Source organism: Homalodisca vitripennis, chromosome 5 (genome assembly GCF_021130785.1).
Source record: "Homalodisca vitripennis isolate AUS2020 chromosome 5, UT_GWSS_2.1, whole genome shotgun sequence".
Taxonomy (NCBI): Eukaryota; Metazoa; Arthropoda; class Insecta; order Hemiptera; family Cicadellidae; genus Homalodisca; species Homalodisca vitripennis.
The window spans coordinates 23,234,271-23,335,833 of record NC_060211.1 but is presented as its reverse complement, the minus strand read 5'-3'; the positions used below and the strand labels follow the sequence as shown (position 1 = coordinate 23,335,833).

General features: G+C 34.0%; 3 protein-coding genes across 4 annotated transcripts; all 3 read left to right on the top strand.

Moving 5' to 3' along the window:
- Positions 1-6,343: 6,343 nt before the first annotated feature.
- LOC124363379 lies at positions 6,344-14,748 on the top strand. The gene is made up of 8 exons (XM_046818630.1): positions 6,344-6,673; positions 7,816-8,029; positions 9,315-9,594; positions 10,209-10,265; positions 11,213-11,392; positions 13,237-13,317; positions 13,431-13,676; positions 14,591-14,748. The coding sequence occupies exons 1-8, from the start codon at positions 6,531-6,533 to the stop codon at positions 14,746-14,748; spliced, it is 1,359 nt and encodes a 452-aa protein (XP_046674586.1). The 5' UTR covers positions 6,344-6,530.
- Positions 14,749-16,561: 1,813 nt separating this feature from the next.
- Positions 16,562-61,421, top strand: LOC124361843 (histone-lysine N-methyltransferase 2B-like). Of its 2 annotated transcripts, none has more exons than XM_046815864.1 (24): positions 16,562-16,687; positions 18,584-18,620; positions 20,083-20,142; positions 21,153-21,179; positions 23,413-23,436; positions 25,710-25,748; positions 26,224-26,253; positions 27,106-27,144; positions 27,872-27,898; positions 29,110-29,148; positions 38,312-38,395; positions 38,686-38,724; positions 39,003-39,008; positions 40,290-40,334; positions 40,980-41,014; positions 43,290-43,323; positions 45,236-45,277; positions 45,945-45,983; positions 46,998-47,018; positions 50,216-50,266; positions 51,045-51,128; positions 56,503-57,111; positions 60,067-60,087; positions 61,285-61,421. In XM_046815864.1, the coding sequence occupies exons 2-24, from the start codon at positions 18,603-18,605 to the stop codon at positions 61,300-61,302; spliced, it is 1,431 nt and encodes a 476-aa protein (XP_046671820.1). In that variant the 5' UTR covers positions 16,562-16,687; positions 18,584-18,602; the 3' UTR covers positions 61,303-61,421. The 2 variants fall into 2 exon arrangements, with proteins under 2 accessions (XP_046671820.1, XP_046671819.1); XM_046815863.1 differs by having other exon boundaries at positions 40,980-41,015; positions 43,279-43,323.
- Positions 61,422-65,808: 4,387 nt separating this feature from the next.
- LOC124361842 lies at positions 65,809-101,099 on the top strand. Its single transcript, XM_046815862.1, has 18 exons — positions 65,809-65,963; positions 68,343-68,409; positions 69,248-69,295; positions 73,036-73,059; positions 79,787-79,807; positions 80,808-80,837; positions 82,083-82,112; positions 83,247-83,261; positions 83,818-83,841; positions 84,100-84,162; positions 84,334-84,369; positions 86,388-86,411; positions 86,869-86,913; positions 87,370-87,396; positions 91,349-91,384; positions 92,993-93,734; positions 98,676-98,696; positions 100,971-101,099. The coding sequence occupies exons 2-16, from the start codon at positions 68,356-68,358 to the stop codon at positions 93,650-93,652; spliced, it is 1,137 nt and encodes a 378-aa protein (XP_046671818.1). The 5' UTR covers positions 65,809-65,963; positions 68,343-68,355; the 3' UTR covers positions 93,653-93,734; positions 98,676-98,696; positions 100,971-101,099.
- The last annotated feature ends 464 nt before the right edge of the window (positions 101,100-101,563 follow it).

The following is a 101,563-nucleotide window of genomic DNA, read 5'->3' as shown; positions in this document are numbered from 1 at the left end:
CTTTTCCCCCAAAAGTTTAGGTACGCCATGTTGATGACGTTTTTGCCATATTTATCAATATTCTCAAAATGTTCTTAACAAATTAAATTAAATTCAAACAAAAATATTTTTGAAATATAAACAAATTCACTGTTACCATTTTTAAACGTATTGGTAAAAAAGAATAATAGCGTCATAGAATACAAAATTTACAAAATACCCACTTAAAATAACAAATTCATATACAACACACGATTCAAAACATTTATCCTCTTAAGAAAGAGCTACTTTCTACACCCTAATTAAAATTACCTACAAGTCTGAAAAAACGATACACAAGTTATTACACGAACAAACTAAATAATATGAAACGTATAGCAGTTCTCAATGGATACTCCACCATATTAATTTGCAGTTTATTGTAACAATTAAAGAATGTCATCAAAAACTCAAAAACCGTTTAAAAAGTAACAGAGGAAAAACATATTTGGCAATACATGAATTATGTCAATGTTGAGTTTAGTTTCAATTCACCTTCCTCTTAGTGTAACGTTTGAAATCTGATGAGAATGATTGCCCGCAGAACTGGATACAAATCCTGACGAGATAGAATGATTAGTAGTATATTTACAATCCTAACGCGATGCTGATGAAATATGATTACTAATAAAGGTAATATTCGTATATTTACAATTGTGAAACGAACTGACGAGATAGTATGAGTAGTAAAACTAGTGTGTTTATAATCCCGAAATTAGATTGCTTGGCGAGATAGAATTTTGCTAATGATGTAAATATGTTTCCAATTCATGGTACGATACAGACAAGATTAGATTTAGTACAAATCTCAATAAGCGTCAATTTCGTCACAACCAGTCAATAATTGGTATAGGATTATAAAATAAGTACTTTTCTATATTTATTTGTAATTAAATTTTACAAATTAATTAAACAAGTCGTATACTTATGAGTACATTATATCGTTCTAGAAATTGTAGATCAACATAATAAGTAAAATAATGTAAACAGTTTTGACATGCAAACATATCAAAATACATACTCTATAAAAATATCTTTATTTTATATTATATGGAAATTGTATACTCATTTTTGAATGTACATAACAAACTAACGGTGACACAAAGAGTAAGTTGACAAATTGTTGTTCAAATAACTAACAGCATTGCAAACATATGGATATTGGGTTGAATGTAACATGTTATCAATAACTGTTCCTGTATTCAACGCTATTCACGAAACTGAAAACAGCATTATACCTGTAACTATTACGTTAAATGACGTTTAGATACCCCCAGTATTGAAACCTAATCGTCTTTGAAGAACCAGCATTTGACTTTCACGAACTGTAAGAAAGACAGTAACCATTTGCCATTTAGCTATCAGTACTGTCTTGTAAGATTAAAAGATGGGTCGTACCTCAATTAAAAGTGAAGTTTGTAATGTTATAGAGGACTATGCTCGAGTGAGCACTCTTCATGGAGTCAAGTATATGTTTAGGCGGGATTCCTCATTAAAAGACAGGTAAATACACACTAATAAAGCAATTAAGTCATTAAAATGTTATTCCTTTTGTTTATATCTTAAAATTAATATTTTTAATGCTAGCAAATACTTAAGATGTACATCAATAATAACAATTTGATAAAGATAATAAATGTATAAAGAAGCCAAAGAGTAATATAATAAAGTGAACAGTAAATATCAAACTAAAATATATTTACTTTATAATAAAAAATACAGATAAATACTTTTTTTAAACTGTACAACTAAAACATTGCGCAGACTGTATTGTAATAATATTTAATCGTATTGGATAACATTTGTAATAGAAACAAAGTACCATCTGAACTTAACAACTAAACATTTTATAAACATTAGATAGAATTAGAAATTACAATGAAATATCTTATTCTGAACTATAACACACTTGCGATCGACTTAGCATCGGATAAATATAATACATTTGGAGCTCTTACACGATTTCGTACAATGGCTCAATGCTTAACGTTTTATCTTCATGTAAATTTGAAATATCTTACAAAAATTATTGTTTGGAAATCATTTAATATCCGTGAGATATAAGCCGGTGTATTCACACTATATTTGGTATATTTCTATTTGATATATCGTCAATAGATAACAACACTGCTAACGAAGGTGATATATTCCTCTGATATTATGCTCATTAGATAGCAACACTACTAACGAAGGTAGTATATTCCTCTTTGATACTATCCTCATTAGATAGCAGTACTACTAACGAAGGTAGTATATTCCTCTTTGATACTATCCTCATTAGATAGCAACACTACTAACGAAGGTAGTATATTCCTCTTTGATACTATCCTCATTAGATAGCAGCACTACTAACGAAGGTAGTATATTCCTCTTTGATACTATCCTCATTAGATAGCAACACTGCTAACGAAGGTGATATATTCCTCTTTGATATTATGCTCATTAGATAGCAACACTGCTAACGAAGGTAGTATATTCCTCTTTGATACTATCCTCATTAGATAGCAACACTGCTAACGAAGGTGATATATTCCTCTTTGATATTATGCTCATTAGATAGCAACACTGCTAACGAAGGTAGTATATTCCTCTTTGATACTATCCTCATTAGATAACAGCACTACTAACGAAGGTAGTATATTCCTCTTTGATACTATCCTCATTAGATAGCAATACTGCTAACGAAGGTGATATATTCCTCTTTGATATTATGCTCATTAGATAGCAACACTACTAACGAAGGTATTATATTCCTCTTTGATACTATCCTCATTAGATAGCAGCACTACTAACGACGAAGCTGGTATGTTTCTAATCCTGGCACGGTGTGACGCAGCGTTTTCTCAATACCGACATGAGTTTGATGATATGGAATTACGGGTAAAGTTAATGACTACCGTATTGAGTCTGACGAGAAAATTTGTCAGCTTTTTTAAAATAGTAGACTTACAGTATAAGTAGTTGTGACACAAGTGTCCTGAATTTTTCAATGAAAATGATGATATAGGATCGCTGATAAAACTCGTGTATTTGTAGTATTACCAGGAAGAATTGCTTATTTGATTAAGTATTATTAATAACGCCAACCTAGTAATGATACTTCATTTAGCACACAATAATAAATGCTTCGTCTGGTAAGAAAATGAGCTATTGAAGAAAAGCAAAGTACCTAATTCGTTGAAGCAGAAATGGTAAAATAAAATGGTCTAGTAGTATGTTTCTTATTGACTATGAGTGTGAGAATATATTGAAATATTTGCATAGTTTTTGATATATGAATGGCAAAAGTCTGTGATGTAGTAAATTCCTATGCTGACCGCTGTACTAATACGTATTTTAACAGATTGATCTGGTCGATGGCAGTGTTAATATGTGTGATTTTTGCGATTGGAGTTGGTCTTCACTCTTGGGGCCGATACCGCGCAGTGCCCACCGTCATTGATGTGAAGGAGACTCACCATCCCTTGTTCTTATTCCCTTTCCCGACCGTCACAGTCTGCTCGGGCACCAGAGTGAAGAGGGGGCCGGCCAGAGAGATACTTAGCGGGTATGGCTATAGTGTTAGCAAATAGTGACTGCGGCTAGAGGCTAGGTAGTTTTACATAAACACACGCAGATAGGACTCCTCCCCACTCACACACAAGTCCAGGGGGTTAGGACCGGCCGCACGTCCGTCCTTTAAGTTACCTAGTGCACCTCCAAAATCAAACACAGATTTTTCTATCCGTAATTTTATCTTATCATTGGCAAAGTAAACTGTGACTCTAAAAATGTAATTTATCAAAGTAATTGTAAATTCTATAAACACGTGTACATTGGGCAAACAGCTAACCACATTAGAGTCAGAATAACAGGGCACAGATTTAATATTTTCATAAAGGCAAGGAGAAGCCATTGGTTCAACATGGTTTTTTATAGTATTATTTTACTTTCTGAAGATCTGGGTATAGAATCCCATGAAATTTAGAAGCTTTTTATCTTTGTTTTTATTTCAATAAGTGAATTTATATACATGGGGGGTACACAATAGGTGCTGGGCTGACGCGTGCGTGCGTGTGTATGTGAGTGTGTGTTAGGCAAATATAATAATAATCTCTTTATTGCATTCTTTTAATAATTTTTACATCGTATCGCACTCGTCAATATTTTAAGCCAATTTACACGATTTCATCTACACATTCACACAACCTCATACTCACGATTCATACAATCATTCACACAATCGCATTGACCTCAGATCCAGCAATGTCAAAACTACCTGGCCTATCAACCGCAACCCCAAACTGCTAATACTAAAATATTAATACTTGATTTACTATTTAGTTAGCCTTTGTAATATTTTAACATTGTTCGAGTTTTTCTCTAAGTAGAGATGGAAATACAGCCCAGTGTACATTTAGTAATGAAAAGAGAATTACTGTACAAAATAGGCTAGCAATAAGTTAAATAACTTATCAAACATTGAGTACCAGGTGTGTGGTGCCGGAAGTGAATTATCATACTTATATCATTTACCAGTCAAGAAACTAGTATATCGAAGTTAATAATTATTTATATCGTGCGCCATCCAAATACGTGAAAATTGAGAGTGAATCTTTCATAGAACTAAAATATTGAGTTATTATCAATACAGTATACAATAAAACTGATATCTTTGTTTAAGGCTTATTATTGACGATGCATACTTCAAAAGGATTTACAAGATTTCGAAAATTTTCAATCGTGACATTTTACAAACATATCAATGTTTTGAGATCTGGAATCTGTCCCTATCTTCAGCTGTCAAAACCATGTATATATAAGGTCGAGCATGAAAAAAAATATTAAAAAATCAACAACACCTGGTAAAGAACTCACCAAAGACAGCAAAAATTATAAAACTTAAATAAGAAATTCCAGCTCTAGCCAGGAGAATCACAAACTGTACGATTGCAAAACATAAGCGTATCGCAAAACAAATTGAATGGAGACAAGAAAAAAAAATTAATATAGGCACATCACCTAGCGACACAGCACTTGAAGTAAACAAAAATGGGAAATGTTGTGAGAAGGGGAAAATGAGGTATAAATATAAGTCTGCTTTAAAAAGTCCGAATGCTGACGATAATTATTGACGATACGATGGAAAGAGGAGGGAATTCTATAAGTGACATGCTATAAGAGAGTTGGTTGGACTGTAATGTACAGGTTTCCAATACCATATAGGCAAAATCTTATGTACATTTTCATTTTAAAGGTATCTCCCCTCTGAAATTCCACTAAAAAATAAAGAAAACATGTTGTCGTACGTGATGAGTATGCTGTCACTTCTCCAGTTTCCGAGTTACCATCTGATAAAACCTTACTTGAGAACACAAGAAACTTCGCAGTTTCTGCAAGAGTTTGTAGACCTCAACATAACAGAGTTCATGTTACAGGTTAGTAAACTAATGTCTAAATATATGATTCGTTAAGTATTAATCACTCAAAGCTACACAGTTATGTCACATGGTAGAACAAATCAGTTCTCAATAATAACTATTAGCTTATAAACTGTTCATTTCACAATCAGTGCCATGAATTCCATGGCGAGTGATGGAACACTGGTTATAAGAAATTATGAGATAGTGAGGAATTTGGGAATTGGGATTTGTGGAACCTGAGATAGAAGTCTGAAAATTCATATCAAAATATTTTTGTAGTTCGTTGCATTTGTGCACTATTCTAGATTTTGCGAGGGCATTATCGTGGGAAATTTGCTAAATAAATGTAGATTTCATAAAGAAAAAGGTTCTAAATTTACAGATACGATCTCATCCCTTCGTAACAGGATGGGAAAAGGATCAAACAAAATACCATAATTATTGTTTGTGAAAGATTTATTAACAATCCTAAAGTTGCTTTTTTATATTTTATAAACATGTTCTGAAAATAGTTGTTTTATTTAATCAATATTGAAGCTTTTACTGTTCGGTATGAAATATATTAATTAAGGTGTTTCACCCGTCACTGATTCATACGCACATTCCAACTAAAAATATAGGAACAGTAAAACCAAAACCAATAAAACTTATAACCCTTAACAGAACAGGTATAATAATTATAAACTTGATATAATCGCCATATGGTAGATGACGAATTATAGTACCTCACATATTCAATGAGCTAGGGTTTTTCATTCTCTACTCTACTGTATACCTTACGTTGAATATTTACCAGATCATCACTCCATATGGAGACAAAGATACTCGCATGTACGTTAATCGCAGGCTCATCTCAATAATATTCGTATATTGTCAATGAAACATGTTGTTGGTCCCTTCATGTCCGAATTCTGTTTCTGTTCATTAGGCTAAATACATTGCTATGTTAATGAATTTATTTATTCAAGTTCTTAAACAGTTTCCGCTACATACACACCCGACTTCCTCTTTAGGTGGACGCCGTAGTAAGCAATAAAAAGGTTTAATTTACAATAGTCAGACCAGTTAAATGCAACACTATTTACCTTTGATGTTTTAACTGCATAGGTAATGCCAACTTGCGCAGAAATATTCTACGAGTGTCAATGGCACGGTAGCAATGTGAACTGTTGCGAGATATTCGAACTGCAGAGGACGGAGCAAGGATACTGTTGGTCTTTCAATTCATTGACATCAGAAGCTACGTCGCACTGGTTAGTACTTTGATGTACTGTTAATTTGTTGTGATGTAAGTAACAGTTTTGGGATTGTGAAAAATAGTGTTAAGGGAAACTGAAAATTGGAAGTATGGTTTGATGTGAATGTTGAGTTAAACTCCATTTCACCTTCTGTTTAGCGCAGATCTGAAAAATGTTACTTTTAGAGGTTGACTGACTCCTGGAATCGAAATTCCACGTATGTCTGAAGAGATCCGTGAAAATTCGGTGACGAAGACTTTCAAAAGGAACTTCATTCATCGTTTTGACATCAGAACCCAGGCTACAGAGGAGCTTAGTGTAATTGCTCAGCAGGTATCCAATGTAATCTGTATGAAGAGGTATTCTCATTGTCTCATCAGGTGCATAATTGAATGATGCATTAGACACGATCACATAACACGGCCTAGCAACATCACGTAGCAATGGTGGGAAGGGTTGATTTAATGCTAATGATGAGTTAAGTTTTATTTCATATTCCGATAAGTGGAGTGTCTGAAATCTGTCACTGGTACAGACTGACTCCTGGAATTAGGAGTACACGTCTGTCTGCATAGATTCATGAAATTTGGCGTTGAAGATTTTCAAGATCCTTGGATCGTTTGACGTCATAGACATCATAGGCTACAAAGGAGTTTAGTCTGGTTGACCAGCAGCTATCCAATGTAATCTATTTGAAGAGGTATTCTCATTGTATCATCTAGTGCATGATTGAATTTTGTATTAGACTCGACCCCAAAGCATGGCCTATCAACTCCTGTAATCAGAAGTCTACGTCTTAAGAGATCCATGAAAAGTCCACGACGAGGACTTTCAAGACGTACTCCTTGCGTGGTTTCGCCATTAGAGGCGTCCCAACCTTAACATGTTACGACAGGTTTCATTGAACGATTCATTGTATGACGTATCCCTGCCTTGTCATAGATAATGCTATTGAAGTTCCACCATGTTCGTTCGGGGCATCTTAATATTAAACTGTATTCAGCTACTTACCAAAAATATTTTCCAATCATGAGAATCAAATTGCCGGTGTGCTAAAAGGCTAAATTAAATACGGCAAATTTTAAATCTACCAATAGATAAGAATAACAATGAAGGCTGATATTACTGAACAATTGTACTAATTAATTGTGTTACAGTCCACTATCCGAAGTGCTGGAGAACGAAGGTATGGTGGAGGAGGACGATGATGAGCGGCTAGAGTGTGAACTGAGACGAACCACGGGTATCAGCGGGGGCTCTGGACTGCAGATCTACTTACGGCCTACGGATCCTCGACACAACATCGGCTACAGGGCGCAGCGGGTCGTCAATGGTGTCTCAGTTACGTCCATTTCCTACTTCCCTTCTGCAGTATTTTATATTCATGAGCATGTCCATTTGTGACTAAGCTGGTTCCCTTCCATTTTTCCAAGAACGTAGCTATGAAAACAATTTGTGGGATGGGGTCCAGACCCATCGCTGGATACGTCCTTGATATTTTCCCGTAATGGACAGAGAGTAAGGCCCCATTTTCCTTAATAAGGTCTTGAACCGTTTCTTTATTGAGAACGATCTTTCAGCAGTAAATGTCAGTAATACTGAATTATTTAAATAATAATAATAGTTTACTAAAAAAGTAATTGAAAATTGAAAATTTGGGGGGAGGGTCAGGAGGAATCCCCTCGCTGGCTACGTCATTGCTCTTTTCGATCGAACGTGCGGGAAATAAGTGATCTAGATTCAACGATTAAGAGATATTGTTAAATAAGGCGTACAAAAATTATCATATTTACAAGGAATTTAGAAAATTAAGGGAAATTATAACTATTTTCATTCTATTTGTTTGGTTAGTAAAACTTTGTTTTTAATACTAAGTATTTACAAGGATAAATGTTAGTTTTTCTACAAATACAGGTTCATGAATCATTTACACTAAAGACGTGTTTAGTTTCATTATCACTCTTCTCCAGTCTGAGAATCTTGGTAAAATTGGCTTTGACATGGGAATCATATCGCAAAAGGTCGTTTCATGTTTGTGGCTAACGCCTCCTTGACACGGTCTTAGATCTGGCACCTCTGACCATGAGTGGTTTTATAGGTGATTTTCCCACTCATCACGTAACCAGCTTTACTTACATTAATTATTGATAAGCATTATTTCTCAGATATAAATTATTAGCGTTATTTATCTTACACATCCAACCTCTGGCGTCAACAAAATTTGTAACTAGGACTAGCCAACGGAATTCGCTAGTATTTACCTAGCTAGGTCTTGTCAATTATAGTACTAGTCCTGGCCATTGGACTGCGCTGTGGAGAGTTGCTATAGTGAGACTTCCGCTTTTTATCTCTGTTTCTATTTTGACTTGTTAGACTTGTTTGGATAGATGTACTAGTGTTATAAACATTCGATTACCTAATTAGGAATTATTCATGAATTTTCTAAGTTAGAGATGTATTTTGACTCAGAAATTGTTAACTATTTCCGAGGCAAATATTTGTATATTTCTGGAAAAATAAAACAGAATTTGAAAATAAATAAAGAAGTATATGTATTGTACAACTAAATAATGGACAGAATACAAAAATGGTTAGTAGTGCGTAAAAACCTTTTTGTTGCAATAATGATATAATAATATTGGTATTTCTGTGACAGATCCTGATACACACCTCGTACGAGTTACCTCTGGCGGGAACAGGGGTGTTCGCTTCCACAGCGAAGGGCGCGCGCATAAGTCTGGGCATAGCCGCGGAGATAACAACAAGCAGTGACGGTATCCGCTCTCTCCCTGTAGACGACCGACACTGTCTCTTCCCCGACGAGGAGAAGCTGCACATCCGACACATGTACACCCACAGCACCTGTCTGGCCGAGTGTCGCTACAAGTATATCATGCTCATGTGCCGCTGCAAACTGTACTTCTTCGTCCTTCAAGGTTAGTTATTTTTTTAATTTGACTTAACTGACCCCCAAATTTGGGAGAGGGGGGGGGGATAAAAAATGTCATGCATAAAAAACTCTTAGTAAATCATTCCATCTTGTTTTAAATAGCTAACTATTTTCGTAATTCATGGTACACAGTAAAAGCCCTTAAAACCAACAGAAATAGCATGAATTCCAAAGTACGAATCCATCAATGGAAAAGTGTAGTTTGGACTTTTTTTTTGCAGCAGTGATACAAATTTGATATATTGATAAACAAACTGTATCAGATTCCCTTAAAATAAATAACGCGGTAGTTAGTTAAATGAAATGGTGGTATCAAAATGCTAAAGGTCATTTACAGCAAAATTTGATAATTGAAATTTATTTTTTGAAATCCCAAAATCTTTTCTGGAGTATAAAGGTCTCTTATCGAACTCATTTAGGTGCTAATACTTTTTGGAATAAAACCTAATGGTTTGTAGTTAAATGGTGGCTGACATTTATCAGCACTATAATCAAATTTATGTAAAATTCCAGTAAAATTATTACTGCTGAGGAACTAAATAAAATATTATCATAAATATAAAAATAGTAAGATTTTCTAAGCAATGTTTATAATTTCAGAGATGCACCTACCAGAATGTGGAGTCCTCCATTTGACATGCATAGCAAAACACTCCAGTAAGTAAACTGTTATTTATCATTGGTTTATGCAAATATTGAGAAACGAATTTATATCTTCACTTGAGATTTCTTCTAATAATAGTTGAAAATGTTTTCTCACAAAATATCCGGTTAATTTATTAAAAAAATAGTAGATTCCCAATTTCATTACAGTAATAATATTAAAATAGAGAATCTAATGTAATGTGATTGGAAAAATAAAGTTTGTAATGTACGGACTTTACTGTACTGCTTTGAAATCAGAATGGCATTCAGGGATTTATCCAGCAAAGAGCACCCTTAAATGGAACGAGTTTCACCTTCGAAGAGCATTTGGAATCATTGAAAACACGTTGAAAAACTTATGATTGGATGTACCATAAATTCTGAAACCTTCTTTAAAATTAAAATGAACAGTTTTATTATAATGAATCTTTTTTTGTGATTGATGTAATGAACCTATAATGATTGTTTACTTAAATTACATTGTTACTGATTAAGAATATTTTAATGATTAGAATTATTATCTAAATTTTGGAATGTATAATTAAAATATTTTGTATTTTTATTCATCATACATTCTGTCAATTACAGTTTTCTACTGACGCCTCATTTGATCATGTCTCTAAAACACATCAGAGTGGAATGAAGACTGTTATATAGATTTTTACTTGATAGTGTTGAAAATAATTTTGAAATTTAATATATGACTGGACGCCAATCTCTTAAGTACGGGACTTCCACTTTGCCCATTGCCAGCAATATAACAAAAACTTACATACTTACTTAGGATACAAGTGCAAAACAGTAATACTCACATTACTGATAAGGATGCATACTCTAAGGTACGTAACGACAGATTTCCTTGCTGCTGTGGTTTTGCCGAAGTGTAATCAGCTGATTAACAAACATCAACACCGCAACAGGTCAACGCTCAACAGGTTGTCTTCGTTGTCTTCTTGCAGGCAAGTTCCGGTTCTACCGGCCGCCTCCTGACACTCCTGGAATTACTGACCGAGAGCTCATGGAGTCTCTGAACTGCAATATTGTCTCGCTTCTTGCAGGCAAGTTCCGGTTCTACCGGCCACCTCCTGACACTCCTGGAATTACTGACCGAGAGCTCATGGAGTCTCTGAACTGCAATTGTCTCGGAAACAGGATTTTTCCGGACATTTGCCATCGTTCAGTGAAACAAGAAAACAGTAACACTACATTTCGAGATCTGCAATCTGATCTCTTCTTCAGGTAAAGAATTAACCTAATACATAACTACAAACTAGGTTAAAATAAACAAATCTTACTAAAGCGTTGTGGCACGCCTAAGTCAGGAACTATGCACTCAATGCAATTATTTTGAGTTAGAGGGTAAAATTTACCGTCAAGATGAGGGGATGGCAATGGGTTCTCCACTGTCTCCTATTTTCGCCAATATCTTTATGGAGGAATTCGAGCGAAAAGCTTTGGCTTCAGCTCAGTTCAAACCGAAGATTTGGTGGAGGTATGTGGATGATACCTTTGTTATTTTCTCTCATGGAGACATTGAATGAAATAATTTTTTGAATCACATTAATAGTATTTCTCCTTCCATCCGCCTCACAATGGAAGTGGAAGTCTAAAACAAGCTTCCCTTTTTGGATGTGTGTGTATTAAGAGATAGGAATGTCCTTAAGACAACTGTTTTTCGAAAAATAACACACACAGGAAAATATTTAAATTATCAATCCAACCATCAAAAATCTGTCAAAGAAGGAGTAGCCTACTCGTTGTTTGATAGAGCAAAGAGCTTGTGCTCAGATAAAGATGGACTAAAAGAAGAATTTAAGAAAATTGAATCGGATCTCAGAAGCAATGGATACCCTCAATTAGTAATTAATAAGTGCAAACGAACCAGAAGAATCATTCCTGAGTCAGAAAAACAGAATTGTGATAAATTTGCGTTTATGTCAATCCCTTATGTGCCGGGATTATCGGAGAAAATTAGAAGAGTAGGTAGAAAGTACAACATTAGAACCGCGTTTAAAACACACAACACTCTTAGACAAACTCTCGTAAAAACAAAACCAAAAAATGGCACACAGGATTCCAAAAACTGTGTTTACAGTATAAAATGTAGCTGCAGTAGAGAATACATAGGCGAGACAAAAAGACCACTAAACGTAAGGATAAAAGAACACAAAGAAAACACGAGAAAGGGTTTCACAGAAAAGTCAAAAATTGCACACCATTGTTGGTCCGAAGACCATCATATGAATTGGGATGAAGCCCACATAATACATCGGGAACCACATTTCTTCAAAAGGAAATTAATTGAGGCAACATATATTAAATTGGCAGACCAACCAATCAGTCAACCATCAGTCGAGATTAGGCCGCTTTGGTTACCAATTCTAAAAAATGAACTAAACAGAAAACCAAAAGTATCAAACGGATCGGATATTTGTAATAAACCAATGCGGAGTCACAATATGGTTTTAAGAAGTTCATCTCGCATGAACCAATAATAACGAAAGGGCCCATTCCTGTTCCCCTTCCCTTGTATTTCCGCCATCTTGTTTTAGCCCAGCCGTCACGATTGCCATTGGCTAGTCCCTCTGGTCAGTCGTAGGTGGTTAGTAGACGAGTGAAGACGTATTGTGACCTGTATTCCGTAGTTTAGTTTTAATGATTAGTGTTTTGTATAGTTTTGTATTAAGTGCATGTCTTTAGTGTTAGTGAAGTTGACTAACAACATGTAGGTTGTGATTCCTGACTTAGGCGTGCCACAACGCTTTAGTAAGATTTGTTTATTTTAACCTAGTTTGTAGTTATGTATTAGGTCAATTCTTTACCTGAAGAAGAGATCAGATTGCAGATCTCGAAACGTAGTGTTACTGTTTTCTTGTTTCACTGAACGATGGCAAATGTCCGGAAAAATCCTGTTTCCTTCATAATCCTTCCATCGTCAAAAATAACCTTCAAACAAAGAATGCAATTGTCTCGCTTCTTGCAGGCAAGTTCCGGTTCTACCGGCCACCTCCTGACACTCCTGGAATTACTGACCGAGAGCTCATGGAGTCTCTGAACTGCAATTGTCTCGCTTCTTGCAGGCAAGTTCCGGTTCTACCGGCCACCTCCTGACACTCCTGGAATTACTGACCGAGAGCTCATGGAGTCTCTGAACTGCAATTGTCTCGCTTCTTGCAGGCAAGTTCCGGTTCTACCGGCCACCTCCTGACACTCCTGGAATTACTGACCGAGAGCTCATGGAGTCTCTGAACTGCAATTGTCTCGCTACCTGCTTCGACACAGTGTACGACATTCACCTGCAGCGCTCCATCCCTGAGGACCCAGCCAACCAGACAGCCTTCTCCCATGTAGACATCTACTACAGCAAGACAGGCTTTGTCCGATACCAGCGACACATCGTGTTCGAGTTCTACCAACTTATAGGTAGTAGGAAGTATGAAATTATAATGAAGTAGGGACTTATAGGGTAGTTGGAAGTAGGAAATTATAGGGTAGTAGGAACTAGGAACTTGTAGCGTAGTAGGAAGCAGAACTTATAGGGTAATAGGAAGCAGGAACTTATAGGATAGTATGAATTAGGAACTTATATGGTAGTAGGAAGTAGAAACTTAAAGAGTAGTAGGAAGTAGGAACTTAATAGGATAATAGTAAGTAAGAACTTATAGGGTAGTAGGAAGCAGGAACTTATAGAGTTGGTAGGAAGTAGGAACGTATAGGTAGTAAGAAGTAGGAACTATAGGGTAGTAGGAAGTAAGAACTTATAGGATAATAAGAAGTAGGAACTTATAGATTAGTAGGAAGTAGGAACTTAAAGAGTAGTAAGAAGTAGGAACTTATAGGATAATAAGAAGTAGGAACTTATAGATTAGTAGGAAGTAGGAACTTATAGATTAGTAGGAAGTAGGAACTTATAAGATAATAAGAAGTAGGAACTTATAAGATAATAAGAAGTAGGAATTTATAGATTAGTAGGAAGTAGGAACTTAACGAGTAATAAGAAGTAGGAACTTATAGGATAATAGGAAGTAGAAACTTATAGAGTAGTAGGAATTAGGGTGTGACTCAATGAAAACGGTTCGTCAACTTCAGCCCACTGTACCACAAAAATGGTTGGGTTAAATGATAACGTTTTAGTTTATCAATATCTAAAAAAATGTAAATTTAAGAATTTTAGAACTACTCCAGATTACACATAGGTTTAGTTACTAAAAAGTTATGATGTTATCTGTATAAATAATTTAAAACAATTTAAACACAATATTCATATTACAACTTAATATTATCTGCATTAATAATTAAATGTTTTGTTATTATTTAATTTATAATGCTATGTCCAGTTTCCCTTGGAGGAGTAGCTAACCTGTTTCTGGGATGCAGTCTTCTGAGCCTAATCGAGACCATTTACTGGATGCTGAAGATATTAGCAGTGACTCTTAAGACTAGTAGTGTAAAGAGTAAACTCATTAAAGTTCAACCTCTTAATTATTTAGAATAAGCTGTGCCATTTCTAATTGTAAAAATATTTAAGTCAAAGTTTGAATAAAAAGTGCAGTTAATTGTCCAGTATGTTTATTTGCTTTCTGTTATCATTCTGCCCTATTCTACCGTACAAGAGGACTGCAAGTAGATGAAATTAAGTTTTCTGTCTGTAAAAGTTACTACATATTAAATTTTTCAGCTTTTAATATGGTAATAATGAAATGTTTGAACAGGACGTTCTTTTAATTTTCATACTATTAACATGAATAAAATAAAACAATTAACTGTTATAGTTAAATTAACCCGTACCAACCAGTGTAGCCATATTGTTACAATAGTATCAGAGAACAACAATAGAATGTCTTGTTGGTCTGTAATGGTATGAACAGTATTTGTTCAAAATCCAGATTTCCCAGATTTTATACATGAGTCTGATAGTATATGGGCAGTAAGTAGCCAATGGTACTCCTACTTTTAAATAGTAGGATGAATAGTGAACACTGTATTGCCTGCTTGTCGGAGAGACAGTCATACAGGTAAGAAATTTCACCCAGCAGATTGAGAAACTGTACCTGACATTGATAAGGCTTCAACGGTGCTTAGCCAAATCTCACAGATTGGCATGCACCATCATAGAACCCATTCTTGACTATGAAGACTGGAAATTTAATTCAAAGTTTAAAGTGTACGACGCATCTTTCTCGAGGAATTTTACGGATATTCGTTAAGTCTCGGCTAAATACCATGGAGTGACCTTCAGCATCATCTAACTTGACGAATTGAACTTTAAAACAAATTTTATAGTTTATAGGTCAGTTCTTTCTCTACATATCGTGCGACAGATACAGAGAATTGAAATTGTTCCAGCCCCTTCGCTAAAGCTCAGCCAAATTATACTTTATGAACAAATTACAGCCTCTTATAAAGCTTTCGTTAACGCTGACTTCATCGTAAGGGGGTGCCGAGGCAGAACAAGAATCACAGAGATGCCAAAAAGTGAAAAGAGAAGATTTCACGGTCTACCACGTTTGTCTATGCTTTTTTTGTAGTAAATAAATTTAACCTCTATCAGATGCGAGACGTCATCGTTAAATGTCTATTTAATGAATTGTACAGTACAGAAAAAAACTATTGTTTAATGAGTAGTTGATTCTGTATTTATTTCAATGTGGAGTAACAAATGTGCCATTGATAATGTTGAGTTTAGCTCCATTTCACCATCCACTTAGTGGAGCGTCAGAATTCTGACACTGTCAGATACTTGACTCCTGGAATCTGGAGTCAACGTCTAAAGAGATAAGAAAAGGAAGGTGACGATGAAGTTCAAAAACGAATTATTTGCATAGTTTTGACATGTACTACGACATTTACTACGTTTTGACACCTGAACTACGAAAGAAACTTTTCTGGTTTCACAGCAGCCATCTATAGTATTGGTCTTATAGTTATTACAATATTCTTATTAATTAAATTTAAAATATTAGTTTGGTTATTATTGTCAGAGTTTAATTTATTACAACAGGTTTAATTATTTTTGCTAATATATTTTACAATCAATTTTTATTTTGTTGACAACAAAATAGTGGTAAACAAACGAGATGGTAAACCATGACGTTTCTAGTAGCTAAAAATTGAGTACCAATTGTACGCAATATCTTCTCACAGATAATTAAAAAAATAAAAGCAAAACTTAATTATTGTAACCTCAAGTTAACTAATTACTATCGTACGCTAGAAAACCTTGTTTGGAGAAGTATGTTTTACTTACCGAAACGATTTGTTCACAAGCGTTATGATTTGGAGCAACACATATCCTACAATGAGTCCAGCTGATTCAATTGACAGTTAAATGTAACCAAACATGATCAAGTAAGACCCTTTCAAGAAATTCTCAAGACAAAATTCAAAATTTTTAGTGACATAATAACTTATAGTTTTATTCTGTATACATAAAGGTAAGTTGAATAATAAACTGTAGGAATAAGTCGGGCTAAATTATTAGCCCGATAAAAATCTCATAGACAAATTGAATAGGGAGATATTGGATTAGCATTTTGAAGAACATGATTTTGTATGGCTTTCTAAAGCTGCTTATTCATAATGATATTACATTTTAAGTTACTATTAGTAAGTTATTGAAGTTATAATCACAGTCACAAAATACGTTCACTTAGATGGGTTTTTTACATAAGTAACAACTTGCGTAATAACCGCAACAAGTACCAATCACAGTCATAGTGCTGAACTAAAATACTATCTCTAATTAATATATGCTTAAAGCAAGGATTGTGTTAACGATGGCTGTGATGAGAAAATCGTATTATTATTACATTGAATAATCACAAATACGAGTAGATTAGCTTTCAGAGCGTTGAATGGACATTGGAACCTTATCTAATATGTCTGATTTTCACATAATTTGCAAGATTTCATGTCGTCTCTACATGTAAGAAAAGGCGTCTTAGAAATTTCGGTACTTTGGTGTTTTCCGGAGGTCACTCTGTCCCTACCTACTACTTGTATTACGTGATATAAGTAGTTCTTTTTAGAGTAGGTTATAAATATGTTACTAGTAGTAAAAAAGTTACAGCTAACCTTTACGAGCACTTCCATGATCTGAGCTTAAATTTGGGTATTATCTCGAGGGACGTTTTTTTCGCCAGAAATGCGGGGCTACCAATCATGTTCCAGATCTTCCAACGTGGTCTGACGTCAGAAAAATTGGAGAATCTGGGACGTGGCAGACCGTACAGGCTGTTCAGTAAAAGTGTTCCAATACTTTGGGCTTTTGTTCTACACATAAATGAGTAAAAAGTCTATATGAAGGTGTGACCTTAAACCTTTTGTTTCCTGTCTATCTGTCTGTATGTGGTTTTTATCAAAACAATTATATCTTTTGAACCTGTTAAGATAAAGTTATGTTACTTGTGAATTGTATTAACGTTTGGTAGATGTTATTGAAAATAAAATATCAACAAAATCCTTTCACCCCTTTTTAAAATGGCGGGCGTTTAATTAATCAATCAAAATAACTCAAAACCGAGTAACGTCTGCCATTTTGAAACGGGTAAAAAGAATTTTGTTAATATTTTGTTTTCAGAAAAGTCTGCCAAAGGTTAGTACAATTCTCAATTGTCAAAAGTTTATCTCAACTGGTTCAAAATATATAATTTTTTAATCAATAAAACACATACAGACAGATAACTAAAGGTTCTAAGACATAACTTTATATGCACATTTTTGCTCATCTCTATGTGCAGATCAAAAGCCCAAAGTATTGGAACACTTTTACTGAACACTCTGTATATCGGTCTTTGTATATATGGGTACAAAGCAGACCATGGATCAGTATTTTCTTCTCAAGGCGAGGGGAAAGTACTGATTAGCCATCAGTGCGGACTTCTGGCTATAAAAGAAAATCTTCTTTGAGATAAGTACCTACATTGAAGCTCAGTTCACGTGAATTCTCGTAATTGTTAACTTTAACTTTTTCTATTTATAGCACATACGTGTGTATGTACTTACTTATATAGCCTAAAAACTATTAGTAGATAGTCACTCTATGCCTACGGATAATACCAATGCATGAAAATATGAAACCAAAAATATAATACCAAAATATAATACCAAAAATATGAAATCATTTGGTAATATTTCTGTCTATGTTTTCACACCTTATGTAACTAAAAAGATTTCGAGATGATGTTTTGTTTTTTGAAACAAGTATGATAGAAATTTAGTAACTTCAGGATAGCAGCTACTCATAAATCTACCTTTTTGTAGTACCATGCTAGAGAGGATGTTTCTATAAAATATCAATCATATTTTCTCTACATTTTGTCATGTTTTAGAGACCCAGAGGCTTCCATTATGGGGGATAGAAATCCGGTAAGTTTAGATAACAATCTATTTATTATAATATATATATATATATATATATATATATATATATATATATATATATATATATATATACTACAGTACACTATATAACTAACCTACTAGTGAATTTAAATTGTTCAAAGTAAAAATAAACAAAGAGAAAAATTCATATTCACTCACCATTCTTAAATTATGTAATTCTATAACGTTCAATATTCTATAACGATTAGGGTGGTGCGACCGGTTGGATGAACCGTGCATACTTTTATTATATTTCCATGATAGGTGTTGGAATGTTTTAAAAACTATTCTATTGTCATTATTCATTAATCAATTAGATCAATTAATGCTATTTTTGTCATATACCCTCACCAAAGATTAGTAATGAGTTGTAATTCACCTTTATTTTTTCTTCAAGTCGTTTTATGTATTTTTATATCATTGTTATATTAGTACATTCGGCTGCATTGTACTGGTCAGACTTGGCATATAGATTAAATTAAGTTTGTACTATTGTAATTGTTATGCACTTTTGTAATGCTTGATTGGGAAAATAAGTATACTATTATGATTATTATAATATACTGGGGGCAAGCGGCCCGCCAGCCCGGCCATTGGTGGTGGTTCGGAAGTCACCTTTAAGCCGTTGGTCCCCAGGTTAAGTGTTAGAGAGGGCTTCTTAGCCCTAACTTCGCCTGGTAAAATAAGACATTCTTTACTTTTTTTTTTTTTATTATTATTAAAATAAAATTAAAACTACTGCAGGGATCTTGCTTGGATGTTAAAACTTTATAGCCATTCCCGAGTAAGACTAATATGGAAGCCTGAGTGGGAGAACATTAGCGTTCAAAATACTAAAAAAATATTGGATATCCATTTTGTAATGAAGTGTAAGCTATCGTTAAGCGACAAGAGTTATATCCCGCCCATCCTGTTAAATAATGCTTGGTAATTTGAAATTAGTGAAAGAAGGATAACATCCCAGGACTTTTAATGTTCTTTCGCTCACACAACTTAGTATACTTGTTAATTTGCTAATTTAGTACTCGTGTCTGCCAAGCACAGCGATATTTCTGTTGTCCACTTACAACAGACTTCACATGTTTTTTTTCTATATTCTGAAAAACTGAATCTCCGTTGAACTGAACTTGACGACCTCGCACGCATCCCAGGCTTACTTTAACACTGGACTAAGGTTTAAACTGAGTTGTAAATAGTAATTCGTCTCGAATTCATAATTGTGTCACTATAGAAGCTTAAATTATAAAGTCCTAATGATTATGAACGTTTAAAAATAGGATTGTCTGTTAATACTTATAATACTGTTAGACAAACTGAACAACGCATGTTTGTAAAGCGAAAAAACACAGATGTATACATAAATATGTATTTAATGAAAGTTTCAAGTAAGAATAAATATATTAGTCTAGTGTCACGCACTAATTAAATAACCTTTTTTAATTCACAGTGTGATCGTGTGCGACTTACAAAATGTGCAAGACCTTGTCCCATTGTTGGAAATGTAGCGGTAAGTATAAATTTTTATAAAATATACCGGCTATGTTTTATAAAGTACAGTAGATATTAAAATATAATAAAATAAATATATGTGTTTTTTATAGCTTATTTGCTGTTTTAATATTTTAGCCAGTTAAATCCGAACAATAATTATTTTATAAAAGTGTATAAAATGATTTAAATAAATTTTATTAAATAGATTTAATCCTACATCCAAAAGTTATTATTTTCATGTTTAAGTAAGAACACAATTTGCAACAAATCTCCACCGTTTTTCTAGGCAAATTCTGTGTGCGAATAATTTAGCCTTCACGCAAAAAGTTGTGGTTATATGATTGGGAAAAGACCCACAGTCATACACAACATTTCTTGTTCCGTAAAAACTTGCTGTGGAAGTTGTCGGAAATTTTAAATTATTAATAAATTGGCATCTAATTATTTTTTCACAGCTCATACGAAAGAACACTGGTACCTTTGATCTGCATTGTTTGTGATAATCATGTTCAAGAAGGAACATTATGAAAATTATTTCACAAATAGCCACAAAAATGACATTGCAACAAATTAATAGAATTAAATATATAGAGTGAAGAAAACACAACCATAAACGGCACACGGGGGTCAACTGGACCCAAGACAAATAAAGTAGTTTATTACTCAGCTGACAGCTGGCAAGTAAAGAGGCCCGTGGTGGGGCTTGAAGCCCAGTGATGCCAAAACAATTTACACGGGTACCAAAAATTCCCGCGACAAACTTAAACTGAGAAATATGTGAAAAAGAAATTTATTTGGGGTTCTATGGACCCCAGTGTGCTGTTTGCAGTTTAAAATAATTGCTTTTTTATGAAGCACAGTATTGAGGTCAAATTAGTAGACGCATTAAAAAAGAAAGAAATAATCTAATGTTATGTCAACAGATATAGTGTATGGTGGATACATAGAAATTTACTTTTATTTACTACTGTATCACTATTTATTATATATTAAAAAAAAGTTAATTGTATTTATTTTCTGTTACAGCCATTGCAGCCCACCAGAGTTGGACATGTAAGTAGCTTTATACTACTCTAATATCTAGAAAGCTCCATTACTCTAATTAAAAAAAGTCACTAAACTATGTAATTGGGTATATTTGATTTTTATTTTTTTTTTTATCAAATAACAGCTGTTACCCGCGACTTTATCAAGCAATTTATAAAATAAAAGTCCGCAGCATACTTAGTAAAAGCATTTACGATGTAATATGATGAAGTCTACGGTACTTTTCTAACCTAAATAGCCATACATGAGGTAAATATTATTCCAGTATTCATGTTCAGAAGGGTCAGAGTGGGAAATTGTGACTAACTCTTATATCAAGTTATGTGCATGTATGAGCATTTCTGGTTCGAAAAAAGTAAAATTCCAACACCATAGCTGAATTTGCCTTGTGTTCCGATCAAGAATATATACATAGGTCTCAGAAAGTTGATTTGGTCAAAAAGAGTTTACTTACAGTCCCTAAGTGCTTCCGATATGAATATTTCCACTTTTCATAAATATTAGTTTGCCTTGTTGTTCAGATGAAGAAAATACGTTTACATAGGACTGAGAAGCATACTAAGGTAAAAAAGGGACCACTTCAAAAATGTTTTCACCTCTTGGTGAGTGAAGCTGAAATTATCACTTTGATTAGGGCTGCGAAAGCTGCCATCATATCAATACTCGCGTCAAAAACGTATAAAAAACTGCATGGGTCATAATCAAGCCCATTATTAAAAAAAAAATTATTAAATTACAAACAAATTGAATTACAGATTGATAGCTAACAAATCAGCGATGCCACCAGGGTCACTGAGTTCAACTCATTGTTTGTCTCGGTTGGCACTGACCGAGGACTCAGACATAATCAGCGTCAGCCACTGCCCCCACCAATACGGAGCTGCCTCCATGGTTCTCTCTTCAGTCACAGAGGAGGAGATTTCCAGAGTGATAAAATGATTATCCAACAAAGAGATCGAATGAAAAATGCGTCAACGTGGCTTCTGAAGCCGTGTTCAAAACATTTATTGGAGCCGCTTGAACACTTGATAAATGTATTTTTCGCTCTGGAACAGTCCTCTACTAAAAACGGCCAGACTTACCCCAATTTTTAAGAAGAGCGATCCAAAATCAATTGAAAATTACCGCCCAATCTCAATTTTGCCAATTTCCAGCAAATTTGTTGAAAAGTTTTCCTTATTCCGCTTGCAAATGTTTTTGGAAAAACGCAACCTACTATCATCAAGCCAGTTCGGATTCCGAATTGGAAAGTCGACAATTGATGTACTCGTGCGTCTAGTTGACATGACAGTGGAATGAATTGAAAGTCAAAGAGATGCGCTAAGTATGTTTCTTTACTTATCAAAAGCATTCGATTGTGTTGGTCATAGCACCCTTATTCACATATTGGAATATCATGTGAATATCAAGTGTATTACTAGGAGTGCCACTTGAGTGGTACTAAGTCGTAATATATCTTAGTGGTAGAAAACAAATTGTCCAAATTTCAGACGTACAGTCGTGGGGGAAGGGGTTGGAACTTGAGTTCCTCAGGGGTTCATCTCTGGGTTTGTTGTTGAGTTTATGACTCACGTTTAGGAGAGCACATGATTGGCTGGATGACACTGGCGAAAGAGTGGAAAAATTCGGAACATTATTTTTATTGCATAATAAAAGTTCAAACTTGGCACAAACCATCAAAACAGATACAGAAGGTCTATAGGGTTATGAAATGTAATAGATGAACACTATACTGAGGGTCTGTAACTTTGTGAGGTAAAAAAATGTAGAGATTCTGTTAACTAGTGAAACATATTAACTAAATTAAGGTTAACATTTATTTTACGAACACACTGAAAACTCAAGGGCAATTCTGCCAAATTCAAGATTTAGATATATTTAATACTCTATGGGCATAGCATTACCATTTGTATATTGTGAAATAATTTTCAATACAAACAGATTACATTTGTTGGAAGCAATACACAACTTTCAACTAAGGTAAATGTAATTTTAGGCCTTAAGTGAAGAAATTGTAACTGGTATTCCATTATAATATAACCCCATTCCAAGAAATTACGTGATGTCAGTGTTTGATGAAAACATTTTCCATTATGTAGTCATAATAGTGTTCATGTTTTGTTTGTAATTTGTATTCGTTAAGATTCAATTAAGTCAAGTCAATTAAGTTAAGCCAATTAAGATTATTATTAAGTTTGTTCACTTATAATAATTATACTTAATTACATTTTTGTTTCAGCCAAGGTCACCGCGTCCTTCACCTGTAAGTAGCCCAGTTTACATTTTTATTTTCATATTTCATGCAATCAAAAATTGTGACAATTTAGAAAAATTGATGAAACCCAAAGTTAATATATAAAACTAGCAGTTACCTGCGGCTTCGCACGCAATTTCGTAGGTTTTCGCAAGTGTATGTGCTCTTCCAGTGAATTATATTGGCAACACCAATGTTGAGTTTGACTTTTTGCCACGATCAAGAAAACATGTCAAAAAAGTGTATAATAATTGATTTTACCTCTTTGTCTATTCTTTTCCTTTTCTTACTATTTGCTCCTTTTCCTCAGGTGCTGTACCCGTTAATTGTAACGAAACAGGTAGCTTATAAAATAAGTTTTACGCAGAATTTAGTGCTTGCCAAATGGTCTTACTCTTACAAAAATGGAATAAGACCAAACGTTATACAGAAAAACAATGCTCCAAAAGGCAAGAAATACAATTCGAAACCGTACAATCATGTTAGCCTCCCCAGAATTTTCATGATTTCTTCCAGTATTTTGTAACCACACTCCTTTTTAAACTCATTATGTTTTCAAGACAATTATGAGATATTTTTGTAATTCTCTAAGAAAATTATTATAAGAATGGAAATGAGTAGTTACCGCGGATGTTTCATTCAGCTTACGATGTGGTTGGTTGTTGAAAGGTCGAGTTATTCATTGGTAAAGAAAAATAAAAAGAACTCCGGGACAGATTTGAATTTCATTACTTTTTGGTTTTTACATTACTGTACAATATACATGGTTCTGCTGGAACCTAAACGAGGGAGAGGTAGGAGTAAGCCAGTCCTGTACATCCGCACACATTGTGACGCAACGCGTAACCAATCAACCAATTCTTCCAGAAGCTACTTCTGTCCTGCCTTCCAATCCTCTGTCACAACTCCATGGATAACAACTAAATATTTAGTCTTTGCCGGGCAGCCACTCTCTTAACCATTCCTCTTCCCTTTCCGATCAAAAAAGTAGCCAGAAAAAAATTTGAGTGCGGGGGAGTTCCAGACAACTGATACATGTATTTTCCCGTATTGGTCAGAGAGTAAGGACCCATTTTGTTCCTTAAAAAGTTCTTGACCCCTTTAATTCTTGAGAACGATCTTTCAGCAGTACATGTCAGTAATACTGAATTATTGAAATAATAAGTAAAAAATAAGTAAAAGAAAATGGGGGGGGGGGAGTCCGGATCCCTGGCCCCCTCGCTGGCTACGTTCTTCATTCCGATGAATTATAAGAGCTTAGACCTGATTTGTCATGACGTCTGTGAAATTTAAAATTCAAAATATTTGTCATGAATAAATATAATCTTAATAATTTTAAAATTAAGTTTATTCTTAAAAAAGCTCCATTGTCATTACGTTTGTGCAATTTAAAATTCAAAATATTTGTCATGAATAAATATAATCCTAATAATTAAAAATTAAGTTTGTTCTTAAAAAAGCTCCATATATTACACTATCGCAAACTTGTTCATATGTTTAATCTTTTGATAGAATCTCTCAGTTTTCTCTTAATTATTTTTCAAAATATGAGTAGCGATATTTAACATATTCTATGGAATTATTTGCATCTGAGTCGAAAACGAACATGTTAGTTCGCAGATAGTATAGCCCGCTCCTATTGAGTTTGTGACCAAAATCTTAATAGTTTTATCAAATTTGTGACAATTATTATGAGTTTAGTACAATAAATTAAATAAATGTGTCTAATAATACTGCTTTGTATGTGAAATACAAGTATAATTCTTTATTCGTTCCTACTAAAACATATGAAATTTTCATCAAATATTTATATTTTATATGCATTAAAAATATGTAATGTTTAACTTTTAAGACAGAACTGTGTGAACAAGTATTATGTTTAATCCAAAACTAGCAAGTTATATAAGCTTAGATTTAATCTAGAAGTGTTTCCCCAATGTACAATTGCTTGCTGCTTCTTTAACAATTTATCTACGTTTTAATTTCATGGCAAACCAATGTGCTATAGTAACCAAACACAATATATATGGCATTTGTATTTTTGCCAAACGTTGAATTATTACAGCATATAAAGTCAATGGTTTATTAATTAGACAAAGTAAATATTTTTTAAATAACTTATTTTTCACTATTGCATCTGTGTGACATTTGCGTACTTTTACCTTGTATATATATATATATATATATATGTATATATATATATATATATATATATATATATATATATATGTATATATAAACGTTCAAAATAAATTTTACTTTAATGGTTTGTTTTGTTTCAGGTATGCGAACCTGAACCGCCTTGTCCTGAACCCGAATCTGTAAGTGAATAACCTAAAAAAATTATTAAAAAAATTTTGTTTGTCTAATCTCTTGTGGTTGATGGTGGTTTTTTATAGTTATACTTTATTAATAGCATAGGTGTAAAATAGAGAATTGGTTTAAGTTAGGAATTAAATGGAGCGATGACAGTTTCACTCAGTAAACGTTTAATTAAATCTATTAATTTATACTATAAAACTATTTAATAAACTTATCATGATTTAAAATAGTGTTTTATGTTGAGTAATTAACAATCAAGTCAACAAGGACTTGAGTGTTACTTATGAGATGAAAAATTGCGAATATAATAAAACTGCAACTTTCTAAAAACGCATCTACAGTTGCTTGATAACATTTCGAAGACAGGACAGTCACAATTAATTACTATCAATGTAATTACCTACAACAGAAAATATTGATTTTAATTGATCATTGGAATATTATACTTAATTGACTTTGATATTTTTGTTCCAGGATTGGAATTTTATGGATCAAGATCTTCCGGTACGTGTGAATATTCAATCAATAATTTAGCCAATATTTTTAATTCTGAGATCGAACATGTTTTAGATGCAGTACATTTTTTTACACGATAGAAGTTCAAAAATATATATTATGTTCTCATTATCTTACAAAATACAATAGAATTAATTGCAATTAGTACATTAACTATTGTTTATATATTCCATGCAAAATAAATGAACTAACTGCTATGAACGTTATTATAGATTAATAAAAACACTGGAAATGTGTAAACATACAATACAACGTCAAATAAAATATTGATAACTCAGACTTCTTGTTACCTATATTTTGGTTGTATGGAAGGGAAACGGCAAAGTTAGGCACCCGAACTCTAATATTACATCCTGAATTATAAAGTAAAACTCAATAAAATCTCTAGTTTTGAAATGTATTAATATTTTTGAAGAAAATGGAGACGTGTGATTAATTTTCACACGCCCAAAACGCAAAGCTGGTATACTGTTTTTGATTTTACTAGTAAAACATTACCCAGATGAGTGGATTGAAATTGCATAACAGTAGTAAAAACTAGTTTGGTTGCATATATTTACTATACAAAATTGCTATATTAATTTCAGAGACTTTTATAATTATGTACACTACGATTACTAAATATTAGTTTATAGCATTCTTCTGAAAATATGCAACAGATGACAAGACTTTATTGACCATCAGTAAAGCGTTTGCTACTTAAAAGCTGACATTAGTGTTGCAAACTTATGTACTCGTACATGTGGTGGGGAATACTAGAAATTCTTCTGAGAATGATTGTTAGCATTTTGTTAATAATTATAACATCTACTGGTTCATGCTATGACTCCATTGTTTCAGAGCTGCCCATTTGACCTTTTGGAACCTCAAGCACGGCTGGTAAGTACCTTGAAAACATAAAATTAATGGAGGTTAATACGTGTTAGTAGTGTGTGATACCTGTACATCTAAGAGCCCCAGGATCAAGCACTGTTTTGATTCTAGGACAGGCTAATTAGAACTATTTGGTTCTAGTAGAGCATCGTTCCAGAAAACCAATCATAGTGTTAGCTCTGAGGGCACGTTTTAATAGAGATTATTGAAGCTTAGTGAGATGTCAAGATCTTTCATTAGGGTATAGACCATAGTTTGAGCTTTAGATCATGGAAATAGAGCAAAATAAGATGAAATGGGAGGAGGGGAGAGAGAGAGAGAGAGAGAGAGAGAGAGAGAGGAGAGAGAGAGAGAGAGAGAGAGAGAGAGAGAGAGAGAGAGAGAGAGAGAGAGAGAGAGAGAGAGAGAGAGAGAGAGAGAGAGAGAGAGAGAGAGGAGAGAGAGAGAGAGAGAGAGAGAGAGAGAGAGAGAGAGAGAGAGAGAGAGAGAGAGAGAGAGAGAGAGAGAGAGAGAGAGAGAGAGAGAGAGAGAGAGAGAGAGAGAGAGAGAGAGAGAGAGAGGAGAGAGAGAGAGAGAGAGAGAGAGAGAGAGAGAGAGAGAGAGAGAGAGAGAGAGAGAGAGAGAGAGAGAGAGAGAGAGAGAGAGAGAGAGAATAAAATTAAATATTGTTGTCTTTGCTATTCTTTTATTTCCTCTATTGAATCTACTAATACATTTACTGTCTTATTTTCAGTATGACACAAGCATGCAAGTCTGCGCTGTAAGTATTTACATTACTACCTCAGTACTACAATAAATTATGAATACCACTAGATTTTATGTGTTACCTACTAAAAAAAGATTAATGATACACGATACACATTCGTGTACCCAATCATAATTCCTTATTATGTTTCGCTTAAGTATACAAGGTAGAAACGGTATATTTTTGATCTAATCCATTACTTAACCCTAAATGTTTCACTAGAACGGGTTATGGAGGTCAGGGTATGGTGTACCAACATACACAAATGCCATAAATACTGATAATTTTAACTGTTAATCGGACATCTTTCTCCGTCTCAATAGAGATAAATATACTGTCTTATAACATTCCTTACACTGTTTTACATGCAGTATTGGATTGTATAGATTTCAGTAGAATAAATGCATGTAAGTTTATTCATAGATTATAATTTTAGTGCTTCCTATTATTAAAAAGGAAACATTTTACTAAAAATAGTAAATCTTTTTCATAAACTACGTTATAAACGTGATTGATGTCTATTCAAGACTGGATATTTTCAGAAAACTTAACATTATTTAATAAAAATATTTTTGATAAAAAATAGTCTCATTTTTAATAAGGTTAAAGTTTATTTAACCGAAAATTAAAACATGTTATTTATTAAAATACAATTACCTCTATTCAGTTGAATACAATTTGTTGTTCTAACAGCTGTTAATATTGGTCAAGAGAATTACTTAAGTTTCAATTTAATTATTGCGATTTTGAAAACTAACCGAAGGAAGAAGAATACAAGTTTACAAGACAATCTTTTTCATTTTCTCACATGCATTTAATATTTTAGAATATTATTTTTCTCGTATTACATTTAAAATGTAGCCATGAAGGTCCCTTAAAAATAGATAGCATTAAATCAACTGTGTAGAGTATGGCTCCTAAATTACAGGATTTTAGAATCAGTCCCAAGAATAACGAGAATAAATAATGTGTTATATTTAAATACATTATATGAAAATTTACAGAAATTGAACTAAGCCTACTTATATTGATCAATTTGTTTTTAAAAAATGTTTGAAAAAAAATCTGTTTCTTTGTTTGTAAAAGTAGCTAGGGCTTTTAATATTTCAAGAAAACTGTACAAGGGCAATACATTTTGAAATAACACAGTATATTTGAGTCATATATTTATCTAAGTAGCGATTTAATTTTGGATTTTAAAACTGTATACTGTTTTATGTTCACAGGAACCAGGTAGTCCAATACCAATGGGCATTAGTGAACAAGTAAGTTGATCCATTAAAATAACCTCAAGTGAGGCAAATTGGTTTCGCTCGTTATAGACAGTTCACAACTGTTAGACTGATCATGTATTAATTTGTAAATATTAAGTACCAACTTAGAATGTTAACAGTAAATGTGAATTATTCAAGTACAATAGCAGCAATGATAGTAGTAACATGGTTTCAATACATAAGTTTTGTAAAATGTTATATATGGTCAGAAAATAGTGCTGAGGAAAAGGTTCCCGCATTCCTTGCAGATCTTTAAAAAGTTGGAAACTTCTAATCACAAAAAGTATTGTTTCGCAAATATTGGTTGTTCCCAAAATATTGTAGTATTTTTCGCTTTTTATTAACAGAAACAATGCATTTTCAATAATAATTAAGAGCGAGAGACTTAAGTCGTCACTTCAATATTTACGTATGCAAAGTGCTCAGATAACTTAGCAATGAAGAGATCCAGAGGTCATAAAATAAGGAATATTCGGGAGTGAAAGGAAGTGGTAGTTAAGTGGAGCTTATTCACACAATTGGCGAATCATAAAAATCGACTCACTCCACATCACAGCCTGGGCTTTTTAGTCAATTGGCTAGGATGTCACTAGCATTAGGGTTGTTTGCTTGGACCTCTCTATAAGTAAGTTAACCTTATGAGAGTAATAGAGAGGAGCTGCTTGGATGGATCTAGCTAAAGTAAATAAAAAGAGCTTAAATTCTAAGATCACTTCAGCAGGAGTATTAACCCAAATTGTAAGGTTATGAACGCTATGTATGATATATCTAGCAAAACTTAAGATGATGTGGAGAGAACTATATTTTTGCTGGTACTGGACAGCAGAAGAACCTAAATACTAAGATCTCTCTAGCAATGGGTAACTGGTCGGTGGGGGTGAAAAATGCTAAGACTCCTGTAGCAGAGGCGAAGGTGGAAATCTTAGTATTTCCACCTAGCAAAGGCTAAAGGCGGAAATGGTAAGATTCTCTATCAATGGCGGAGCGAAGGCATGTATGTTTTACCTTGATGATTCTGAAGACAAGGTGCTACGTCTGTCTACGGTGCCCCGAGGGAGGCGGTATTCTTTCTGAGGAGTCCAAGAGCAATTTCAGGGCCTGCGATGATCCGGCTCTTTGGCGTCTTTGTGGCGAAGTGTTCTGGTTGACGATCTGGAGCGTAGTGATCTGCATGACGACTTAGAGCAAAGTGAGCGAAGTGTGGTTGGGAAGGAAGTGGTTCTGCTTGTATAAATAGGGCTTAACTTTGCACAAAAGCAGATGGTCAAGCTTGTACAGTAATCGCCATGGCCTTGAAATTTGTACATGTAGAGTTTTATTGAGGTTATGGTTGGGCTTGCTATATACCTTGGTGCTGGACAGGAATATTCGGGTTACAATCTGCGTTCACGTAGCAACGTTTTTATCGCGTCGGATGGCCTTGCGGATGGCGCTAGAATATCCGAATGGTGATCCATGTTACTTACTAGGTAAGAAGTAGGGGATAAAAGCGTGATTAGTCTAAAGATCGACGATGAACCATGTAGTATGATGCATTAGTGGGGAAAGATCGTATGGGAGGCTAAAAAGAAGGAGAAGTAGGCGCTAACGGCTGGGACAGAATAGAGGTTTGGGCAACGAAGAGTTCTTAAGTGTGACCTAGGGTTCTAAGGATCTCAAGAAAGATATTCTGACAAGAAGTTCTTAAGCGGGAGGCGACGTAGGCACGAGGAATGTGACGTAAGGGGGGGGGGGAGTAGGCCGAGTACTGGATCTAAAATGTGACGCGGCTCTAAAAGATTTCCTTATGACGTTGTAGTAAGATAATAGGTAGCGAGGTTGCCATAGGAAGACGGCACAAGGATACGAAATGCGTAATTGTGGATTTAGGAGACGACACCGCCGAAGAGAAGGCGGCACAAGGACAGGGAGTGTGATATAAAGCTTGCAGGACACGATGCTGGCTGAGGGAAGGCGTTGCAAGTATAGGGAGTGTGAAGGGAAGAAAACATATGGAAAATAGGGGCAAATAAAATGAATGGTGACGCATCTTAAGCGCTCTTCGTAGAGCGGTAACTTGTCAAATCTTATATAAAGGCTAGCTCGGGCAGCACTCCCTTTCTGTACACTTTACAAAATTTCTTCAACATACTATTATGATAATTTGTTACATCGTGTTGGGCAACACTGAAACAGGATAACCGTTAGACCTCTTCTGCTTCCTTGGTTTTAAGCTACCTCATCAAAAGAGTGTATTGTTACATCATTCCGTTGATCAATCGTTGTTACTTGATCAATGATCATTTTGTGTATTCTCCTATTGTCTTTTCACACACTATAGGTGGATAAAAAATGGCTGGTATCTTGCAGTTTGCATCTTTTAGGGGTACGCGAGTCTATAGAGTTTGGACTTTATTATGGTTGTTGAAGAGCTGTCAGTAAAATATATCCCTTAATGCTCCTGCGTTGTCCAGTTTCAATGTTCCCAAAAAAGACTGTATGTCAGTTAAGAATTGAATAAAAATTAATAACTTCTCATGATTTGTCTTAAACATTCCTCGTGGTGCGTATTTTGGTTTTATGACGAATGAACAAACTAGACTTATTCTGATACTGTTTGGCCACTTTCTGGAATACCAAGACTTTAGGTAGTGTTCTTCTCGCATTACGCCCGAGAATGTGCTTTGACCAGCCGGTGTGAGAATTTGCTCCCATGCTGAGACGCATTATTTGTAGGCTGACAGTGCTTTTTTGGGCTCATTTACCTTAACCCTTGTTGGAGAGGACGAGTGTTTGGACTTCCCATCAGCTGATGACGCAAAGATCAATTAATTAAAGCAGTGGTTGTACGTATTTAGCAGGAGCTTCGAATTTGACCAGTGCTGCTTTATTACCAGCAACGCAAGTGGGAAAATCGCTGGGGAAGGGATAGGAATTGAAGAGAAGGGGAATGTTCCTGGTACAGTTAAGCACTTTTAGCCGTATGTAACACAGCCAACTTTCACACGTAAGTTAGGTGGACACACCAACTAAACCTACATCGTTGCCATAGTCGTTCCCTCATCGTTGTGGTGGTCACCTTGATCTATCTTTAAGGGTATATTTCAAGGGTATTTCAGGTCACCCAACATCGATCTCCTGTTTGAGTTGTTTGACATAGAGCAATGAAAAAAGTGCAAGCCTAATAAATTTCATACGGTGAGTGCCGCAAAACTGTTTTTGTCACAGATTCGATCTCAAACATTTCAAATAGCAAGATGTGGCACATCATTTTAAAAATATTTGAAACGCTGAACAATGTTGTATACAAATTTTGAAAATATAATATAGTCTTGTCCAACTAGCAGACATTTGTGGAACATTTATGAAGTTTTTTCTTTTTAACTAAGGCCCTTTTCTAATTAAATTGGCGATATCGAAAGAAAGTTTTTGCAAGATTTTTCTTACAGGAGTAAAATCTTAAAATTTGAAAAATTTTGCAGCCTCTTACCTGAAAAATGTTAAATGGGAACATAGACCGTGTGGCATATCACATTAAAATTTATTAAAAAATAAAAATGTTTTAAGTAAACATTAAATTTCATTTCTATCTATGAAATAGATTGGATTGTAGATATTAATATTCCAGAGTATTAATATTTAAATTATCAATGAGACATCCAAGACGATATAACATATTTTTTGATTAGTAAGCTCCTACTGAATGTTCAGTACAATTTATTACTAAATTTGTTAACTATTAAATATTATCTGATTTGTCTAAAATAAAAATCACAGTTCTAAATAAAAAAATGGATTTATTTTAAACTGGCAAATTAATAAGTTCAACGTTTCAGAATTTTTAATACTCTATTTTCCACAAAGAATTGACAAACCTTTTTAGTAAATTTAAAAGTTCCTTTGGCAAGAAATAAAAAATATTAATCAAATATATCAAACAAAAATCAGAGCTCTCTTCTAAAATAACATAATAAGGTTTTAAAATAAAAATCAAATACCACTAGGAAATAACTAAAATAAAAATGTTCACTTCTAAGTACACTCAAAATTCAAAAAATAAATATTTAAACTCTTCTTTACACTAGTTGAACCTTAACTTTCAAGTCTCTGCAATTCAGATTACAACTCTCTCAAACAAATAATGTTCAATTAATTTCCAATTAATAATTCACAATAAAATAGTTTCAATTAAATATTAATAAATGACTAAATTTCCAACTTTCAATTAAAGTTATTAACAAAGATCAATTTTAAATCACTTTTCTTGCAAGCATGAACCAAATGTAACTTGTATGATTCTATTATGCCTTATTGTTCCTCGAGAATAAGTTATTCAGATTGCTCTGTAGTTTCTATGAATTTAATTTTTCAAAACAACAAAATTAATTTAATATCAGATCTGGAAGACTATTTTAATAAAACGTACAATAAATTTGGTGCTTACCTCAAAATCCCTCGCGGGAAAAAAATTTAGAAACACGGCGCACTGTAATTAACTTAACTTACGAAAATAACCAAAAGAAGGGCGAAAATTATGAGCGGGCGCTTAAATACTTCCCTTTCCAATCACCTTTGCAGGACATCCACGGTTTTCTCTCATTGGTTCAGCTGTATCAAACAAGGAGAACAATAGTCGCTACAAGACAAGTTCTAATCAATTCAAGGCAGACAACCTGCCTTCCTAACAATTTAAAACTAACAGTACTTATTTCGATCCCAAAATTTTCATTTAATTTAAGTTTTAATTAAAAAAATAAATCAATGTAGTTTTAAAAACGCTACACCTAGTATATATTTATTTGAAAATCCCATATTTCACTACGATTCAAGCATTATTATTAGTAATTATTAAATAAAACTTGATCAAATTTAGTGAGATATATATTATAACCACTTAATGAACAATGAAAATGCAATTGACAACAAATCGCTACACTATGATTAGCTCAAAAGTCTTATAATCGTGATAGAGAGATCGAATTTACACAGTTCCATTCAACGAATTATACTAATGGAACGTGCTCTGGGTCGGAGAAACCGAGCCGAAATCCTGGGCTGCGTTCCGAGTCTGCATGCGCTGGAAATGGGCAAGAACTCACTCCGCCCATATGGCATTATAGTAATGACTCGCCTTTGGCTCGCTGGGGGCTACGCCCCCAGGCCCCCTTTTGGGTGTTGGCCAAATTAGGGGATAAGAGCGATTTGGTGATTGGTTAAATTCGGACCTGACGTTTCCAAGTTTCATGTTCACAGTTGTATCCGTTCTCGAGAAATTGCGGGTGCTTTGCTAACGCTCAGCCAATTTATGAGTGTTGTATAAAATAATCAATGGATTTCGTAGAAAATTAAGTGATGATGTTTTAGCAAAATTATGAGATATGAAGATTTTTGTGATAACTACAGTCCGTGATTAGATTTGCGAGGAAGTGGAAAATGGAGTGTTTAATTTTAACCAAACTTTCGAGATTGAGGGCGTTTTGTGGCTTAATTAACCGTTAGACAACAAGAAAAAGTCACTAACATTTCTTGTCGGAAATTTGATTTTATTTCGATTCTAGCCTCAGATCTGAGCTACGACGTCTGGTTTAGCCAGTACAGAGCATGGAAAGATAGTCTGCACTGGTCAGCTATAGTGATTTTTTTAGTATAAATATAATAAATAACGATTTTAAGTCAGTATTTTTAAGTTGTTTACGAGGTTTAATTTGCTCAGGAGTTAATATAGCCATGCCAGAAAATTCCCGGGGGGGGGGGGGGGTAATGTTACCAGGGAAATGTTATGTCCGAGCTTAAGATTACTGGTTTGGGAGTGAAAAGTTGACCAACTTTATCGAATTTTCCAGATTAATTCAAACATTTGACTTCAAAGGCATTTTGTGGCTTAAACGTTAGAGATACGAAAAAAAGTTACTGGAACTTTTTTGTCGGAAATTTTATTTTCGATTCCGTCGTCAGATTTTAGCTGCGAGCTTTGGTTTAGCTAGGACTGAGCTCGGAAGAAAAGTCTGCACTGGTCAGCTATCTTGAATTGTTTAGTATAAACATAATAAAAACCGACCTTAAGGCAGTATTTTAAGTTGAATAGTTGGTTTAATATCATCAGGAGATTATTTAGTCAAGCCAGGAAATTCCCTGGGGGAGGGTTAATGTTACCGGGGGGTTAACACATCAGGGGGTTTAATTTTCTCAGGAGGTTATCTGGTCATACCAGGAAATTCCAGGGGGGTTTAATGTTACCTTCTCTAACGTTCAGCCAATTCACGATGTGGGGTTGTAGTCACTCGTTAAATTAGTAACACAAGTTAAATCCAGAACAAGAACGGATTGCACAAATTACAGTCGCATCCTGAAACTCCTGAAAGTGCTAAATACGACCAAGATTTTGACATTAAGAGAGATTTTAGGGCTTATGTAAGGATATACGACAAAAAGCTACCTAACCTTTTTTTAGATCTCTAGATTGTCTAGTTATTGAATATTTAGGATTTAAGTTATGACCAATAGTTCGGCTGCTACTGCCTCCAAAAACAAAATTTTCACCTAAAAATTATAAAATATTTCCTTTTAAACAAGTTTTTCGGCCAGACCATTTAGGATAGGGCAAAAAGTTACTGGACTTTTTTTGTAGAACACGTCGTTTACTAAAACATTAAATGACGTGTTTTGAGCTACGACCAACCGTTTAGCCGCTATCAAGCCCGGAATGTAAATTTTGTAGGCGACAATTTCCAAATATTTTCACTTAATCGCGTTTTGCGGTCAAACTAATGGAGATATAGTAAAAAGTCAGTAAACCTTTTTTGTAGATCATATTATTTCCTAAATCTAACCTTTGTTAGATTTAGGACAAAATACTGCACTGGGCTGTTCCAAAAAAATTCACTTAATCGCATTTTGCGGCCAAACTAATGGAGATATAGTAAAAAGTCAGTAAACCTTTTTTGTAGATCATATTATTTCCTAAATCTAACCTTTGTTTTATTTTGACCTCCGACCAATGTTTTCACCGCTATCTACCCCAAAAACAAAGTTTTCACGTGAAAATTACACAAACATTGCACGTAATTACGTTTTTCGGCCAAACCAATGGAGATAGGGCAAAAAGTCACTAAATATTTTCTGCAGATCGCGCAATTTGCTAATTTGATGGGTCCTACGACCAACGGTTCGGCCGCTATCGGGCTCGAAACATTATTTTTAGCGAAAAACCTCTGGTCTGTCAAATATTAGAGCGTTTTGTCGCTTAACCATGGAAGATAGAGCAAAAAGTCACTGGACCTTTTTTGTAGTTCACTTCATTTCTGACTATGAATTTGTCATAAGATCTGAGCTAGCTCGAACGGTTCGCCCGCTATCAGGCTTACAAAAAATGCCTGCAGGGTTGAAAAATGCGCGTTTTTTGCGAATTTTTTTAAGGGGTTTTAAATTTAAAATTCCCGGTTTTCAGACTTTTCCTGTTGGTTATACGGCAAAAGGTACCTGCGTCCAAAATCTCAAGTTTCTAGCACTTCTAGAAGTAGGTTAGAATTTGTATACATATATCAGTCAGTCAGTCAGTTTCACATGCGGCTGTATAGTATATTAGATCTAACATCATTTTAAAACGCATTTTGACTTAATAATATTTTTGATACCACAATTTATTTATTATTACAAATGTTAATAACTGCTTTCTACTGTGAATTTTTATTTTTAGTAAAAAAAAAACATATTTTTGTACAATATCAAAATAACTGAGATTTTGACATGGTATTTTACTTATAAAGTCGGAAACGAAGATGTCTGTAACATTAAAATATTTCCCAGGTGAAAAAAACAAGTTTTTTATTGACAGTGTTTTATTTCAAAGTGAACTACGTAAAATGTACAAACATAACATACTTAATCTACGTGTTAGAAAATAAAATTATTTTTACAAATTTTTGCCTTATTCCTAAGTTGGATTTTTTTAATGTCAAAAGTTTTCTGTTTTGCGATGTTATGAGATATTATTAAAAAAAATAGTTTAGTCACAGTTTAAATAAAAAATAACTCGTGGCTTCAAGTGAATTCGTCATTATTTAAATGCGCCTTGAAAACACTACCAGTAAACTGGTTACAAACTCTCAATGTCAATTTAGAAGTGGTCGCATTTGTTTGAGATAACTTGAGCAAATAACAATATTTTACAATTTTCAATACATCATCACTCGATCTACTTAATTTACCCTTAGATTTAAAATCAATAAAAAGTTAATGTGTTCTAAGATCAGAATCATTGGCATGGAATACAGAACTACAATCGTTACACTAAATACATTTTTCAATACGTCTTACAATGACGCCACAAATATAGTATAAAATTTCATCCTTAAAACTAGAACTATTATAATATTCCATGATATACATGGCACTCTCAATTTCATAATCCAAAGACAAATCCAAATCACACTTATCAGCATTAGGTAGCTCAATGGATGCCTTCTTTCTGACAATAATCCTCCTTCGTTTTTCCAATGGCTGTTGCATATGAGATGGAAAATAAAAAAAATTGTTGGAACTGCTTCATTTTTGAGACATTGTCTTAGTTTGTCAGGCAAAATTAAATGGTAATCATGTTCGGTAAAATGTTTACTGCATAAACAGTATGTTTTGTTGGCTTAAAATTTTTTCTCTTTGTCGCAGTAATCCTCTTTTTTAGTAAATTGTCATCATGCAATGGAAAGCTAAAACAAACGAATTAACATAAAAAATAATAAAATACAGATAGCTGAAATTCACAAAGATCCAATAATTATAAAGTAGAGTAGGCCAGTAGGTATTGTTTTTAGCAACGATTAATAAATTTATGCATTTATAAGTGCTATAACGACCAAAATTGATATCTTGGATTATTGCGGATGAAATAATTGAGTGATAAGCATGTTTTACCGTACTTTTAATTATTTGGGTAACCCATTTAATAATTTGGCAATGCAAAAAATAATATTGGTGAAAATGACTATTTTGAAAGTTGCAGATAAATATTGACATGGTTAATATAGTAAGAACTTACTTGTGAAAAGAAATGCGGCTGCCTTTAGTATATCTGGACATGCAGTTGTACGCAGAGCAACTCTTCACCATGTCACGAAATAACAAACACGAAAAAATCTAATTTCCCCCCGATGTTTCTTACATTGCATTTGTGTTTTAGGAAAAAATGGCAGCGATATTCGAATTCGACCCGTGTTATACAAGACCATCGCCGCAGGCTCGTAGAGTTTCTTTCGAACAGCCGGTAAGTTATTTTACAACATAGATAGTTTGTAATTATGTATTAGTTTAGTTATTTACCTGAAGAAGAGATCAGATTGCAGATCTCCAAACGTAGTGTTACTGATTTCTTGTTTCACTGAACGATGGCAAATGTCCGGAAAAATCCTGTTTCCTTCATAATGTAGATGTTCGTTTTGTATTTGTATGTACACGGCACCCAAGTCGGGGACTGTCATAAGTTTTTTCAATTGCCTGTCACCATTGAATTGATTTATGATTTAAATTTATAAACTATATTAAATTTGTTGACAGGGAGAAGGGGCGGCTGACGACTTGGCCTCCATATTTGGTGTAAGTATAATGGCTATCTATTTGTACGTTTTATTGTAAGAAACACTTATTTTTAGGTAGTATAACATTTACCTCAATGTGGTGTAAAGTAAAGAAGTGTGAAACTTTAAAAAGGGAAACTAGAATTCCTAGAATAATGATAAAAATGTAATTAAAATAAACCTTCTCCCTACGTGTTTTAAGCGATTTGCGTTTTTATTGGTTAAACACTGTACAAGATATAGTATATTTAAACAATTAGCATATCTGTTTGTCTAAAATAATTGTATTATTTACAGTGCCCGGTAAGCTGTTAGAATAGAAAACACGACGCCTGTCCACGTGAGTTTTATAATTACTTTTATATTCCACATGTCAGAGTTTATCCAAAGATATATTGGGTTTGTATGGCATGAACCAAGGTGGCAATGATTTTTAATTCTTATTATTGTATCTATTAGATTACCTTATTGATGATTATCTAGATCATATTATCTTTCAATTAACTTTAAAAGATAATTGAGTGATTATCAGTTTCTTTAATAATATTCTTTCAAAATTTTTCGTTCATCAATAGACCTATAACACTGGCTTTCAATACATCTTTTCCACTGTTGAATGCAACTGTGGTGTGATAAGTTAATAAAGTGTTTTTCAATTAAGAGTTTTTGAAATTATTAATTTAAAACACCGGACTTTAATGCGTAGGAATGGATAGGAAAAATGCTTTTCAATACGTATTAGATACTACAGTGTGATATCTAATTTCATAAGTCCTGATGAAGGAAGAATAATGATGAGTATTAGAAGTCATTCAACATATCGTCCAGCTGAAGTTAACATCCTTGTTCAAACGACTGTGCACATCGGATAGATTACCAGGAAACTCGATTAATAATGTCGTTGATTCTGTTCCGACAAGAATTTTAATCTGAGATATTAATCTTTGGATCCAATCTATATAAATATATATATATATATATATATATATATATATATATATACATAGATTCTGTGTATATTTTAAAAGTGTACTTGAAAAAGTTGTTAATTACAACGAAATATTGTACGAAAAAATTGTAGTTATAAATTTTTCAAAAGATATACGTTAAGAAAGGGAATTAAAAAATATATCTGGTTATATACTGTGGTAATGTGCTCACAGTGAAAAGTGTTACAATTGCTAAAAATATGAAAATGAAAATAAGAGCACAGTTTGGTTTTAATAGTGTTATTTCGTATTCGACCTGTGAGATTCATTCTCTTTTATTTGGTTATTCACACTATTTTACCTTTATTCTGTACGGTACTGAATACAAATTCATTGATTGTTAAATTGCGTCTATTAAACAAGGGAAGCTTGGATGAATATAAGTATAATATGTTACAACATCACTGTTCAATGGTAACACTCCTAGAAGAGTTTTGTTCGTGAAGCTTCCAAGATTCGAAATTAATTATTGGATCCCATAAAACAGAATAAGTAATATCTAAAAAACAACTTTTATGGCAATCAATTTATGAATGAAATGGTAATAATTTTCGTGAATAAAAATACTTTATGTAACGCTACTGTTTGTTCACAGCCAACACCTTGTCCACCAATGGATGCGGCGGATGTTTGTGAACCTGTAAGTTAATACTACATTCATAAAAGGTGTTAGAATACGTTCTTGAGTTCCAGATTAATTTTACTAGTATGGATTTTTACGTCAAATGGACAGAACCTTGCTCAGATGTGAAACAAGCAAATATTGTTCAGAGCGAGAGAAATTGTTTAACTTTCAATTTAATTCAAATTTTAATAATTGGCCATTTTCTTCTCTTGAAACCTTAAAAGTATTGTTCAGGAGGATGATAACAACACGTTGATAACGTTAAAATAATTGCAGTTGTGGATAAAAGCAAATCTGAAAATACGAAACTCGTATTTCACATGTTCCGATCTTTTATTATGTGATATAGTAATACATGTAGTCTAATGCAAGTAGGTGCGTACTTTAAAATTTTGCATGCAACGTCAGTGAAGAGGTGTAACGTACTTTTACCTTGTTTATAAAATGTGTGTAAAAGTCGAGCTAGCATGCATAGATCATGTTTCAATTCTAGAAGATTGTGTTCGCAGTTTCACAATGATTTCATGTCAGTTGTTGTCTTGCATAAAAATAAAATAACTCGTTCTATTGTAATACAGTTATTGAATAGATAATGGTTACTCACTGTTGTAAAACCACTTGAATGATGAACGGAGTTATAACAAATTTTCTTGTTCACAGGCACCAGTTTGTCCACCAACGGATGTTTGTGAACTTGTAAGTTAATGCTAAATTCATAAAAGATGTTAGAATATGTTCTTATGTTCTAGATTAATTGTAATAGTAAGAGGTTTCACTGTCTGATATACAGACAGTATTCAACTATGAAATCGTCACAGCTGCAGCCTGGTCTGTATATTGGAAAGAACCAATATTAGCTTTTTACTGCTATGTAAATTGAAGTTAAACTAGAATTTGGCTACTAAAGAAACAGTGAATAGTTTGCAAACTCTTAATAATACTCTTTGTTTTTATCGGTTAAGAGGAATATACAGGGTATTTAGTAAACAGTCTAAAACTGCAAAACTGTTTAAAAATTCCGATATCCGGAGAGACGAACCTTCGTTCCAGCACTTTTTTTCAAGATTATATCACCGACTTGTGGAGAATGGCATGATACATACAAACTAAAGAGGTAGTGTAGTGGTATTGTACATGATGTAGGTACGGAGAAAGTAGGAATTCATGTGGTTCAAAGTGGCCCAGAAACCTGTACCAGAGATGTCGCCAAAGAAATTTGCATTTCCAATTAGAAGGTCATCAACGTAAAAAACGAGCGTTAAAAGAAGAAGTGAACATGGTCCTAGAGTTCAATTATGCCGGAGGTCGCTGGATAGTGATATGGACAGTATGGATTCTTCATAAAGGTTTTGTGGACCGACGAATCATTGTTTACGAGAGAGAATATTTTTAATACAGTTGGCATCACTGAACTGAAAAAATCCCAGGGCGACGTAGCAACAAGTGCCCGAGTTAATGTCTGGGCATATGTATTTGGAGGCCAGTAGATAGATTCATAAATATTTGTAAAGATTCCGACTCGTGAAAGATTTTTACACCACTTTGTACAACACACATTGCCTACTTTGTTGAAGTCGATGACGGCCAAATAGATTCCATAATATTTTAACATGATGGTGCTTCGCCTCACTATACAGATGCAATGCGCGGTTGGTTAAGTTCATCCACCATCCAAGGTGGATTTGATAGGGTGACCCTGTAACCCCTATGGACCTTTTCGTTTGACGAGCGGGAAAACGGAAGTGTATTCCTCCGTCGTGCAATCCGAACAGGAAGTGAAAGAAATAATAACAGCAAGTGTTAATAAATTTGTACGTAAGAAAGGAAGAGGATTTTACATAAAATATATTTTTATAGACTGGTTGACAGAATCTTGTAATGTATTGTAGCAATAATTCATTTATTAGCGTGTCCTTTGGTATATTTTAAGCAATAATACAAGTCAAACAATCTTTTTTTTTACAAAAGCAGTTTTTTACCAGTTTTAGCTTTATATATTAAGTTTTATTGTGAACCTAGCTGATGCCCGCGTACAATTTAAAAAATAGAAGTCGTTATACTACTTGGTAAAAGCACTTATGATGTAATATGATTGTCTCATGAAATGTTTCAAACGTAAGTAGGCATACACTAGGTAGATATCTTTGCTGTGTTCATGGTTAGTTATCAGAGTTTAACGTGGCTCTTATATACTTTTTTACCCATGTAAGAGCATGCTTCAAATTAATTTCCATCGTCACAGCTGAGCCTGCTTTGTAACTCTGTTCAAGAAAATACAAACACATAAATCTCGGAAACCTATTTTAAACCTATTTCGGTTTAATTCGAACCCTTACGATATAGTTCTGGTCTAAGATATTTCCAGTACCGTAGTAGAGTTTGACTGGTGCCACAGTTTAGTTTATCTCTCACCCCCCCCCCCTATAAAAACTATATAAGTAGTAGCTCTTAAATATCTATTTCGATCGAAAAGCGTGTACTTTCGGTCTAAAATACTTCCAGTGCCGTAGTTGAATTTACCTTCTTGTCCCGACGAAGAAAATAAACATACATACGTAGAACTGAGAAGTCTATTACGGCATTGGAAACAATACTGCATAATTCCTATGTACTTCTGGTATAAGGGAAAAACCCTTATTTATTTCTTGCACAATTCCAAAATAATCGATTATAAGGTTTTGCGTAGTGGAAATCCTTTGTTGTTTTACGGAAGTGGAAAAGAATGGATCATCGAGGCATGTTAGTGTTAATTTTTCTGTTTTTCCACAAGCTTTAGTTACAGTTTTCAAGTTTTCTAAATTAAGTGTCGGAAGTCAATCTTGCATAAAAAATGATAATAACTTAAAAAGTGATTTCTATTGTCAACAAAGTCAATAAGGAATAAATGGTAACTCGATGTTGTAAAAGAACTTGAACTGTTTCTCTATTACGGAGTTGTAACACTTTTTCATGTCCACAGCCACCAGCTTGTCCACCAGCTTGTCCACCAGATGTAGAGGATGACGTAAGTTGATAACGCTTTCAATTTAATTTCGATACTGTTATTTTCATTTATTAGAATTATATGTGCATAAATACTGAGATATAACTTTTAAAAGGATAGTGAGGGGAAAGACCCAATGAAAAATTGGTTCTGAAAATAATTAAAAAAATTAAAAAATAATAATTAACCGTAAAATTTAATTAGGTACTCCACTTTTTCCAGCTAAAAATGTAGAAATTGCTTTATTACAACATGCGACATTTTTTTTTTTAAATAAGGTAAGCTTACAGAAATTTTTAATTTTTTATCGATGGACAAAATGGTAAGTCCTTCAGCCCTGACTACAACGCTGTTGAGAGGACTTCTTTACTAGGGACCCATTAGTCCTGGCACAATTATCTGGAAACCATTTCCAGCATTAAACTCCAGAGATTCCTGGCCAATGGCGCAGTGTAGCGGGTACAACGGTTATCGCAAGATAACCGTGTCAAACAACGTCGAGCGTGGCTGCTGCTTGGATGGGTGACCGTTGAGCAATCCTGTCCTTGCAAACAGCTCGCCTGCCAGGCCAGTGGTGGTGGTAGGTTAAGTGTTACAGAGGGCTTCTTAGCCCTAAATTCGCCTGTTAAATTAAAAGATATTTAATTTACTCCTACATTGGTTGGGGCAGCTCTGATACAGAGAATCGACCTTCTGCTTTCTTAGTATTCAGCACCCAATTTCCACGTTCAGAAATACGGAGGCTCACTTATTCTAGCTCATATTTGCATTTTTTTGGTATTTTAAATTTAATATTTGTTGTCTTACATTTGTATCTTTTTATTTTCAATCAAATGTTTCATTTCAGCTCTTTGGGATTCTAAACAAGGACAATAATCAACAACTGTTTCATTTGAATTTGATCAAATTTAATATTTAAAACAACCTTCCTTTTAGTAACGTAAATATTTGCATGACCAAAATATTTTTTACAGGTTTTTATCTTACAGCTTTGTATAGTTCACCAGTTAATTCTTTCCGAGATATTTTCGAAAATTGCGGTCTATTTTGAAACTGATAGTTGATATATTTGGTATTTCTAGAGCCATCACGTTTGGGAAGTTTTTGTACTTATCGAATGAGTTTTATCAAAGTTTCATTGTAATAATCAATAAGTTATTTTAAAGAGATAATTTGCTAGCAAGCATTCGAATTTTTTAACACTAAATAGATCCAAATTATTTTGATTTTCTTTACAGGATTTCTTTAATATAGCATTTAAGACCCACATTATCATAATGACTATGATTTTTTCTAATTAACAATTTGTAGTAGTAGACGATTTATGAGCGAATTGTGAAAGAAGTTCATATAAATTGTAAATTCGTTGTATTTTACTTCCAAAATGATTTATTATTAATTCATATAAAATGAATAATTATTACTATTCGAAATAGAATTTATATTCCATCGAGACAGGTTATATATTAATTATTTACGAATGATGTTATTTTAACAGCGTACTTTATTATTAGAATAAGAGTTTACCATTTATTATTCTAACATAAAGATAACCCTATATTGTGTAGTAATGACATAATAATAATAATAATATATATATTAGGTAAAATTATTTATTGATTAATATAAATATATGGCAGGTTGCACCAGTTCACCGAGTTAGTATAGTAATATAAAAAACGAGAAGTAAATGGTTTTGTTTACAAATGTAATATTTTTTAAAATTTTTATCCAGATTGAATGACGTTCTTATAAAATAATTAACGTTATTTAAATAATAATTTTAAATAACACGTTTAATGTTTAGATATAGTTGTGTAAGAGGAGTTATAAGAGGAGGTAGCTCATTTATATGCCAGTGTGTAACTATTTATAATAAGAAATAAATGTATGACTCAATAGTTTTACATTAACTTTCATTTATGTTTTGCAGGATGATGATGACCTGGGGATCTTGGAGATTGAAGAGATATATGTAAGATCAAAAAGTTTTGAGACCTATACTAATTATAATGGTTTGATAAATGATGTTACAGGTACAATTAGTTATTTGTATAAGCTCTAACTATTAAAAAAAATCACTGTTGTACAAATTTTAAAAATACATCAGTCGTTGCAAAAATTTTCAAAATTAAATTTTGAATTCGTAAAAAGTTCAATTTAAATCATTAAGATCCAAATCACATAGACACTTAAAAAGTGTAACACGTCAGGAAGAAAAGTTAATTTGAGCTATTTTCGGAACTATTAATCTTTATTGCAATATTGTACTAAATAAAGTCCACCAAATCCTATCTTATACATATCCTACAAATATTATCCAACAAATAGCTGAACTAAAAAGTTTTAAAATGTCTGCAAAAGATAAATAATACGTCTAAAGATGGTCTCTCCTCTCAGTGCCTAAAAGTTTGCAGACGTAACGAGTAAATACACTTAGATCATTAACGAACGTAAGTGTCAGTAATACCAACATTGAGACTCTAAATATCCAACCGCAATTGTATGTGGTTAAATTATATCTAAATGACAATTGTAAAAAATATATATATATAACTGCGTAGAAAAATAATGCTATAGTTATTGAACAATATATCGTCAAACAATGCCTTTATGATGACCGTTTTCTGGGGTTTTTACAGACATTGGAAGAAGAGTTCCTGACAGCAGTTACTGAGCCAGTAAGTATAGCCAGTAAGGAAATGTAAGTTGTATTGTAAGTGTAGCAAACAACATTATGATTACATATATTTATACGTAAACAAAATACAATACACTATATCCAGTAACTATTTTTATGCAAAAACAAGTAATTTTTGTGGGGCCAAAGGGGAATCAGATGGTCTTACCTTGCCTAAATCATTTAACTTTAGGAACATTTTTCTTACGAATTATATAAGGTACCATAACCTTTTTTACATTTTTGATGGGGAAAAAATTGGAAAAAACTAAGGATTACTAAAATACCAAAAAAATTAAAATTTGAATTGATAAAAAATACGTAGAAAATGAAAAATATATATATTGAAAACTACATGAATGTTTGTACAAAGTAAGATTAAAACTTGTTTTAAAAGTGGGCTTAGTAAGGAAATATTTCAAAAGATCATGCAAATACATGTTGTGATTAAAAATCGATATTTTTCAGAAGTCGAATTTAAAGTTAAGACATGAGTATTGTGACTAAGTAAATAACCTTTCACACGTTCTATGCATATATGCTTATAAAATAAAACAAATAATACAAATTAAATAGTTTTTGTCTCATTTTAAAGCTGAAGGAGCGCAAAAAATTAAAAAAATCTAAATGTTTGATCCCAACAACCATCTGGCTCTCCTTGTTATTTATCCTTCAATTGACTGTGTAGACTGCTCTCAATAAACTAAAGGTCATTCAAAATTACAAAAAAACACTTGAAGTAATTTTAGTGAACATTATAATATTGAACTCTTTCGTAATAGTAGAAGCAAGCATTTTTTCAATTAGGCCTTAGAACTATCAATTGCCTAAAAGAAATAATTACATATTTGTATTTATTAATAACCTGTGGGTAATGTTGAAGCACTATGTTGTGTAGTATATCTATCGTGTTCTAGTGTAATAAATAAATTTGATACGTTCTTATAAATGTTATACCATACTAGATGCTAACCATTTGCAAACATTTGTAAATTGTAAATGTATTTTTTTTCAGCCTGGAGCCGCTTGTGCACCTGTAAGTAATCTTTTAAGTACCAATATAAAATTGATTAATTATCCAATGAGTTGAGATAAATAAAATAAGTTGCACCAGTACAGGAGGTAGATGGAAGGAATTCGGAGTTCAGGGAGAAATTCAGTAGAGTTTGCAATGTGTGTTTAGGAGCGAGCGGAAGCTAAGTTCCAGCGGTACATCTGAGGCTCCGTTTTTAACTTAGGGATAAAGTTTAAAACTGCGTTAGGAACTCGTCTAAAATTCATAAATACTCATTTTAGAGACATAGTTTTGTGTCTCCATGCTAAAGATTAAACATACGTTTACTAATAGTATTAAATACTTTAGTGCTAGTTGTTTTCAATTTGTATTTAATAAATGTTCAGTAAACTATGCCTTGAGAATATTATGAGTATAAATAAATTATAAGTCATTAGTATTTACACATAATCGTACTTTAAAAATTTCATTAAAATCGAGAACGTAGTTTTACGCTTTATCTTTAGCAAGGAGGATGAGTTAATACGTCTCAAAATACCAACTAATATCTAGGAAATTCTTACTCTCTAATGCGAACAAAATTGCGAAGAAAATAGTATTTTTTTGACATCCGAGCCATTAAGATGCTTAAGAGCGTATATGACTAAGATATGCTGGTATATATTATATCATACATATCATATATGAATAACCGGTGAAAATGATTTTTTTACAAATTTATGATAATGACCCTGTGGTGTAGTTTAAGTCCATAGCAATCCAGACAATGCGTTTTAATTATGAAATGGTTAATTATAGTTATACGAAAGTCTTACAGAAAAATGTTAGGTGTTACATATAAAAATCTTTACAACACAAAATGCAGGATAAAAATTAAAGGAAAGCTTTGTAATACAGTGAAGAACAGTGACTCTTAAAATATGTTTATACTTTGAACTTGAAATATATGCAATAATTTATGTATAAATACAAAAAAACCCTGTGTAACCGTTGTTAGGTAGATATTTCGCTGGAACAATTAATTGTAATGTACACAGAAACCCAGTACCCTTGGTTATATGTTTAGAAACAAAAATGTTTTTAAATATTACTAAAATATAAGATAGTAGACAGAGTCAGGGACCTCGGAGTTATTATGACACCCTCCCTAAGCCCTTACGAACACATAATGCATGTTACAAATAAGGCCTCTTCTATGCTTGGGTTTATTGCCCGAACTTGCAAAGACTTCAGATCCCCCTCTACATTGGCTATCCTCTATAAGACTCTTGTGCGTCCTTTGTTGGAGTACTGTTCCGTTGTTTGGTCTCCATATCAAGCAGGCCACATTGAGCTGCTGAACAGAGTACAGGTGCGTTGCTTAAGACTTCTTGGAGTCAAACTGGGATATAATTATTTTGCAACCCCCGTCGCTGAGATTGAGATGCTATATGGACTGCAACCTCTCCAGGAAAGAAGAAAATATATTGATATTTTATTCCTGTACAGGCTGGTGAACGGTTTCCTCGACTGCCCTCATCTTGTGTCGGATATAGACTTCTCTATACCAAGAGGTACCCGCTCTAAGACACTTTTCTGCAGAAGATTTAGGCCCACATATTATGCATCAAACCATGGAATATGCAGACTTCTAAAACTGGGTAGCGAGGCAGCGCACATCGACTTTTTTCACGATTCGAAATACACCCTGAAAAACAAATTATTAAATGTAAACACCTAACACATGCTTAAACAGATCCACTTACAGTAACTAACAGCTACGATTGTATTAATTATTGATAGTATATTGTTGAGTTTCTAAATTGTATTAATGTTATAGCATTGGTCAACTATTTATTTATCGTTGCTGTTACTGTATTGTTATTATTCCTTGTTATTTATTGTTGTTTTTGTTATTTATATTTATAGTATATCACTCTGTTATTGCCTATGTTGTTCAAGTTAGAGCTTACATAAGACTGTGTATATTGATTATGATTTGTCATCTTGATTGCTAAGGACTTGATTTGTTGAATTACTTTTGTAAAAATGGTGGAACCGTTGAAATAAATAAATAAATAAGCGTACAAGTTTGGATCTGAAACGTAAGAAGCTTGCTTTCCTGTATAATACAGAATGAAATTAAGAATGTATTATAACATAACACATTGTATAATAGTACGTATTCAGTTTTGATTGTTTTAAATTAAAATTTAATTTATTTCTTGTGTATCGTTTACAAACCTTTGTATACTTAATATGTTCGGAGAGGTGGATTGGTGTAGAATCTGTTGATTGTAAGTTTCTTTTGAGTATATTCCTTAGAAAAGAGAAATAACAATGAAATAGTAAAAAAATTCAGGAATGGGATAAAACAACTCCAGAAACATTGGGTAGGTATATAGCCACCTCCAGACCTTTATTGTCGTTTGTTTCTACTAGGAAAGAAGTGTGTGTGCGTACAATGTCAAATGTACCTGTCAACTATTCGGTCTTTCAAGCGGGGCCTGTGTTATATACAAACAGTTACAGTACTATCATTTTAATTTTGTAGTTCAAAAAGACCAATAATATTAAATATGATTTTTCAAAACTTTTTTTCAAACACGTCAACGCAAATTATGTTATATTTATGTCTCTGTATGCATTGGGAACAATGTGCATAACTAACAAACTCCCAAGGTTAAATAAATATATAAATAGATATTTATATTAATTGAGTGGATGATTTCAACACTTGTGATTCACTGATATATTTGTACAAAATCGTATGTTTTTAGTTAGATATTGTTTATATTATACCTTTTTATTTTAATGTTCATGAATTGTTCTAAAATGGAATTAAATAATTAAAAGTTATGGAAATTTACATAATTAAAGGTCGGGGGTGTTAGAAAAAATGGGGAAAAAGGCCGGCACTTAGTTGACAAGAGTTCTATATATGCGACGAAATTTCCATGATTTATTAAAAATACACAAAGGCAGAAGATAAAAGAGTGTTTCTCTTGTATTTATATGGTATTTTATCTCTGAATGGATCCAAGGGATACAGCTCTAAACATGCGACAAAAGTTTATATGGTGTCTATGTATAGTATTTGTCAATTGGGTCCTCTCTGTTAAAGTGATAGTCTTTTATTACTGAGAGCCTATCATTATGAGGGAATTTTTGAATTCTTCTACTTTTTGATAGTAGGATACAAATCCAACGTAAAAATAATTTTGAAATTCGTTTTGCAGGAGGAGGATTTAGATTACTTTGAAGTAGACGATGCTGATGATCCCACATTTGTAAGTGTGATATTTTTCTAATATTATTTTGTGAGTTTGATTTATGAAAGTTGGATAACAGTTGAGTACTTGGTAGTTTAAGTGAACGATATCAAGGTTATCTTTCATTCAGATGTCCACTAAACTGCAGAGATTTCCCATGCCTTCAGCAAAGAATCTTACCTGTGTTGGAAGATTTCGCAAGCACTTGTGTCAGCGATGATCTTTGGAAAAAATACCCATTTCATAAACTCATCCACAGACACTTTACCAGACTCTAAATTTGATTCCTCTATCAGGGTTGTCATTTAACGTTCGACTATGCACGAAGAAATGTTCCTAAACATCAATTTGATAATTTTATTAAATACAACCGTTAATGATGGTAAAACAAATATTCATCTTAGCACCTCATCCAGTTCTTTGGAAAATACAAGGACATCCTTCCGAAAAGTGCTTCGGTTTAGGTTCGATTAGGGATAGTGAAATGCTTAAAATATAATGGATATCCGTAACGACCAATGAAAGAAACTGTCCTCTCGGACACGATCCTACGTCCGGAAAATTGTATTCTTCAACGAGAGTGGGCGCTCTAGATACGTAAGATTTACTTTTAGGCCATCCTTATATGAAAAATTGTGCTTGAAAAATATGGAGATATAATAATTTGATATTTCCTTTCCTTGCGTTATACGTAGGATGGATTCGAGTGAAATTTTGTTTATAAAACAAACTTTATTACCTTTATTGTAGTATATACCTACTCAGATTTGACATGTTCTTTTGGTAATTGTTTCAGGCTTACGACCCACATGTTGGAGAAAATTTTGATCAATTTCAATTGCGTGTGAATGAACCCAGAAGGGTAACTGCAGACGAATGCGTAAGTTATCTGCTATTTAGTTTTGGTAACCATTATTCGATATGGAAGAGATGCCTCTTCTAACAATAATTTTAGATTTTGCATGATTAAAATTAAATGTACAAGAACAGGTTACAAGTGGCTAAGAAAATTTAATATATTTTTCATAATTATTTGTTAAAATTCTATGTTTGGTGAAAGTAGGTATTTGGCCTTCTCTTTTGCCGATGGCCTATAGAAATAAACAAATAAATAAAATTGCGCTGAACTGTCCTAAGAGATCAGGTTGTATCAAACTCTTCACCATATAATAATATGTTGAGGAAGAATATAAAAATCACAAGGTCAACATCAGCATCGTAGGGGGTTACACGATTAATTGCCCAAGAACAAAAACATCATGATCAAGGCAAGAGGGCTAAAGAACAATAAAATAGGTAGTCTTAAAGAACGGTAGTCCTGCAAAAGTAAAACATGTTTATTTATTTTACATCCATACATCATACAGTTTGTAGCAGTAGTCCAAAATTTTCCCGTTCCAGAGCCTAACTGGAAAGACTTCAGGAGGCAGGCGAGCAAAAAAAATGTATTTAAAGACCATATAATATGGTTAGATATTAACTTACAAGAACTGAAAATTTTACAGTAACTCCAGCCAATGTTGTAGTTTAAAAAACTCACACTTTCATTCAAAATATATTAATCTAGTATTAATTAATATTAATGTTCTTTAAATAACATTATACACTGATTCATATTAAGCCACCTCTTGTCTTTCTTGTATATGTGAGATATTGTACAATTGTTTTTTTTCAACAATGTGAGTCCGTCTTTATTTGAATTTAGACTGTTATATCACCAACGTAGATTTCAGTTGTTCATAAGAGAGGATTGCTCTATACACGGATTAAAAAAAGCCATTTGTTTGATTAGTAAATTGACAGGTATGTGTTGATATAAAAACTGAAAATATTCTACTAACGAAGTGTTTTTTTTTCTCTTGGAGCAATCAATTAAAGATCCAAAACAAATACTGGACTGTTAAATTATCAACCAATACAATTAAATAATAAACCTAGCTTACTAAATACACTTTAAACCTAATTTTAAAACATCAATTTCTCAATTCAGTTCAGTTAGTGCTAAAGTTCTCAAGGAGATTTGTAATTTTAACTTTAGTATAACTTTTAGGACCTTAGCAGTATATATTTTTTCGAATGCTGATGTATCAAATAGAAGTCAGCAAAGCGAGCTATAATTCCTTTCTTAGTTTCAAAATGGTATCAAGTGCACATATGATTATAAAGGAAACAGGGATTTTTCCGGACATTTGCCATCGTTAAGTGAAACAAGAAAACAGTAACACTACGTTTCGAGATCTGCAATCTGATCTCTTCTTCAGGTAAAGAACTAACCTAATACATAATTACAAACTAGGTTAAAATAAACAAATCTTACTAAAGCGTTGTGGCACGCCTGAGTCAGGAATCACAACCTACATGTTGTATGTCAACTTCACTAACACTAAAGACATGCACTTAATAAAAAAACTATACAAAACACCAATCATTAAACTAAACTACGGAATACAGGTCACAATATGTCTTCACTCGTCTACTAACCATTTACGACTGACCAGGGGGGGTAGCCAATGGTAATCGTGACGGCCGGTCTAAAACAAGATGGCGGAAATACAAGGGAAGGGGAACAGGAATGGGCCCTTTCGTTATTGTTGGTTCATGCGAGATGAACTTCTTAAAACCATATTGTGACTCCGCATTGGTTTATTGCAAATATCCGATCCGTTTGATACTTTTGGTATTCTCTTTAGTTCATTTTTTAGAATTGGCAACCAAAGCGGCCTAATCTCGACTGATGGTTGACTGATTGGTTGGTCTGCCAATTTAATGTATGTTGCCTCAATTAATTTCCTTTTGAAGAAATGTGGTTCCCGATGTATTATGTGGGCTTCATCCCAATTTCATATGATGGTCTTCGGACCAACAATGGTGTGCAATTTTTGACTTTTCTGTGAGACCCTTTCTCGTGTTTTCTTTGTGTTCTTTTATCCTTATGTTTTAGCGGTCTTTTTGTCTCGCCTATGTATTCCCTATTGCAGCTACATTTTATAACTGTAAAACACAGTTTTTGGAATCCTGTGTGCCATTTTTTTGGTTTTGTTTTTTACGAGACTTTGTCTAAGAGTGTTGTGTGTTTTAAAACGCGGTTCTAATGTTGTACTTTCTACCTACTCTTCTAATTTTCTCCGATAATCCCGGCACATAAGGGATTGACATAAACGCAAATTTATCACAATCTGTTTTTTTTCTGACTCAGGAATGATTCTTCTGGTTCGTTTGCACTTTATTAATTACTAATTGAGGGTATCCATTGCTTCTGAGATCCGATTCCAATTTTCTTAAATTCTTCTTTTAGTCCATCTTTATCTGAGCACAAGCTCTTTGCTCTATCAAACAACGAGTAGGCTACTCCTTCTTTGACAGATTTTTGATGGTTGGATTGATAATTTAAATATTTTCCTGTGTGTGTTATCTTTCGAAAATGAAGCGGAAATATCAGTATTATCCAAGGGTTTTTTAAACTTTTCTGTGGCACAAAAATCGGTAAAGGCACTGGATTTCGTAACTGGAATTGAGTCGGCTGTTTCACAGTTACCTGAGGAACAGGGTGACCGCTTCCGCTGCGAGGCCAGTCTTTTACTCAGAAAAATTCCTCCCACAAAACCCAATTTAACAATAGAGGAGAAAAAGGCCAGGTCGATCCTTGGGAAAGATGACACGGTCAAAATCTTACCTGCCGACAAAGGCAACGCTACTGTGGTACTTGACTCAGTAAGCGTATAAAGAAAAGATTGCGGAAACTTTAAATACTGGCAAATATACAGTTTTAAATAAAGACCCGACTGATTCATTTGAACGCAAAGTAGCAAACACCTTAAGAAAACATAAAGAATTTTTTTCAGATAAATTTAGATCTAAATTAACTCATCACCACTCCAAAATCCCCATATGTATGGCCTTCCCAAAATCCACAAACCTACCATCCCTCTCCGGCCCATCATTAGTTCTCGTGATTCACCTTGCAGGGAATTGTCTAAAGTCCTCTTGGACATCTTAACACCATTGGTAGGAAAAACTGACCTCTTTCATCAAAAAATTCCAGGGATTTCGTAGAAAAGTCAAAATCCCTAAAGTTGACTGAAACTGACAAACTGGTAAGTTTTTGATGTCGAAAGTCTATTTACAAATGTACCAGTTCCAGAAACTCTCGGAATTATTAAATCACGTCTCAAAGAAGACCAAACATTAAAGGATAGAACTAAACTTCCCGTGCCAGTTAATTATGGAACTGTTAGAACTATGCACTCAATGCAATTATTTTGAGTTAGAGGGTAAAATTTACCGTCAAGATGAGGGGATGGCAATGGGTTCTCCACTGTCTCCTATTTTCGCCCAATATCTTTATGGAGGAATTCGAGCGAAAAGCTTTGGCTTCAGCTCAGTTCAAACCGAAGATTTGGTGGTGGAGGTATGTGGATGATTACCTTTGTTATTTTTTCTCATGGAGACATTGAATTAAATAATTTTTGAATCACATTAATAGTATTTCTCCTTCCATCCGCCTCACAATGGAAGTGGAAGTCCCAAAACAAGCTTCCCTTTTTGGATTAATGTGTGTGTATTAAGAGATAGGGATGTCCTTAAGACAACTGTTTTTCGAAAGATAACACACACAGGAAAATATTTAAATTATCAATCCAACCATCAAAAATCTGTCAAAGAAGGAAGTAGCCTACTCGTTGTTTGATAGAGCAAAGAGCTTGTGCTCAGATAAAGATGGACTAAAAGAAGAATTTAAGAAAATTGAATCGGATCTCAGAAGCAATGGATACCCTCAATTAGTAATTAATAAGTGCAAACGAACCAGAAGAATCATTCCTGAGTCAGAAAAAACAGAATTGTGATAAATTTGCGTTTATGTCAATCCCTTATGTGCCGGGATTATCGGAGAAAATTAGAAGAGTAGGTAGAAAGTACAACATTAGAACCGCGTTTAAAAACACACAACACTCTTAGACAAAGTCTCGTAAAAACAAAACCAAAAATGGCACACAGGATTCCAAAAACTGTGTTTACAGTATAAAATGTAGCTGCAATAGGGAATACATAGGCGAGACAAAAAAAGACCGCTAAACATAAGGATAAAAGAACACAAAGAAAACACGAGAAAGGGTCTCACAGAAAAGTCAAAAATTGCACACCATTGTTGGTCCGAAGACCATCATATGAATTGGGATTGAAGCCCACATAATACATCGGGAACCACATTTCTTCAAAAGGAAATTAATTGAGGCAACATACATTAAATTGGCAGACCAACCAATCAGTTCAACCATCAGTCGAGATTAGGCCGCTTTGGTTGCCAATTCTAAAAAAATGAACTAAAAGAGAATACCAAAAGTATCAAACGGATCGGATATTTGCAATAAACCAATGCGGAGTCACAATATGGTTTTAAGAAGTTCATCTCGCATGAACCAACAATAACGAAAGGGCCCATTCCTGTTCCCCTTCCCTTGTATTTCCGCCATCTTGTTTTAGCCGGCCGTCACGATTATACCCATTGGCTACCCCCTCTGGTCAGTCGTAAATGGTTAGTAGACGAGTGAAGACATATTGTGACCTGTATTCCGTAGTTTAGTTTAATGATTGGTGTTTTGTATAGTTTTTTTATTAAGTGCATGTCTTTAGTGTTAGTGAAGTTGACATACAACATGTAGGTTGTGATTCCTGACTCAGGCGCTGCCACAACGCTTTAGTAAGATTTGTTTATTTTAACCTAGTTTGTAATTATGTATTAGGTTAGTTCTTTACCTGAAGAAGAGATCAGATTGCAGATCTCGAAACGTAGTGTTACTGTTTTCTTGTTTCACTTAACGATGGCAAATGTCCGGAAAAATCCTGTTTCCTTCACAATCCTTCCATCGTCAAAAATAACCTTCAAAACAAAGAAATGATTATAAAGTTTTACTATTAAGCCTTTTGAGATTTTAAAAGTGGTTCCAAATTGTCCTGAGTGCTAGTTTGTCTCTAAAAACTGTTACAATATATTTTAAAAAAAATCGTAAATATCACATGTCACTTTGGAGTTTGAAGTTTAAAAAACGTGTTGAGAGGTAGATTTACCGCGAGTATAAGCTATCACAACTAGTGATCGTCTGACTAATCTTCTTTAACTGGATTAATATAATTCAAATGGGATTTAGTTACCAACTATTCTTTATTATTTTAAAACCAGTTAGTGTTTTGGCACATTGTTATATTCGTACTTTCACATGCCGTACTTATCTGCAATGTTTTATTCACCATTCCAGGCATTCAGAGATCTAGAAATGAATGTTTCTGAATTGCCATCGAAACGTATGGCTCTGCGGAGTAGAAAATACAAGTACGAGGACTGTCTGAAACCTCGCGCTCCACCTCGTCAACAGTGCCCTCCACCGGAGGAACCTCCTTGTCCTCCAGAGCCGCCTTGCCCACCAACGCCTCCTCCGCCTAGTCCACCTGCACCCCCTCCAAAACAAACTCAGCAAAAAAAGACTTCCAAAGCTAGGACTAGGAAGTCTCTGTGCCCCCCAAAGGAGAGGGTATCCCTTTTACCTCCTTATATGCAGGCTAGAAAAGCAGCTGCAGAGTCCACCGCAGGTCCTTCGAGAGCCACTGGCCAAAAACTAACGAGCGGTCAAGGACGAGGACTGGTTCGCCCTAAGAGTCAACATGGTGCTGCGGGAACTTCAAGAGGTACTGGAATACCGACCGGTAGGGGAACCGGACTTAGAAGACCAACTACTGGAAATAATTGTAGGGAAGAAAGACGACCAATGACAGGCCATGACGTAGATATGGATTTAGTCAGAGGTAACATAGCTCCACCTGGAGCTGCACCACCAAATCCGTTTTGTCCTCCAGAAAAACGACCTTCGGTATGTATTTTTAATATATATAATAGTTTTTCTTTAACTATAATTTTCGTGAGTCCATTGCTTTATAAAACATTTGCTAGTAAGTTATTTGTTTGAATTTTCAGTTTAATTTAACAAATAAGTTATACTATCAGAAACATCAATAGACTTATACTTTTCCTCATATAAATACTGTGGTTTTAACAGTCAGTTTTAACTTGTATCGGATAATAATGGCCAGATAAAATTGATGCGATCATCTTCAGATCAGATTGTCATCTGGAAATAAAATACTGCTACGGGTGCACAGCACAGCGAAGTTGAAATAATTGTTAGTTTTACTTCTGTACAAGAAATGCTCAAAATCTTTATCCCAAACAATATAATATTTAAAATAATAGTTATTTTGCAATGGAACAAATTTATAAATACATTTAAATTTACTTTAAATGTCTATGACTTCTATTAATTTATAACATTTGTGTCGTCAGTGATTGGTATTTTTCATTATATTGCAAATGTAGTGAAAAAAAAGAATAATATATAGAAATTATAGCTTTCGTACATTAAGTGCACTTCAGGTTTTTATAAAACTCTTGCATTGTACATTAAATAGCTTATAAAGAATTTAAAACAAATTTATTATTATGAATCAATACAAAAAATATGTTGGTAGGAGACATCATCGGTGAATAGTATCTCCAAATAACATGCGTTCAGGTGCTATCATTAATATTTGGGCTTTGATTGACATACTTTGTTAATGATGAAACTGTTTAATTTGAAAGGATTTCTGTTAGATTGATAGGTTGATTTGTGCACTCGTTTTCAAATGTTTTTGTTTAATTTCGGAATCCTTATCTTTATTTTTATTGTTTTATTCTGCACTGATACACAAAGGAAACAACTTAAACACGTTCAAATTATGAGTAGGTCCATAATATCTCTGGATAGAATTTTGATTTTAAAATTTAAAACAAATTCGCTCAGCTTTTTTTTTAATCCGGTTGCACCGTGAATTATGCTGAATAATGTAGGCATTTAAATATTCAATGTTTAAGAAAAAAACTGAATACATGCTATGGAAGTGTAATGCTTTATTCATAAACACCTAGCAATATTATTAGTGAATGGCAATGATCTAGCATAGGGGAGGGTACTATATATGTTTTAAAAATCTTATTTAAATCATTGACTTAAAATGTTTCACAAACATAAGAGTGGATGGCTATTCTGACGATCAAACAAAACGAGAGTTCGCTGGAAATTCGTTTTCATTGGCCTTAATTAGTTGTTACATACTTGACTTAAAATAAAAACTTATCCATAACATAAAAATAGTAAATGTCCAAGGAGTCATGTTCCATTACCGACCTAAACGACCGTTATACACTGGGGTATAATATACAATACAAGATAACCGACTAGTGTGTATCTAAGGTGATGATTTAGCTATATTTAAACTGCTACAGTTCACAAGGTGTTGTCATACACTTTATCATTGTATGACACAAAACGGAATAGACAATAATGCAACATTGTATGTGGAAACTACGCACTACACTGTATGCAGTGACAAACGTACACTCTGGGTACCATAAAAATGATCTGAGATTGTCACACGCTTAAACTGTAAGATTACATTTTTCGGATTAAGAATGTACCTTAAGTGGATATCTAGCACATATTTTATAATATATGCCGGTGATTCGCATCATATCACATATTGCATAATTTAAATAAAGTACGAGTGATACATTGGAATAACTTTAGTGTTTATTCACATATCAATTTATCCTAAGGTACAATGGTTTAACGTGATCCTAATGAATTACTGTATTCAAAATTTAAGGAATCCTAAATAAATTGAATATTTATAGGTGGTTGTGTTTTTTTATTTTCTCTTGTAACATAACGAAATGTACATTACAGAACTCCATATTTGCTGGTTACAAAAGTGTTGACACTATTCAAATTCGACACTGTAAATCAGGACTTTGTAAGCTCAATAATGTTGACGTTGACACGGTTCTCTACATTGAGACGACAGACACTATTAAACGCTTTCCCAAAAATCTGTTATTCAAAGACATAATTTCCAATAAAATTAGTTAACAAATAAAGCAACTGTATAGTTTCGTGCAAAGCTTCACGACTAGCTCTTTAACCCTCTTTTAAAGCATTTACTACCTAAACTCACAACTTTCGATTATTGCACAACCTGTATTTATGAGTGGAAATTAGAAATAATGCTTTTCATGCTTTCACTTTACGCTCGAAAGGAAACAAAATATTATGCCTATTTGTTTCTTCAGCCTGAGAAAATTACTATGAAGATTCACTTCCAATTTTAGATTGCATTATCAATAAAGACTCTTACATTTGTTGTGTAAGCTTGATAAATTGTATTAGGCAGCATATTGTCTTTCTGAGGGAAGAGAATATCTTATGGGGCAGGAATAATAATTTGTATGAAATATTTGTAATACACGGCAATAATTAATTATGACAGAAGATGTGAAAGTGATATACAAAAGAGAGAACTGTCAGAGGTCATCTCTCATTTCCACGATTGTTACCAAGATAGATTATGTTATATTTCGAAAAGAACCGAGTAATCATTAATATTTTTGTTGAATTATTCACAATCCGTTTGGATTGTTCAAAGTGAGTAAACGGCCCAGAAATGTTTGTAAAATGAGAGATGACTTTGCAGGCTAAGTGTGGGTATACTAAGTCTTCATGAAACATTTTAGTACAGTTTAGACAGTAGTATATTGATGAATAAAACAAATTTGAACATTAAACTTGAATATTTTAAATATTTGTTTGCTTTTAAAGTATTATTTGATTTTACGGTTTCATACTTGCATATGATATTACGTACAATAATCTATCACATAATTACATTAGTACTTATTAAATTTATTATTAAAATAACTACATACAATTTTAATCACTTTGAATTTGTTTCAGCGTATCAGCCAGTTAGCGCAGGTGAGTGATAAAATCTACTTTACTAAATATTGTTGTGGAGAACCACCTTCAATTAAACGTTTTTTTTTAACTGAGAAAAATGGTGTATGTCCGTTTAAGAGTTGAGTGAAAGGTCGGAACAGTACGTGATGGGCTGAAGCTCAACCAATCGGCGAATAATATGACCACATCCCACGTCACTGGCTCTGCCAGTTTCAGTTAATAGCTTTGTTTGACGATGGCCCTCCTTATTATGAAGGCCGGAATATCTGTAGATAATAAATAGGTTATCAGTTGTTGACGTGTGTGAATCGGAAATCTAAGAATATGGTCACATTAAATTTCTTCCCTAAAGTCACTAGCACCTAGTACTTGAATGATAGATGAAGTCTGCTTTATAATTGCCACCTTGACTAAAAACCAGTGCAGTATACGATATCCCGAGTGTCACCGCTCACCCTCATCCTACTGTGTCAATATAACTGGATCGCTAAACCCCTTCAATAAAACATATTTGTTATCCTCCAAATACACTACATAATATAATATATCTGATGGAAGTTTGACTAAACCTGATACAGTTGTCGCTGTCACAAATCTTCAGATGTCTTTGACTATTACTTTTATGAAAATGGTACCTGGTACGTCTAATTTTTGAGGAAAGTTGAACCTTCTATACTTTATTTAATATTACTGTATAATAGATTAAATGTTACTACTATGGTACTTTTGCAACAACTGACATAGAGACATGTCCAATAATACGTTGATGTACGAGTATCTGATCTCGCCTATTAACTCAAAAATTAATGATAATTTATGGTGGGAAATGGAGGTTGTGTTCTTCATTCGCAATGCTGCAAATTTTGGAGGAGGGCTATGCGAATCACATTTTGAAGAAGACCTAGTTGTTGCGATTAGTATTTAGTCGAATATATCGACGTTAATTTCTTTTTTCTCATGAAATTTTTAACCGAGGACAAGATTTTAAAAACTCAATAGCTTGGTTTTAGTACAGTATGTTTAAGCCAAATCTATTTCCCCGAGTATTTAGGTGATGATCAAAATCTCAGCCGTAAATGATATTGGCGCAACTGTAATTCAACCCTAGGGTGGTATGCTAATTTTGTTGTGGTATTCCACTCTGTTTCTTGTTTGCCACTTTATTCAGTGATTCGACTCTATAATAGTTTGTAATAATAATGTTTTTTGTTTCAGCCCAAGCGACGTTGTTAACGAAAAAAGAAAAGAAAAGATCCACATTTGCAGTCATCCGTAGTTGGCCGTTACACAGTGAAGTAATATTATGCATACAGAATAAAACTATCAAAGTTATACAACTTTATGGTACTAAATTCTATTGACTTATCATTTCTGTTTTAGTTTTGTATATTAGATTATAAACCAATCATATTACATGTATTTAGATAAAAGTGACCAAAGAATGGCGATGAACAGTGAAATCGGCAAAGGCAGAACCTCAGTGAAAAATGGAAATACCTCTCTTTACAGATGGGAGCCACGGGATCTGAGCGCGCGGCCGACGCTCTACTAGCCATCCACAAAACATTGACCTCACCTGCGCGCTGTCATTCTGTGATTGATTTAAAAGACCTGAACTATTGACACACCATTTATTTGAATATAACCACAAGAAAACTGAATAAATCAGTTAATATTCCAGTTCTTGCATCAAGGAGCAAGAGAAATACCGAAGGATGGGTTCCAAGGGTAAACCCAATGTTCTTGGAAAAGACGCCCCTCTTCCCCGCCCACTTATCATGCGGCCGGCCGCTGCTGAGTGTGTGTGGGGAGGAGGAGGGCGAGAGTTAATGTCTGTTCATGGTCAGAGAAGATTCTCTCATTCTGTATTTAAGCGTGAAGTGATATATCCCGATGAACGTTGAATGTCTTTGTAAATCTTTACTCATCTCAGTTGCAGTTTTGGTTCTGTATGTCTATAGTTTCCCCATCCTTATCAATAATAAATCCAGTGTTAGCGATAATTTTTATAACCATTTTTGAAATATTACAAAATAATAAACGAGACTATACTCTGCTTCCCTCTCAAATGTATTAAAGAAATAATACGTTTTTTAGGAGTTGGTTAAATCTGCACTGACACACTATCTTATATCTTAGACAGTGTGATCATCAAAATCTTCTTGAAACTATTGTCCCGTCCTGCGCAACGTGGAAACGATTCCAAAATAAAACGTAGAAAAGTGTTCTAAATCGGGGGTGTTTTATGATCTACTTATGCTCTAGTAACATGGATTGCTCTAAAACGATGAAGTATAAATCCTTTTCAAGTTTTCAGAGGGTTTAATGCAGTGAAGTATAACAAACATACAACACATCTACACAAATATTTAACAGTAATCAACCAAAATTGTTATCTGCCAAGGCGTGATCATCGTATACATAAGACTGTAACTTGTATACATTACACAATTTACACAGATTTACAGAGAGCGAATAAATCTTTTTCTGCTGATTAAACAGAAATGAAGCTTTATGCAAAACTTCATTTCCGTTGGTCAGTTGTAGAACGAGATATTGTGCAAACAGAAGAGGCAGATAGACAGAAATGAACACTTTCCAGCCATTTGACTAACGCTCTGCCAATAATGCTGGTAGTAACAATTTGGATATTGAGCAGTTTATTGATTGTTGTTGTGAGGAATTGTACAACCTGCTACTATACATATCTATGAATTATTATATTTATCTAGATTTAGCTGTAAAACATTTAGCAGAAGCATATTCAACCAAAAGTTTTGGGGACACTAAATTTTTTAATCACTCTGAAATTAAAAATTTGTGAACTTCTTGCTCAGCAGTTTGGCCATTTATATAGTTCACAGTAATCGTAATCAGGGATGCTTTAAAACTCAGATGAGAAACACTGGATACATAAAAAAGAATATCTCCTTCCCCAGTTTTTCCTTTAAATCATTTGATAATTTAACGGGGATCCAAACACAACCTTCTGAATTCAAATTGAGATCTGGAGATATAAGTATTTACATACATTTTGAAATAAATTAATACCTTTATCTATATTTTACTGAACGAACATAAAATTGAATCAATTTATTAAAAGATAGTTATCGAAACTCAATACCATCTCAGTTACGTTAGCTATATACATAACTGTATATAGGTGTATTTTAAACCGTATACGGGTGCATTAATATGGGTGCATTGATCAAACCTACCCGATATGATAAATTAAGCTGGAAGAATATAATTTTTATTTTATGACTGGACAACATTATTTATACTATCGAGAAGAACAACACAACATAAAAACTACAAAATAAATGTAAAATGTCTTTGCTTAGTATCAATTTGGTTACTATTAAAATGACAATCCGTCTTTAAAAATAGTTCTGAACTCATGGTGGGTGCGCTAATCGCCATGATGATGTATGAAACTGAGTGGGCGTTGTCTTATCTGATATCTTAGGGTTGCACAACCGGTGTCGTGGCTACATTTTAAATTTCTAATTCATACATTTTTAACATAATTATAATATAAAAATCGGCCTTTTGTAGAAAGGTAACATATGTTAAACTGAAACTATCAATAATACATGTTCGCTAATACCAGTGACGGAATATTCACTAGCTGAAACCTAAACATTAAACAACCAATAAATATGACTAAAGAACGACCAATATTGCTTCTTTACCACAGGATACGAAAAAATATAACTTAAAAATTAAGATAACATCAAATTATAAAAAGGTTGGCAGCATGGGGTTAAGAAGAAACAGTTTGATCGCTGTTTGGGTATCTAATAATACTTATAATTAGTTATTTAGGTCCTAATAAATCCTTGATTAGTAAAGTTTAAACTAATAATGGTATAGCTGTTCAACAAATCATCTGTATAAGTGAATTTGTGTTACTGGCAATTTTGGTTTACCATTTTTTCACTAAATATGGCTCACCACAGCGAAGAGAGAGAGTTATTTCTAGATATGGCCTTTGAGAAAGGCAAGAATATGGTTTTTTACCAAGTGATCAATAACACAAGTATGGTAAGTGTATTTCCTGTATTTTATGGTATGAAGGTTATTAAGCATGGCTAGAGCCAATTAACAGGACGCGGATGTCGGCAATGTATGTATCTTATGCAGCTATTGCTAGATTATCATTTCGTAAATAGCAAAATGTAAATAATCGATATAGAATTTGTATTACACACAATATATATAATGAGCAGATTAAAAAAAAAACCAGAAAAAGCAAAAACGAACTATTGAAAACAAAAATATGGAAAAAATACTCTTTTCTGTAGTTGTTTTCATAAAATGTGCAATTGCATCTCCTTCAGGTATTTTCACTTGACATTTGTACAAAAATTCACAAAGATGGTCTGCAAGCGAAGATTCCAATTTTTAAGCTTCTTTCGCTCTCTAAGAATATTAAACTGTCTCAGTATTAGAAACTATGATGTGGATTAGAGATGTTTCTTCACTACGGTTAGAAGTCACAATGTCACTTATGGTTTGTATGCAGCCCATTAAAAATGTTACAACCAATGTCATACGTGGTGCAGAATAATCATCTTTGAGTGGATTACAAATCCGTTTAGACTAGTGATGATCCAATACATTATTACAGATAAATAGAATTTGAAGTTGTATTTATTGATTAGAGGCACCCAATACCAAAGATTACACAAATACATTATCTTTTCACTGGGCACAAAAATTTGGAATTCGAGTTCTTTGTTTTGAGCGTAGTTCATGGTGAGTTTAGCGTAAAATTTTGGCTGCTTATGGGGCCTACGACTGAAATGCAGCCACACCCACCCTCTCATCCTCACATCTAGTTTGTTACTGGCAAAGGTTCACACTCGTTCTTCCCGTAACAGTATGAGAGAACACGTTACAAACTAGAGCCAGCATTAATATACTTACTTATTTTGCATCAGTTTGCTTACTAAACTACTTACCATTGTGTTTAATTGTTTGTGAGAAAATTGTACAATACAGTGAATTATTAAGTTATCTTAATAACTGTTGTTACATAAATATAAGTATGATGATGAGTCAGGTATAATAATCAAAGGTATTATATTAGTATATGATTTTTTTCGTTGCCCCCTCTTACCGCCCTCCCTCTCTCCTCCAAACTCCCTCTCCCCCACTTATATGTATATAAGTGTGTATATTTTAAGATATAATATTCAAAATGGCGTTAAAAAGATTCTAGGCCAATTAAAAACTACGTTTTACATTTTATGAAATTCTTAAGAAATGGCTGTCCATAGTTATAACGTAAAACTTAAATAAAATACCCTTATTGAAAAAAGTCATTTGACTCAAGTTTCTGTTTAAACTAAAAGCAGAGATGTTCACATTGCAACAAAAATTAAGATAAAGGTTAAGTTTCAGATTGATAAGCCAAAAGAACTTTTTTAAATTCTGGGATAAAGTTGATAGGATTTCCCATAAATGAAGAAATGATTCCTCCAGGATTCAAGAGAAATTACTAATACAAAAGTAATAAATCCAAATAAAGAAGAAAGTAAAAGAAAACTCCATAAATCAGTAGATACATTATTATGTTTATCTCATTTTAATATAAAGGGGAGTCTATAATGGAGAGGTAAAAACTAAGCAATCATGGAATGAAACCTTATATATCTTAAGCGTTGTTAGTGTTTATTTGAAATATTTTACATTAATTCACAGAACTCAAAAATTAATTATTGGTTTTTGTTAAAGCAGCTGATAATTTGATACAATGAAAGCAGCTGAAAAAATCGTTAAAATGTAACCAAGCATGAATTGACACAAGACACGTACAAGAAATTTTCAAGACTAAATTCAAAATTCAAGTTTTATAAAATTAATAGTTTTATTTTGTATACATAAAGGTAAGTCATGACTATATTACTGTATAATTAAGTAACGTGAAATAGGGAATATGGGCGATCAGTATTGAAATAATTGAAAACGTGTTCATGCTAACTTGCAATTAATATTAACAATAACAATCCTAAACAATTAAATAGTATTGTATAAATAATATATAAACTAGATAACTTATAGAATGAACTAATAAATCCCTATGTATAGATTTGCATATAACTGTGGAAAATAATAACTTTTATAGTGTTGCAAGCTTTATCTCAAGTAAAAGTGAGTTTACTCTAGTTCAACCAATTTTAAGCTTTTATTTTAACAGACAGAAAATATTAATATTTACAACGAAAAGATTACGATGTGACTTTAGATAGACTGCCTGCGCTAGTAGTTTACAAATTATTAGGGACATTGATCATTATAACAAAAGGATATAACATGTGACACTTTAGATAGACTGACAGTGCTAGGAGTTTACAAAGTATTAGGGACCATTGATCATTATAACGAAAGGATATAACATGTGACACTTTAGATAGACTGACAGTGCTAGGAGTTTACAAAGTATTAGGGACCATTGATCATTACAACGAGAGGATATAACATGTGACACTTTAGATAGACTGCCAGTGCTAGGAGTTTATAAAGTATTAGGGACCATTGATCATTATAACGAAAGGATATAACATGTGACACTTTAGATAGACTGCCTATGTCAGTTAGTAGTTTACAAAGTATTAAAAACTATTGATCAGAGTTAGGGACGTTAACATATAATGTTGGTTGCAATATTTAAGACGGTAACATGTTACTAACCCTTTAAGTGCCAGGGAATTTTGAGGGGATGACGCAAGCATCTTATGACAAGTCAATTCTCTCAGTGACAAGCACTCTTTTGTTATTTGTATAGTGTTCAGCCAAGTAATTCATAACTTATATATAGATATTACTTTTATTATGTAAGAAGAATAGTAGGTTATAACATGTAATATTTATTTGAATGATAAAAACATTTTATATAAAAATATCACAAAAATGAAATGTTTTAATGTTTTTAAACTTTGGAATAATAGGATTGAAATTTTGTGGTCATATTTAAATTTATGCATCTTTTTACTGTTACTTATCTACTTACGAACAAACATACCGAATTAAAAAGTAGGTCAAGCCAACTTAGTTATAATCTTTTTAAAATTGAGTTTTCATTTATTTTGTTTGATATTTGTGTAACTAAAAATTAAAGATAATGATATGATTTTTTGTTTTATTGTGTTTGGAGAAAAGTAGAATATGATTTATAATATTTATTTGGATCATAAAATCTGTTTAAAAGTTTTAAATAGAATTTAATGCAAAAATTTGTTTTTTTATATTTTTGACATGTCGATATTTTTTGCTCTTAATACATTTGTAGGACTTTTCCATTCATCCCTATGTAAGTAGGGACAAGTGTAACTTACCAAGTTTCAAGTGGTAAGTATCTGTAAAACTGAGTATGACTTTTCTTATATATTAGTAAAAAATATTGCAAATCTGCACTCACTGAAAAGTTGTCTCTCATATTTGGCAGATAGCTTTTATCAGCTTCAAAAACCAAATCAAGATAGATGATGTATGTTTATTTGATTTTTTATGTAAGCAATGAGACTAAGTAGAATGGCATACGTCAAAATTTTCTAACAGAAATAATAAATATTCGAAAAGCCGATCTTGGCGGCCCTCAGCACTTTACATAAAAAAAACCCCACGGGCCGATTACATCCGCTGTGGCACTCAAAGGGTTAACCAAATTTCCGAGATATTGATGTTAAAAGGACTGAACGAGAGGTCAAGTCTGCTGTTGGAATGGGTGGTGCTTGCTTGATGTTATGGCCTTTTAAAGCATAAAACTGGTAAAGTATTGTATTCTCCAAGTCCCATGACAGCCTTTACTGCAAGAAGCTGGTACAGATCTAGCATCCTCTTCTTCCAATGTGACATGACTGAGGTAGTGGCCGTTATTACTCCTTATGAGATCTCGATAGGAAGCGATCCACCCCCAATTCTTACAGAGGTCCCTTTAAGAACTTACTGCAACAAGGGGGTTTCCTCATCTTTTTGCCCTAAGAAGGATAAAGTGTAAGTATGTATAAGTATAGCTATTGTAGTAAGATATTGACATTGATATTGCAAGAAGTAAAACGACGACGGTTCAGACCCAACAGGTTTTATAGATGGAGTCATGAGGAATTATAAATACGAAGAGCTAATTCATTTGGTGTAGAACCAAAGGGAACCAAATTTACTAATACTGCAACTAAAATAATATTTTGTAATACTACTTAAGGAACCATTTACCACAGACTCTATGTTCATTTGTAAAATTATGTTATCAAAGGCGTTTTTTACAGGTTGACTAGCAAGATGTGTGAAGGAAGGCAAAATCCAAGCGATGACATCGCGGCAGTAATAGAACAAGTATGTACATTTTATGCAGTTATTCACACGTATGTTAGAATCAGAAGTTTAAATTGTATGTTACAATTCTTAACTTGTTGTTAAAATTGTTGTAATGTCTGCCTCTTGAACATTTGTGCTTTACATTATCCTTGTTGTATTTATTATGTTTATTGTGGAAAATGTCTGTACCGTTGATAAATAAATAAGATCAAACGTCATATCGCATGAAATGTGGGTTTGAACACCTTTAAAAAAGAATATCATTAACGCTGGTAAATATTTATTTGATAAATAACTAATAGGAAACTATCTTCTGATAGAAATCATGGACATTACAGCATGAGCATGAGATCTTGTATTTCACCTTTTCTACAAATATTTATTATGTAAAAGTATGTCATAAATTCTTTCAGGAAAACTAGGTCAAGCACCTATTTGCATCGAGTAATCTTAACTAATGAAATTTAATAAGGAAAATTGTAAATCTTGAACCTTGTGTAACCCTTTGAAATAATTTTTAATCTCTATTGATGGTTTTTATATTATATTATTATCACGCTAAAAACATACGCGTTTTGTTTGAAAATCTCTTATATTTTCAGTTGGCAAAAGTAAATACTTTATTAATGTTGGACTCGAACCCCATATCAATTTATTTAATATTGCTTTGTTGTATGAGAACTCTCATTTTCAAGCAGCGGTTTATGTTATGAGGACAATTTTACATAGTGTAAAAGTGGTAGTGTTTGGACAGTTCACGGTTTCTTAAGTAACTATAATTCTTAAGATAACTTATATTTTAATGCCATATTATTTTTAGAATTGTTACTTATATGTATTTGTTTTTTTTTTTCAGACACGAGACCAAATAATGTCGATAATAAACACAGTCCGCGATAGTATGGTAAGTGGCTCATAAATTTCCAAACTAATTTAATAGCACGTACAAGTTGCTTGTCGGTTATGGATGAGAATATGTTACAAAACCTGTTCTGTTATCATATCCATAATTTTAAGCTGAGTGCTGTAGTGCGTGTATATATGATTAATGTTGTGTTTTAAAAAACAAACATCTTTTTAATAAGTACTTTTTATGTGAATTATACAGATTGTATATGAAAGTATAACATTATAAGTTAAAAAAAAATTAAAAATCTTCCGGAGTTGGCATGTGAATGAAGTGGATTATATAAGTACAGGGTGAGTCTAAAAGGACTTTAAAACTTTTAAATTATATAGATATTTATTGAATTTACTTACAGACTTGATATACGTGTCATTTTGTAGCAAATTATTTCAAGTTTATTGTCATATTCCTATCTCGGTTCGATGTGACTTCCATTAGTGATACGGCCAACATCTCACCGGTAATCAATTTCTCGCCACACCTGTTCTAGCAAATCTGGCGTAACTTCAGCAACCGCAGCTGCGATTCTTCTTCTTAGATCTGCAAGACTGGCTGGTAGAGGTGGAACATACACTTTATCTTTAATGAAACCCCATAGAAAAAAATCCATAGGAGTCAAATCGGGGGAACGAGGTAGCCATGCAATTGGTCCTGAACGCCCAATCCAGCGACCTTGAAAACGACCGTTTAGGCAATCCCTAACACCTGTTAGGTAATGAAGTGGTGCTCCGTCTTGCTGGTAGTAGAAAGGAGCATCCTATTGTCCATCTTCATCAATTTGAGGAATCAAAAAATTCTGCAAAATATCAACGTAAATGATACCAGTGACAATTTTCTCCATGAAGAAAAATGGCCCGTACAGTTTAAATTTACTCATCGCACAAAACACATTTACTTTTGGACTGTCCCGAACTTGTTCAAGGGATTCTTTTGGGCTTTCGGTCCCCCAGATTCTGCAGTTATGGGTGTTCACTTTACCACTGATATGAAAGGTACTCTCATCACTGAAGATTATTCAGTTCAGGAATGTCTCATCTTCCCCCATTCAATCCAACATTACAGCACACAATTCTCCACGAGCAGCTTTATCTAAATCAGTGATATGTTGTACCATCGTAAGTCTGTATGGTTTTAAGTGCAAACATCTCCGTAGCACTCGCCAAACTGTCTTTTGTGGAATTCCAGTCTCCACAGCTGCACGCCGCGTTGATTTTTTAGGACTACGGGCAAATGTTTCCCTGACCTGTTCGACAGTAGCATCACTAACCTGTGGGCGACCTGGCGAGTTCTCATGACGAACACAACAACCTGTCTCGACAAAATTCTTGTGCCAACTGTAAATAGAAGGCCTGTTTGGAGGGTCTCTTCCGTATTCTGTGCGAAATCTACGCTGAACACTTGTAGCAGAGTTTGTTTCATGAAACAATAACACACAGCCAGCACGCTCCGCATCATTGAAAGTAGCCATTTTAGTACAGACGAAGCTGGCGCTCGCAGTGGCGGTACTTGGTACTACAGCACTATGGGAGTCAAACTTGAAGTAATTTGCTACAAAATGACACATATATCAAGTCTGTAAGTAAAGTCAATAAATATCTATATAATTTAAAAGTTGTAAAGTCCTTTTAGACTCACTCGGTAAATGCGCAGCATCTCTCTAGTCTTTTCAACAACGCCAATTCCCTATACAAAACTACAATAACTTTGTTTCCAATTCTGTAACTTTATCTTGAGTATTAAATAAACGCTCGTAGTTACGTTATTTACGTTGTTTTTCGTTGCAAAGTATATTTTTGCTCTTTAAATTACAGTTAGTTAAGGGTGTTCTTTCCATGAAAATGGTACTTTGATTTAATGTACTAAAGGAATCGAACTCGTGACCTCTCGTTTACAGCCATAGTTGTCCCCTTCGCAACGTCACAGTTATGTATTACATTCTTTATTGCTAAGAATTTGGCTTTGATCTAGTGAATTGTTTTATTCCCCCAAAATATAACACGTAATTTGGGTATGTTTTGACCCAAATTATTCTGAATGATGTTGCAATAATATATTTTATGGATCATTAATTCTCAAGGGAACAAATTCAATATTAATATAAATGCGTAACGTGCTACGTATAATAAATTTACAGTTCCCTAAATTTATTTATTTGGAGTAATATTTTTGAATACGGTTTTGGTTATTTCCTTGACAGCATATTTAGGGTTTTATATTTTCTTATCTATAAGTGGTATAGTTACAGTAATAACGTAACTAAATTATGGCATTTAATTAAAAATGGATAGGAATAAATCAGATAGATGTACAGCTTGAAACTTCGTATTATTAATACAGAAGACCGAAATAAACTGTCCAGATCACGGATAGGATTGTGAACGAGCCAATGTTTTCGGATTTGCATAATTTTAACTCGGTTCATGACACCTCATGCCCCCCCTATTTGCCATAACTGAAGAAATGTTGCTCGGCCTATCCATTGTTCTTTAATTTCAATAAGTAAAATAACTAGGACGGCATTATTTAGTATGTTTTTGTTATACTTCTCTCTCAGTTTTATTTATATTCTCCTCATCCCTCAAATTCGCCCATATCCAGCTATTTCACTATGGAAAACACAACTGACATTTTAAAGGCGGTATATTCCTTAAGAGTATATGTGTACATACTAAAACCAAAATTATACAGATGATACGTGTATACAATGTGTCGAAATTGCATTGAACATAACTTAAGTAATTGTCTTCACACAATTGTAGGCTTTGATCATCTGAGCATGATTGGTGTCTGTTTTGATCTAGATCATAGACAGGTTTGAATGTTCAAGGTACAATGTTTCATAAGTATTATGAAATAAGTATTAAAGGATGACTGGTTAGCAATCATGTCTGCTTGAGATTGCCATCGTTCGATGTCTTTGCTACTTCTTATATACCTATTATTATGATGAGATGGATGAAGGTCTTAATATTTGTTTCAAATTATTTCGAAAACGCTTAGTCATACATTTGCTCTTTATAAACACTAGGGTAATTAATATAAATAACTTTCAAATAAATAAGATCACCAAGTAAATAATAAATACGTATTTCTAAAAAATATGATAAATATGTAATTGATACAAATCCAGTAAGTAACAAACAATTTGGAATTGTACTTAAAATATATGTTCCACATGTAAGAAAGCATAAACACCAACTAAAGTTGATATAGTTCTTTTATTTCTCAACAGATTTAAAACAATTTGGTATTGTTAGTTTTATTCATTAATTTTTAAATAAATAGTTATTCTTGCAATGTTTACGTGGAATTAACATTTCTTGGGATGTCAGAGTTTGAACAATTTTACATGTCGCGGCTTTGAAATGGAAAGTGATAGTAAGTGTTTTTTTTAACTTTTCTTTTAATTAGCTTAACATAATTTCCAAGTTTCTTGTTATTTGCTCCAACGAGTTCTAAGATACGCTTTCAATCGAAATAAAAAACATATGGACAGATAGACACTAAACGAAGCAAGATAGGACATATAAAATGTTTGCTCATTTTTGTGTCTACTATCACATCCTGAAGTTGTGCTCTACCTCTCGCAAAACATCCTGTATATACCCATTTCACTGAAAATTAAATATATAGTTTGGTAAAACCCATCCATTATATATAGTGGCAAGTAGAAGTGTGTAGAATCTCTAATAAAATTTACTACAGAATCTTATCTAAATTAACTCATTTTGTTTCAGGTGGAACAAATGGTCCCCGAAGATGTAAGTAGCTTATAATATAAAATAAATTTAGTTACCTAAATGAAAATATTTTCAGCTTACGAAAAAATCAACAGGAGAACCTTCAGTATTTTAATTTAGAAACCATATACAGTACGTTGTAAAAAGCAGAGACATACAGTGGCATATACATAATATCAGACAGTATTCCTCAGACATTCACTGCCAGCGGGAGTAGAAGGACTCTAACTTAGAATTCTATTGTTTTCCTTAAGTAATAAGTCTTTTCCTTTCGTATCTAGCGAAATAAGAATATTTAGTTCACTAAACATAAATCATAACATAAAAATAGTCATAGAAATATGTGGTTTTGTGGTTGGAGCAACTTTTCTCCTTCTCAATTTAGTGAGGTGGAGAAGAACCTAAACTATTTAATTGTTAGTCCTGTTTCGGTCGATGAAATGTTATTAAAAAAGACGAATGGATAAAACAAAACTTCTGTACGTTAAATCTGTTTGAGATTAAGGTTTAAAATATTTTACTTCACAATAAAACAATTTAATTTTAATTATGTTACTTAAAACGGTAATACAAATATAGAATCTATTTAACGTTTCTAGACCTAGATGAACAATTTAAAAGAATAAAAAATACATTTATTACAAAAAAACGTAAATTTATTTATTTGGGACTGCCGTAAGCACGTTGCAATTAGGAATGATATAGGAATGATGATTGTACCTACAATAGTGGCCGCATTATTCAACCGACTTTGACTCGTGACTTAAGTGACAGACTATTTAAGCCAACCCAGCTTTTACAGTTGTGGTGGTAATTTATTTCCCTGTCGATTTACCTAAAAGTTCATATAACCATCTCGAAGAACCTAGGAAATGATCCTTCTAGTTGACTGAGGCATGAAAAATAATCCTATTAAAAAAGATGCAAATTCACTAGATTCTGCACCAAGTGATAGTGGATGAAAAGGTAATGTAATTAGCGACAATTACTTTTGAGATTTAGCCTACCCCAGACATAAGGGGTTTTTTTGCGTTGGAGTATTGGGGTGGATTCACAGATCCTCACACGTCAACCTGAGCTTATTGTGTGCCCCTTTGATGTTAGAGAGGTAAGCCTATCTTTGTGCCCTTAATTAGGCTAAGAAGCTTTTCCCCGATACTAACATCTGGTTCGTCGCCTGGTTGTTTATCACCGAAAAGAGCCCTTCTCCTTGCTCCCAGTATCTCACAGTCCAGTATTATGTGTTTTGCAGTCTCTTCAGACTTATTGCAGAGTCTACACTCCGAGACCTCATTTCGTAAACCTAGAGTGTTTAGGTGTTTTCCTGAAGTGGCCGTGTCCAGTGATCAAGGCAATCACTTGCTTAACCTGATCCCTACCCAGCCCCATCAGCCATCTGGTGAAGCCGGAGCTAGAATCAGTAAGCAGTCTTTTGCCGAGTGTTTGTCCTTGGTGACTCTGCCACCGCAAGCGGTGTGTCTTCCTGGACCATTTGTTTATACTTTGGTAAGCAGCTGACTTGCTTATACCACAACTCGGTTCTGGACCGGTGTATGGCATGCTTGCTCCGCTTTTGGCAAGCCTGTCAGCGCATTCGTTGCCACCTATGCCTGTATGGCCCGGTACCCAACAAAGACGCACAAAGTTGCGTGACCCAAGCTTGCAGAGAGCGTTGAAGCACTCCCACACAAGCTTGGATGAAATGCTGTTGGAGTCAAGAGCTTTAAGAGCTGCCTGACTGTCTGACATTATGCAGATGTTCTTTCCTTGGTACCCTCTGGTGAGGCCTAGGTTGGCACAGGCCAGGATACCATAGATTTCGGCTTGAAATATGGAGCAGTTCCGTCCCAAACTGCCGCAGAGGGCAGTTCTAAGGGATTGACTAAACACTCCATATCCGGTTCTGCCCTTAATAAGCGAGCCATCCGTTTACCAGACCAAACTCTTTCTTATTGTTGGTATGTTATCTTGCGATTTCCACTCATCTCTGGAGTAGAAGTCAACAGAGAATGGTTTATTGAATACGAACTCCGTTCTCATTATGTCTGGGACCATTTCGAGAATAGCGTTTGGGTTTACAGCTTCGGTGATGGTGCCGTGGCCCGTTTTAGACGTGCCATTCCTCCACAAGTCAGCAACCATCAGCCGATAAGCTGACTTGCGCGCTTAAGCTTTTATATAGACATCAAGAGACAGAAGTCCTAAAGCCACCTCGAGGGTCGCTGAGGGACTGCTCCTAAATGCTCCGGATGCAAAGATTGTGCCAAGCCTTTGTAAGCTTTCGAGCTTGGCTTTAGCAGTTACCTGATTCACCTTTGTCCACCAGACTAATGAACCATAAGTGATTTGAGGCCTTACAACTGCTTTGTAAAGCCATAGTGCTATATGGGGTTTTATGCCCCATGAGATTCCTGCAAGTCTCCTGGACATCATGAGCGCTAAGGGTTACTTGGACGACATAAGGGTTACTTTATGGAGTCTAAAACCCTCAGCCTCTAAAGCCACATGTCATATCATCTTTTAGAGGCCATGTCGGGTTTTACAATTAATTAACCTTATCGCAATCTCCATGCATTATTTGAAACTATTTTACAATCACAGCAGTCTTCGATCCATCGAAACTGTTACGGGTTCGGAAGTTTAATTGCATACTACCATAGTACCAATAGAAGAAGACTCCATCTAGGCTGAAGTGATGAATTTAAAACTCACCTGACTTAGGAACCGTCAACATGTTTCTTCAACAGCTGAGTAAACAGTTGTTCTCTGGTGTAGTGGATAAGGTATTCCGAGCCGAACTTATTCAATTATTATCGTCCGATTCGGTACGGAAAACTGTTATAACGATCGAATTTAACGACTTACTCAACCTTAGCAATCTGCTAATCATCGATCTAACTATGTAAAAAGTCAGAGGAGACACTTTTACTGTTGAGTGGAATAGTAAAGAAGCACATAATTGGGCAGTCATAGCACTTGCTGATATGAACTATACTATTAGTATAGGTTACTCTGTCAAAAGTAAACTGTGATAAATAGGGAAATGAGCTTTCTATTTTGAGAATAAAACTTTCAAGCGCTGCTTAAATTCCAAAGCGGTCTTGATAATCTGCTATAATATATAAGTGAATGCCCCCACCCACCCTCTTTAGTTGTACGTAATCCCGTAGCCTACTTCAGATGATGGAGTGCTACTCAAAAGCTACAGAATAAACAGACTAACAATGTGATTCAAGGTGACATCAACTTACGGAATAAATAGTGAGCCCGTTTCCATGTGTCCGAGACTAAACTTCTAATGTGATACAAAGTTTGACATCAACTTAAGGAATAAGCAGTGAGCCCGTTTCTGTGTGTCCGAGACTAGACTTCTAATGTGATACAAGATTGACATAAACTTAAGGAATAAGCAGTGACCCCGTTTCCACGTGTCCGAGACTAGACTTCTAATGTGATACAAAGTTTACATCAACTTAAGGAATAAGCAGTGAGCCCGTTTCCACGTGTCCGAGACTAGACTTCTAATGTGATACAAAGTTGACATCAACTTAAGGAATAAGCAGTGAGCCCGTTTCAATGTGTCCGAGACTAGACTTCTAATGTGATACAAAGATTGACATCAACTTAAGGAATAAGCAGTGACCCCGTTTCCACGTGTCCGAGACTAGACTTCTAATGTGATACAAAGTTGACATCAACTTAAGGAATAAGCAGTGAACCCGTTTCCGTGTGTCCGAGACTAGACTTCTAATGTGATACAAAGATTGACATCAACTTAAGGAATAAGCAGTGAGCCCGTTTCCATGTGTCCGAGACTAGACTTCTAATGTGATACAAAGTTGACATCAACTTAAGGAATAAGCAGTGAGCCCGTTTCAATGTGTCCGAGACTAGACTTCTAATGTGATACAAAGTTTACATCAACTTAAGAAATAATCAGTGAGCCCGTTTCCGTGTGTCCGAGATTAGACTTCTAATGTGATACAAAGTTGACATCAACTTAAGGAATAAGCAGTGAGCCCGTTTCAATGTGTCCGAGACTAGACTTCTAATGTGATACAAGATTGACATCAACTTAAGGAATAAGCAGTGAGCCCGTTTCCACGTGTGTCCGAGACTAGACTTCTAATGTGATACAAAGTTGACATCAACTTAAGGAATAAGCAGTGACCCCGTTTCCATGTGTCCGAGACTAGACTTCTAATGTGATACAAAGTTGACATCAACTTAAGGAATAAGCAGTGAGCCCGTTTCCAATGTGTCCGAGACTAGACTTCTAATGTGATACAAAGTTGACATCAACTTAAGGAATAAGCAGTGACCCCGTTTCCACGTGTCCGAGACTAGACTTCTAATGTGATACAAAGTTGACATCAACTTAAGGAATAAGCAGTGAGCCCGTTTCCATGTGTCCGAGACTAGACTTCTAATGTGATACAAGATTGACATCAACTTAAGGAATAAGCAGTGAGCCCGTTTCCGTGTGTCCGAGACTAGACTTCTAATGTGATACAAGATTGACATCAACTTAAGGAATAAGCAGTGAGCCCGTTTCCATGTGTCCGAGACTAGACTTCTAATGTGATACAAAGTTTACATCAACTTAAGAAATAAGCAGTGAGCCCGTTTCCGTGTGTCCGAGATTAGACTTCTAATGTGATACAAAGTTGACATCAACTTAAGGAATAAGCAGTGAGCCCGTTTCAATGTATCCGAGACTAGACTTCTAATGTGATACAAAGTTTGACATCAACTTAAGAAATAAGCAGTGAGCCCGTTTCCGTGTGTCCGAGACTAGACTTCTAATGTGATACAAAGTTTACATCAACTTAAGAAATAAGCAGTGAGCCCGTTTCCGTGTGTCCAAGATTAGAATTCTAATGTGATACAAAGTTGACATCAACTTAAGGAATAAGCAGTGAGCCCGTTTCAATGTGTCCGAGACTAGACTTCTAATGTGATACAAAGTTTGACATCAACTTAAGAAATAAGCAGTGAGCCCGTTTCCGTGTGTCCGAGACTAGACTTCTAATGTGATACAAGATTGACATCAACTTAAGGAATAAGCAGTGAGCCCGTTTCAATGTGTCCGAGACTAGACTTCTAATGTGATACAAGAATGACATCAACTTAAGAAATAAGCAGTGAGCCCGTTTCCGTGTGTCCGAGACTAGACTTCTAATGTGATACAAGATTGACATCAACTTAAGGAATAAGCAGTGAGCCCGTTTCCGTGTGTCCGAGACTAGACTTCTAATGTGATACAAGAATTGACATCAACTTAAGGAATAAGCAGTGAGCCCGTTTCCATGTGTCCGAGACTAGACTTCTAATGTGATACAAGATTGACATCAACTTAAGGAATAAGCAGTGAGCCCGTTTCCATGTATCCGAGACTAGACTTCTAATGTGATACAAGATTGACATCAACTTAAGGAATAAGCAGTGAGCCCGTTTCCATGTATCCGAGACTAGACTTCTAATGTGATACAAGATTGACATCAACTTAAGGAATAAGCAGTGAGCCCGTTTCCATGTATCCGAGACTAGACTTCTAATGTGATACAAGATTGACATCAACTTAAGGAATAAGCAGTGAGCCCGTTTCCATGTGTCCGAGACTAGACTTCTAATGTGATACAAGAATGACATCAACTTAAGGAATAAGCAGTGAGCCCGTTTCCATGTATCCGAGACTAGACTTCTAATGTGATACAAAGTTGACACTAACTTAACGAATAAGCAGTGACCCCGTTTCCACGTGTCCGAGACTAGACTTCTAATGTGATAAAAGATTGACATCAACTTAAGGAATAAGCAGTGAGCCCGTTTCCATGTATCCGAGACTAGACTTCTAATGTGATACAAGATTGACATCAACTTAAGGAATAAGCAGTGAGCCCGTTGCCATGTCCAGGAGACTAGACTACTAATGTGATACAATGTTGATACCAACTTACAGAATAAGCAGTGAACCCGTTTCCATGTGCACGAGCCTTGAATACTAATTTTATACAAAGTTGACAGCAACTTATGGAACTCATGGCGGTATTATTACATAATTAGTCAGAAAATTCCATAATTATATAAAGACATTGTGTTTTTTTTTTCATATGGTGTTGGTTTGAATTTGGCACTGGTCCAGTTATTCGAACAGAAGACGGTCGCTGTAAGCTTTGCATAGTGTATAAAAGAGACCATGTCCAGTTGATATTTACATTCAGTTCGTAGATCTGAGTGTATCTCCCTTGTTGGAGTAGTTCCGTGTTGCGAAAGTTGGCCATGGATCGAATGAACCGGATGTTAAGGTTGCATAAGTATCAAAGGCACACTATCTGTAATAATCAGCACTCAATAAAAGAAAAAAGATTGGTCAAACTGCAGTCCGACAACTTAACATAAAAAAATCACCTGCAGAAAATTTATCATAATTAAATGGATTTTAGTAACTAAAAAACAATATTGAATGAATTTGTTTCTTGAACCTTTCTTGAGATTAAAAAGCATACAGATATATAAAGGATAAAAGTCAAGAGACACTGCGATGAATGGCTAAACAACTATATCGATAAGATGTATGAGAAACCTATCTAATGGTGTAAACTTGAAATAAACCCTAACAAAACAACACTGCAAAACGGCCTAGATTTATAGACTAAAATAAATTAATCGTAGTATTTTTAAAAAGATACGAATAGAATAATTGTATTATTTGTTTTCATGCAATCTAACCGACGTTATTTTTCAGGTACCTGGAACAGAACCAACCGTAAGTGACTTCTTTCTAACTAGTTTTCTGGTTGTCATAATAAATGAATCTCAAAATTATTTTCTAAATATTTTATATTATTTTAACACACAAGCAAGTAAGTAAAACACATTTCGGTGAAGAATGTTAGAATAAATTACTAATTACAAGAGAACGTATTAAGTCTGGAATATAACATTTTGGCAGCTATATAATCTGGAATATAACATATCCGAACTATCGGAATAATCTTTTAAGAGATGAAATATTAGTTTGTAATGTAACATATTATGTAATAATGAACCATCATAAAGTGAATTAATTCCATTTGCCTTTTACTTTAAAGAAATAAAATGGAATCTTAAAAACCTCAATTGAACTTTTAAGTCTGTACCGATTTTAAGATCATGAAAACTTAAATAATGCAAAAATTTTGCAATTAGAACATGTTGTGATATCATTTTTTATATATTTTGACTGGGTTACTTTATTTAATCAAATTCGCTTGCTGATCATTTCATGCTAAATAAGAATATGATGCAAAAGAAATAAATTCACAATGGCATTATGTCCTACAGAGAAGGCATACTCGCGTAGTAGCAAATATAATCTGCATAATCTAATTGGTTCTTCAGTGTCACAAGACACAAAACATAATAATAATAATAAAAAAAAAAACACGGGAAAAATCCTGCCTCATAAGCCTAAAAGCTATTCTCATTATCGATTCTTCTTATCGATCCTCATATAACGATTACATAATTTTCCCGTTACCTGATTGGTTAACCGAGAACTAAGCAGATAATCAATCCCAATTACCTCTAAAACCTCGCGTTTTTAAGGTCTATTAAATGAACCTCGCTTCCTCAGCCCTGCACAACTTTTACCGAGCGAAGTAAAACAAATCGATGGCAAATTACCTAATAATCATATACTATACGTACATTTCTAGCTGAAATTGTAAGTAGTTATTTTTATCTAACATATTTGCTACTAAATAAAAATTATTTTGTTTTTTCAGGTCTTCGATATAGTAGAATCTCAAGCCAGGGTGAGTGTAGTTCATAATAAAATATATGCTATGTACTTTCAGTAGAATATGGAATTACTGTATATTGTTATTTAAAAATAAAATATGAGGCGAAGAGCAGCCCGTTCCAAAATCTGCTGATGGTGTTTGTTGCGTTTTAATCATCTAATGATCGGCCTCGACAGCTGATGGACAGCAGCGATATGGCAACACCGCCTCATACGTTATCCGGACTATTTTCGTGCGAGCTACTCTAGTGATATAGAAAAGGTTACCATCAGATTTACTTATGGACAAACAGAATGATGGCACCGCTGCAATGCCAAGAGGAAAGCCAACGTGCCAACTTTGCATTTTTTTACTTCTCTAGCAATTAGGCCTACATTTGGAAGTTTTGCTCCTCCAAAAACATATATTTTATATTCTTGTTACAGTTTGTGATTTGAATTGAAATAAACGAAATAGATCAATTATGGCCAATAATGGTTCAATTTGCAGCTTGTTGGTTTTAAATCATTCTAAAAATATATAGAGAACATTTGGATTGAAGACTCTTGGAGCAATTAGAAAAAGTAAAATAAATCGAATTAAATGTTAATAAAACAACACTTTTCCAATATGGTTCATTTTTTGGACGAGGCCTTTCGAAACCAAAAGTTTCACTATCAGGCGACTCTACAAATAAATTATTAAATTATTTTTATTGCAATATTGATATTACAATACCATTGGTGTAAATATGAAAATACAAAAATTTTGAAAATATTTCAGCCGGTATGAAAAATTAGACATGACTAAAGTTTAAACTATTATACATATCTAGCTACAGAATACGATGCAAATGAGAGGATTTTATGCACTACATCTGCACCTAAACGTCCCACCTATTGCAACCTACCTTATAAGGAAAATGCATAAGTTTCGAAGCTATACGGTGAACAGATTTTCAAAATTAAAAATGATGTTTTTCCATATGTACTTGGAAAATATTTATTTTTACAAACCCTTGTACAGACTATAAACTATGTATGCCAGACAAAGGTAAACGTTTCCATGTTCAAACAAACAATACACAATATAATTGTTCTACTGTTCTAAAACAATTTTGTGGCAAACTTGAAAAAAAAAAAAACTTTTGAAGAATTATCGGTTGAAAATATAGACTATATTTATTTAAAAATAGTTTATTAATATTTCTTTGTTTTATTTTGCTTAATTTGATACACTGTGGTTTGGGTGTTTAAAAACTATTTGGTTGTGTTTCAGAATTGGCAGCCTACAGTGCAGAATATACGCGTAAGTATTAAAATCGTGAAACTGTAAACCTATTACGCAGAATATCTCTTCAATGTTTATTCACTCAATGTTTTATTTCATAAGTGCCTTGATTTATAATCGTAATCTGTAATATAATACATATTGTTGATATTAATTGCATATTATTTCCGTATAAATGCACGTTTACAGGTAAATTAAGGTAATTTTAAAAATTAACACGATTTATTGTACTGGTTAATTTTATTTTCACATTTCTTATTTACGCGATAATGAAGAGTCTAAAATTATGAAATTACGTTAACGTAAAAAAGTTTTTAAATCTAAAATAAACTTTGAGGATTAGGACTGTGTAGCATATTTTAATCTTACTTTACTGCGCATGGTTACAATAGCCACTTAGATGAGTGTTTACATGTAGAGTAAACGTTTCTTGTACATGTAAGTGACGTAAGCAATTTTAACGTCGCACCGTACACTAGTTTTTTTTAATTACTCTGTATAAGTAATTGCTCTGCAAGTATCCTGTATAGTAATAATCTAAATATGTCCCGGTGGCGAAGTCGATTGTTGGTTGGGAAAACATTTTTATTTAAATTCATAGCACCTAACTTCCCTGAATACAGAAAAAATTAGAAAATGTTTTTGATTACTACATGAAATAATTACTTAGGCAATTCTTTAGTAAGGTCCAAATAAAAACCCCTAATGATAAAAATTTTAAATTTTAAAAGTATGTATATGAATTACAGCTTGAGGCAGAGTATATAAAACAGCTACACTAGACTGTTTTTAGTCAACAATTTTCATACCAGCTAAATTAATGCAAACAGTTAAAAGTGAAGAAGGAATTACGAAAAGGATAATTTGATTTTAATATAAGCTAATTTGCTGTTTCTGTTGTGCTTAAAAATGTTAAATATTTGTTGGGTTTTAATGTTGGTTCTAATATGAAAAGATTTATTATTTGTTGGAATAGTAGAGGTGGTCTATCAGAATTGGCGACCTATTTGAAATCAACCGAAATACATTAAGGCATTTCACTTGTGCGGCAAAGTCATAACTGCCAGTTAATCTATTTTATGGCAAAGAAATACAATTCGAGTTTTAATTTTAAGTTATTAATTTTTGAAATGATTATTTTGTTGCTTTCAGGAGGGATTGCGGTCGGTAAGTGACTACGAACGAGGAGCAGAATAATTAAGTATTGCAGCAGGTTTTATTATTTTAGATTAATTCTATAGATCTAGTACATATTATAAAATTTTACACAAAAATCTATAGGTGATGTTCATACTCTTGTAAAATATGTGTTTCTGCTATAAACTATGAAAGATAAATTAAAGAAAATTAATTAAACAATTATATCGTCTTGAGTTTAAGTTCATGAAAATAATTGCATGGAAAAGTTATAAATTTTTATTAGGTACAACAGAATATACAAAGATAAAATACTTTATAAGTAAAACAATTTAAAACGAGATAGATTTGACTTTTGAAATGGTTTATTAGATGTATTTTCGCTTCAGAAACTTTTCACTAATTATTGTTCGGAAATTTTTAAAATTAGCGAATTATTTTTAATACTTTCTTCCAAGGGTATGTGTTATGTTCAACAAGAAAGAGCAGTAAAAATTTGCCATAAGGGTTAGTAACTTTTTCTAGATAGATAGTACTACACTCGTATAATTAGTTTCTTATGCAGCAATGACGTGTTATGTTTCAGGAAAGACCTGGCTTGTGTCCAGTGGTAAGTAACTTTGACTTTTATCAGTTTGTTGTCACTATAATTCTGACACCATCCATAATCATTTTAATTGGATGGTATTTTAAAGACGAGCTAAAACTATTTTGCTAATACAGAAATAATATTTTAAATAGTACCATTTTGGGAAATTAAAAATCGTATACTGTCCTTGGCTACTCTACTTAAAAACATGGTATTGTATTTGAGTATTGCGTAACTGTAGAAAAATTAAAAAAAATAACTAAAGAACGTGTTTTGTAGGCGCCGGTTGCAAGGCTGATTGATTTTGACGACTGCCCAGAAGAGATTCCTTCTCATCCCGTAGTAAGTAATTGATTGTTTGTAAAAATTGATATAAATAATTGCTATTGTATTAAGTTATTAAGTTGTAGCAAAAGTTTTCATTCATTTGTTAGTTTTATTCCATTTTGAAATAAAACGTGTTTGCTGATCGTAAATAAGTTATGTATTCATTTATTTGTTTGTATTTTTCAGCATGAGTTTGATAAAATACCAGAAGAAGAAGTCCGTGTAAGTATTACTTTTACAAATAATACAATTTTTTTTATTCATCTTAAATAATTAACAAAACTAACCTGCTGTACGCTTTTATGCTGTGTTCTGTGACATATTGACGAAATTGAGGTAATATTTTAGCTCAATCATATGTTTATGAGGCTGTTACATTTCAGTTATTGATATCACAGAGATGCAACTTTAGGAGTTGGATATTTACTTACATATTTGAATCACTTTATCTACGATCTCTCAATTCATAGAATTGTTTGATTAACAAATTTTGGCACCGTGTATCACTCTTTGGGATACTTTTAATTTATTAGCCTCTACTGATAAATTAAGGTCGTGCTAACGGGCTGTAAGTTGAAAAGTATTTATGATGTTAAATGCGTAGCCCTTTGAGATAAATTTCATAGACGCACGAAATTAAAATAAAATAAACAATTAATTATTAAGTTTGTGAATGATATATAGAAACATTACGGGAATTAAAGAAATATTTAATATATGAAAAGTTACAAAAATTAATTGAAATAGAAAAGAATATTTATCTTTAGAATGCGTTCACGAAGGAATTTAAGTGATAATGGTGAAACACATACTTGTCTAATGTATTTCCTATATATTATGATGAAATATAATATTGATGAATTTATTACAAAACAGTTTAAAGAAATAAAGGATCTGCTTGAATAACCATAATTCGCAAAATTCATCATATAATAATTAAATATGAAATAATGTGTCGAAATATGTATATTGAGTACATATTATACTAACATTCACAAAAAAAGAAAGGAAATTTACAGAATATACTATTTACAGGCCAGTAAAAAATAATGCTTTACGCATGTGAAGTATCAAAATTATACTTATAGCTAGCACCCTCGTGATGTTTTTCGTCATAAGAATATCTTTTGAAACTTCTAATGAACCGTCCTAACTGATATCGCTCTCTTACATGTCTCATTAGGTGGTATCCGGAGATGGTATTGCCGGTATCAATTAACGATACTACGCTTATATACATTTACTACATGTTAGAGATTAAATCATACTGACAGGTTAGAGTTGTAAGGGTTATTTATTGGAGTTTTACCTACATTGATTGTTTTAATACTGTACTGTACTCACCCGGTAAATGAAGTCATGCTTCGGACTGAACTGGTAGTTGGTAAAGTTAAGGTAAATCTATTAGTATACAGTTGGAGGAATTTAGCTGTGCTCATAGGGCCCCAATACTAACCTTTCAACAAATAGACGCTATCTGTGTGGCGGGTTGCGTTTATGTGCTAGCCGCTGAGATGAAGGCGCAACAATCTCTTTAACGACTTTACACTCACGATTTAGATTTGCAGATTAGTATTTACAAATTCGTTATTTTCAAAAACACGTTAAACAACACTACTGCAACTTAAAACCAGGATACGTCCTATTATTGCTATTATTTGGTATTCTCTTATTATTTAATTCCACCACAATCAGCACTGTCACAAAACAGACTGATTTTAGCAAATGTGATGAGTTATTTGAGTCATTACGATTCCTGAAAGGAGGGTTTTACCCATTAGTCACAGGCAATGTTTTCGGGACGCAGCGCATAATGCTACCCCGCCACCCCTCCCGCCTATAACCACACACTCAAGGTCACGCGCACAGCTAAAGTCCTCGAACTGTACGAAAGAACAGGGCCGTTTCTAGAGTTGGTAGCGGCCGGAGAAAGAGCAGCTTCGGCGCCCCATCAACAATATAAATAATGAAAGTAAATATAATAAAACTATAATTTCAACATTTAGTCATATTGTAATAATGTAACATGTATTGGAGATCATATTTTTGTTGAATTACCGTATTATAATGTAAGTTTATGACTTGGTTGCGGTATTATCACGTTTCCTGCTCCGACAGTGCCACTCCCTCCCTATAACATATAACAGTCGCACCCCTCTTGGTACGGCCCTGAACAGGAATCGTAGAAATAACGTGTAATGACCATTTACATTGATCTTACCGTATTGTGTTTGTTTCAGAGATTCCAGGAAACCTTTGCAGTTGTAAGTATAGTTGCCAAGCTCCTGTAAGTATCGTATAAATATATAATCTACATTTTCCATCTATAATCTATATTTGCGTCAATTAACAAGCCGTTTGTTAAAAATCCATGTTGGCAGTACGATTAAAACGGAACAAAATTGTTTTGTTTACATAGTTTTCTTAAAAAGTATTGTTGGTAGTATGAGGTTAAAACAAAACACTTATGACACTAACTTATTATAAATAATTACATAAATAATGATTTTATAAGTATTGAGTTTCAAAATGAAAATGAAAAATAATTAAATAGTGTTATGATATATTTACTTTCAATTGTAAAATATATTTTTTCAATATTTGTATATTATAGAAGTATATTGTTGTTCAAGGCAATCGTAAAATTATACATGTCTAAATGCCTTTTTGTTCTGATATAATTACTTATGATAAATTACTAAACAGCGATATGATTTGCAGGATGAATCCAAGTATGACGAACCTTTGCAAGCTGAGAGAAAGCCTGTAAGTAAATACGATGTATATTTCAGTTAATACGTAACAGTTTTGTTTTTAAATAGTTGATGGTGGATAACTAATTTGAAAAAGTTGGAAATTTAGTATTTTTGAAACTGTGTTTGCACAATTTAAGCTAATTGTATTAAAATTTGTAGTACGCAATGGAAAATAATAATAAAATAAATAATAATAATAAATAATATGGTTCAGTCACTGAATGAGGGGATAACAGACTGGATAATCCTTTTTTAATCTAATTTTGCATGCAATAATAAATGAATATGCGAACAATACAGTCGTTCAGGAAGGAGTTTTGCATTTCCTTACTTGAAATTGTATTTAATTTAAAAAATAAAACTTCTTTGTTTGAAATATAGACTAAAGCAATGTTTTAAATTGTATATAATTGATTAATATCTGCTTGTGTCATACTTATTCTTACAAATGTCATATCTTTTGCAGCCAGCCCCTCCTAATTGGTGCATGGAGGTAAGTGTACTTTTTGATATACCATATGTTATATATTTTATACTGCTTATATTTTATTTAGGCCTATAAATACAATACAAGATGTTAATAAAACATAACATATATTCATGTTTTCCACTTTGCTATGTAATTATAATCTGGCATTCGTATGTGTGCACATTAGGTACAAGAATGTTTTGCAAATATTTGTACATGTAGAACAAAACAGACAGGTAGTTTGTCTCATTATTGCTCTCTATTCTACATTGCCTCCGTTGAAATCGCGTCAGAATTAAGACGCTGCACTAAGTGGAAAGTGAATTTGAACTGAACTTAATATTCTTACTGAATCAACCCTTCCCACCATTCCTTACGTTATGCGTACCCATATCACTCTTACACGAGCATTATGCAGAGCCAAATTTGAAAGTTGTACATTGTTATTAATCTGCCAGAAATTTTGAGAAGTATATCACCAGTTTATCCTGAACGCAAACCTAATGCCATAAAAAACCCCGCCAAATCATATGGTTACACAACAGTGATTATGGAATAACTACTTACGATACAAAGCGGTCCGTACCTGAACTGTTACTAACAACAGATGGGACTAAATGCGGCAATTATGAAGTATAGATTGATTTTGATAGTCATAACCATCTCGTATCTGTGGTATAGATGTTCATCGCGTTTTATATTAGTCCTTCAGATATGTTAGATCAAAAGATTATTCAGATTTTAGGGAGTAGTCCTACCAACTTTGGAAACAGTTCACTGCAAACAATTACCAATGGAACGTTGAGTTTGATGTACGGTATTGTCAGGCCTGTGCATGTCCACTCTTGTGACTGAAGACCTCTGCTCTTAGACCCTCCAGGCTCATGGTGTTTAGCCATTTTTGGCTCTGAAACGATGACATAAATCTTCACATATTAAAGAAGATCAGAGCAGAGAAGATCATCCCAGGACAGAGTCAGAAAGATGAAATTAAATCTAGAATATTAAAAAGAATAGGGTTTATTTGATAAAAATAAAACTATTAAGTTTTGAAAAGCTTTAACTACACATCGAAATTTTTATGTCCAAAATGAAATATGACGAAACAAAATGGAGAGATTTTACCTATTTGACATTGGTGATAGCAAAAACTACTTTAAATTAAATATAATCCTTGACGTATAAAAACCCGTTATTGTGGAAAACGTATACATCGATTCACAAGCGCTAAAAGCTAAAAGTGTTGTATTAAAACCACACAAAAAATAGAAATTACTTTACATTAATAGTAATTTTAGTAAGTAATGTAATTTATTACCTCTTATTCAATAGTTAATAACATTAGATAGATAATTAACATTGAATTTTAATTTATAGTGAATCTATGTTTATACGAATCTGTATTTACAAAAATGGTTGTGAAATTTCTCTACGGATCAAAACCAGAACAGCAATAAATTTAAAAAGAGCGAAATAAAAAAAATCCTGGAATCTGGAGTCAACGTTCGTCTGAAGAGAAACAAGAAATAGACGACGAAAAGCTCAAACGGATACTTTGCATTGTTCCAACATTGGACGCTGCATTAAGTGGAAGGTAAAATGGAGATGAACTCAACACTCGCAGTAGTTGACTAGTTTTTGCAACATGACCTTGGAGATTTTACCTTGGATACTTTCACTTGCACGTTCGAAAATATTAAAGGTGCAATTAAAACTTTGAGTCTAAATTCTGTTTTTAGATGCACCTCCAGGCTCCCGAGAATACGTTGATTGACAAGATCTTATTATACGGAATGTTGCTAATTTATAATTTATAAATTTTGCCTGCGTCATCAAAAACTAAGTTTAGTAGTTACCAAACTCCAATAACATATCGAGTTCAATAACATAACTGCTTATAAAACTGTGAGTACGTTTGCTTTTGAGTGGATGATGTTACTCTATAAAACACATGTGCAAATCTCATGACTTTGTGATGAGGTTTAACATTCAGCCGTGTCATTCAACTCTCAAGCTCCCCATATCGAAAAATATGCCACATAAGAAGAAAGGACGAATCATCCAACCTTCAAAAGTTACTAATGCCTTTTATCTTGAGTAAGATAATGAGGCATTGTTGAACGAGGCATAGAAAGGCATAACCGAAACACTCGACAGGCTATGAATTTCACCCTACCGGTACACTATCTTACACTCTCTGAGTAACCTCAATTTTGTTATTCCTACTCATGACGCCTGATGTATACGAATGAAGTATTTTGATTCATCAGTTAGAGATCTTCAGCCATGTTCCAGTGACAACCATTCACCACCATCACACTCAAAACTTCATTACTCATTAAAATTACACTTTAAAACAAAATTGAGGTTACTTGCAACATCAATTTTGTTATTCCTACTCCTGACGCCTGATGTATACGAATGAAGTATTCTGATTCATCAGTTAGAGATCTTCAGCCATGTTCCAGTGACAACCATTCACCACCATCACACTCAAAACTTCATTACTCATTAAAATTACACTTTAAAACAAAATTGAGGTTACTTGTAACATCAATTTTGTTATTCCTACTCCTGACGAATTTTAGTAGAGTATTCAACTATTATGAGTATATTAGTAGAGTAATGTATAGTAGAGTATAGTATAATTTTAGTACATTCATGTATACGAATGAAGTATTTTGATTCATCAGTTAGAGATCTTCAGCCATGTTCCAGTGACAACCATTCACCACCATCACACTCAAAACTTCATTACTCATTAAAATTACACTTTAAAACAAAATTGAGGTTACTTGTAACATCAATTTTGTTATTCCTACTCCTGACGCCTGATGTATACGAATGAAGTATTCTGATTCATCAGTTAGAGATCTTCAGCCATGTTCCAGTGACAACCCTTCCCCGCACCATTCACCACCATCACACTCAAAACTTCATTACTCATTAACATTACACTTTAAAACAAAATTGAGGTTACTTGTAACATCAATTTTGTTATTCCTACTCCTGACGTCTGATGTATACCAATAAAGTATTCTGATTGATTTATTGAGATATAATAAGATCAAGATTAAGATAAGATCACAAGATTAAGCTAGATTTGCGTCGTAGCTCTAGTAACAGGATTTTGGATTTTGAAAGCACTTTAAACCTGAATGATGCTGTACTTCTGATGTATCGACATACTTAGCGTAGTAGACTAATGTAACGTTTGATATATACAACGCTTCTAGGATCTCTGATGGTTCTCCTCGGTTTTTAGAAGCTTGGAGGTAGAAACCTCTACAAGCGTCTGACACTCCAGCTTGCGTTCATCCGATTTATAGGATGAGCTGTCCTCTATCTGTTTTATACATTAAACAAAATGGTCTAAAATATTTGTATTTGATCACATCCGTCCTCATTTCTTTGACAAATCTTATTCAAAGACAGGAAGAACCTTCTGGTTTTGGATCAAGAAGGCCACATTCTGTAGAGCCGATCTGCTATCTTGGTCCATGGAACTCAAATTCTCTGTAAACCCTCTATTAATGGATGACTCCAAAGTGGAGAGGAAACAGTCAAAACTTCCTGGGTTACTAGATCTCATTAGTTCGTGTTAAAAATAAAAATTTGTAGTTTTATTTCTTCGAATAATACCTCATTATTTAGTTTGCGTGAACTTAACGGTTATTTGAAAATCTAGTATTAGACAGAATAATGGTTAAACACTCATCTATGTTTACTTGACTGTAAGGTTATAAATTTACAATGGTCTTTATTGAACTATTATGTAATAAACAAGATCGACGACAGAAATATGGTAGTGCTAAATGCTAAAAACGTGGTGCTTTTTGCTTATCAATAAACATGCTTGTTTGAAAAAATACTCAAAGTATTCTATGTAAACATCATAACAATAAACTAGAATTAAATGCTTATTATTCCTGAATCAAAATAATAAATGGCTACTAATACATTTATCATTTTTCAGCCTAAATGCATACACTGCGTTGATGATCCAATATACGTAAGTACCTTGTTATTCTACCTCGTAATACACTAAAGAATAATATTTAATCTTAGTTCTTAGCTTTACACTACATTCCAATTCCTAGGTCATCAAATAAAAATCAGACCCGTGAGGGACAAATAATATCCTGTGTACGCCTGGATTCCATGTAGTGGAGCAGTCTATATTAGGGAATTAAAAAAATCTACACCAGAGAATGAACACATTACACACACACACACACACACACACACACACACACACACACACACACACACACACACAACACACACACACACACACACACACACACACACACACACACACACACACACACACACACACACACACACACACACACACACACACACACACACACACATCGTGCTGTAGCAGAATACAGTTCCAAAACCTACATACATTAGAATTTAAAAAAATCAAAATTACTTGCATCATCCCGTAATATTATTCAAGGACACAGAGAAACTTTAGATAGAATGTAGAGTTCATCAAGAAGCCAAATTAATCACTCTTGGTCGGTTTAGATTCAACCAATCACAACTCACCTTTACAGGCGGATGCGCATTATAGGTATTTCAGTTTCCGGTGGCGCAACCGATTTTTTTATCGCAAAAATAATGTTTATTCATGCATTAACTTAAGCAAATTATATTTAACTATCTAAATATAGTTTAAAAAAATTCCATGTAAAAGGAAATGCCCTGGCTGATTGACTAACTGATTTTTCAACGCTCTTTACCATGGAAACACGAAATTAGAGACATAACATATTTAAAATATACTGTGTCCTAGAGGCGCAATAGGAAGGGATTTTTCCCTTCGACCAGAGTCCAAAATACTATAAAGTTGATAAAAATACAGCGTAAAATTGATGAAATTTATCAGGTTCTTTTAATTAATACTATTTGTTTGCTGTAATGCGACTTTTGAGGGATATTCGTAACTTAATGGACCAATGGGGCGTAGCCAGGAGGGATTTTAAAAATAAGAATAGTCCTATATGTCAACGAGGACGCTAAGGATGTCCATGTAAAATTTAAGTTTAATCAGTTGAATAGTTTACGAGTGATTAGTTAAGATGATGGTAAATGACTTCTACTTCCCTTTTCAAGATAGATGGTGATGACTATACATATATTTCTTATCAACTTCTTCAAATCTTGCAAACGTTTTGTCACAAGACTCGGGGTATATATATATATATATATATGTACCAAGACACGCTATATTTTGCCAGAAATAATGAGGTACATAACGTGTTTGAATGATTGGGTTTGACACCTTATGTATATAAATTGAATTATCATAAAAACAAACATTAAATTAAACTTTTCAGATAAATGAAATGTATGCAGGAAACGTACTAATTTATAGGAATAATGAATTGTTGTGTTTAGGATTTACGACCAATGCCAAATCAATTTAGTATGCATTAGATGAGGCAATTCAATTTAAATTACGCTTATAACGTCATTTTACACTCAGCGTTATAATTCGTTTTATCGATATTTAATACTCTGATAATTAGTTAAAAAGCTATCTTATTGTTAATGTATACTGCTGAAATAATAATAATCTAAAGGAATGTGTTTGTGATTGTTACAGTATCTACCAAGGAGCGCGATTATTAGAACTCAACGACCACCTGTTTATTATGGTCCCCACCTTCCTGAATATTATGGAGAACAACGGCCGCCGCCCGATGAACAGGAACCGGAACCGCAAGGGGCAGCTGCTTGTACACCCCCACCACCCCCACAAGAACCTCAATATCCCGACATGCCAGATTTCGAGGCGGAGTACCCTGCTTACTCCAAACGTAAACACGGTACCAGACAACAATACGAACAAATAAAAAAAATAGAACTGGACTTTCGAAGGGCAAACTGGATCAGAAAGCACAAGAAGGCTCCCAGAATTGCAACTAAAAAAGCTTCATGTCTTCCAAAAAACAGGGTGTCCCTTTTACCTCCTAATATGCAGCGTAAGGCGGCAGCTGCACAGTCCACTGCAGGGACTTCTGGAGCCGCTCAACAACCACCGGGTAATCAAGGACAAGGAGGAGCTCGCCCCAAGACTAAACTGTCTGCTCCGGGAACTTCTGGACTAAAATGTCGAAAACCGACAACTGGCACAAGCCGTCAACAGGGTGCTCCGGGAACTTCAAGAGGTACTGGAGTACCGGCAGGAAGGGGAACCGGACTTAGAAGACCAGCTACTGGAGATAATTGTAGGGAAGAAAGACGACCAATGACAGGCCCATGACGTAGATATGGATTTGGTCAGAGGTAACATAGCTCCAGCTGGAGGTCCACCGCCGTCTAGGGTGTGTCCACCAAAGCAGTCGGTAAGCACTTTTGATAAATAGTAATTTTAGTTATGCCCTGTTTTTGATGAATCTATTGTTTTACAAAATATTTCTAATGATATTAGTACGGTTAATACACTTGAACATAAATTAAGCCCTTAACTTTTTTCTAATAATATACATAACCAATAATATACATACCATATCGTCATAGCTTTATCACAATACATTTGATGATTTTCCCATATTGAGTTTTTGGAGGAAAAAGATGAGACAAATTGAATGTCTGTCATGAGCCATTCAGTACAACCGTTTGTTTTTAAGACGGGTTATACAATACTACTTCTAGTTAGACATATATCAAAAATCGTATAACATCAGCTAGCATAGCAAATTCTAGAATATATATATACAAATAATGAGCTCGGCTTATATCAAATTTAAATGGTTCAAAAACCTAAAACTAAACTACCTTCGATTTAATGCCCAGCAACACACACACGTGTGTGTATTTTACCTACAATTAGATTATTTCCATTACAACTCTACGCTATCAAAAACATGAGTCCCCTGAATGACATTTCATAATTTCATTACACTCCGTGCCAACTTCATTATAAGGAAACACATGGCATCTACTTGACTTTATAGTACACGTATTACAGTCGCTACTGACAACGTTGTAAGGACAATGATGTCTTTTATATTTCACTGTGTTATTCATATTGTACTGTCGATTGCGTTTCATCAGAAACCATATGGCCTCTCTAAATTGTGTTATACATATTACACGAAATACATTTATATTAAAAGTCATAAAAAACAAATGTAATTACAATAACACTATTTTTTCTTTATATAAAACTGCTTACCACAAGCTATCACAAATAACTATACTTCTCGTGTAGTTACACTATTCTGCATCTATATGACACTGCCTATCATAAGCTATCACAAATAACAAGACCTCTCGTGTCGTTACACTATTCTGCATCTATATGACACTGCCTACCATAAGCTATCACAAATAACAAGACCTCTCGTGTCGTTACACTATTCTGCACCTATATAACACTGCCTATCATAAGCTATCACAAATAACAAGACCTCTCGTGTCGTTACACTATTCTGCACCTATATGTACACTGCCTACCATAAGCTATCACAAAAAAAAAGATCTCTCGTGTCGTTACATTATTCTGCACCTATATGACACTGCCTATAATAAGCTATCACAAATAACAAGATCTCTCGTGTCGTTACACTATTCTGCACCTATACGGCACTGCCTACTATAAGCTATCACAAATAACGAGACCTCTCGAGTCCTTACACTATACTGCACCTATATGAAACTGCCTACCATAAGCTTTCACAAATAACTATACTTCTCGTGTACTAAAAACTATTCTGCACCTATATGACACTGCCTATCATAAGCTATCACAAATAAAAAGACCTCTCGTGTCGTTACACTATTCTGCACCTATATGACACTGCCTATCATAAGCTATCACAAATAAAAAGACCTCTCGTGTCGTTACACTATTCTGCATCCATATTACACTGCCTACCATAAGCTATCACAAATAACAAGACCTCTCGTGTCGTTACACTATTCTGCACCTATATGACACTGCCTACCACAAGCTACAGTATCACAAATAACAAGACCTCTCGTGTCGTTACACTATTCTGCACCTATATGACACTGCCTACCACAAGCTACAGTATCACAAATAACAAGACCTCTCGTGTCGTTACACTATTCTGCACCTATATGACACTGCCTACCATAAGCTATCACAAATAACAAGACCTCTCGTGTCGTTACACTATTCTGCACCTATATGACACTGCCTACCACAAGCTATCACAAATAACAAGACCTCTCGTGTCGTTACACTATTCTGCACCTATATGACACTGCCTACCACAAGCTACAGTATCACAAATAACAAGACCTCTCGTGTCGTTACACTATTCTGCACCTATATGACACTGCCTACCACAAGCTACAGTATCACAAATAACAAGACCTCTCGTGTCGTTACACTATTCTGCACCTATATGACACTGCCTACCACAAGCTACAGTATCACAAATAACAAGACCTCTCGTGTCGTTACACTATTCTGCACCTATATGACACTGCCTACCACAAGCTACAGTATCACAAATAACAAGACCTCTCGTGTCGTTACACTATTCTGCACCTATATGACACTGCCTACCACAAGCTACAGTATCACAAATAACAAGACCTCTCGTGTCGTTACACTATTCTGCACCTATTTGACACTGCCTACCACTAGCTATCACAAATAACAAGACCTCTCGTGTCGTTACACTATTCTGCACCTATATGACACTGCCTACCACAAGCTATCACAAATAACAAGACCTCTCGTGTCGTTACACTATTCTGCACCTATTTGACACTGCCTACCACAAGCTATCACAAATAACAAGACCTCTCGTGTCGTTACACTATTCTGCACCTATTTGACACTGCCTACCACTAGCTATCACAAATAACAAGACCTCTCGTGTCGTTACACTATTCTGCACCTATATGACACTGCCTACCATAAGCTATCACAAATAACAAGACCTCTCGTGTCGTTACACTATTCTGCACCTATATGACACTGCCTACCATAAGCTATCACAAATAACAAGACCTCTCGTGTCGTTACACTATTCTGCACCTATATGACACTGCCTACCATAAGCTATCACAAATAACAAGACCTCTCGTGTCGTTACACTATTCTGCACCTATATGACACTGCCTACCATAAGCTATCACAAATAACAAGACCTCTCGTGTCGTTACACTATTCTGCACCTATATGACACTGCCTACCACAAGCTATCACAAATAACAAGACCTCTCGTGTCGTTACACTATTCTGCACCTATATGACACTGCCTACCACAAGCTACAGTATCACAAATAACAAGACCTCTCGTGTCGTTACACTATTCTGCACCTATATGACACTGCCTACCATAAGCTATCACAAATAACAAGACCTCTCGTGTCGTTACACTATTCTGCACCTATATGACACTGCCTACCATAAGCTATCACAAATAACAAGACCTCTCGTGTCGTTACACTATTCTGCACCTATATGACACTGCCTACCACAAGCTACAGTATCACAAATAACAAGACCTCTCGTGTCGTTACACTATTCTGCACCTATATGACACTGCCTACCATAAGCTATCACAAATAACAAGACCTCTCGTGTCGTTACACTATTCTGCACCTATATGACACTGCCTACCATAAGCTATCACAAATAACAAGACCTCTCGTGTCGTTACACTATTCTGCACCTATATGACACTGCCTACCACAAGCTACAGTATCACAAATAACAAGACCTCTCGTGTCGTTACACTATTCTGCACCTATATGACACTGCCTACCACAAGCTACAGTATCACAAATAACAAGACCTCTCGTGTCGTTACACTATTCTGCACCTATATGACACTGCCTACCACAAGCTATCACAAATACAAACATACTACAAGCTATCACTTCTCGTGTCGTTACACTATTCTGCACCTATATGACACTGCCTACCACAAGCTATCACAAATAACAAGACCTCTCGTGTCGTTACACTATTCTGCACCTATATGACACTGCCTACCTCAAAAGCTATCACAAATAACAAGACCTCTCGTGTCGTTACACTATTCTGCACCTATATGACACTGCCTACCACAAGCTACAGTATCACAAATAACAAGACCTCTCGTGTCGTTACACTATTCTGCACCTATATGACACTGCCTACCACAAGCTACAGTATCACAAATAACAAGACCTCTCGTGTCGTTACACTATTCTGCACCTATTTGACACTGCCTACCACAAGCTATCACAAATAACAAGACCTCTCGTGTCGTTACACTATTCTGCACCTATATGACACTGCCTACCACAAGCTACAGTATCACAAATAACAAGACCTCTCGTGTCGTTACACTATTCTGCACCTATTTGACACTGCCTACCACTAGCTATCACAAATAACAAGACCTCTCGTGTCGTTACACTATTCTGCACCTATATGACACTGCCTACCATAAGCTACAGTATCACAAATAACAAGACCTCTCGTGTCGTTACACTATTCTGCTCCTATTTGACACTGCATACCACTAGCTATCACAAATAACAAGACCTCTCGTGTCGTTACACTATTCTGCACCTATATGACACTGCCTATCAAAAGGTATCACAAATAACCAGACTTTACGTGTCGTTACACTATTCTGCACCTACATGACACTGCCTATTATAAGCTATCAAAAATAACAAGACCTCTCGTGTCGTTACACTATTATGCACCTATATGACATTGCGTATCATAAGGTATCACAAATAACCAGACCTTACGTGTCGTTACAATATTCTGCACCTACATGACACTGCCTATTATAAGCTATCACAAATAACAATACCTCTCGTGTCGTTACACTATTCTGCACCTATATGACACTGCCTACCACAAGCTATCACAAATAACACGCGCTTCACATGTCATTACAGCTTTTATACATCTATTACGCTTTTGACTACGCTTCGAGGCAAGCAATTGTCATGGCTGTATTTAAATCTCTATACCAATCATTTCATTCATCAGTACACACTTTACCCTAGCGCACTCTCATATTCTTGTTACTATGGTTTTTAACTTTTTATAAATAATTTGGATTTTTTTCAATTACACCAATATATCTGACAAAGTTAATAAGCTGTGATTGTGTGTAATACATTCACTAGAACTGTTAAATTGTTTGAGGTAGTAAATTTTTAGTATATATTTACCATAAATTAGTTATTTGTTATAATATATTAGTATTGTACCATTCATGTTTTATAAAATGATTGTAATTATACTAAAATATAATCTTTTCGTATTGCTTATATTGAATTGAATTATGTTTCAGCGGCTGAGCCAATTAGCGCAGGTTAGTAAAAGATTATACTTTGATATATAGAGTTTGCTATGTGGACTGTGCTATGTAGACGAATGTTATCAGTCTCTTTTACTAAACTTGTAATATAACAGTTATAGGACTGACATAGAGAATGTCATGTAATGTACGGAAATTTGAAAGCATATATATATATATATATATATAAGTATATACATATATATACTATTGAAAAGTTTACTTATGGAAATAAAAGAATATGTTCAAATGATTTAGGTGACTTGGAGGACCCATATTTCTCCATGTTAAAATAGGAATCTTTAGTACTTTTTTCTTAAACACTTCTAATTTCACTATCAAGAGTTAAAAATTGATCATTTTATAATTACAAAACAAAATGTTTGAAAATTCCCGGTTTTTACCTTTATTTTATTTATAATTACCTTTTACTTGATAAAAGTATAGTAGTGTAACTATTAAATCTGCAATAGATATTTCAGCTTGATACCCTTAGTTGTTTTTGAGAAAGGGGTAATTTTTTTATATAAAAGAGAAAATTTAGGAAATCGCAAAAATCCTTGTATGCTTGTACAAAAATGAGGATAAAAAACCACACACACATTTATAAAATACTCCTGGAACATATTGATTATCACGACATCGAAATTTCGTAGGCCAGTAATCATGTTCTTACCCAGACCACTCACTCCAAGTTCTTGCAGCACTCTAGCTCCTCCTACATTTCCATCATTGAACACTTTAGCTGCATCCCTGACGTCTAGGTCTAGAGTGTCTAGGCCCATTTTTAGATATTTTGCTCCACACAACATTGTTGAAGGAGTAGGTCATGCATGATGTGTTAGGTCGGGTTATAGGTCTTATCACGGGACATGGTTACCTGAGGATGCATCTTCACAGAGTCGGCATCCTTCAGGAGGATCCGCTCTGTAGAATGTGTGATGAGCAGGATAGAACTGCAGAGCACCTGCTCTTTGATTGCCCTTCAATAGCAAGGGTATGCCATCGTTGGTAGTTTGAACAAGGGTGGTGAATTTCTCCAGGAGGATCTGATGGGTTTTTAGGCGGTTTGTGGAACTGCTGAAATCGTAGACTGGTAGGCTTCATGGTGTGCCCTTGAGGCTTAAGTGCATGGCAGTAGGCCGCCCGAAGAAAAAAAGGTCAGGATGTGATAGAGCTTGATGAATAGGCTTGTGTCATTATTAGTTCAAGGATAGAGTGCTTGTGACCGTGAGTGTTATCCTAAAATTCAGCTTTTCCGAATTTGCACCAGCATTTAGGGAGTGCAACACACAATTGGTGGGATGGGTTGTCATCTGTTGCTGATCGATGAAAATAAGAAGCCCACACTGCCTTCTTCATATCATCCAAGTTGTTGGTGTTCTCTCTAATTGCCTTGCCGTAACAGTATTGTAATTCATCAATAAGTTTGTCAGTAAACCTACCTGCTCCTTTTATTTATTGATTTACCGTCGGACAGAGGCGTGTTGCTAATTTTCGACTTCAGATTCTGCAAGCGTGTGCCACCGCACACTCTTACGTTTTAATTTCCTTCCCCCATACCAATACCGTAAAAAAAAGGAAACAGTTAAAGCCTTTCAAATTAGTTTTACAAAGGGTACAGTGACACTATAAGCAACCTAATAGAAAGCCAGGAGGGTCAGATGTAATAAATTTATCTAAGAGAGTAGGAGTGTAATTTTTGTTCACAAATGGTATTTTTATGTTCAGAAAATATCATGTAAAAACAAAAAGATTATTTTAAAAATTATGTTACAATATTTTACCGTACAATACCCCTTTTAATATTATCAAGATGCTCCCCTCACATTAGGCCGAAAAATACTGCTTATAGGGAATTTAAATTCGAAAGTATTAATTGGTTCATAATACGTAATAACAATTAGGGGGGGAGTATTCTAGACGACAAAATAGATACATCTACAGAAACACTGTTAAAGTTGTATTGAGGAGTTGTTGAATATTTAACTATATCAAATATACTATTGCTTGCACAAAGTCCGCTCGCAGCAAAATTGGGTATGACATTCGGAAAAAACTTCAATAGTTTAGTACTAACGCACTGTGTTAAGAATAAAAATAAAGCACGAGTTAATGTAAGTTACAGCAATAATCTAAGTGACAAGTGCACGTTATATGTTACATCAACGTAATATTAACTTTAATAGTATGTAATCAAAGCACAAATATCTAAATCATCCCAATCGATCTTGACTACAACTTTAACCGCTAGTTTATTCGTTTACTGAATCAATCGTTTGTTTATAGCCCAAACGACGTTGCTGATCGAGTGACTCAGGACTACAACGAAGATGAACACAATGTGCACACACCTAGTCAACGTCTTCACCACGAAGCAATAATGTGTATACAAAATAAAACTATAAAAAAAATAGACTATGTAGGTTAATTCACTTTACGTATAGTGCAAACTCGATGAATCGGGCTAGCCGGGACCGCGGCCTATCCGACATAGATAATCCGAGTTAAAAAAGTGAATTTTGAAAAAAAATAAAGAACATGTAAAACAATACGATATTTGTATATAGCGGAAAAACACTTAAATACACATCACGACATAGCATAATACACTATTGACAGTATAATTTATTTGAGAGAATGTCGTTTATTTTTTAGTTGCGTCAGCTTTGAATGACGTTTACGTGCCATATGGTCACGCATCTTTTTTCAACATGAGAACTTCGGTCGGATTTGTCTCTTCTTGTCGTTCGAAATAAACCCCTAAGTCGCCCAAATAGAGATGCTGCTTCTGCAAGGCTTATAACTACAATATGTTCAGTGCCTTCTCCATCAGTATCCCCCCTGTTATCGGCATCCTTATCGCAACAAGTCGCAATACA

Coding starts and splice junctions, on each gene's coding strand:
- LOC124363379 (XM_046818630.1), top strand. CDS start 6,531: ATGCCAACTTGCGCAGAAATATTCTACGAGTGTCAATGGCACGGTAGC. Junction 6,674..7,815: donor TCAGAAGCTACGTCGCACTG/GTTAGTACTTTG, acceptor ATTGTGTTACAG/TCCACTATCCGAAGTGCTGG. Junction 10,266..11,212: donor ATGCATAGCAAAACACTCCA/GTAAGTAAACTG, acceptor GTCTTCTTGCAG/GCAAGTTCCGGTTCTACCGG.
- LOC124361843 (XM_046815863.1), top strand. Junction 25,749..26,223: donor CTTGTCCTGAACCCGAATCT/GTAAGTGAATAA, acceptor TTTTTGTTCCAG/GATTGGAATTTTATGGATCA. Junction 51,129..56,502: donor GGGTAACTGCAGACGAATGC/GTAAGTTATCTG, acceptor TCACCATTCCAG/GCATTCAGAGATCTAGAAAT.
- LOC124361842 (XM_046815862.1), top strand. CDS start 68,356: ATGTGTGAAGGAAGGCAAAATCCAAGCGATGACATCGCGGCAGTAATA. Junction 79,808..80,807: donor TACCTGGAACAGAACCAACC/GTAAGTGACTTC, acceptor TTGTTTTTTCAG/GTCTTCGATATAGTAGAATC. Junction 87,397..91,348: donor CTCCTAATTGGTGCATGGAG/GTAAGTGTACTT, acceptor ATCATTTTTCAG/CCTAAATGCATACACTGCGT.